The sequence below is a fragment of the Schistocerca serialis genome, chromosome 4 (assembly GCF_023864345.2).
Source record: "Schistocerca serialis cubense isolate TAMUIC-IGC-003099 chromosome 4, iqSchSeri2.2, whole genome shotgun sequence".
Classification (NCBI taxonomy): Eukaryota; Metazoa; Arthropoda; class Insecta; order Orthoptera; family Acrididae; genus Schistocerca; species Schistocerca serialis.
Window position 1 is genome coordinate 434,923,406 of NC_064641.1, and position 144,179 is coordinate 435,067,584.

The 144,179-nt window shown below is 43.2% G+C and overlaps 1 protein-coding gene across 1 annotated transcript; it reads right to left on the reverse strand.

Moving 5' to 3' along the window:
- Positions 1–34,863: 34,863 nt before the first annotated feature.
- LOC126473875 (cholinesterase-like) lies at positions 34,864–95,332 on the reverse strand. Its single transcript, XM_050101207.1, has 11 exons — positions 95,230–95,332; positions 93,450–93,584; positions 84,475–84,751; positions 61,925–62,110; positions 59,964–60,169; positions 55,798–55,939; positions 54,475–54,656; positions 49,082–49,211; positions 38,117–38,249; positions 35,383–35,568; positions 34,864–35,134 (listed from the first exon to the last, which is right to left on the reverse strand). The coding sequence occupies exons 1-10, from the start codon at positions 95,290–95,292 to the stop codon at positions 35,400–35,402; spliced, it is 1,623 nt and encodes a 540-aa protein (XP_049957164.1). The 5' UTR covers positions 95,293–95,332; the 3' UTR covers positions 34,864–35,134; positions 35,383–35,399.
- Positions 95,333–144,179: the final 48,847 nt, after the last annotated feature.

The following is a 144,179-nucleotide window of genomic DNA, read 5'->3' on the forward strand; positions in this document are numbered from 1 at the left end:
AATACTCGTATTTATGTCACTGGATATAGAATAACCTTATATTTATGGAATGAAATGTTTATAAAAAACCGCAGTGGACTTTTTGCCGAAACATCTTGAAAGTGCGCAGTAAGGCAGACAAAAGGCTAATACAGGTAAATAAATAACAATGTAAGCCAATGATGAGATTATGAATCCACGAAATGCATCACACAAGAAAATAATAGTGAATGGCACCTTGTAATTGTTCTAATTTGCATTTATACTACATTACAATTTCCACAGTTATAAATTAACAGAATTTTATCTTCGACATGATTATATTCATGAGGTTCACCTTAAGCAGATCCTCATGAACTACAAATGACAATCGTCGTTAGTAGCTACGGAACTCCAACACGAAATGATACTACTTTTCGTAATATCAATAATTTAGAAAAGTCACTACGATGACCAGCTTCAAGGAGATTCTCAAGAACGCCAGCGACACGTATTGAAGGATGGTCCATTTCCAGCAGGGGCACGTCATGTACATTGCTACTCCGCTAGTAGTTTTGCAAATTACTTCTCAATTATCTTTGGGTATCGGCTGTGACGTCTGTACAGAAACAACTGGTTTTCAGAACTGTCGTATGTGAGTCAATAAGCATTGACAGTCAGTTAGAGGATAGTGTTTGTATTCAAATTTCTCTGACGCTGAAAGGAAAGAACTGATGACGAAACTAAGTATAATATACTTTACTGCAACGTGTATATAGTTGCTGCACTTGTGTCTTCCATCGAGAAATTCTTGACATTTGTGGCATGAAAGAGCCAGAATTATATGAAGGAACGCCTGAACCCACACTGGGGACAAACTTTACGAGATATAATTGGTAATGTCTCAGAAAATGTGCATTGAGGGGTGTGTCGCTCAAATTATTGATAGAGTTCTTTTTTTGCACAGCTATAGTGTGTTGCTTTCCTCTTCTCTTACGCCTGAAACATGAAGCAGAAATGGTATTCACCTTTCCCGTGAAATTTAGTTGCCTCTAACACTAACGTAGGTATAACTAATAATGCATCACTAACTATTATACTACCTTCGTTAGCGGTTGAGCCGTTGTGCGGCTCGCGTTGATGCCATTTATAGCTTGGGATCTTGTAATACCGATAGTGGTGTTTCGTTTTCTTAGTGTGTTCACTGGCGCCACTACTTCTGCTCGCCTTGTCTGTCCGTGAATGACTGCAGCAGCGCTTATTGGTAGCGCGTACTGTGGTACCATCTTTGGAGCGGCCTCGTATTCCGGGTCGTCGTGTGTCGAGTTAGTGGAGTTGGGAGACTGAGCATCAGTGAGATCCGGACAGCCAGTACCCGCCCGAGCGCTGGTGACACACTCATGCACTGTCGGGCGGAAGGATGTGGTCGCAAGAACGCACAGCCACGTTAAGGACCGGATTCAGCCAGTTTTAATTGAATGGACCGTGATATTAGAGTAGTGCAACCTTCACCTGTGTGTGTGTGTGTGTGTGTGTGTGTGTGTGTGTGTGTGTGTATCCGCCCATCGAAGTTCCCTCGTGGCAATGTCAGTTGACGATTTATATTGGGATCTTTTCCGTGTCTGACTTAAGTGGGGACCACTGTTGGTTGGTCGTTCGGTCGGTCGGTCGGTCGGTCGTCGCAGCGGACGACGTACATTTGGTTTTCCGATCGTTTCTGGCTTCTGTATGTTTGTGCCGACTTATAATTCTTTCGTGTTGTTTCACAGTGACTGGTTTTAGTAGTGTGAGTTGTTGGTGGAATTGTTTTCCCGGATCAGTGTGTATCTTCTACTTTTGAATGAGCAGTTATTTTAATGCTGTCTGCGTACTGGATTTAGAGAGGGTTTTGCGGAAGGACATCCGTTCGGCTTCGGACAGAGCAGCGAGGAGGTCCGCAGCGCCAGGGCAGGCCAGGACCACTGGCGTCGTGCAGGCGCTGTAGGACCGAGGGGCTGTAGCCGACGACCGAACCCAGAACGTTTGAAGTTGAGTTAACCGTCTTCAGTACTGAAGCCTCCATTGTTCGAGATCTCGCTGTCAGTAATAAGAATAATACTAAATCCAAACTAACTCCACGGAGCAAATGGCCAACCTGACAGACTCCACTTGTTGCGGTTGGTCTCACCGACCCTGGGAGCAGCAAATATGTTAATATCAAATGTTCCACACATCTAATTGCAACCAGCCGTATTTTTCTGCCTTGTCCCCCAGTTACTTGCCTTAGAGGTTAGCGTACATTTCCGGCAGTGTACCTTCCTCGTCGTGTTGATGCTGTCTGACACGGCGTGTAGTTCGACAGCCTCTTGAATTCTACTGTGCATGTTTTGGGAGGTCTACCTTGGTTCTATTGTTTCCTTCGTCCTTTAGTGTATTTCTGAAAACGTGGTACTGTCCGTCTCTTCACCCTTGCCTAAGACTAGTCCATCGTTGTACCGGTGATCGGACGTTAGGCGGATTGGTTAGTCGGTATGTCGGCACTTAAGCTACCTCCAGTGTGAGTTGCCATCCTGTTAAGTGAGTAAAACTCTTGGCTGCCTGTTTCACTGCTTACACAGCTGAAGTTACCTTCCTCGTCGATCCAGGAACCACTGTCTGTGGATCACTCCGTCTTATTTGGGCAAGTTGTTATAACTGTTTAAAATTTACCCACTTGTAATTCCGGCCTTCAGCCGTTGTTTGTAACACTGCCTGTCGTCTTCAGCCGTCATTATAACACGTTACAGTTAACGTTGTTAAAAGGGTTTTTGGTATTTTTGACGTGTAATTATTCACCTTATTGGTAATTCAGGCCTTCAGCCGTTGTGTATTTTTGAAATTGCTTCTGGCCTTCAGCCGACGAATAATTTTGAACCTTCTTAATCAGGCCTTAAGCTGTTGATTGTCTGTAACATTGCTTGTGGACTTCAGCCGACAATAACTTGCAATTCTTCTAATAAGGGTTTTCAACCGCCAATGTAGTAATTTTTTTTTAAAAATGATTTTTGAGTTTTGTTTTTTAATAATAGTGTTTTCTCTGCAGCCAATGGTAACTGATTAGGCCCCGTCGACGCCTTTCCTGCTTTCCCTAAGTCCCACGTACCAACGTTGTTCTCAAAATTTTGGTGTAATTCTTCTGGAGAGGATCGTCGTTTACTTGTGTTCCATCACTGTGTCGAAGATATTCCGATACACTTATCAGGAGTTTCGCAAAAACATATTTGATTCGTGACGTGCTTCTACCTCTTCTGCTGTGTCATAAAGTGTCGGGAAACGGCAGCAGTGGCTCTTTTTCACGCCAAGAACGTCATGCGCTCGGCAAGTTTCTCGTGTGCGATCGAGAAGTCGGACTGCAGTAGCCGGTCGCTGAGGCAGCTCAGGTCGTATTGCTTCCACAGCACGGAATCCTCCCCAGGAGTTAGGCTCCTGCTGAGACGAACAGTATGTGCACGGTCCTTCATATTTTCAAAAATGTTCAAATGTGTTTGAAATCTTATGGGACTTAACTGCTAAGGTCATCAGTCCCTAACCTTACACACTACTTAATGTAAATTATACTAAGGACAAACACACACACCCATGCACGAGGGAGGACTCGAACTCATATTTTCTAGAGACATTCACAAGTAAACCTAATGAGCAAGATAAAACTTCTTATTCAATGTTGTTATGAAAAGTTATTTATTAATAAGGAATTAACGAAAGTACAACCAGAAGTACGTCACCAAGCAGTATTCAGCATTAAAAAAGCACTTCACATAAAAATTACCCTCCCTCATAAGACATCACGCTATTAGCGCATAGTACAACCGGTTGTGTTTGTGATAACCTCAAGTCGGCGGGGAGTGACCCGACAACTTTCTCCGGGTATATTTTCAGCTAAAGCCACTCATTGATGATTAGATCTCGTAGAGATTGCCACGATTCATCCAATATTCCAAATACTAGCAGAAATTCTGTAGCCGATTAAGGTCGGGTGACTTCTCTGAACGCGACAGTTTCCTGTTTCAGAACGGGTGGGTCCACAGCATACCCATTATTAAGATGTGGAAGTAAGGGTAATATTTGGTCACCGAGAATCGAATGTTTCATGTGTTCCACATCCCCTCCTAAAGCACTGGACCGATTTCAGCCAAACTTGGTGCTCATATCACATATCCAGAGTGAATCACTGTGGGGGTAAGAAAGGGGGGAGGGAGGTGAAAAAGTAGCGTAGGCCACGACGCGCTAACAAGTCACCTGCCGGCCGCGGTGGACGAGCGGTTCTAGGTGCTTCAGTCCGGAACCGTGCGATTGCTACGCTCGCGTGTTCGAATCCTGCCTCTGGCATGGATGTGTGTGATGTCCTTAGGTTAGTTAGGTTTAAGTAGTTCTAAGTTCTAGGAGACTGATGACCTCAGGTGTTAAGTCCCATAGTGCTCAGAGCCATATTTTTTTTAAATCGCCCTTGTAAACATCACTGAACGTACCAGCAAAATTATATCATTCTGTGACACATACGTCAGGAGATATGATGAGTAAACACTGAGAGATGTGGAAAAACTATCGCGTGATGCGTTCATTCATGACGTTTTCATTTATTACTTCTTTACTGCTCCCTCTATTCATAACAAATTTGGTAGACGGTGCCCAGATATACACTGCACGACACATAGTTCGGGGGATAAAAGATACAAACATTGAGATACATGAAAATGGAACTTCAACGCAAGATTCATACATGTATACACATATATATATGCGAACGGCAGTTCAGTAAAAGATTAGAGGTGTAACATGTATAACTGTCACGAGAGTTCATTACTGTTTTTTCTGTGTAGTGTTATTAGGACTACTAGAGTACTTAAGGGCCATGAACAGCGAAGCATTTCAGTGATCACTGTTAAGGGTAGGAAGTTGTTGCATACTCGTTTGAGAGAACATAATAAGCACCAGACAGAGGTTGCTATGTGCCTCAGTTTGGTTCTTCAAACGGCTGGCTTGTAGAACCTTTCAGTATACAGATCTATGTGGCATTTGGGTGTGGTCAAATGCTGGAGTGCATGGGAACGTAATAGCAAGCATTATCGTCGTCAAGGCACCGGTTAATCTTTCTGACCTGCAAGCGGACGATCTCCTTGTGTACCAAGCACATAGCAACGTTGTAAAGCGCTAGTAGTAAATTATTATGACTGGTATGAACTCGGTAATAAATATAAATTTTCTTAAATCTAAATGATTTCGGTAAAAAGGTGGTAGGGGAACGCCCCCACTCTTGGTGATACGAGCGTAGCTAGTGGTAGCTGGAGATACAGGGACTGAACACTGGGGACTGAACACTGGGGAGTGTTGACGTGATCGGACGTGTGTAACTGTGCACACGCAAAAGTGATTGTGCAACAGCGAAGAGGCGTTGCCGTTTGTGGAGTAAAACGCGACGAATGGTTATCGAGGCCGCCTCTATGCCACTGGGGCTGATTGTAAGAGTTCCTGCGCCCAGATTTTATCGCGGACGTGCAGTAGCTTATACGAGTGCTACGGCTCGTAGTTCCAGCCGCCATTAAGGGCATGAGGCGTGAAGAGCTGCGTTAGCCACATGCATCTCACCACCAGCACCGACACGTCTACCCAAGGCAAGACTGCTTGCAATTGTTAATTCGAACTTTGTAGAAATGTAAAAGGAGAATAACAGTTTTCTTTTATGCAAGTACGGAGGACAGAATATAGTAATGAGTAAAATTACGACGCATGTTGTTCATTGTAAAGTGTAGTAACCTCAAACATAGTATAGTGAAATCAGACTGAGACCACCATCGCCTCTTTCATTTACAATTCTTTATGTTGTAGAATACTTTATCGTTTAAGAATGTTGAAAAGAGCAATGGTCACACCAGAATGAGTCGCCATTTTATAGTTAACTTAAATTTTTCTGAGTAACTTTTACGTAACGTCACTTAAGTAATTCTATATCAATTGTTCAAAGAGTAATATCCAAAATCATTACGTAAAGTTGAAGGATAGAATTTTGTTAACCCAAGTTGCATAAACAGTCTTGGTAGTAATTACCAAGCCAACACACAGAAATTGAAAGAGTATTTGCTTTGTAGAATCACTTCGAATGATCAGAAATAGTAATATTCAGGATTAAGTTTAAATTCAACTCAAGCTGTTTCACTTTGAAACGAGCCAAAAATTGATTTATTCTTTTGCTCCTTCAGAGCTGGCGACCGTAGTTATAAGTATTTTCAGGAGGATTCGACGGTAAGTCTGCTGCTCTCGTCGTGCTGATAGGATTATCCACTGCTGCTAGCAGTGGTGACTGGATACATAAGCTCACTACCAAGTTAAGTGGGTCAGGTAGGCAGTGTTGCCGTGTGAACTGTAGGGCACTGTTGGCCGTGAATCGAACCCGTTCAATAATCACAGCTCTTTGGGAAATAGTCCGGTTAGGAGTGTGCTAATCATTAGGTAAATACTGGCGAGTAACGGTCAAAATGTACACGCAAGTGAATTTAATAGCTTAGCAAGATCCACGTAGCACATAGTTAATGTGGTGCAATGGCGAGGGTAGGAGTGGAGTAAAAGTGAACTGAGCTTGTGGCAGATGTGCTGTATTCAAATATTAACAACGTGAATTCACTACTACCTCTTACCATTAGAACTGAGCTACTTACTGTTAAAATACGTAGCAGTAAGCGCAAAGGCGTGACAGCTACAAGTCCGTATTGGTTTTATACATACGGAATTAGGAAGCTGGTCATTCCGTCAGTGGAGGGGGTTAAAACAACCGAGTCAGTTGAGAACATACCCCATTTACTGATGGAAAGATTCGGCGGTTCGGTCGCACACTGGTGAAAAAAACAGAAGACCAGCAGAAAAGAAATAATTCCACAAGATTAGTAACTAGGTCCTCACACATCCCATCTTCGATTGTAGTTTAGTTGCACCTCCCACGTGTTTCGAGGCACGAGCAATTTTAGTTTTGTTTGTTACTATAGTAAGAGGTTTGCTTGATAGCTGAACCTGTATGGTCATCTCCACTCAGGAGGTAGGGAAGACAAGCACGGCAAGAAGAAAGGCGACTCGTTGTATCCGTAACCTAGCTGCGTTCAGCGTTGGCGCTCTGCCCTTTTCTGTCCCTTCACAAATAGAGACTCGTTAGTTGAGAGTACGAAGGCTGTGAGGGTGGAAATTTAAAAGGACAGATACCACTTAATCTCTAGTATCTTGCTGTGAGGCGCAACGGAATCGCGTACTAACCGAAAATATGCCTTCATTTAGTGTGGTAGAAAACGTTTGTTACAAATTTGAAAACTGCATGCATGTTGCTGTTACGGTTTCCAGTCCAAAGACTGGTTTGGTGTAGCCCTCCATGCTATACTATCCTGTACAAGCTTCTTCATCTCCAAGTAACTACTGCAACCTACATCCTTCTGGAATTTACTTAGTGTATCAATCTCTTGGTCTTCCTCTACAAATTTTACCGTCCACGCTTCCCTCCAGGACTAAATTTGTGATCCGTTGATGCCTCAGAACGTATCCTACCAACCGATCCCTTCTTCTAGTCATGTTGTGACACAAATTCCTTTTCTCCCCAATTCTGTTCAGTACCTCATTATTTACGTGATTAACCCATCTAATGCTCAGCATACTTCCGTAGCACGACAGTTCAAAAGCTTCTATTATCTTCTCTTCTAGTCTAAACTGTTTATCGTTCATGTTTCACATCCATACATGGCTACACTCCACACATATACTTTCAGAAAAACTTCCTGTCACGTAAATCTATACTAGATGTTAATAAATTTCCCTTCTTCGAAACGCTTTTCTTGCCATCGCCAGTCTACATTTTATATCGTCTCTACTTCGACCATCCCTAGTTATTTTTCTGCCCAATTAGCAACACTCGACTACTACTTTGTCTCATTTCGTAATCTAATTCCCTCAGCATCGTCTGATTTAATTCGACTACATTCCATTAGCCTCGTTTTGGTTTTGTTGATGTTCATTTTATAGCCTCCTTTCAAGAAACTGTCCATTACGTTCAGCTGTTCTTCCAAGTCCTTTGCTGTCCCTGACAGACTTGCTATGTCATCAGCAAACCTCAAGGTTTTGATTTCTTCTCACTGGATTTTAATTTCTACTTCAAATTTTTCCTTGGTTTCCTTTACCACTTTTTCAATGAACAAATTGAAGAACACCAGCGATAGGTGAAAGCCCTGTCGCACTCACTTCTCAACCATTGCTTCCCTTTCGTGACCCTCGACTCTTATAACGGCCTTCTGGCTTCTGTACAAATTATAAACAGCCTTTCGGCCACTGTACTTTACCCCTGCCACCTTCAGATTTTGAAAGAGAGTATTCCAGTCAACCTTGTCAAAAGCTTTCCTTAAGTCTAGAAATTCTATAAACGTAGTTTAGCCTTTCCTTATCCTAGCTTGTAAGATAAATCGTAGGGTCAATGTTGCCTCGCGTGTTTCTACATTTCTACGGAATTCAAACTGATCTTCCCCGAGATCGGCTTCTACGAGTTTTTCCAATCATCTGTAAGGAATTCGTGTTAGTATTTTGCAACTGTGATTTACTAAACTCATTCTTTTCAGTTGGAATTATTATATTCTTCTTGAATCAGAGGGTATTTTGCCTGTCTCATACATCTTATCCACCATATGGAAGAGTTTGGTTATGGCTGGCTCTCCGAAGGCTATCAGTAGTTTTAACGGAGTGTCGTCCACTCTCTTGGCCTTGTTTCTAGTTACGTCTTTCAGTGCGCTGTTCAATTCTTTACGCAGTATCACACCCCCCATTTCATCTTCATCTACGTCCTCTTCCATTTCCATAATATTGCCCTCAAGTACATCGCCCTTGTATAGACTCTCTGTATACTCCTTCCACCTTTCGGCTTTCTCTTCTTTCCTTAAGACTGGTTTACCATCTTTGCTCTTGATATTCATACAATTGGTTCGCTTTTCTCCAAAGATCTCTTTAATTTTTCTGTAGACGGCATCTATCTTGCCCCCTATTGATATACGCTTCTGCATCCCTACGTTTGTTCCCTAGCCACTCCCACTTAGCCGTTTTGCACTTCCTTTCGATCTCATTTTTGAGACGTTTGTATTACTTTTCGCCTGCTCCATTTACTGAATTTTTATATTTTCTCCTTTCATCAGTTAAATTCAATATTTCTTGTGTTATCCAAGGATTTCTGCTGGCACTCATCTCTTTACCTACTTGATCCTATATTGCCTTCACTATTTAATCTCTCAAAGCTACCCATTCTTCTTATACTGTATTACTTTCGCCTGTTATTGATAATCGTTCCCTAATGCTCACTCTAAAACTCTACAACCTCCGGTTCTTTCAGTTTATCCAGGTCCCATCACCTTAAATTCTTACCTGTTTGCAGTTTCTCCTGTTTTAATCTACAGCTCATAACCAATAAACTGTGCCAGAGGATGAAAATACGACTTCAGTTGTAAATTTCTTTTATTACTACATCACGGGTTTCCGTCTCTTATAAGCTCCGCAGTGGACGTGCACACTGCGGCGCTCGGGGGCCACAGCACAGTTACGACACCTGAAGATGGGCTTATAAGGGCCCGAAACCGGTCGAGTAGTAATCAAAGAAACTTACAACCGAAACGGTATTTTCAACCTCTGGTATAATGCTCGGATGCGTATTTCTTCCAACAGGATTGTTTGCAATAAATTGTGGTCAGAGTTGACATCTTCCCCTGGAAATGTCTTGCATTTTAAAACCTGGTTCGTAAATCTATTTCTTATCATTATATAATCAATCTGAAACCTTCCGGTGTCGCCAGCTCTCGTCTACGTATACAGTCTTCTTCCATAATTCTGAAACTGTTACCGATGATTAAGTTATGCTCTGTGTAAAGTTCTTCCAGGCGGCTTCCTCTTTCATTCCTTACACCCAGTCCATATCCGCCTATCACTTTTCCTTCTTTTCCTTTTCTCACTATCGAATTCCAGTCCCTCTTGGCTATAAAACATTCGTTTCCCTTAACTATTTGAATAATTTCTTTCATCTAATCATACGTTTCTTCAGTCTCTTCATCAACTGCAGAGATAGTTGGCATATAAACTTGTACTACTGTGGTAGGCGTCGGCTTAGTGTCTATCTTGGCTACAATAATGCGTTCACTGTGCTGTTCGGAGTAGCTTACCCGCACTCCTACTTTTTATTCATTATTAAACCTACTCCGGCGTTACCACTATTTGATTTTGTATTTACAACCCTGTATTCACCTGACCAGAAGTCATGTTCCTCCTGCCACCGAAGTTCACTAATTCCCACTCCATCTGACTTTAATCTACACACATTTTTAAATTTTTTACCTACCTGCCCGATTAAGGGATATGACATTCCACGACCTTTAAAGAAAACACTCTCCCTCTTTCCTTGCGTTAGAACTCCCTGTTGGATATTTTCAAAATTTTCTTAAATAGGATTGTCGCTCTTCTTAGTTAACCACTAGTTACGTGCCTTGATTGACTGAGGAAGTTTAGGTGGTGTTTCCTTTGAAGAATACTCAGGAAGCAGCAGACACCTTCAGAGTGAGCCGAAATTCGTTGAGCCTTAATATCAGAAGTTAAATTTATGCTGCTGCAAGCACGAAATTTAATGTAGCAGTCATTGAACCGTGAAAACGTAAAGTTGTGATTCTTGTCCACGCTTATTAATATTTTTCTACCTCTTCCATGTCTAAATATCATGTAGATTTTTTTTTCTCTTGTGTGGCCAAGAGAAGTGTTAAGCAGGGTAGATCGGGAGTTACCTTTTATATTCCGTAGTCAGATAATCCCTGATTTCCTATCATTTAAACAGTCAATGCAAGTTCAAAACCCATGGATCATTTACAATGGCTATTCTGCGTTATTAAGTGTGTGAGTTCCATATATTCAGTATGTGAACACATGGGGTGTTCTGATTCCCGATAGTCCTGGAGGGGTTGAGGCATTAAACTGACTCTTAAGTCGAAGGCCACGTTGACGTCTTGCATGCTATGACACCCTTGCTCAGGATTCAGCTACTTGATGTCTTCTGATGTGCTGTTAGAAATTGTATGGTACTCGTATGCCGATTCAGCTACTCAAAATCTTTTTTCTGAGGACAGGTAATTTCTTGCTTTAGGACTTTCTGTATATATACCCAAGTGTGGCATTTACACACTGTCTTTTTCTTTCTTTCTTTCTTTCTTTCTTTCTTTCTTTCGTGTTTAGGAACCCTCTGTCCTTAGTCGAATCTGCTGGATTACAGCGTGTGAATTCGTGTGAGTGCGAACTGTTGATTAAGCAGAGTGCTGCGGCTACTAACTCAAGTGAGCCGTGGTACCACAGTTTTCTTTCCTCCTTTGGTACCATGAGTATCACAGCTAAAACTGAGGTAGTAATTACTGGGCCGTTGTGTAGTTGTCAAAAATATGGTCCTGGGACGTCGTTTGAGACGAATCACTGGCAGGTGGACGCTGAAGAGCTGCTGGAAATCCATAAATTCCGTTTCTGATCTAAAACACCACCAGAGAAACTTAACGAAAGGAAAAGAAGAGTTGCTTATCAAAGACAGAAGTTTCGCGAAAAGTGTAACGAGGGTACCAGGGTGGCTTTATCAGAACTGATGTTCATGTAGAAGTATAAAAGAGTACACAGGGGCAGGCAGAGAACTTTCATATCCAAACAGAGAAGTAGAGAGCTGAACAACATCAGGGAGGGAATAAGATAAGGCTTGGTAGCAGAGAAACAGTTCCAAGTAATCAGTTACAATTTGGAAATACTGGTCAAATTTGTCACACAGTACTAAAAATGCGTCGAAAGCCTGTATAGCAGAATAAGAAGAACGCAGAATAAAAGAGGCAGAGACGTACGCTGCTCTGAAAATGTTATATTCTTGAAGCATACGAACTCCACTGTTGCTCGTGGAAGTTCAGCGGAATCTATCAGGGAATCTGTAGTTACGAGTCCTGATATCAATGCTCCACTGAGCCGATCATTTTCTGCTTCAAAGACAGGATTTTGTTGTGGCCAAGAAAACTCCCACGTTGTAGCGGACCGTATAACCAAGAGAGTGCAGGAAGAACTGAAGAGAGCAGTGCTCCAAGGGATTAAGAGAGCACTTGGCGTGAGGATGAAATGTGAACCCGGCTCCACATGGGATAGTGAAAATAAACTCTCTGAGTGCATAGGGAATCAAGAAGTGCCGGGTAACCTGTCACACTAAACATACTAGCCAAAGTGGTCCTGTATCAGCGATCAGCACATTCTACACCACTATAGTGTCCATATCAGTTAACTTCGGCTGATATTCCTTTTAACTTGTTTGTCTGGGTCGTCAGTGCTTGGATGAAGTGGATATCTCGGAATTTATCTTTATGTATTTACACGTAGTGTAGCCTCGCGGTCTAGGGCGCCTTGCCACGGTCCGCGCAGCTCCCCCCGTCAAAGGTTCGAGTCCTCCCTCGGGCATGGGTGGGTGTGTTGTTCTTAGCGTAAGTTAGTTAAAGTTAGATTAAGTAGTGCATAAGGTTAAGGACCGGTGACCTCAGCAGTTTCATAAGACCTTACCACAAATTTACAATTTTTTGACCGATTACGACGGTTCTGTAGAACAGAAGTTCATTTTAGAGGGAAACACTTTTAAAAGTTGATTGTATGCTGCATCAAGTTATTTGTTCTACGACGGCGTTCAATAAAATGCAACACATTCTTTTCTCTGAAAGCAGATCGGTTGTATTCAGTATTCCAATTCACCATATTATTTCCCACTCTGTTGACTTCAAAACCCTCCAACATAATCTCCATTCAATACGACGGCCTAGGCTACCTAACTGAGAGGACCTGTATGCCCACATGGTACCACGTTACAAGTCGACGACAGAGCCAACGTCTTGTTACATCCACATATTGCTTCCCAGGGAGTGCATACTCCATTGGGCCAAACAGATGGAAGTGGGAAGGTGAGAGATCCGGGCTACAGGGTGAATGAGGAAGGTTTGGACTTGAGAGCTCCTAACGGGGGCGCAGAGTTGTGAGGCCTTGCATTATCACGGAGGAGGAGGAGGTTGTAAATATTTCACTGAAATGATTAGCTCCATACTCTAAGGTCACCTGCATAAAGGTAGCTAACTATTTTAGATATATAATCTGGACGACACAGAACAGTTGGAACTTACCCACTGTGACACTGTTTGCGACTTTGGTGCAATTAATTGATGAAACAAATATTTTGTCTGTCTCTTCTTAGGTGCTTCCACACCTCTTATACCTGTCAGTTTGCAAGCCAATCATAGTGGTGTGTGGACTTGACATGGCCACTTTGGCATCTTCTGCATTTCGTAGCAAGCCCACATATTCTTTAGGTGGGAGTTAAGGGTTTACTACAACACACACAAATCTTACTTCAGTTTACTGTAACATTTTTATATAAAATACTTAACACAGACACAGCTCATGTCCACTTGAACGATAATACGTATTTATACTGTCACAGAGTGCAAGAATAACTAGTTTATACGAGAGATATTCGGAGAGTAAGGAACGAATGGTTGCGAAATGGAAACCACAGTGAAAATCCAATGACGCTTTGTACACGTGTTGGTCATTGTCCCTAGTATGTCCGTAGGTAGCGTCATGTTGCTCGTCTCAATTCTGAGCGCACAGTGAACGCGTATATATGTCTAGAAAATAGTGTTTTCCGCTGTGTATGGGTACCTGGTAAGAGATTTCGCCTGATTTCATGCCATCCCACATAACGTAACTGGCATGCATATCCTTCTTCCTGAGAGTTCTCGGCCGTACAGTGGACAGGCAATGAGGACGCTTCTGCAGCGCTTTCGATGGGGAGTGTTTGATCACCCACCATATAGCCCCAGATTGGACGCCCTCTGACTTTCGTCTCCGCCCAAATGAACTGCTCGCTATGAAGGCAATATTTTGGCACAGACAGCGAGGTGCAGTCCAGCGTAGTAAATTGTCAGATAGCACAGCAGGCTGCTTTCTATATGAGGGTATTGGATAAGTGGTACAGTTCTACTACAGATCTCTTACTGGTAGGCGTAGCTGACCGTTGTGAATAAAACAGTTTTGATTTTTCTCTGTGGGATCCATTTAGTGACCAATCGTTCCTTACTTTCCGAATTGCACTCTTACTTCCCCATAGTACTGAAGGACACTCAAAAATAATGTACCAGTAACTTTGAGCTTTGGTACACAGTTCTGACTACTAATAATAGCGCTGCTGGATCGGAGAATTGTTGATGTTGCCCTCATCAGCCATCACAGAGTACGCCGGGTGGCACTGCACTCTCATGTAAAAAGACATCCAGCAGTGGCAGCACATGGAACCTCTTGAGGGTGTGCCTTCGTCGACGTCTCTCATTCGTGGCTGCATCTGGAGCGGTGTCTTCAGTTTGTGGTGTGGTTGTGAAGTACCTGATGCAACATAGCATCTCACTCTTCTGACGACACCACAGTGGAGGAAATTATGTGTTATCCGTGTTCTGCACAGGTCTGTGCTCCATTTCAATGCAAATTTTTGCATATTTTTTGGCACCAATAGTGAGTTAACATGGGATGTAATAACGAAGTATTGGCAATCCAAGTCGGCTCACCATTGATTCCCCAGTCCATTATGAGAGACAGGCGGAAATCAGAGCTAGGGGAAAGCAGAGGTTTTTAAGGTCTACACCATATTCAAGAGGTCTAATAAGCACAGTGTAATAAGTACGAGATGCAGAAATATGCATACACAACATGAAATATTGTACGGTGGTGCATTCTCCTGACCTTCATTTCTTACCTCACCATCGTATCCTGCATATCAAGACGTTTCATTCGAGCCCAAGTCGATAGGGTAGAGTCAGTTTTACATATTTCCATTTAATCGATATGCAAATCTAATAAATAAATTGCAAATGCGCACCAAGATTAAAAAGTCGAGGCTGGTGTACACATACATTCAAGATATGATGGCCACAGGAGTTTTTGTTCGGCAGAGGCAACCTGCCTGCCGGCCGACCGCCCAGGGACCAAAACAGTTTTTTTGCCAGAGAAAAGGGATAATGGCCTGCGTGTTCATCTCAAAAGCATAACCCACTGTATTGTTTGGGAGAGCCCCAGCATACGCATTTTTTGATGGACCTAGTGCGCAGTTTCAGAGTTCTCACAGGTAGACAGTAAACGCCTAATGCAGATGCTATATATTTCCAGACTGGTCGGCTTAAACGGAGCGCCATTCTCCCGTTTGTAAGAGTAATGCTGAGCGGAAGACTATTTCTGACGCAGTGAGACGGAGGAGTGAGGGAAAGACATTGAATGATATATCCTTTCACTTTTTGTATGGTGAGGGTCGTTCTGGTGACATTCTTGAAGCAGGAACACATAGCGGGAGCTCTTGTACGCAGAGAGCGATGAACAAAGTCTCTACTCAGTACTGCACTGAGAGATCACCTCTGTCGCTAGCGAATCGGAGTGATACTCTATACTGAGTTGGTTGCGATTAAGCATTTGTTCAGTGTTGGCCACAACACTTAATGCTCAGTGTGAACACAGACAGAGTATTAGTTAACGCCTGTGAGCAAACATTGAGTGGCATCGCGGTGGACTGGTTATGTGACTGGTGTATCACGTCAATAGACTGGGGTCAGATAGGAGTCCTTGACTTCATCAAGGCATAGAGAGAATTCGACTGGAAAAGGTCAATCCAGATATAGTTTTGTTATTTTTCAGTTATGAACGATGCAGGCAGTCGTCGTAGCTCACCATATTGTGTGCTACAGCGTAGGGGAGCCCTGTTAGAAATAACATACTTCATTCACATCACTCCAGCTTCGACCATACTTAGAAAAATTCAATCGCATAATTATTCAAGTTGAGTAGGCGCGGCTCTCAGCCATTCTGCTGAGCAAATAACATCCTTAAAGAAAAGGGATAAAAGAGCTTTCCTACACTTTGTATATAAATTTCATTAACAGGATTCCTATCCATAAGAGGTAACCTCCTATACTGAAAAGAAGCCGGAAATTTGTGTATCAGATTATAAGTAAGTTTCACTTGATTTTCTCAGATTTTCCATTGGTTTAATGCTTTTCTTACACTAACCAGCAATACTCCAGTACCAAAGTAGCTAGTTACATAAGAAAACAGAATATTTTGCTGAAAGTTTTTCAGACATTTCTTTTTGGTACGTTAGGAGCATCTGTCTGACTTTTGTAGTAGTGTATGGTGGAAATTTTTTCTTGCAGGAGCCAAAGGGTACTTGTCAGATCAATCCATTGTGCAACTAGTCAACTTAACACCAACATGCTGACAATATAGCTGATACATTTTAAAAGATTGATTGTATAACCTGAAGAGTAGGCAAGACATGTTAGGTTGGTCTGGGTACTAGCCGTTTGCAATGAGTAAGTACTTTTTTCACCAAATCCCAGACGAGCTGTGAGGTGTTCCCCCAAACTGCTGAAGCAACTACGGGCAACCTCCTTCATAGCACGCCTTCTTGTGGTTGATGTGACAGGTACTACAAACACTTTAGGGTTCAAAGCCAGTTCTTACCTGCGGGATGTTTGCCCCAAATAAGAATCTGTTCTTTCAAATCCTATAACCAGGTTCACAGGATTTAAGGCACATGAGCCATTCCTCCCCTTGGCTATGCTCCTCTTCTTTAATGTAAGAAATGTTCTTTTTGTCATCAGGGATAAGCATCAGAGACAGTTCAAATGCTTATAGGGTGAGGGGGTCTTGTTTCCATTCCCCAACAGACAGTGGACCACTAATGATTCGTGTAGACTTCAAAACCACAATTAATGTCCAGCACTAATTCTCAATCTGTCACTGATGCATATCCTACACAAAAAGTAGAACACATTATGACATGCTTTTCCATTGGCTATATCTTCACATAAACTGATCTGCATGATGCATACCTCCAACTCCCACTAGATGGGGTTGGGTTGTTTGGGGAAGAAGACTAGACAGCCGTGCCCTTTCAAACGAACCATCCCGGCATTTGCCTGTAGCGATTTAGGGAAATCATGGAAAACCTAAATCAGGATGGCCGGACGCGGGATTGAACCATCGTCCTCCCGAATGCGAGTCTAGTGTCTAACCACTGCGCCACCTCGCTCGGTCCCACTAGATGAGGTGTCATAAAACATCTTGCTCATCATCGCTCAATTTGAAATTTTCCAGTGCAATGAGATACTCATTAACATCGCAAGTGAATTCTCCATCTTTCAACTCCACATAGAGCATCTTACACGTCATGTACCAGGGCCAGCCAACTTTTGATAAATGTTCCAGGTTTAGCCACCAATCTCGACTCCTTATTGTTCTCCATAAAATCAATCTCAAGGGTAACACAGACAAATGCTGTTTTTCATACCATAAGTAGAATATTATACTGTAAAACTTCTGGGCTGCCTAGAAACTCCTGACTCACAATGACACTATATGCATGAAATAACTGATTGGGCAAGTCAACTACCGTAGAACATTCATTCCTCATGTGGCTGGCCATCGCTGAACTGCTCATCAGCTATTGCAGAAAAATTTTATGTGGGATTGAACGGCTGCATGCACAAGGATTTCTGAGATCTCAAACAAGCTCTTCTTGGCATCAGGCGCATCGGACTATGACTTTGGGTGGTCTTGCCATATTGTGTTCATCTCCAAGACACTAACTCAAGCACAATATAATTACACCCGAATAGAGGAAGAAGCCTCAGCAGTTATCTTTATCCTGATGAAGTTACACAATTACATACGTGGCAGACATTTAACTCTTTTAACGGATTATATGCCTGTTGTAACTTCCTGACAGATTAAAACTGTGTGCCCGACAGAGACCCGAACTCAGGACGTTTGCCCTTCGCGGACAAGTGCTCTACCATCTGAGTTACCGACGCACGACTTACACCAGGTCCTCACAGCTTTACTTCTGCCAGTATCTTGTCTCCTACCTTCCAAACTTTACATGCCTGTTTTGCAACTATTGAAGGCCAACTCCAACATTCCATCGTGAATGACACATCTTCTCCATCAATCAGTGTTGTCCACTTTGTGGGGTACCTACGACTTACAGTAGAAGCCCACAGTGCAACAACACTTGGGGTTAGAATCAGAAATTTGTTTCCACATGGACAACAATCTATAAGCAGTGATGGCCAGCTCTCCCTTGAATTTGGCAGTCACTGGCCACCGACATTTAGACAACCCAGTTATCCAGGATATAATTCGATTAATGGAGCACGACTGGACAGCCGACAACAAACTACTGTCCCACAGGAAAGTGTAAGCATAATGATGCCGTCGAAACGAACTATCACCTCTCAATGACGCCCTGTTGCTTCGTGGGGAACCGTCTGATTCTCCAAACCCTGAGACAACATATCCTACTGCTCCTCCACGGATGTAATCGGGAATAATCACGTATTCCTACAAGTGCAGGCCACACTTCGCCCACTCGCACCCAGTGGCAGGTGTCAGCCGCACCATTCGCCACGCAGCTAATGCGGTGCATAGACCAGAAACTACGCTACTTCCCTGAACAAAAGCTTCAGGTGGTGGCAGTACTTTGATATTGATACCTAAGAAATTCCTGTCACAACACATGCTCTCCCACTTTGTCACTCAAGTGAACCAAGATATGCAGACACACACAGACCAAGACGTCCCTGCCTCCTGACCCCTCCTCCCTTCCATCCCTCTCCCCTGCCCTCCCCCCCCCCCCCTCCCCTCCTTAGCCACTCATGCACACTTGTTTCTGGCAGTCGCTACATCCATATGTTCTAACACTTTCACTGCTATGGAAACCTGTAGCTGATGGAACAAAGCCATTCAAGAAGGAGTAGGTAGCTTCTCTCTTGTGCCGCATTAACCCCATCTTTGTTCTCAACAAAGTACGTGGAACCTCGCTTAACGAGCACCTCCCATAACGAGCAACGATGATTTGGTGTGAATGCATCACTTTTTTGCAAGTATCGGAGGAAATATTCAACAATATGATGTCCTTTCATTGTCGGCAGTGGCACATGAGCAATGTCTTTAGTACGTACTGCATCATGGGTTTAGCGCTTTTTCTGCTACCTCGTAGTGCAGCTTGTGGTCACACATTATTCTAAACTTGTGCTAACACACAATTTTTTGAGTGCAAATTTTAATAATCTTCGTGTAAATGATCCCAAAGATTAAGTCGCAAGAAAACGAGCAGGCATATGAGGAAGAAAATAAGCTTAGAAATGAAACATAAAATCATTGAAAACGCGAACGCGGTGTCAGCGTTGCTGATTTAGCACGCACATACAATCGGTATACATCACCTATTTGCACTACGCTCAAGAACAAAAACAAGATTAAGGAGACAGGCGCTTAAAAGGGAGTGGAAAGAGTACCTAAACAACGATTTCGTATTCTGTCCGATGTCAAAAGGTTGCTGTTTGCATGGATAAATGAAAAGCAATTGCAAGGTGACGCTATTAACGAGAATATCATTTGTGAGAAGGCGAGAAAAACGACTCATTAAGAAGACGCCAGGATCATCGGGGGGTGGAGAAGTGATTAAGGAAAGTCGTGGGTGGTTCGAGAAGAGAAGGGATGACAACCACGGCATTGTAAGGCACAGAAAAGCAGCCGGTTTCCACACAAAAGCAGCAGATAAATTCGTCAGCAACTTAAAGATGCTTGTCGATTCCGATGGTTCTCTGCCGCGACGGTTTTTTAATTGTGACGAGACAGATCTAGTCTGGAAAAGATGCCAAAGTATACCTTTATAACAGTAAAGGTGAGTGCATTGCCAGTCACAAACCCATGAGACTGCCTCACGCTGCTATTCTCCGGCAATACAAGCGGCGGTTTGAAATTTAAACCGTTGCCTCTTTACCATTCAGCAACTCCACGAGCCTTGAGGAAGTGTAAATTCGGGAACAGCAGGTTAAATGTGATGTGGAGGTGCTACCAAAAGACTTGGGTGACTATCTTTTTTGCGATTATGTCAAAGTGTTTGCTCCTTCGGTGAAAAAATATTTGCTTGAGATTAATCTCCCACTCCGTGTCTTGCTTGTTATGGACAACGCCCCTTCTCATTCTCCAGACCTACAAGATCACCTCTTCGACGATCCGTTTCCCGCCTTCCAACATCACTCTGTTATTCCAGGCTATGGAACAGCAGAATATTTCTAACTTTGTTCTACACAAAAATACTCTTAGGGATCTGATCTCAGTGACTGAAGCTACCAATCTCACTCTCAGAGAGATTTGGAAATATCACTTCAACGTCGTTGCCTCCATCAAGATGATCGAAAAGGCAGGAAGAGGTTACCAAGATAATTCTCATTTCTGCGTGGAAGAAGCTTTGGCCACAGTGCTGTGCTGAATGTGATCTGAGACATTTGAGTCAGTACCTGTCAAGCCTGCAGTCAATGAGAAAGTGTCTTTGCCGAAGAACATGGGAAAGTTCTTTAGGGGAGGAGGAGGAGGAGGAGAAGGCGGTAACAGCAGAGGAGCAATCTTCTGGCGCAATAAGAGAACTGCTGAAAGCATGGGAATCGGTTGCTTTGTACACTGAAAATCATCACCCCAATAAAGCAGTGCTACAGATTTATTTGACGATAATGCTATGTCGCATTTTCGCCAAGTGTTGAAGCGTCAGCAGAAACAAATAATAGATGGCTTCCAAGTAAAAAAGAATTAGATATGTATTGTACATAATACTGCAGGTATAATTTTTTTAGTAAATGGCTTGAATAAGACAAAGCTTTTAGTACTTTATCAGTATGGAACGCATTATCGTATTTTGCATTAATTTATATGTGATAAATTGTTTCACTTGACCAGTGTTGTGCACGACAAGTAAGTTTCTGGAACGAATTATGCTCGCTATTCGAGGTTCCACTGTAGTGGATACCTGGTAAAACCCCCCAGCTCTGGATGTCTCAGAAATATTCCCTCATTCTGTCACATTGATTGGCTAATTAACTAAATCAATACCCTTCCTGTGAACCCAGTTTTTCCTTACATTCTATAGGTGTATACTAGGACTAGTATATTTGGCACGATTCGATCCTGCAACTGCCTGGTTTCCAACCCCTACTAGATATTTTCCCCCTTTCCTTTTATTCGTGGATACTAGCAAAGTTAGGTCATTTTGTAGGAAGTCCATACGTTTGAGGTAGCTAAAAATTTTAGATTTCAGTTCAGTTGCATGATATGTCCTCAAACAAGTTGTGGGAGAGACTGGACAGATGCGTACTCGCAATACCACTGTCAGAAACAATAAATTAATCAATCACTTATTTTATGTTGTGATTGGTTTTGTAAAGGACTATAGAACTCCTAAATTGCTTCTATCTGCTACATTCACAACGAGGAGGCAGAGCCTGCTGTGTGATACGATGGAGATCACAACAAATACATCTGCAAGGCAGTGTCCACTGCATTGTATTGAGAAGCACTAAACATGATGAGCCATGCACAGTTCGTGTTCATGCCATTTATTGTTTGTCATCTTCTATTACTGTGCTGCCGACTCGTTTCCTTATTCCATTTACTGGCGTCACTAACTTCCTGCCTTACTTGCCCATGAGCGGCAGCAGCGTATCGATAAGTGCACTGTCGTACCATCTCTGGAGCGACCGATAGTGTTTTCCAGGTCGTCGTGTGTCTGGCAGTGGTTCAAATGGTTCAAATGGCTCTGAGCACTATGGGACTTAACATCTCAGGTCATCAGTCCCCTAGAACTTAGAACTACCTAAACCTAACTAACCTAAGGACATCACACACATCCATGCCCGAGGCAGGATTCGAACCTGCGACCGTAGCAGTCCCGCGGTTCCGGACTGCGCGCCTAGAACCACTAGACCACCGCGGCCGGCGGTCTGGCAGTCAGTTGGAGGCTGACGAGCAGTGCAGTTGGGACGCAGCAGCAGTGAAGTCGTGGACGGAGCGCCGATGAGGCGCGGACAGCCGGTGCTCGCACATGAACTGTCTGACGGAGGGAGATTGGAGCAGGCTGTCCGTTTATTGGTCGTTAGGTTGGTCGCCTCATCGGCCGACGTATATTTGGTTCTTTCACCGTTTCTGGGCCTGGGCAGTCAGTCGGTTAGCGTCGAGAAGACGGTCTGTATTAACTTCTGGCGCTACAAAGAGTTTCTCCCACCGTCCTTACGACTCGGTCCCGTTGCTCTCCCATTCGTGGAGACAACAAAATTTTTAGGTCTTATATTTGACAGGAAACTTAGCTGGTCTCCACATGTGTCATATTTGGCTGCCCGTTGTACCCGTTCTTTAAATGTCCTCCGTGTTCTCAGTGGTATGTCGTGGGGAGCGGATCGAACCGTCCTGCTTCGTCTATATCGGTCGATCGTCCGCTCCAAGCTGGATTATGGGAGCTTCGTATACTCCTCTGCACGGCCATCCATCTTACGCCGCCTCAACTCCATACAACATCGGGGTTTACGACTTGCGATCAGAGCGTTTTATACTAGTCCCGTAGAGAGTCTTCATGCTGACGCTGGCGAATTGCCACTCACCTACCGGCGCGATATACTGCTTTGTCGGTATGCCTGTCGGCTACTGTCAATGCCCGACCACCCGTCTTATCGTTCCTTTTTTGACGACTCTCTCGACCGTCAATACGGGTTGTATGTCTCTGCCCTGCTACCCCCTGGAGTTCGCTTTCGTCGCCTCCTTCAACACCTTAATTTTTCATTCCCTGCTACCTTTCGAGTGGGCGAGAGCCACACGCCACCTTGGCTCCAGGCTCAGGTCCGCGTTCACCTTGACCTCAGCTCGCTCCCAAAAGAGGTTACCCCCGGTTCGGTCTACCACTCCTGTTTTGTTGAACTTCGTTCAAAGTTCATCAATATGACCTTCATTTATACAGATGGCTCCAAGACCAATGATGGGGTCGGGTGTTCTTTTATTGTCCGGGCACAAAGTTTCAAATACTGGCTCCATGGCCATTGTTCGGTCTTCACAGCTCAGCTCTTTGCCCTCTACCAGGCTGTTCTTTACATCTGTCGCCACCGACATTCCGCTTATGTCATCTGCTCCGATTCCCTGAGCGCACTTCAGAGCCTCAGTGATCCGTATCCGGCTCACCCTTTCGTGCACCGGATCCAACGCTCTCTTCAGCAGCTGGTGACGACGTTTCTCCGGTTAGCTTTATGTGGGTTCCCGGCCATGTCGGTATCCCTGGGAACGAAGCTGCAGATGCCGCGGCCAAGGCTGCGGTCCTCCAGCCTCGGACAGCTTCTTGTTGTGTCCCTTCATCAGATTATAGCAGGGTCATTTGTCGGCGCATTTTATCGCTGTGGCATGCCGATTGGGCTGCACTTAACGGACAACAAGCTTCGGGCATGGAAACCTCTTCCCGCGGCTTGGACGTCCTCCTCACGCCCTTCTCGGCGGGAGGAGGTCGTTTTGGCCCGGTTACGAATTGGACACTGCCGGTTTGGCCATCGCCATCTGCTGACGGATGCGCCGGCGCCGTTCTGCCCATGTGGGCAATTGCTGACGGTCCGCCACATTTTAATGTCCTGTCCGGATTTTAACACACTGCGTCTTGATCTTGGCCTGCCATGTACTCTAGATGCCATTTTAGCAGATGACCCACGAGCAGCTGCTCGCGTTCTTCGTTTTATCAACTTGACAAACCTCTCTAAGGACATTTGATTATGCTGTTTTTTTAATCCTATGCCTGTCAGTCCGTCTTTTATCGTGTTTTCCCTTTTAGTTGCTGTTTCAAACTTGTGCCCCGCGGTGCATTCCTAACGTAGTCTGGGCGCTAATGACCATTGACGTTGTGTGCCCTAAAACCGCAAAAAAAAGTCGGTTGGCGTGGAGCAGCAAGGGAGTCTCCGTCGTACATACTCTGGCCGGGGCCGCTGGCTGTGTGCACGAACGGTTGGAGTCTGAGATGCTGCTTGCGATTGCTACGAAGTTCGTCGCCCACCGATCTTGGACATGAAAGTTGAGTCCTCACTTAACCTGTGGTGTCACCGCCAGACACCACACTTGCTAGGTGGTAGCTTTAAATCGGCCGCGGTCCATTAGTACATGTTGGACCCGCGTGTCGCCACTGTGTGATCGCAGACCAAGCGCCACCACAAGGCAGGTCTCGAGATACGGACTAGCACTCGCCCCAGTTGTACGGACGACGTAGCTAGCGACTACACTGACGAAGCATCGCTCATTTGCCGAGCAGATAGTTAGAATAGCCTTCAGCTAAGTCAATGGCTACGACCTAGCAAGGCGCCATTAGTAACATTGCATGTATCTATAGAGTCTCACTTGTATCGCCACAATCTCCAGATGTACCAAAAGGATGGATTAAAGTTAAGTATTCCAGAAGCTACGTACATTTCTTTATAGCATTCATTACGTATCCTGTTTCAGACCTCACGCCATCCTGCTTTAGCTTAGCGCGTGCCTTTCGGCTTCCTCTCATTGTGTCTAGGCTGTCTTGTCTAGACACAACATTTTTTGGCGACGAGTCAACGGAAAGGGTCTTGTTCTTTCTAATTGCTTACATTTACTTGTCATGGCTTCGCCAGATGTACTGTCCGAATTTTATCGCTTGCAGAATCAGCAGACGCAGGCGTTATTGGATGCCCTTGGACAGCTCGTCCAGGGTCAACGTGCACTGCAAAACGATGCGGCCGCCGCCGCTTCATCGCTACCACAGCCACAACATGCAGTTGCACCCCCATTCCGTAATTTCCAAGCAGACGTGGAAACATGGACGGAGTGGTCACGCCAGTTGGGATTTCATCTCGCCGCCTACAGAATTCAAGGTAACGAGCGGCAGCCTCATTTATTGGCGTGTGTAGGGGTGCAAACGTACCGTGTGAAATTATTTCCCCGACGCGACGTAGCAACTCTGTCCTACGAAGAAATTTTGTCGGCATTGGACGCCTATTTCAAAGAAACAGTCAATGTAGTTGCAAAAAGGTATACTTTCTTTCGTACAAAACGTACGGCCGGTCAGACTAATAGGGAGTGGGTTGCAACATTGCAAGGCCTTACTCGAGATTGTGCTTTTGAGTGTGAATGTGGACTCCCTTATTCAGATACTATGGTACGTGATGCAATAGCACAGAACGTTTCTGATGTTCACATACGGGAACAGATTTTGAAACTCGCCAATCCCTCCCTTCAACAAGTGATAGACATATTGGATAGACAAGACACACTTGACTTTGCTCAGGAATCATTTGCAACTTCGCCAGCCGTGTGTAACATTAACCGGCCCGCTGGGCGCGCTGCGCGGACCGGTAAACTGCCCTCGCACACGTCCGCGCAGCTGCCGCCACGCTCTAAACCAGGTGTGCTGCGCCAGCATACAAATGCAGTGAAATCATGCCTGCGGTGTGCTACTAGACATTCTCGTGAAAATTGCCCGTCACGCCAAGCTATATGCTTTTTCTGTAATAAGAAAGGACATGTTCAAAGTGTTTGCCAGAAAAAGCTCAGATCAGACACTCTTAATCATTCCAGGCCCTTTGCTTCGCACTGGAACTGAACCAAGGACACTCAGGCTCGTGGACCTTCATGTAGTTAATTCCACTTCGTCCAGTGCCACTGTCTCTAACAGTGACTGTGTTCGTCCCACAAATACTGTGCGTCGACGTCGCCAGACATCGTGTCAAGTCGCAAGTGCTTCTGTCCCTGTATCAGTTCAAATTGCACGAGACAGTCGCTCTTGTCGTCGGCAAGACAATAAACTTTTTGTAGATTTGGACTTTAATGGCAAGGTCATACCATTCCAGCTCGATACCGGAGCTGCAGCTTCATTGATCAATCACGACACATACAAACAGCTGGGCAAACCTCCGTTGCGTGCCGCAACTGTTAAGTTACATAGTTATTCAGGACAGCAGATCCCTGTGTTAGGACAGTGCACTCTTCTTGCAACATACAAGGGACAAACAAAACTTGTGTCATTTTACGTTCTTCGTTCTTCTACTGCAGTGAACTTGTTTGGCTTAGATTTATTTCAGTTGTTTAACATGTCTATAGTAAATCAGGTCCTACCAGTGAATCAGACTGTGCCTTCAGACAGTGTTTCTCGTCTGTGTGAAGAATTTGCAGACATTTTTGCACCGGGCTTAGGTTGCGCTCAGAACTATGAAGCACATTTGGAACTGACAGTCAACGCGCAACCGAAATTTTTCAGAGCGCGCAATGTTCCTCCCGCATTGCGTGATGAGGTCGCAAGAACATTACACGATTTAGAATCACAAGGTGTGAGTGAATGTGCGCAATGCCTCTTCCATTTCAGCTCCGCTTCATCGCTTAAGCCGTACAGGTGTTCCGCTCGTCTGGACGACGGAATGCGAACGCGCCTTTCGCCAGTTGAAATCGGCGTTGCTTTCAAATATTTGCCTTACGCCATTCGATCCCCAGAAACCCCTTTTGTTGATGGTAGATGCATCGGATTTCGGGATCGGTGCTGTGCTTGTGCACAGAGATGGATCGCATGATCGCCCTATTGCCTTTGGGTCCAAATTGCTCTCGTCTGCGCAAAGAAATTATTCACAGATAGAGAAAGAAGCTTTGGCTCTCGTGTTTGGTGTTACTAAGTTCCATGATTTCTTGTATGGTTGTCACTTTACCATCATCACAAACCACAAACCTTTGACGTCGCTTTTTCATCCGAACAAACCTGTACCTCCACGTACAGCGCAGAAATTCATTTGCTGGTCTATTTTCCTCTCGCAGTACCGCTACGATATCTTGTATCGGTCCACTGCTCAGCACGGAAACGCCGATGCGTTGTCCCGTTTGCCTGTTGCTGAGGATAGAGCATTCGATTCTTCCGAACTTGCTTGCATGTTCATTGATTCGGAAACCGATGACGTGGTCGAATCGTTTCCGATTGATTTTCGTCGTGTAGCTACAGCCACAGCTGCTGACCCTGTCCTTGCTACGGTTTTGCGTTTTGTTGCTACGCAATGGCCCTTGTCAAAGTCACGGATCGAGGATCCGTTGGTTCGGCGATTTTTTGCTCATAAGGAGAGACTTTTTGTACGACGTGGTGTTTTGTTGTTGCGTTCTGATAATGATCAGTCCAGAGTCGTGGTCCCACGTTCGTTACAGTCCTCTGTCTTACGGCTTCTTCACCAAGGACATTGGGGTATAGTGCGAAAGAAACAATTTACTAGTCAGCACTGTACTTGGTTTGGAATCGATGCTGCGATTACGAATATGTGTTCTTCTTGCATGGCGTGTGCCGAACAACAATCCACACCGCCGCGGAAAGTCTTTGCATGGCCAAAAGCCACTTCCCCTTGGCAACGCTTGCACATCGATTTTGCTGGTCCATTCTGGAATGCTCGATGGTTGGTTCTGGTAGATGCCTTCAGTACTTTTCCTTTTGTTGTCCGGATGTCTTCCACGATGTCAACTGCCACCATCCAAGCGTTGTCTGCTATCTTTTGCGTTGAAGGTCTTCCGCAGACTATTGTTTCCGACAATGGCCCACAATTCATGTCCGCAGAATTTCAGTCATTCTGCCTGGCCAATGGTATTCAACATCTGACATCCGCGCCGTTTTCGCCTCAGTCAAACGGTGCCGCTGAACGATTGGTCCGGACTTTCAAGTCACAGATGTTGAAGTTGAAAGGGTCGCATTCTCGGGAGGACGCGTTGTTGCTCTTTTTGTCATCGTATCGCTCTCAGCCCCGAGATGGTCGCTCGCCGGCTGAGTTGCTCCACGGTCGTCCTCATCGAACCTTGATGTCTTTGCTGCACCCGCTGCATCAGGTTCCTGTGCAGCGGCAGACTTCTGCTTTTGCTCAAGGCGACGTTGTATTCTATCGCAACTATTGAGGTTCACGGCGTTGGCTCGCAGGGCGCATTCTTCGCTGGCTCGGCCGCGCGATGTATTTCGTTTTGGGGGCCTCTGGTGAGGTGCGTCGGCATCTCAATCAGCTGCGCCTCTGTCGTCGCACGGGTTCTGCCGCTCCCCGTCTGCTTTCAGCGACGGTGCCGTCCGGTCAGCGCCCTGGGGACCCATCTACTGGCTCGCCTCATCCCCAGGTGTTACCGACGATGCCTTCCATTTTGCCCCATGGCGACGCGCCGCCGCCGCCGCCGCCGCCGCCGCCGCCGCCGCCTGTTCTCCCGCCGGCGCCGCCCGCAGTGGACGCTTCGCTGCAGCCGTCAAGCGCCTCCCTGGGTCACGCGCCGCCGATCGCTTCCCGTGACCAGCTGTCCTCTGCCATGGAACTCTTGCCCGCTCCGGACCACATGACGTCGTCGCGCGTCGGATACCCCGACGCAATGGAAGTCGACCCTTCGGCGCCTCTTGTCTCTTTACGGGCGCATACACCGCATGTTGACGTGCACCCTGGACTAGGTTTTCAGGCGTTTCCTAGATCCCCTCGGACCGAATGGCCGGGTGCGGGTGGTACAGCCTCGCCTGTTGTTAGACTCCCCATCTCCTCATATACGTCAACTTGGGGTCCTCCCCACGGCGGGCGGAAGCCTTATAACACGACCGTTCGCCGATTTGCGGGGGAGGAATGTGGTGTCACCGCCAGACACCACACTTGCTAGGTGGTAGCTTTAAATCGGCCGCGGTCCATTAGTACATCTCGGACCCGCGTGTCGCCACTGTGTTATCGCAGACCAAGCGCCACCACAAGGCAGGTCTCGAGATACGGACTAGCACTCGCCCCAATTGTACGGACGACGTAGCTAGCGACTACACTGACGAAGCCTCGCTCATTTGCCGAGCAGATAGAATAGCCTTCAGCTAAGTCAATGGCTACGACCTAGCAAGGCGCCATTAGTAACATTGCATGTATCTATAGAGTCTCACTTGTATCGCCACAATCTCCAGATGTACCAAAAGGATGGATTAAAGTTAAGTATTCCAAAAGCTACGTACTTTTCTTTATAGCATTCATTACGTATCCTGTGCCGGCCGAAGTGGCCGTGCGGTTAAAGGCGCTGCAGTCTGGAACCGCAAGACCGCTACGGTCGCAGGTTCGAATCCTGCCTCGGGCATGGATGTTTGTGATGTCCTTAGGTTAGTTAGGTTTAACTAGTTCTAAGTTCTAGGGGACTAATGACCGCAGCAGTTGAGTCCCATAGTGCTCAGAGCCATTTGAACCATTTGAACGTATCCTGTTTCAGACCTCACGCCATCCTGCTTTAGCTTAGCGCGTGCCTTTCGGCTACCTCTCATTGTGTCTAGGCTGTCTTGTCTAGACACAACATAACCTACTATCGAGCCTCAACTGTTTACATTTCGTCGTTTGGTTCTGGTTGTCCCTTTTGGGACATTCGCGCGAGCAACAACGTGTGTGTATTCAAATCGACTAAGATTCCAGTCGCCTTCCTGTTGTTGGAGTGTCTTCCGCCTTGTGGCCGTTGACGTTCCGGTTACCTGTCCCGGTCGTTGACGTAATTTTCGGCAGTGTATTTTCGTCGTCGTGGTTCTGAGCACTATGGGCTTAACATCTGTGGTCATCAGTCCCCTAGAACTTAGAACTACTTAAACCCAACCTAAAGACATCGCACACATCCATGCCCGAGGCAGGATTCGAACCTGCAACCGCGCGTGCCTTTCGGCGGTCACGCCGTTCCAGACTGAAGCGCCTCGAACCTCACGGCCACACCGACTGGCCCTCGTCGTGATGTTCCTGCGTTGCGTGTATTTCGACAGCTGCGGTGTTGTTGGTGCCAATATTCTGTGTGTCGTTGTATTGAAATCTTGTGGTCGCTTTGCTGGTTGCGTGGATCGCAACTGATTTCGTTGATTGGTCGGTCGGCAGTCTGTCTGTCGGTTGGGTTGCCTTCAGATTAAGAATTCGTTGGATAGGCTGCCTATCTCACCTAAATGGGCGTTAGTATTGCAATCCCAGGCCGAACCTTGGAAATTTCTGAGCGCCGTTCATTGTGTGTTACATAGTAATTTCCCTGTTTGGGTTTTAGTTATTTGGTTGATGTGTGGCCCTCAGCCGAGTGTCAATATCTCTTAAAATAATGTTCTTGTCTTGCCCTTAAGACATAAGGTTGTTATTCTTTTTTATAGGGCCTTCAGCCGAATTTTGCATGAAATGTTTTAAGGTACGGCATTCTGCCTTCTGATTGAAACTCTTCTTATTGCTTAATATGCGGCCTCCAGCCAAGTTCCATTAAAATTAAATTACTAAGACCTTCAGCCTGTTTAGATTGAAGATTCAGAAAACATTTGTGGGTAAAACCTCCAGAAGAACCTTGTATTTCAATTTCTTGCTTAGGCCTTGTGTCTTGGATTTTGAGTGTGGCCTTCAACCGATCTAAAGTTAATCAAAGGAGGTCGATTACAGATTTGAGTGTTTTGCTTCCTTGTTGTAATACTGTGTGTTGATAAATAACGTTTGTATGTTGGGTGGAACTGACAGCAACTTATTTTAGCCCCTTTCCGCAATCTAATCTGCTCTGACACACTTGAACTACAATAAAATCTGTTGCAGTATCTGTCATGGCTAGATGTCGCAGATTTATGAAACACTCACACATACCACACTCACATCCCAACACACACACACACACACACACACACACACACACACACACACACACACACACACACACACACACACACAGCACGGCAATTCACTCATACGCCACCGTGTGTGTTAATAGACCTAAAGTACGGTTGCACTAGTAATAAAAGCACCCTTTTCACTTGATTTGAAAACTGATTCCGCTACGGAAAGTTGTATTAAGCCTGTATTTGCCACTCTCTCTTGCCACTGCTAGGTATTTCCCACGCTATGAAACAGTATTTGTAGCGCTTTCTATCTCAATACCATGTAGATAGTGTAACACAGATCCTGAAAGATAGCAATGGGATTATAAGCAAGGGAGGATTATGGTTATTGAGAATGATCACATTTGGTAGACGGTGTGCTGCGTGAGAAATCACTTAAAAATGCAACACTACATTGAAGTAAGAAATGTACAAAATTCTATTACCAGTACACAGGTTTTTCAGATCTGTAGGGTCACCCTTTCTGGTAGAAATGCCATCAGCGATTTGGAATCAAGTCTCTCCATTCAACCACATGCTTACACTGGATCCCACAGAGATGTCTTTTAATGATTACTGACACTAGTGAATCATATTTGTGGCACTCTCATATCTCGAAACGACTCACCTATTTTGGACCTGTCTGCTAAGGACCCCATACGGTAGGACTCCTGGGCGTCTCTGGATCGACTAAGTGCTCCTCAGTCTCCTCCCCGCCCTCTGTCAGTCTTTTTCCATATAATAGTTCCAACTTAAGTAAAAATTGAGCGCCAGTCTGGGAGCGCTGTATCTAAGACTTTCAGCATCTTACGGAGCTGAGTTAACACAACAGGTCTGTGTTTTGACCATTCGATGGAACGTCATAGCTCCACCAACTGTGTACAATGTTTAAGGCCACCGCCTAATGAAGCTTTCTCCTACAACATGAGGTAGTAGAAAATATAGTACGAGCAGTTACGGTGGTGTTTATTATCAGGCATATTAGGAACACTCCTCGTCACACAGAAATTGCAAGAAAGGTGAGGATTTTGCGACTGCATTGTGGTGCATCTCCAAACTCCACATAGGTACTGCAGTCTGAAGATCTTCCCTCAACGTGCATTCATGTCTATCACCCAAGGATTCTCTCTATCCTTGCTATTTTGTACTATCCAACAGAGAAAAACTATGTCCTGTTATAGTTCCACTAATGTCACGAGCTGGAGATAGGATATTACCATGTCATTCTCTTCTGATATGCCAAAAAAATATACGGTCCGTGTGCTGACATCGAGCATATGTAGCAATCCGATGAAATATACAGATTTTGGTCCACTGGAGCAGGTGACCAAAGTCGCTTGCACAGCCCAGTGCAAAAATTTCACCACCTGTACTGTAGGAGGACCGTATTTCACAGACGATCCATTAAAAGAGAGCTTCCTTGTGTTGTTCTTTCATAAGCAGTTTGATACAGTGTTTTTTTTTTCTGCTGAAACACATCGAAGAGGTGTATGACTACAGCTTTGTACACCACCATACATTTTTATTTTCCACCATGACTTTGACGTCTGTGTCAGGTGCTAAACTGACATTAACACATTTTCATCCATTGGCTCTCACAGAAAGCTGGACATCGTATGGTGTGAATTGTGCTGCTCACAAACACACCACATAGTTGAAATAAGACATAGACAGTGTTTCTCACTGGCAAAAATGTGGAAAACGTCGCCACCTATGGAAACTGTAAGAGTTTGCAGCATTGTGGAGCGTTTGTAAACATTTGGCCAAAGATTATGACTTTCACATTTAAGCCCTTCATTCCTAGTGAGGGCTGGCACAAGTCTAGGTGTTCCATTTCAGAGAGGCCAAGAGCACTGACTCCTTATATTGCAACCATGCACATGGTCACTGTTTCAGTGCTAGCTATCCCTGGAAGGTGTTGCTTCCACCAAGACTCTCTAAATCTCAAACAAATAGTGTCAGTCAATCATTATGTAGTAATCAACAGTGTACCAGTGTATGGATGCGATAGAAAAGACATCTTTGATATGAAACACTGTACAGTTGATAGTGCGAACATTTTAACAATTTTACAGTGTTTTCCGTAATTTCAGCACCCTCCAATTTCACACCAGCATGTTTCCCAATTTCTGTATCATAGCTAAACCACCAATCCACTACCAAAGAGCAGACGGCGAATATAGATAGGTGACCGTCTGTATGTCCATTCATGATTAATTCTCGAACATATATACCAAAGTATACCAGACAGCAATTAGGTTATCTACTACCAAATAGCACACTGGCAATGTAGATAGATGACTGTGCAGTACGTCCATTCATGATTAATTCTCGAACGTATACACCAAAATATACGAGATAGCAATTAGGTTATCTACATATTTCTAACACTTCTATCACAGTGTGTAATTTATGAATACGATTTCCCATCTTTCCCTATGTGGATGGAAGTCACAGAGTATTCTCGCATTCTTAGGATAAAGTTGTAGACTGAAAGATCTCCCTGCACTCGCTTCGACCAACCCTCACTACAACACTGTCGCCGATATAATTTGCAACTGACCACAAGTAGGAGAGAATTCTGCCCTTATGCCTACATTTACATGCTTTTATCTGCAGACAGTCAAATTATATGTTGTGGCACAGAGTAGCACCAATTAATTGCAGCTCAAGTGTCTTGATCAGATATATCTTGCAACCTGTATAATAACTGCTGTGGCTAGATGGGTGGGGCAGCCAATAGATACTGGAATAGATGTGTGCCCTGCTCCAGCATTAGGCTAGTGCTGTATCGGAAGGCTGTTCTGCTGCTGAAAAGAAGAAAAACCTTAAGTACTTGTACACAATGAATATTGAGAAGAAATGATTGGTAATAATAATAATAATTGCATTCGAATATGACAGTATTCTTATTATTCTGCGAGTGGTGGTAGCTGATCTCTACTGATATTTGATGTTTCTTCCTCTACACCAAACAGAAAAAAGTGTCTCAGCTGGTAAGCAATTACAGCACCATGAACTATCATAGTCTGCCATCTTGTGATTCCACAGGCTAGCACAGTCTGCTATCTTGTGATGTCATAGCCAGCCACATTCTGTCACACACTGTTGTAGTCCAGCATCTAGGACCTTCTATTTTTTCCACCGCCATCTTGTGATGTCATAGTGTGTAAACTTGTTGCCAACATTCGTCTTCAGCTTTACCTTGGAGGGGGATCCTTGCAGACAATTTGTAGAAATGTCCCATTAATTAAAGTGTGCCAGAAAGATAGCCGGTCTACTCACATAAGTCAAACAGCAATGCTCTCCCTGTACTGGGGTTTTAGCACCTCAGTGAAAAGGGCATGCGTGACGTGTGTGCTACTGTTTGCTCCAGAGGCAGGTACATAGGTAATGAGTCCTGTACGTGTTGTGATATCGGTAGTGGCAGTTGTCGAAAATATTACTGTTCCCTTGACTGTGGAGATAAAACACTAGTAAAAACAGAACATCCCCACTTACCTGTGTGTTCTGAAGTGTCTCTTTAATCACTGAAACCAACAGTGTCGACATCTTTGATATCCACCTATCCATCTTTATGTGGGGAAGCATTTGCGGTTTTAAACATGTACGACCTTTCTGGCTCGTTATCTTATCAGAGATCATTTCCTGCAGTTGGTACTCATTTAGAAAACCAAACCACTATAACGATCTGCAGTGTGCCGTTCGCTGGGAAATGTCGAAACTGAATAGTGAAATAGACCAGATGCTACATAGAGGAAAAGAAATAATGATGAAAACTAATGGCGAAGGTTTAAGTCGTCCTGGAAACACGTTGCGGAAGGAAATATAAATGACCGGCGGATATGAGAGTATTAATCTGCCTTTTATGCCACAATGGATGTTTCAGAACTATAAACTAAATTTAACACACTTTTTCTTCACCATTTTTATATTTATATTCACCACATTGGATGTTCATGAGCTACAAGTGCCACTGGTAATTGACATTAGTAGCTACTGAATGCCAAGAAGAACTTACATGATTTTTGTAACACATTTTACACTATAATTTGCATTGCACACTATGGTTTTGAAAAGTGACTCTGCTGAGCAGCTTCAAGCCGCTTCTTAAGAATTCCAGTGAGGATTGCTGAGGGGTGGTCCATCGTCTGCAGGTGCAGAGACAGTGCGTGTCACTTCCAAAGTTACTACGTAGGTAGTATTTTAAATTACTTCTCAATTAACTTACGTCATCGGCTTTCACATCTGTCAAGAAATCACTGTTTCTCAGGATTTTCGTGTATGAGTAAATAATAAGTGACACAGTGAATTAGTGCATAATATTTGTATTCAAAATTCTCTGTACTGAAAGAAAGGATTACTGAAAAAAACCGTTGTACAATATACATTATTGTATTCCATGCATTATTGCAGTTTGTAATTATCCGCTGCACTTCCAATGTCCACAGAAATTTCTTGATATTTGTGTTGAATTGACGCCTGAAAGCGCATTGGCGATCTATTTTACGTGATGCATTTCACAATGGTTTAGCAGATATGCAGAAAAGGTATCTGGCTCAAATTCTTGGGTGAGTTCTTTGCTGACACTCAGTACTCAGCTGTAATCTGCTGTTTTTCGTTTCCTCCTTTGTCTGTGCATATCTGTAACAGGAAACAGAAATCGTATTTACTTACCTCTCGAAAGGTAAGTGCCTGTAGGATTAACGTAGGCATAAGTAATAACACATGGTCAATACTGTATTTCCTTCATTCTTTCGATATTTTCAAAATTTTGGTATAATTCTTCTGGAGACGGTAGTCTACCAGTGTTCCAATATTCTAGCAAGAATATTCCCACATAATTATCAGAAGTTTCACAAAAATGTATTTTGCCCATGCTGTGCTTGTACCTCTTATGGTGTATCTATCACTGTGTGTCGGGAAATGGCAGCAGTGGCACGTTCTCTCTCCAGAATCCCAGGCGCTCCCCAAGCCTGTCGTGTGCGAGTGTAAAGTTGGCCTGCATCAGCAGGTAGCTGCGGCTGCTCTGGTCGTATGGTTCCCAAATCACAGGATCAGCCTCAGGGGTTGGGTTCCTGTTGAGACACACAATACACGCATATTCCTTTATATTTTCTAGAGATATTAAGAAATAAATGTAAAGAGCAGCACTAAATTTCTTGTTTTAAGTTCTTATCAAAAGATAATTATCAATAACAAATTGAAGCAAGTGCAAGTAAAGTATCTAGTCATGCGCTTGTATTTCTCTAATATTAAGTATTACAAGAACACTGCACAAAAAACTGGTGACTAATACCGTGTATTGTGGAAAGGTCTCGTGCGGTAGCGTTCTCGCTTCCCACGCCCGGGTTCCCGGGTTCGATTCCCGGCGGGGTCAGAGATTTTCTCTGCCTCGTGATGGCTGGGTGTTGTGTGCTGTCCTTAGGTTAGTTAGGTTTAAGTAGTTCTAAGTTCTAGGGGACTTATGACCACAGCAGTTGAGTCCCATAGTGCTCAGAGCCATTTGAACCATTTTTTTTGTGGAAAGGTCTCAATTTAGTGAGGACGTGACTCCAGAAGTTTCTCCAGATATATCATAACTGGCAGGGACCGCCCACTGGTGATCATATCGATTGCTGCGTCTCACTAGATGTTCCTAATAATCTGAGACATTTTCTGTGAGGCAGGCCTCTCAACTACCACTGCGCCTCACAGGGGGAGGTCGCCAATCGGGACACGCCGGTTTCGCCCAAATAGCGTGTGTAGAAGGAGGTGGGTCTCCACATCACGTGCGTTAAATATTTCGCCTGAGTGGGCCTTAGGAAAGGAGAAAATGCTCTCGAAAGTTTTTCCGATAGCACTATTTACTTATTCAGCGCTCTGTTCGTGGTTAACGGCGTAGCGTAATGTCAAGCGTGTTGCAAACCTGTTTTTTCTCATTGTTATTTTACTTCGTTTCTTCAGATTGTTCAACTATTTACGCTAGAATTTAAATACATTCAAGCTTTCGAATCAAATATAAAACAATCATATCGTAAATGGCGTACAAAAAGGTTAGAAAATAAAATATTATTCGTATTATGTATGACACTAACAGGCGTTACCCTAACTAACCGCTAGAATCGCAACCGTAGCGTCAGCTATCAGGCAGTAATGGATTTCTCACCAGTGAGTGTCGCGACTGTATGTATTAGACTGTGATTCTATTGTCAGTTGGAACGATTCGTGGAGCTGTGAGTATTGTCGCGCCAAAATCAAACATGGCAACCCAACAAATCTTGATGCATTTTAACGTAGTGACCGACTGTAGTCGGTCTGTACCAGTGCAATGTATTATGTGGGATAAAATCGTGTAAATGTTGACTTCGTGCTGCACCAAGTTTCCTGCTCCGACTGATACCCGAGCGATGTTCTCTATTCCCAGTAACGTCTGATGCTGTTATTTAACACGGGAGTTCTCGGATACTCTAGAATCAGCTGGTTTATAATGTGACAGTTCCACTTCTAACTCAACAAAAGATTTTATTTGCTGGTGTACCTGTCTAGTTACCTTCTAAATTGATTATTTAGAGCTGGACGTCTGGTGCTTTTATTACATTGTTCCTCATCTGCGTTTATGTTACTGATCCAAACTTTAATTCAGCTCCACAAAGGCGTTTCCATTTGACTGTTCCTTACGATGATGCCACTAGATTTTTTTTTCCCAGAGCATAATTATTTAATACGTCATTTCTAATTCTTAGCAGTTTGTGTTGCTCTTAGCATTTCCTCATGTTCCGCATCTTTAGTACTGTTTAACCAGTTTTTCCCCTTTCTTCCCCGGCTTGCTACCGAGTCAAGAATGGTTAACTTATTTCAGGTATACGGATAAGAATACCGGTTCATAAGTTGTCTCCTTTGTATTCATCATGGAGGGTAAGACAAAACATGAACGAGCAGGTGTTTCTAGAGGTGATCAAATCCTTTGTGGTTCTGCATAGTAAGCTTACGAATTCGCGGGCAGTTGACGTCTATAAATTCACTCTTCCGCATTCCGTACAAAATACAGAATCTGCTATCCCTCCATGCAAGCAGCTGTCAGAATTACTGTAGATGGAAGAGAGACAACGAAACAAGTATGAAATACGAAATCCGTCACTTCAAGACAGTGCCCGGGAAATAATGTCGACAGGAGAACCAGTTTAAAAGTATTTAAAGCGTTTCTCTGTAGAACATCATATCAAGAGCCGTTTTACGTTAAGTGGCGGTATATGTCGCTTTCTCCTTCGTTTGCCACATAGTTATCTATATTGCCTAGGCTTACCCTACACATAATTCCGACTTTTCAGTCCAACTTTCTTAACATACTATTCTGTTTAATAAGTCTGTTGAGAACTGAGTGGAGCCAATATTGCAGTTCTCTCCTTGTTTTAAATACTACCATCGTTTCCAAAAGGCTAAATGCAGCACTAGGGGGCATGCTTACTGCTATGGTTTGGAGTCTTAATGGATACAGTTTGTTAATGCTCTTAGTTTCACCTGCAGCTGTCTTCTCGTACTCTGCCAGTATACAATTTCTAGTGACTTCACTGCAGTAAATGTCTACTCTCTTTCCGAAAACGAGCATTATCAGTTTTCCAAATTTAAAGTAGAAAAAACACGTACCCATATTTTGCGAAATTCGTCCAGAGACGCAACATATTTCTGCGCACTTTCTCTTCTTCTGATTCAGGATCAAAGTTATAGTCTTGATTCTTTTCATAGAAGATCATTGATAACTCTCCCCCATGTCCAACTCCTGAAATAAATAAAAATGACAAACAGAAAATATTTGGTGTTGTTCACATTCAACCCAGAATACTGCTAACGTGTCGAAAAAGTGATCAACTTTAGTCTTTTGCATAGACGACCAGTTACACACACACACACACACACACACACACACACACACACACACACACACACACACCAGGCTTTCACATCTTCATTTTTTCTACTAGTAAAAGAGTAAAAATGTGTTATCTATGTCCTGGCAGAATATGTGCTCTCTTCCCATACCATTCTGACAGATTTTCAGATCATTATCATTCGAAGTTGACTTAAACAGAGGGACACTGGTTCGAACCCTCCACCGGTGGTGCTTTGTCGGTTATGCCCATATACTACGAAACGTAAATACACTCATCACTGTAGATAGAGCTGCACCCAGAAGGACAAGGCGGATTGTGACCATTGTTGGCATGCAAGTAGATGATATCAAATTTATGATTTGATCACACTTTCAACTTGGACCAACATGATCGTAGTACATGGACATGAACATATGTGCTGATAAGGTGTTGACCTCTCTGGTTGTGAATACAAGAATCAAGACATGCAGCGTGGAGTTGTATAGATCTCGGATATAATACTGCGATACTTCGTCGCATTCTGCTTGCATCTGACGTCAGAGACCCTACAAATTGGTGAGTCGGGTAGGAGTCTGGTGATATGCTTCGTGGCATCTCACACATTCTCCATAGGGGAGAGACTGGACTTGCATACATATATACACACTTAGACAAAAGAAATTATCTGAGTGGGACGAAAATCGATGGAAGTGATGTACATGTACAGACAAATAAATGATTTCAAGGTCAGGAATATTTTGATTTATTTAAGAGAGAAAGCTTTCCAAACTGAGCATGACAGTAACGCGTTGGTCCACCTCTGGCCCTTATCGAAGCAGTTGCACGGCTGAGCATTGATTTATGGAGTTGTTGGACGCCCTCTTGAGGGATATGACGGCAAATTGTCTCCAATTTGCACGTTTGACTGTCAAAATCGTGAGCTGGTTAAAAGGCACTGCTCGTAATTCTCAAAACGCTCTCAACTGGGAAATGATTTGGCGATCTTGCTGGTCAAGGTAGGGTCTGGCAAGCACGAAGACAAGCAGCAGAAACACTCACCGTGTGCGAATGAACGTTATCTGGCTGAAATGTAAGCCTAGGATAGCTTGCCATGAGGGGCAACAAAGTGGTACGTAGAATACCCTAGACGTACTGGTATGAAGTAAATGTGCCACAGAAGACAAGCACAGAGTTCCTGCTACGAAATGAAGTACCACCGCAGACGATCAGTCTTGGTTGTCGGTATGAATGGCGGGTGATAGTAAGGTTGGTATCCGACCACTGTCCATGACGTCTAGAGAAATGTCTTCGACCTGGGGCCGCCGAAGTGGCCGTGCGGTTAAAGGCGCTGCAGTCTGGAACCGCAAGACCGCTACGGTCGCAGGTTCGAATCCTGCCTCGGGCATGGATGTTTGTGATGTCCTTAGGTTGGTTAGGTTTAACTAGTTCTAAGTTCTAGGGGACTAATGACCTCAGCAGTTGAGTCCCATAGTGCTCAGAGCCATTTGAACCATTTTTTTCTTCGGCCTGGAATCTTACTGACTGATATAATTTTTTTTTAATCTATAGTCTCGCTTTGAACTGAGTTCTGATGACCAGCGAAGGCGTGTATGCCGACGTCACACAGAAAGAGGTGGGATATCAACCTGATTATCGGCCGCCATAGCGCCCCACAATTAGGGCAGATTACCGGAGATGCCATGTTGTTTCATAGCAGGACTCATTTGGTTATCATCCACGACACACTCACAGTACAGCAATACGTCAATGATATTCTACGTTCTGTATGTTTCCTATTATGGCAACCCATCTTAGGCTTACATTTCAGCAAGATAACGCCCTCTGTAAGTCATGCACAAGTAGGCGTGATAATCGGCCACCTAGAACTGGTACAAGGTGAAGCTGTGCGGCCCCATGGCCTAGAGTGTATTATGGTCAGATGGGCAGCAGTGGCTGCTGCAGGCGAGCCAGGTGCAAGGGCGTCAGCAAAGATTCGAACGTGGATGAATCCTGGCATGGGGGATTTTGACGAAGGACAATGCTCCTAGAAATGGCGGAGTGTCAGACAAGTTGAATTATGGCTTCTTACAGCTCTTTGAGAATCAATAATAATTCACAATCAAGTATTCATACAAATCTGAATACATCTGCGATATTAGAAAAATGAGGTACATCCAATGTCACAACAATATTTTCAATATCTTTAAACTATAGAAGTTAACATTTCGCAATAAATAAATATTTTCACAATGACCCTTTGAATTAACAACGTTTAAACCTTACATGAGACGTACACATGCAACAGCTCAGATGGTAGCACTGCACTTTAGGTATCATTTCTGCAAGCTATGTATCTGTGTATCTATTTCGTTTCCTGATTTATTACTTTTTTATACCTTTTCCTTATGAAAATGTTTAGCAGAACATCATATCCTCCACAGTCCCACAGCAAATGAATACAGCATGAATACCACATATTTTGTTACACTTGTGTATTCATTTAATGAAGAGCTTATATCAGTAACTTTATATAAATATTAACTGGAGTTGATAATAAACAGTCTTGGTAACTTAACAAGTGGTCAGCCACATGTAACATTTCTTTGTTTAAATGTTGTTGTGAATATACTGCTTTAGTCCAGAAGGGTTCAAGTTGAAATTTATCATGACTTAAGAACATCTATTTTTCGTGGATAACATCTTCAGCCGATAGAAAAACAGACAGTAGGGGAAAACTATCGGAGTCAAGGGAAGCATTGGACTTTTCGAATGAAGAGCTCACGGAAGAGATACTGGACACTTTTTACAGATGTGATTGGAGGGGACAGGGTAACAACTGGTCTTCTTTCGTTTGGCGATTGATTACGACTGTGAACAGCTGCTACCATACTTTAAATTCTGAAGAGACCTATAGTTCGAGAGGTTTAAACATGCTCCTGTGTAGGACTGTAACATTTTCAATTTTTACTATGGAACTGAGACAAGTGGAGTATGAATTACTATTCTTGGTATCACGTGTTTCAGTTTGTGAAACATCATGTTGAACTCTGAACTTTTTTGTGCTAATGAATATTTCGTGTACTGCGATCATGAAATAGATCTATTTTTCATGAGGCTTTGACGAATATTTAGTTTGTGGTTTCTTCTATCATTCTAGTAACGCTCTCAATGTAATTTTAATGCATTTCCTACGGATATTTTCTATCTGTATTTTATTGAATACCATATGACTACCTCCCCTATATTTGAGATGCCCTTTCTTGAATAAACATTATTCAGCCTAATTCTCTGTCGTCTGTATCAGCTACAGATGTAAGACTAGAACACTTGTTATTAAATAATTCGTGTAACTTATTTTGTATTCCCATGTATTTTATTAACACAGCCGTGCATAGCCCAGGTACCTAAAGCACCAGTAACCACTAGTTAGAACGCAAGTGGTTCGCTGATGTTGGATGCTGTTTGGAAGAGTAACTACATAAGCAGTAACCGTGGGAGGCGGGGTTTTGTCGTCCAGCGTATCAAACTGACCCTTTTCGAATTACAACTGTAATTCCAACACATTACTATAGTCGGTCTCAGATCTACTGCATGATAGGCAGCTTTCGTGGTTGCCCCAAGCATAAGTTTTTTTGTCAGTCACGTGCTTGAGAATCAGAAACAAAAGGTAGCTGTCCGAAGTTAGGCGCAAAACTTCTAGTACGAAGAAGAAGGCTACTCAGAGGCATACTGATTTCGAGTCTGCAGCGGTCAGCTGCAGCGCAGACGGACGGCGACACCGTAATTTCGTTCGCCAGTACTGCAATGTTTGTCTAATATTTCCTGCAGAAAGTAGTCAACAGCCATATGTGTGTGATCATTTCTAACGCTGCTGTGGCATCGAGTTCCTGGAGCTTTAGTGTCCACTTTCCCTGTTGTCTTGTTGGCTTCTTCAGGCTTGTCACCCGAGGTGATAAGCCACAACAATGTATGGTCTGTGGATATAAATACACCGTTCGATAAAAAGTACCCCAGAGGTGGACCCAGGTTGGGAGTACTAAGTCACATGTAGAGAAGCTGTAAGGCGTAATGGGTTGGTAGGGAGGGCTTAGAGATTTCCGACGTGGAATATTCATTGGATGTCACTTGGGTAAAAATTCATCAGACACATTTCATCCCTTTTAAAGTTGCCCGTGTGGACTGTTGGTGGTGTGATCGTGAAATGGTTCAAATGGCTCTGAGCACTATGGGACTTAACTTCTAAGGTCATCAGTCCCCTAGAACTTAGAACTACTTAAACCTAACTAACCTAAGGACATCACACACATCCATGCCCGAGGCAGGATTCGAACCTGTGACCGTAGCGGCCGCGCGGTTCCAGACTGTAGCGCCTTTAACCGTTTGGCCACCACGGCCGGCTGTGATCGTGAAGTGCGAACGCGAAGGAAGAGCCACAGCTAAGCTAACACCAGCGGGTCGCACTCAGTGACGAACAGAAACTATCATTGAGAAGGATACTTGTGACAATTGCACGCAATCAACGGGACGAATCATTAGTAAGTTTCCAAGTTCTACCAGCAGTCCAACCAGAACATTGACTGTACCTACAGAGTTAGATAGAATGCGGTACAAAGGTTCACTAACTCCCAAAAGCCACACATTTCTTTACTCATGGCTAAGAATGCTTGAGTTGGTGTAAGAAGCGACATTGCTGGACAATGTGAGTCTCCTTTACTACAGAGTGCCATCTCATTTTTTGTACTGTGTTATCTACATTACAAAATTGTAAGAACTTTCTATTTATTTGTAATATTAATGTATCAAATGTTGTCAGCTAATGTTGAACTATTAACGCCCATCATTGTAATGCTACTGGGTAGAAGCAGAGTCTCTGCTAGAACTGTCCTGAATGTTCCTCAGACCAATCGGAAGCAATTGTGGCGTGGTGACATGGCCCATCGTCGTCTATAAAAGATCCATCGTTGTTTGGGAACGCCTCAAGTAGCCGAACATGAGTATTTTGAGACAATGGTCGGATTAGTTGGACCACAGGCCCTTCCCCAGTGAACACAGCCATACCATTAGTGAGCCAGCACCAGCAGCTTCCACAGTGCCTTGTTGACGACTTGGGTCCATGGCTTGGTGGGGTCTGCGCCACACTCTATCCCTGTCATCAGCTCTTACCAACTGAAACTGGGGCTCATCTCACCAGGCCAAGGTTTCCCAATCGTCTGGGGTCCAGCCGATATGACAAAGTGCCCAGGATAGGCGCTTAGATGATGTCGTGCTGTTAGCAAAGCCGCTCCCGTCGGTCGTCTGTTGCCTTTGCCCAATAAAGCCAGATTTCGTTGCACTATCCCAACGGATACATTGGTCTTATTTTCCACATTTATTTATGCGGTATTTTCACGTCTTACTGCTTCTCTGTTAGTACTGACATCATTACGAAAATGCCGCTGCTCTCTGTCATTAAATGACGGTTGTCGGCCACTGCGTTGTCTGTGGTGAGCGGCAATGCATGAAAGTTGGTATTCTTGGCACACTCGTGGCACTTTGGACCTCGGAAATGGAATGTCCCCTGTGTCTAGCTCCAACTACCATTCCGCGTTCAAAGTCAGTTAATTCCCGTTGTGCGGCCATAATCACGTCGAAACATTTTCACATGAATCACCCGAGCACAAATGGCAGGTCCCCCAATGCACTGCCCTTTCATATCTTGTGTATCTGATACTATCGCCATCTGCATGCGTGCTTATCGCTATTCAGTGACTTTCGTCGCCTCAGTCTATTGCACAAGGTTTGTCAGTGGACGAGTTTTTATACACACGCTGCTCTGAATATTCAATACTGGAAAATATTCGACAAGTATAGTTTTCTGGATCTTGTAGCTAAAGTTGGGATTTCTTGCGTAACTGGGCTAAAAGAAGGGATGCGCTGGGAAGACACGTTCTGAGACCTCAGAGAAACGTCAGTTGAGCGTTAAGGAAAGTGTGAGGTGTGAAAGTTGCTTGAGGAGACCAAGAAAAAAACACAGTAAGCAGGTCTATTAGAATGCGAGTAGTCGCCGTTGTTTGGAGATGAAGATGCATGCACAGGAAAGTACAGGATAGCGTGGAGAGCGATGGGGTTGTTCTTATCAGAATCGACAGCAAATCAACACCGACAACGATAGTTCAGGTATGCATACCAACTTCACAAGCTGAAGATGAAGAGATAGAGAAAGCCTATGAGGATATTAAAAGGGTAAAACATTACTTAAAGGAAGATGAAAATTTAATAGTTAAAGGGGACTGGAATGCGGTTGTACGGGAAGGAGTAGAAAAAAACGGTTACAGGAGAATATTGGATTGAGACAAGGAATGAGAGAGGAGAAGGAAAAATTTATTTGTGTGATAAATTTCAGTTAGTAATAGCGAGTTCTCTGTTCAAGAATAACAAGTGGAGGAAGTATTCTTGGAAAAGGCCGGTTGATACGGGAGGATTTCAGTTTCATTACATCATGGTCAGACCGAGATGGATGATGACGATAACGATGTTTGGTTTGTGGGGCGCTCAATGCGCGGTTATCAGCGCCCGTACAGATGCCCAGCCGGCCGCTGTTGACGAGCAGTTCTAGGCGCTTGGGTCCGGAACCGAGCGACTGTTACGGTTACAGGTTCGAATCCTGCCTCGGGCATGGATGTGTGTGATGTCCTTAGGTTATTTAGGTTTAAGTAGTTCTAAGTTCTAGGGGACTGATGACCTCAGATGATAAGTCCCATAGTGCTCAGAGCCATTTGAACCATTTTGGACAAATGCCCAACCTTTGCTCAGTCCAATCTCGTCACTTTCATGAATGATGATGAAATGATAAGGACAACACAAACATCCAGTCATCGCGACGCAGGTGAAAATCCCTGACCCCGCCGGGAATCGAACCCGGGACCCCGTGCTCGGGTTCAAATGGTTCAAATGGCTATGAGCGCTATGGGACTTAACAGCTGAGATCATCAGTCCCCTAGAACTTAGAACTACTTAAACCTAACTAACCTAAGGACACCACATACAACCATCCCCGAGGCAGGATTCGAACCTGCGACCGTAGCGGTCTCGCGATTCCAGACTGACGCGCCTAGAACCGCACGGCCACAACGGCCGGCCCGTGCTCAGGAAGCAAGAACGCGACCGTGAGAACACGAGCTGCGGACCAGACAGAGATTCCGAAATCAGATACTGGACTTTAAGACGTACCCAGGAGCTGATGTAGATACAGATCACAGTATAGTAGTGATGAAGAGCAGGCTGAAGTTTAAGACTTTAGTCAACAAGAAACAGTATGCAAAGAAGTGGGATACAAAAGTACTGAGGAATGACGACATACTCTTGAAGTTCTGTAATGCGATAGATAGAGCAGTAAGGAATAGCTTGGTAGGCAGTATAGTTGAAGAGGAAAGGACATCTGTAAAAAGGGTTATCACAGATGTTTGAAAGAAAAACGTAGGCACAAACTGCGAAGAAACCATGGGTAACAGATGAAATACTTTAGTTGATCGATGAAAGAAGGAAGTACAAAAATGTTCCGAAACACTCAGGAATAAAGAAATCCAAGTCTCCGAGGAATGAAGTAATAGGAAGTGCAAGGAAGCTAAGACTAAATGTCCGTATGAAAACTCCGAAGAAATCGAAATAGAGGGGTTGCCGTAAGATCAGACTCAGCATACGTAAGCCAGAACAACCTTCGGTCAAATTAAAAGCAAGGGTGGTAACATTAAGAGTACAATGGGAATTCCACTGTTAAATGCAGAGGAGAGAGCGTATAGGAGGAAACAATACATTGAGAACTTGTACGAAAGGGAAGATTTCTCTGATGTGATAGCGCAAGAAACAACAGTTGTTTTAGAAGAGATAGGGGATCCAGTATTAGAATCAGAATTTAAAAGATTTTTGGAGGACTTGAGAGCGAATAACACAGATGGAATAGACAACATTCCATAAGAAATTCTAAGATCATTGGGGGCAAGTGGCAACAATACGAGTGTTCACGTTGGTGTGTAGAATGTATGAGTCTGGCGACATACCATCTCACTTTCGGAAAAATATCATCCACACAATTCTGAAGACTGCGAAAGCTGATAATTGCGAGAGTTATCGCACACTCAGCTTAACAGTCCATGCATCCAAGTTGCTGACAAGTATGATATACAGAAGTATGAAAAAGAAAACGTAGGACGTGCTAGATGACGATCAGTTTGGCTTTGGAAACGGTAAAGGCACAAGAGAGGCATTACTGACGTAGCGACCGATAATGGAAGCAAGAGTAAAGAAAAGTCAAGATACGTTCATAGGATTTATCGACCTGGAAAAAGGGTTCGACAATGTAAAATGGTGCAAGATGTTCGAAATTCTGAGAAAAATAGGGGTAAGTTATAAGAAGAGACGGGTAATACGCAATATGTACAAGAGCAAAGAGGGAATAATAAGCGTGCAGGACCAAGAACGAAGCGCTCGGATTAAATAGTGGGTAAGAGAAGGATGTACTTTCGCCCCTACTGTTTAATCTTTACATTGAAGAAGCAATGATGAAAATAAAAGAAAGCTTCACGAGTGGAATTAAAATTCAAGGTGAAAGGACATCAATGACACTATTCGCTGATGACATTGCGATCCTGAGTGAAGAGTACAGGCTATGGATTGAATGTAAACAGGAAAAAATGAAAGTAATAAGAAGCATCAGAAATGGTAACAGCGAGAAACTTAACATCAGGATTGATGGTCACGAAGTAGATGAAGTAAAGGAATTCTGCTACCTAGGCAGCAAAATAACCAGAGATGGACCGAGCAAGGAGGACATAAAAAGCAGACTAGCATTGGCAAAAAGGGCATTTCTGGTCAAGAGATGACTATTAGTATCATACATAGTTGTTAATTTGAGGAGGACACCTTTGAGAATGTACGTTTGGAGTATAGCATTGTACGGTAGTGAAACATGGACTGTGGGAAAACCAGAAAAAAAGAAATTCCAATAATTTGAGATATGGTGCTACAGACGAATGTTGAAAATTATGCAGACTGATAAGGTAAGGAATAATGAGGTTCTGTGCAGCATCGGAGAGGAAAGGAATATGTATAAAACACTGAAAAGGAGAACGAACAGAATGATAGGACATCTGTAAAGACATGAAGGAATGAGTTCCATGGTACTAGAGGGAGCTGTAGAGGGCAAAAACTGTAGAGGAAAACAAAGATTGGAATATATTCAGCAACAAAATGAGGACGTAAGTTGCAAGTGCTACTCTGAGATGAATAGGTTGCCAAAGGAGAAGAAAAGAATAATTTGTGGCGAGGCGGATCAAACCAGTCAGAGACCCACGAACCCCCCCCCCCCCCCCCCCCAAAAAAAGAAAAGAAACAAAAAAAAATTCTTGGCTTGTACAGAATCACACACTGAACCGTGGGAATGAACGTTAACAGTCGTTTACAAATGAAAGTAAAAATTATGGGAATGCGTGACGTGTGTTCTCTCACACATTTCCGAACCACTGTGAAACCCAGTCACACTGTTTACTGTCTCGTCACGCTCCCCCGGCTGACACACACATTCTCACCTGGCGCCACCTATTTGCAGTTCTTGTTCATGTGCTCCATGCTCACTACTGAGAGATTTCCGCAAGAGGTCAAACGTAAATGTGCACACGCACTGCAGATTGTGGATTCATTGTCAACAGAGGATAATCAGTTATACGAACCCTTGCCGAACATGTTCGTTCGACTTCTAGTGGGAATCTAAAATTTGCGAAAGTGAAGGACACGGACACGAACTGCGGATAGGTGGCGTTAGATAGGAGTGTGGGTCAGCGGGGGAGCGTGCCGAGGTAGTCCGTGCTTTTTTGATAAACACTGTGTCGGCGTGCTGCAGTGATTAGCGTAACTGCCTAGTAAGCAGGAGATCCCAGGTTCGATTCCCACTCCGACCGACTTTTCACTAGCCGCCGCTCATTCCGCATGCAGCTGATATCGTTCTTTCTCTTTTCTTTCTCTTTTCTTTCCCTTCACTCCTCCGCCACCTACAATTTACGAGTACACAACGAGAACAAAAGTTTAACATTTAAATAGCCCACGTTGCTATACAGCTCAACAAACCGACTGCAAAGATTGTGGTAGCTTTCAGTGAGGTCCAATATTTAGATGTAAAGTTGAGAATTACTGGTATTATTTTCGTAGATGGCAGCTCTAAACAAAGGTGGTTTCAGTACTGCGGATTGTTTTCTTGTTTCTTTTGTTTTAACGCCCTGTCGACAACCAGGTCTGTTTCAGGGGTGGGGGAGACAAAAATGAGCAAGGGAATGGACTGTGCTCTTTCCACAGGAACTATTCTGGAAGCGATTTAGAGGAACTATGGGAAACCTAAATCTGGATTTGAGCTGCCCTCCTTCCAAATGCGAGTCCAGTGTTGCAAAAGAACGGTTGTGAAATGGACGATTTAGAAAGCGGCTTGTCAGCTTGTGTGATCTAATAACATAATTAATGCGGGAGGGAGATGTTTGAAATGATTCACTAAACAAGGAAACTTTATTCAGTTCGTAATGTACGCTAGTAACCATGTGGTATCAGACGAAATTTACTCGATTACTATAATCAACACATGAACAGCATCGCTAATAGTAGATTTGTGGGAGTGAAACATCAGGGGATTGGATAACATCTGTAAAACAGTAAGAGTAGCAATATTGACATTATCGACTTCACTGGCAGGTATATGTAGAATTGTGATTTTTGTACTTACCCCACTGACTTGTGTGAATATTTTCTCCTCTGTAATCGAATACAAAGGAATAAATTGGCTTGTTGGAGAGCTCGGCAGCGGTTCTAATGAAGCCATCATTAGGGTCGACCCATTTGAGGTCGTCGAAGAACTGTGAAAGTAAGAGACTCATTTATATTAACATCAAAACTGAAACGACGAATCACAAAATCTTACAAAACAATATTAAACAGATGCAACAAGCAAGGATATTGCAATGAAATATCTTTTCTAAAAATCAAATAGTGCATTTCCTTTACCTCCCGGTGTGGCCGAGCGGTTCTAGGCGCTTCAGTCTGGAACCGCGCGACCGCTACGTTCGCGGGTTTAAATCTTGCCCGGGCATGTATGTCTGTGTTGTCCTTGGGTTATTTAGGTTTAAGTAGTTTTAAGTTCTAGGGGACTGATGACCTCAGATGTTAAGTCCCATAGTGCTCACAGCCATTTGAGCCATTTTTGAACCTTTACCTCCGTATTCTTATTGTTATTTGGGCACGAAATCAGTGTAAGAAACTGAAATTTGAAGGTATGCAGTGTTTAAAGAAGTCAAAACTGAGATTCTGAGCTTGAAAGGTTATCTAACTGATTATAAGTTATTACAAATAATGAAGATACTTAATAGAAACATTTCCTGTTAGGAGTTAAATGTGTGTGAAATCTTATGGGACTTAACTGCTAACGTCATCAGTCACTCAGTTTACACACTAATTAACCTAAATCATCCTAAGGACAAACACACACACACACACACACACACACACACACACACACACAGTCCATGACTGCAGCGCCTAAGACCGCTCGGCTAACCCCCCCCCCCCCCCCCCCCCCCCCCCACCTCCCCACGCGGCTTTGCTGTTAGGAGCAAACGTTTGACTGGGTAAAGGATATTAGCGTAGAAGATGAAGGATCATTCATTAACCCCAAAAAAGCCATATAAAAACAATAATGAATGATCGAAAATTAATAGGAAACGCCATAATATTCATTACAGATACGAAACGTGTGCGTATCACTTCTTCGGTAATACTTTCTGGAATTATGTCAACAATACTGCAATTGAAAAATGTGATTGATGATTTACAATTTTTTACTACGGGGTTGTTATAACTCTACTTTTGCTACTTGAGTCAGTGTAAAGCGAAAACTATTTACCGTATGGGTACCCAACTTTATAGGAATGATGTTCAGATTGTGCGCTACACGCTTTGCGTTGTTCGTAGTGTTAGTGTCATGACTTGCCGTTAGGTGCCGGTAATGGTACGGCGCCGTACGTTGAAACATAAGCATCAGTGTACAGTACAGTTGCAGACAGTCGAAGGGGTCTGAGCAAGATGAGCAGGGCTTTACCGGTAAAGTTATTTTGTTAAAACAACGGCAATAGTGCTACTGTTCTTCGCGAGTATCAAAGCATTGAAGGAATATCGAAAGATCCTCTTCCCGCACCGCACTTGAAGAAAATGATTCTGAATTTGGAATAAAACGAGGTAATTATTTGGTGTTAAAATTAAGTTCTTTCACTGTCTACTAGACAGTGAAATATGCTCAAAGACAACATGATGTTTGGAAGGGATTCCTTTGCTGGTGTTCGCCAATTTAGCAAGTACTCTGTCAACGTAGTTAAATAAATACATTCTTAAAGTATCATATGTGACCGTGAACAATTAATATTGATCGAAAACTGTCTCACAGAAGCTACCGTGCAGAGGAAACATTGTCTGTTATACACAACTTGAAACAGGCCATGTCGATCAAATCATATGGAAGAACTGACAGCGACGTATTCGGAAGGCAGTATGATCTCTTGCCTTTTGGTTTGGCAGTACTCGACAGCCATTTCTAGGTACAACTAAATGAAGAAAGGCAGTGCGTTTTTGTTATCAAGTATCGTCTTCATCAATTACTTTAGTTTTAATGTAATCTACGAGTAATTGCTGATGTTTGATATTAACATGAAAAGGATTCCGTAGACAGGGTAAGAACCTGTTGTTGGGAAACTACTTCTATATTGACCAAAAGGCATTAAATGATCTTCAATCACGTGTGTTCCAGCAGCGGTAGGAATAAAATGATGGTAATAATGACGGTAATAATCGAATTATCCGGTAACTTCACACTTCACAGTCGATTTTCTCGAACTAAGGAATTTGCTCAATTTGTGAAAATTCAAAATGGCTTTACTTGCAGCCTATGATGCCTGAAAGAGTCTTTAGATCCTGCTGATATGAGAATAGCATAATCTCCACATCAGAAGCTTACTTCTACTTAACCATTTAATAGACTCGCATTTTTTTCTACCGTGACTAATTTTGTAAGCTAAGCACATAAACCGTTTCAGCACTCTTGAGGCTGGGAAATGTGGTCGCAATGGTCTGGTGGAACGAATTATCACAGGTGCACTGCGTGGGTTCAGGAATTTACTTTTAAGAGGCAGAAACAGATTTATTTTACCTCTGGTAACCTCAAGAGAAAGAAGTTATAATCCATAATCCGCATTAAACATCACGTTCCTTCATAACCAACTGGGCAGAGCCGGTTTACGTTGGGAAATGACATAGCGGAAGTCATAACAAACAGAAATACAGTCGCCAGTAAACTCACTTGCATTAGAAAATTTTATTTGATGAACCGATAGCCATTTAAAGTAACAGGTCTCTTAGTTTACTTGTACTTGATTGAACTAGAGACGTTGAAAAATTTGGTGCTGGACTGTGATTCGAATTCATATCTCCTCTTTCGAGGATCTGAGTCTCTCAGAACAGTACAGTTCAATCATTTCGTTCCTTTTTCCAAGGGTGCAATCTTCTTTAGGTCTCCTCCAAAGGATCCAGTACAAAAATATTCATAATTTCATTTCAAGCCCTATCAAGTGCACACCCACCTGCTAGTGAAAATTAACGTGCATTTTTAATGTCTGTTCATGTGTTGCCAACAATCGCAATAGGTGTCGTCATTTCTGGTCAAACACGCACACATCTTACTGTTGGTGAATAAGCAACTGACACTTAAGCTATATTCGTGGATGCACCGTAGGTGTGCAGTTCGATTGTCGCTTAGGCACAAACTTTGTATCCTTATTTTAGATTCAAACACCTAGCATCTCGTAAGAAACACAGATACATAACATTTGATTTTTCTTAGTTAACAATCCGATTACGCGTTGGGTTCGTATCTCCGTCACAGAACTTCACATCTTGCACTTCATCTTTAAATGCATGCTCACTTTGTTACTTCAGAATGGAGCTATATCAGACATCTTTCGTGGTTAGCTAACAGGGACGAAAGGGTTTTGATAGGGGTCCCAGTTTATTACAAAAATTGTCGTCTTTTATTTTCAAGTTTCTATTTGGTTACTGGTATTGACAAAAATTTCGGTAATTCATGACACTTCATGGCTAGTCATCAATATGATAGATTAGATAAGACTAATTCTTGCTCCATAGATCATGAATATGAGATTTTGTAATGATGTGGAACGTGTCATTTTAAATGAAAGATTTCTTTACATATCCTGATTCAATTTCTCTCTCTCTCTCTCTCTCTCTCTCTCTCTCTCTCTCTCTCTCTCTCTCTCTCTCTCACACACACACACACACACACACACACACACACACACACACACACACACACACACACACACACACACACTATCTTTTTTTATTTGTTTGTTGTGCTCGACTATCGGCGAGGCACGAAAACGCCTGTGAATGAGTTTCTTAGTTTTGAGTACACTTGCGAAAGAAATATAAAAGCAACTATGAGAGTTACTGATTTATGATGCTTAGTTTGCAGTCAATTCTGAGTAAGTTTAGTAACTACGCTCCAGTCCCTAAACCTACTTGCAAAAATGCGAATCAGTCGCATTACGTATTCCAGGCGGTAGCAGCTACGGCTTGGAGACACCAGCTATGGTCATTTCACAGCCCGCTGTAGGATCACATCAGTTCGTCTTCTTCCTGCTGGTACTGTAAGTGAGATTTGGCAACAAGGCAACGTATGTTTGGCAACTCTGTGATCGACGATTTACTTCCTTGTGTGCACGGAATTAAGCCTCAAAGTTCACTTGATTTTTACCTGCCATTTCCATTGAATAATCTCAGTTATTATCGCTTGAGGTGTAACAAAAGACTGTAAACTAAATCCGTGATGAAGCTTTTGTATCTCAAGGAAATTTCCATATTCTAACTCAGAATGTGTGCAAGAAACCAGGAGCAAACCGATGTTATGGATACTGGTCTGTAACTGCGACGGACGCCAGTCTCTACGTCCACCTTGGTGGAGTCTGTACGACAGCCAAACGACGGAATGAATGTAAAATCCTCTTCCGTGAATGATTTCTTAAACGTCAAATTTTCAACTTTCTTTTCACCAGCTTCTGTTGCCATTCCAGATTGGTCGATGAGTGACTGGACAGAAGACTTAGAACAGTTTACTGATTTTATGTATAACCAAAACTTTCTCGGATTGTAGGCAAGCTGTTTCTCTAAGTTATGATGGTGTCAGTTGTTGTATGCTTCGCGTATTGCGTTTCTTACTGACGCACGAATTTCTGCTACCTATATTGTGTTAACATTTACGAGCTCTTTTTTGAACCGAAAGTGCAACAATGTTTCCTCAGTATTTTACGGATTTCATTATTATACTACGGTGGGTCCTTTCCATCCTTAATCCACTTCTTGGCATATACGACCATTTTAAACTTTGTCCTTAACCACTCTACGTCCACCACACTGGATGTCCATTCATTGTCTGAGTGCCAGCAACTGCTTACCTGCTTTTTATAGCTTAAACACTCTCTTGGCCTTATTGACGGATTTGTAACTTTAGTAATCATCTTCGACATGATATCATGATCACTAATCTATACTGACACTGTACATCAGGTCGTTCATGCGACAACTGAATAGAGGGGCACTGTTAGGTTTTTCCGCAGTAAAATAACTTATGATGGCTGAATACATTTCGGCGTTAGTTACACAATTCATTTCGGTCCTAGTAGAATCACTCAGTGTTCTATAAAGGATTTTGATTTGTTTCCTGGCTTTACATAAGATGAAAGCGTTCTACGATTATTTACCAGGTTGTTAGTTACATTTCACATTCTAATTCGTTGGACGATTTAGTGCTGGAGTCCTTAAGCTCAATTTGATTTCGACGGGCTTTTATTTGTCTACGAAGCTTTGAATTTCTTCAAATATATGATGAAGCACTCTTTGCTTACACAGTGTTCTCATGTCATTCAGTCTGACAGAGAACAAGTGTTCATTAACGAGCTGCTTCGCAATGGCTCTCTCAGGTTGGGTGTCCGGATACTTTTATCTGCGCTGAAAAGGTTACCAAGACAACTAAGAACTAGTTTAGCAATAATCACTCACGTAAACCAGAGGGTCTGGATTGTCTGTTGAAATGGTGTCGTTGCCGAAGTAGAAGTCCCTCAATTTTTTAGCGGCCTCTGTTTGCTGTTCCACGGTAGGCAGATGTAGTAAGGGACCTATCGCAGCCACAAAGTCTTCGTTCATACTGGCGATCGCTTCCGAACCCCGAATAATTTCGTCTCCTGTGAGAAAATACAAGTAATCACTTAGAAATAAATATTGTGTACCGCAGCACAGGCTATCAGTGCACGAAACTGTTAAGACAAGAAAAGGTAAATAAATTTCAACATCCATTAAAAAATATAAAAGGTATATTATTATACACCATTGATATATTGAAAACATGTAAACAATTCAGAAAACAGCCACCAATTCATACTGCTTTTATCTGCCGTACTGTAATCAAAAAAAGATTATAAAGAACATTGCGAAGAATTAATTATTTCATCTCTCAATGAGCTGTCAGTTCTTTTTAGTACTTCGGCCACAATAGCTGTGACTAGGTCTTATATAACTTGTTGATGCCCTAAAACAGTGAGATAATATTGTATGGAATAGAGATGTTCCCTAATATAAAGGGAATGGATTTTGTCCTACCATTTGTCCAATCAAGCTGGGCAAGTGTCATATTTTACATCTGTCTAGAGAACCTTTGTGATTTATGGAGTGGAAATTTGTTATTCATTGTGTGTGTGTGTGTGTGTGTGTGTGTGTGTGTGTGTGTGTGTGTGTGTGTGTGTGTGTGTGTTGTCGTCTGGGGGAGGAGACCATACAGAGAGGTCATCGGTCTCAGCGGATTAGGGAAGGACGGGGAAGGAAGTCGGCCAGCCCTTTCAAAGGAACCATCCCGGCGTTTCACTAAGCGGCTTAGGGAAATCATGAGAGAGCCTAAATCAGGATGGCCGTCGTTCTCCCGAATGCGAGTCCAGTGTGTTAACCACTGCGCCACCTCGCTCGGTGAAGTAGATGGACTGCCTCCGATTCTTTAGAGTAACTCAACGAATGGTCATAAATGCATTGTATTTCAATCCTAATGGTTCAAATGACTCTAAGCACTATGGGACTTAACAGCTGAGGTCATCAGTCCCCTAAACTTTACTTAAACCTAACAAACCTAAGGACATCACACACATCCAGCCCGAGGCAGGATTCGAACCTGCGAACGTAGCAGCACCGCGGTTCCGGACTGAAGCGCCTTGAACCGCTCGGCCACAGCGGCCGGCATTTCAATCCTAGTTTTACTTCTAAATCTGATTATTACATATTAAAGCACAAGTATTGTCAACTTAATCAGTTCCGATAAATCAGGCCCGGAATACGTACCGGATTCATCAGAAACTGTGCCCGCCATGACAGACACGTTGTTGAAACGGCCGTCGATAAGCCTCTGAATGTAGGATTCAGAGAGGACGGCACCCTCCAAGTCTGGCTCGATGGTTGGTCCCCATAAGAGGCCTATTATTGGCTGAAATCAGAAACGCAAATTGTAGTTCACACATGTAATGTTGCAAAAGATATATATGAGGTATCAAATCTGCGCTTAGCCACAAATATTTATTTTTGTTCATAATATACCCCCTCATTTTCATCTCTAGAAAACACATCCTTAATGACTGTTTCATGGATCCAACTACACATCAGAATTTTAAGAAATCAGATGATCGATGAGCTTTCTCCTTTCCCCAAGGAATGGAAAACGAAGAAAGAAGTCTGCACGTTGGCTAACGATTAACTAAAATAGCTCATGAATCCCAGATACGTTCCACGGCTGCATAAAAACTACGCCCTGCATCTGAAAACCATGTTACAAGCAGAAACAGAACAGTCAGTCAGGCTATGACAAACGCTAAACACAAGCATGGTCTGCGTGGTCTTGGCATACGCAAAATTAAATCTGTAGCTGATTCCGTTGTTGCAGCCGATGAATTGAACCGGCGTTTCACATTACCTACCATCGCAATTAAAGCGAAAACGGAACAGAGAATGATTGATTACTTCGTTGGGGTAAACGTCTGTAGCTACGAAAAATTATATATAAATCATACTATTTGCAGTATCATCAAAAACAAAGCCATTATGCTTTTCAGATCAGCACCTAGCGGACACAGTGGCATCGCATTCCAAATTATGAGGCTTATTATTGACCCACATCTGCCCACCATAACATGTATCTTGAATACTCCTTAATCACAGATGTTCTCCATGAGGTCTGGAAAGGAGGACTAGGTAAACCACTACCATAAAAAAAGAACGTTGACACAGCACCTTCTGATTGCTGACATGTTTGCATTCTTCCTGAACTGCGCAAGGCCTGAGAATATATAGTGCACACCCGCTAACAAACTTCTCAACTACAAAATACTAACCAGACGAATGCCAATCAGGTTTCCATAAACATCACAGCACATCTGAAGCCCGCCATGGATGGACAAGAGGTGACTGCATATCTTTCTCAGATTTAGCAAAGCCTTTTCACTCTGTCGACTTCGACATTTTAGTAGCCAAGCCTAAGTTTCTCGCCAAGTGCAGTACAATGGCTTCGCTCATTCCTCTCTCTCTCTCTCTCTCTCTCTCTCTCTCTCCGTGTTCGGTGCCATAAAATCACATTGGAGACAGGCAGTATCAGAACTCCCCAAGGGGTCGCTATTGCCTCATTGATGTGTCAATGATCTGTCGTCAGTTATGTTCTACTGCAGATACCAATGTATGTTGTTGATCTCTAGTGGCATCTAAGAGCGAAACCGACAAATTTGGAGACAGCTTGCGAAAATTTCAATACTGGCCCCTATACACTACGGTATTGGACTCAAATTATGTTGTTAAAGTTTTAATCCTAAATGGGACAAATACCAATTTCTCTCACTCACCATAGAGTAAGAGTGATAACGGAAGAAAATTTAAATTGGTCTGCGCATGTAACTTCAGTGTGTAAAATGGCATCAGCATCTCTCTACGCCCTACAAAAATACAAAATACTCTTTCTTCTCGTACAGAAAAATTAACTTGTGAAAACATTTATGCTTTCATTTATTGAATACAGCGATGTTATTGTGCGACGTCTTTCTCAGGAAAGCTCACGGTACCTGGAACACGTCGTGAACGCCTATGTTCGATACATCTGTGATATGTGGCCCTCTGATCATACTTCAACATCATATGCACAGCCATCTTGGCTGCGAGCAGGAAAGCGCAGAGATTGCCGTACGCTCTGTCTCATCTAATGTCTTATCAACGTACACTGTCCCTCATGTATCTCCTCGACCTTCATGTTCTTATCTGAAAACATGGCTGGAGCACCCGTTCTCATCAGAGCAAAATCCTTTCTGCCCCACACTATCACCCAGCCACTCTGTCAGTCGTTTTCACTTGCAGGAAATGAACTCTGGAATGACCTTCTCAACGTATTAGAGAATTCAATAAAATCTCCAGTTTCAAAAGACAGTTAATGACATATCTGCTGAAACAGGAATAATGACTACCATTGTCCCTGTAGAAACCCGTTAGCCCTTTACATCCTTCTTTCCAGCCAGTTGTTCCTTATTTCCTACTACGCTTAGATGGTACAGCCTTCTTAAAACTCCATCCCCCAGAACTAGCTTACTTCGTCTATATAGAAACTCAAGTCATTTTATTAGTTTATATTAGAATTATAACTATTTTTATGTAACTATGATATGAAAAAGGTACTGTATGTGTGAAACCTTGGTCCGACGTAGGAGAGGGCCTGAAGGCCCTAATCAGAACATGTTAAATCAAAAAATAAATGAGTTCTCGCTTTGATTTTGTTTTTCTTTCTGCTGCCTGGCAACACATTCGCATCGTCGTTGTATAATAGTAGAAAAGATCAAAAGTATGCATTAGTCGACTGATCATGTTAATGTTTTCTGAAAGAGTATCGAATATTAGGTGCACTAAGTTATTGTTGTTTGATATGTCACAAAGATTTGTTACTTTTCAGGAGGAACAATGAATTACGGAGAAATCGGGAAATGTACAGTGAAAACAAAAAACAAATGTATTTCTCTTAGTATGACTTAGTTTGTATTCATTTGAAAGAAAAAGGCCACAGATTAATTTCTGACGACGTTTTAAAGCTTTTGTTCGTGGACTAAGATGCATACGTCAGATACACGTGCAGTCGAACAGTTGTCATTCCTATTCACAATTTATCTTTTTCCTAAAAACGTCTACATGTATCAAAACACAAACGCTACCAAAAAAGTATATACGCTTTCTAAAAATAGATTAGAATCGTAAACTGTACCAAATCAATAATCGGCTATGCTTCTTAGCTCGTATGACTTTATGATCTGAACAGCAAATCATAAGCTATGCACGAGGAACTAAATAATTTACATATCTCAACATCTCGTTGTGGCGCACAGCATCTACACAAGTATTCAGTATCAGTCTGTAAAGAAGTGTGTAATATATACTGACTAGCAGCAACTGAACCAAGAGTTTTTCTTTGAGTTTCAACCTTTTGACTGATTTGATGCAGCCCGCGATAAATTCGTCTGCTGCGCTAACGTCTTCATCTTAGAGTAGTGCTTATACCGTACGTCCTCAGTTATTTGTTGGATATATTCCATCCTCTGTTCCCCCACAGTTTATACCCTCTACTGCTCCCTCTAGTACCATGGACGTTATTCCCTTATGTCTTAACACATGTCCTCATTATCCCATCCCATCTTGTCGTGAGTATTTTCCGTACGTTCTTCTCTTCGTCGATACAGCTGAGACCCCCCCCCCCCCCCGCCATAGCTTATCACTCTATTTAATTCGCAACATTCCTCTGTAGCACATCTCAAACGCTTCGATTCTGGTCTGTTCCTGTTTTGGCGCTGTCCATGGTTAACTACCATAAAATGACGTTCTCATGACGTACATTTTTAGAAATTTCTTGCTCGAATTGAAGTCTATGTTTGACAGTAATAGACTTCTTCCGCCACGTATTATTTTGTTTCCAAGGAAGCAGAATTCCTTAACTTTGTCTGCGTCGTCGTCAACAGTTTTGATGATAAGTTTCTCGATATTCTCATATCTGCTACTTCTCATTACTTCTGTCTCTTTCGGATTATTCTCAATCCATATTTTCTACTCGTTAGACTGTTCATTCCACACAACAGCGCCTGTAATTCTTTTGCACTTTCACTGAGAGTAGCATTACCATCAGTAAATCTTATCTTTTACCCTGAATTTTAATCCTACTCTTGATCCTTTCTTTTGTTTCCGTCACGTCTTCTTCGATGCAGAGTTTGAACCGTTGGGGCGAAAGACTGCACCCTGTCTTACACCCTTTCTAATTCCAAACCCAAAGCTGTTTCTAGTGAAATCTCAAACCATATACACTGCACCCCCCTCCCTCCCCCCACTACTAACACTCCTACCTACCGTAACTAAGATCGTGGGACCACGGGCGTGCTCTTGAATAGGGAGCCATGCAGTGAAGCCGCAGTACAGAACAAGGAGGCTGCGCTCCTACGTACCTTCTGTGGCATGATGAGTGAGTCGTCTACCAGCACGAGGTCTTCAGCGCTCACAGACTGTAGGAAGTCGATCAGCTGCTGCGAATCGTCCGTTTCGTAGCCGAGGGCGGCACCCAGTCCGAAGGAATGGTTCCGGGCTTCTGCGATTGTCAGAGGATGTTCCGTTATAACGGTCCCACTCTCAAGGATGGCTTGTGAGAACAGACCTGCAAAATGAAGTATTGCGTAGTTTAATTTAGTGCTGGAGCGGAGAAAGGCATGATAGGTATTGTACTCTGGCGTGACATATTCACCTCGCTTCTGTATTATTCATCTAAACACCTAGCGGCACTGTCTGTAGGACATTATTAAATAACTAGAAAGCAGTTCTGGGTACATTAGGCAGACAAGGAAGAAATGTAGAAATCTCCCTTTTCACTGAAGAATGGGATACAACCCCGTCGGTTTTGACCGATGTCGTCAGAAGTTACCAGAGATAAAGTATTGCACAGATTTAACAGCGAAGACGAATGTTAAGAAACAAAGGAATGCAGGACAGAGAAAACGGATGGTAGACATACAGCACGCACATACATATTTCGAACAAAATGTTAAGTCTGTCGCTTCTTTGGGTCCTAGTATTCAATTCTTTGGTTGAGCTATATAGGTCAACTGAAGTAAAGTATACAAATCTTCCGTATGCCGATATTTTCGCCTTGGACAGTACAAGTATGGATTGAGAAACATCGTAGTAATACTGCTAAAGAATGCGAATAAAAGCGACAGCAATAAAATTTGAATTTCGTACTGCAATTGACGAATTCTGCATCATACTTACAAACGAAAATCAGAAACTAAAAATTGTCCAGAATGAAAAACCATTCTTCCAAACTACACACATAGAACTTAACAATTCATTCACAGTTTACAATAAAAATACAAAGTATCTGATCGGCTGCCTGTGTTTACATAATATGCCTTTATCAGCTCGTAACCCTTAAAAACCGGCGAATTAAGACGAAAAATAGTTCGCCGGCCGCGGTGGTCTAGCGGTTCTAGGCGCGCAGTCCGGCACCGCGTGACTGCTACGGTCGCAGGTTCGAATCCTGCCTCGGGCATGGATGTGTGTGATGTCCTTAGGTTAGTTAGGTTTAAGTAGTTCTAAGTTCTAGGGGACTGATTACCACAGATGTTAAGTCCCATAGTGCTCAGAGCCATTTGAACCATTTTTTTTAACGAAAAATAGTTCCTCAACCTCAGTATTCACCCTTTAGCAGTGCCTATTCGTAACATGCGTAGTTTGATACAATTACAATCAACAGGACAATACCAGTAATTTTTTGTAGTAGTTCAACACTTACCACTCCTCGAGAGAAGCAACGAACCCTGGGTAGATTTCTTTGCTTTTATCTCTATATTACATTTAATATTTGGATTATCTGTATTTCGAAACGAAGGAAGTCATAGTGTTTGTCTTTGTTCGAATTCTACGTTTACTACAAAAAAGTAATAGGAAAAAAAACTGAAAATCGGTTATTTCAGAAACCGGCTATTTTCGCGGTTTCAGAGGTCAGGATAAACTGGCATTGAAAAAACGATAACGGTCATCCCCAATTTAGATTTCTTCCTCTGGGAGTACCGTAAGTGTTCTAAAATCGAAATGCAAGCCTCCAGGTACCAGAGACCAACACCCGTAAAGAAGTCGTCGGTATCCCTGTTGCTGCACTGGAGAACACGTTTCGTAGCAGCTTCATGGCTCATCTACATGAGTGCTCCGATAACGGCGGTGCTCATCTGAGTGATGCGATCTTTACGACGTAAGACATACCGAATCAAACTCCTAAGTCTGACTAACACGTCTGCATTTGTAAATCATGACGACCTGTGTGAATAAAGTTTTTGTGAACTGCTGAAAACGGTGCGTTCTCTCTGGGTCACCGTGTAAAGTAAAGTTGGAGATAAACACTGCCACAAGTTCTCACCTGACGAGAGGGGTGAGACGAAATGCACTGAGGTACACATGGAACCGGCGCTTTGTCCGAAAATCGTGACTCGCTGCGGGTCGCCGCCAAAGCTGGCGATGTTGTTCTGCACCCAGGTCATCGCCAGCTGCTGGTCCTTGAGTCCCGCGTTGCCAGGTGCGACGGCGTCTCCCGTTCCCAGAAAACCTATAATTGAACACGACATCCATGACATAAGAAAGCAACTCAGAGAAGAACCAAGCGACCATTGTAAGTAGACACCAAATGTTACAGTGAAATGTACAGATCGCAGTTGTTTATTGACAATTTTTCATGATTCATTTGGAAAATATCTTTAATTTGAGGTTCAAAAGTATCTGAATTAATCGTGCACGGCATACAAAACAAAGCGAGAAATGTCTACATATACATATAGATGGGTAATGAGGAGAAACTTAATAGAATTGGCAAGACTAGAAATTTATGGCACAACGTGACAAAAAGAGAGAATGGGTTGATTGGACACATTGTGAGACATCAGTGGATGATCAGATTAGTACTGGAGGGAAGTGTGGGAGGTAAAAGTCATAGAGGGAGACCAAGAGATGAATATAGTATGCAGATTCAGGATAGAGGTTACAGCAGTTATTAAGAGATGAAAAGGCATCAAACTAGTCTTCGGACTAAAAACCCAACAAGAACAACATAGTACAACATTTCCTAATGTAAAAGTCGTGAAAGGGTCCTAGCTCTTGTAAAATGATAAGATACTCAAGAACTTTAAAAAGTATCAAAGGCTAACTGACCAGCAGCACCGTGCGGCTTCTATGGAAAACTAACCATCCTCTTGATGTAGGGAGAGTTATAGCGAAACATTTTTAACATACAGCTTGTAGATACAGTTGGCGTCTACATATAATGTAACGTAGTACATGTAAAATTCACATACTTTGACACCGCGGATCCAAGTTTCCGGAAAGCATTATCGATGTGAATATAAAAAAAGTTGCTAGCAATATATTCCTATGCAACACTTAGTACTAAACAATGGTAGTTGCTTGTAATTTTAATATTACTTCTCTCTCGTAACATTAGTATAAGAGTAATTTCGGAATGTCACTTTACCACAACTGTCACAGTGCAGGCTCTTGGTTCGCCGCTTACTTTACAAACAGAAAGCAGAAGGTAATTCTCCGCAATATTGAGAGTGGTAGTGATGTTCAGTCCCAATGGGGCACTGTTAAGTGGGGCATTCCCCAAGGGTCGGTGCTGGGGCCACTGCTGTTTCTTATTTATATAAATGATATGCCTTCTAGTATTGCAGGTGATTCAAAAATATTTCTGTTTGCTGATGACACCAGCTTGGTAGTGAAGAATCTTGTGTGTAATATTGAAACAGTGTCAAATAATGTGCTTAATGAAAAAAGTTCGTGGCTTGTGGAAAATAATTAGATGCTAAATCACAGTAAGACTCAGTTTTTACGGTTTCTAACTCACAATTCAACAAGAACCGATATTTTGATCAGACAGAATGGGCATATTATAAGCGAGACGGAACAGTTCAAGTTCCTAGGCGTTCGGATAGATAGTAAGCTGTTGTGGAAAGCCCATGTTAAGGATCTTGCTCGAAACTAAATGCTACTTTATTTACCATTAGGACAGTATCTGAAGTAAGTGACAGTTCAAAAGTAATCTACTTCGCTTACTTTCATACGCTTATGTCATATGGTATTATTTTTTGGGGTAATTCTTCTGATTCAAAAAGGGTATTTTTGGCTCAAAAACGGGCTGTTCGAGCTATGTGTGGTGTATGTTAGAGAACCTCTTGTCGACCCCTATTCAATAGTCTGGGAATTCTGACATTAGTCCGGAACCGCGGGACTGCTACGGTCGCAGGTTCGAATCCTGTCTCGGGCATGGATGTGTGTGATGTCTTTAGGTTAGTTAGGTTTAAGTAGTTTTAAGTTCTAGGGGACTTATGACCACAGAAGTTAAGTCCCATAGTGCTCAGAGCCATTTGAACCAATTCTGACATTGCCCTCACAATATATATTTTCTTTAATGCCGTTTGTTGTTAGCAGTATTAGCTTATTCCCAAGAGTTAGCAGTTTTCATTCAGTTAATACTACGCAGAAATCAAATCTGCATGTGGAATGCACTTCCTTGACTCTTGTGCAGAAAGGAGTGCAGAATTCTGCTGCATCCATTTTCAATAAGCTACCACAAGAACTCAAAAATCTTAGCAGTACCCCAAACACTTTTAAGAGTAAACTGAAGAATTTCCTCGTGGCTCACTCCATCTATTCTGTCGAGGAGCTCCTGGAAGAGCTGAAAAATTAAGCAAATTCCAGTGTTACATTGTTGATTTTCTTTATTTAAACTTACGAATTGTCGCCTGAATATGTCACTTATATTTCATTTTATCTGTTTCTACTGTCATGTTGTAATTTCATGTATTGACTCGTTCCATGACCATGGAGACTTCTCCTTAATTTGGTCCCACGGAACAATAAATAAATAAATAAAAAACTGAAGAGTGTCTGCTCAGACCTTATACTGTCTCAAGGGTAATCTGATCTTCCACCTATCTTGTCACTTCCCCCTATGTACATCGTTACTATTTTACTTTGCCACGCTCCAAACTGCTTTCAAAAAGAAAAAAATATAACCACACAATAATCATGTAGTGCTTTTGGGCCACACACAAATATAAAATTTTCATAACTATAATAAATTTTCAGCCAGATTATCATAAACAGTGTCTTTTTCATCGATTGACAGCATTTATCAGATACTCAAGATGAACCAACCATTTACACTTTGTCAAACCATGAGCTGTTTACGAAGAAGTCTAGTCGTGTCATAATCCGGCAGCGAGACTACTTAAACCATACGATCTGTATAAGATCTTTAAAGGACATGTACCAGTTTGCCGAATCATTTTTGTGTCCTACCTACCGCTAGGCAAAATACCTTGCCATGCTACTAGTACCAAATGTCAATCTCTACAACCATAATATTCGTAAATCTAAGTATTTAGTTGAGGTAATCCAGATAAAGTACCTCGCCTCAAATCACATTAAGACAAGACTAGACGCGGTGACTTCACTTATAAGCGGACACGACTGATCTTTCAGCAAGTCAGTCTGTACACAGCATCGTCAAAATATTCCAACATATTTTGTTGTAGTCGTTGGTCTGAAGATAAATGTGACACCATTCTCCATACAATTTTTCCCATACAAGTCTCCCCATCACCTCATAACTACTACAGATTTTGGAGATGTAAACGTGATCACCGTATTCAGTTCTTGATCACCCACACAGATTTTTAACCTCGGAACAAACTTCCCTCCCTTAGCAAATTTACTGTTCCTTGATGAATCTGTGTGTGTTGTATCACATTTAGCTCAAGTTGTTTCATAATGCTCTTTTCTTCCGAGCTCGATTCAGTATCTCTTTATTAGTTATTCGATCTACCTCTCAAATCTTCAGTATTCTTCTATAACACCACATTTCAAAACCTGCTATTGAGTTCTTGTATGACAATATAACCACCCACGTTTGACTTCCACACAACTAACGCTCCATACACATACAGAAAACACATTTCCTGATAAAAAAGTGAAGCAGCCAGAAAGGAGGGCAAAAAGAAATGAAATATCACAGGTTGAAGGGGTATATGACATTATTTTGTTGATTCTAAAACCTAATGAAATTTCTGAAGGTCTTGGGCAGTGTGAGCACACAAATCAGTATGACGATGCACTCTCACTTATCTGCATTGACACACTGATTCAGTTGGCATGGGCATCATACAGCCGTTGTATAGTCATCTGAAGTAAGAAACTTCCTGGCAGATTAAAACTGTGTACCGGACCGAGACTCGAACTCGGGACATTTGCCTTTCGCGGGCAAGTGCTCTACCAACTGAGCTACCCAAGCTCTTGCCCGCGAAAGGCAAAGGTCCTGAGTTCGAGTCTCGGTCCGGCACACAGTTTTAATCTGCCAGGAAGTTTCATATCAGCGCACACTCCCCTGTAGAGTGAAAATCTCATTCTGGAAACATCTCAGGTAAGCTGGCCCAAAACTATTGTAATTGGAAGCTGATATCCTGGCACTGGGACAGAGTTGACGTCCAAACTGTTCCCAGGTGTGTTCTATTGGGGACAAATCAGTGGATCTTGCCGGCCACAGATGTACCTCGGCATCACGAAGACCGTTCATAGAGACATGTTCCTATGGACGAGTGTTTTTCATTGAAAGATGGCATCGCGTTAGTGACATACGAAAGGTAAAACAAGATGATGCAAAGTGTCCATGGTGTACAGCTATGCTGTCAGAGTTCCCTCAGTCAGTACCAGGACGCTGATGAACGCGCAGTTGAGTGCCCCACAAACCAAACGTAATCAGCCAGTACCAACTATGGCCCAAAGTCATACTCGATAGTTCCCCACACTACAATACCAGGAGTAACAGTAGTGTCACTCTGGAAGAATGGGACCTCTCCCCAGGGTCTCGCTATACTAGCAGATGATAGTCATTCTAGGTAGTGCAGAACTTCAAATGACCGTTGAACACAATGTTATAGCAGTCATCAGTAGTCCATGCTCCCCCTTCATAACACCACTCCAGTCGCAGCCATTTGTGTTGTTGAGCTAATGACATGCTATGCATGGTATGGTAATTCCCTAATCCGGCGGCCAGTCAGTGGTGTGGGAAGACACAGAATGTTTCAGGGTGTCCATTACTTGTTCTTGGATGTCACACACAAATGTGAAGGAGTTACCCCGACTGTATTCTGTTAGAAACGTGCAAAGTACGCAGTAGATGACAGCTGAGCCAGCCACTGGTGAGCGTAGATGTTACGCCTTACAAAATACAACACAGCCACAGCGTGTTGCGAGGCGAGCCATCCAGGCGACGTACGGAAATAGTTGGGCAGCAACGCCTAAACACAAGAAGGCGGAAGCAAACGCAGAAGTGTTTAGTATACATGCTGCAAGGCACAGCAAAGCCAAAGCAAGTGAGGCCCGTGAGTTATAAATACCTAGTCGTTTTTATACTGAAATATTCTTGCGTGGAATTGCAGCACTACTACCAAATATCTGTAATACTGAGGTGCCGTCTGGAATGCTGTATGGAATTCGCAAATGGATCTCTTATCAGAGCAACCTGTCCTGAGACATAAGCTACAGAGCCGTCTCCGCGTCTTGCCTAGTCCTGGGACACAGCGCATTGGCCACAGTGCTTCTATAGTGGGTCACGGCCGCCACGGCGCCACTCCTCAACCACCCACCACTGCTTAGCCGCCGAGCTGGAGATCGTCGCTGACGGAAGCAGTGGCTTTGAGCCACAGATCGGCCATACCGCCTGTCAGCATTGTGGGACGCCACGCATACACATGAGGAAGGCAATTGAATGCCCCAGCTACACTGCCTCTGTTCGGATTGTACCATGGTGGAAAGCCGCAATAAAGAAATCGCAAACCAAAAACAAATCTACTGACTCCTATTTCAGTGTGCTAGGTGCACTATGCAGCGATCCTTCCCCCCACTCCCCCACCCCTCCAACACTCGTGTGGTGGTCACATGTGGTGGAATGAAATTTTGATGATGAGTCAATCCGACCTCACGTTCTGATACAGTCCTACGTCAGCACACGGTTACATCCAAATGTTCCCCAAACCTGGATACTGTACGGTTCGGCAGGCCAACTAAATGGAGCCCTGCAATGACACACCTTTTTCAAACTCTGTTGTGTGTTGACAACACTGTCTTGCATCTACAGGGTGTTACAAAAAGGTACGACCAAACTTTCAGGAAACATTCGTCACACACAAAAAAGAAAATGTTATGTGGACATGTGTCCGGAAACGCTTACTTTACATGTTAGAGCTCATTTTATTACTTCTCTTCAAATCACATTAATCATGGCATGGAAACACACAACAGAACGTACCAGCGTGACTTCAAAAACTTTGTTACAGGAAATGTTCAAAATGTCCTCCGTTAGCGAGGATGCATGCATCCACCCTCCGTCGCATGGAATCCCTGATTCGCTGATGCAGCCCTGGAGAACGGCGTCCACAATACGAGCACGAAGAGTCTCTACATTTGGTACTGGGGTTGCGTAGACAAGAGCTTTCAAATGCCCCCATGAATGAAAGTCAAGAGGGTTGAGGTCAGGAGAGCGTGAAGGCCATGGAATTGGTCCGTCTCTACCAATCCATCGGTCACCGAATCTGTTGTTGAGCAGCGTACGAACACTTCAACTGAAATGTGCAGGAGCTCCATCGTGCATGAACCACATGTTGTGTTGTACTTGTAAGGGCACATGTTCTAGCAGCACAGGTAGAGTATCCCGTATGAAATCATGATAACGTGCTCCATTGAGCGTAGGTGGAAGAACATGGGGCCCAATCAAGACATCACTAACATTGCCTGCCCAAACGTTCACAGAAAATTTGTGTTGATGACGTCATTGCACAATTGCGTGCGGATTCTCGTCAGCCCACACATATTGATTTTGAAAATTTACAATTTGATCACGTTGGAATGAAGCCTCATCTGTAAAGAGAATATTTGCACTGAAATGAAGATTGACACATTGCTGGATGAACCATTCGCAGAAGTGTACCCGTGGAGGCCAATCAGCTGCTGATGGTGCCTGCATACGCTGTACATTGTACGGAAACAACTGGTTCTCCCGTAGCACTCTCCATACAGTGACGTCGTCAACGTTACCTTGTACAGCAGCAACTTCTCTGACGCTGACATTAGGGTTATCGTCAACTGCACGAAGAATTGCCTCGTCCATTGCAGGTGTCCTCGTCGTTCTAGGTCTTCCCCAATCGCGTGTCATAGGCTGGAATGTTCCGTGCTCCCTAAGACGCCGATCATTTGCTTCGAACGTCTTCCTGTCGGGACACCTTCGTTCTGGAAATCTGTCTCGATACAAACGTACCGCGCCACGGCTATTGCCCCGTGCTAATCCATACATCAAATGGGCATCTGCCAACTCCGCATTTGTAAACATTGCACTGACTGCAAAACCACGTTCGTGATGCTACGTACTGATGTGCTTGATGCTAGTACTGTAGAGCAATGAGTCGCATGTCAACACAAGCACCGAAGTCAACATTACCTTCCTTCAATTGGGCCAACTGCCGGTGAATCGAGGAAGTGCAGTACATACTGACGAAACTAAAATGAGCTCTAACATGGAAATTAAGCGTTTCCGGACACATGTCGACATAACATTTTTTCTTTATTTGTGTGTGAGGAATGTTTCCTGAAAGTTTGGCCGTACCTTTTTGTAACACCCTGTATATGCATCCTATCCGTGTCTTTGACAGTAATGACCCAACATGTTGCGCTGTTCACGCTTATTTGTCCACGAGAGCTGGAAACAATAATAAACACTACCAACCCAACACACTTAGTGGCTGTTCAACTTGTTACACCGAATTGCAAACTCTTATCATTTACCTTCTCGCCGATGTGTGCACTTGTATGAAGTTAGTCTGTCATCTTACCATGCTTCCTGGTCGCTTCAACTTTTTTTTTTTTCAGATAGTGAACATTCTAACAGGGAAATTTGTATGCGGTTGTACAATGTTTTCTTTTAAGGATAAGCTCCCTCATACTGTTGCTAGTCTATAATTTATATCCTGCTTGCTTTCCTTTCGTTGGCTAGTTTTGTGTCCCGAGTGTACTCATCTACTATTGTTAGTAATCCCTCCAAGCATCGCCAGATTTGTGTTTCCTATATTACGTTTATCATTCATTCGTTTTTGTTATATACACTCCTGGAAATGGAAAAAAGAACACATTGACACCGGTGTGTCAGACCCACCATACTTGCTCCGGACACTGCGAGAGGGCTGTACAAGCAATGATCACACGCACGGCACAGCGGACACACCAGGAACCGCGGTGTTGGCCGTCGAATGGCGCTAGCTGCGCAGCATTTGTGCACCGCCACCGTCAGTGTCAGCCAGTTTGCCGTGGCATACGGAGCTCCATCGCAGTCTTTAACACTGGTAGCATGCCGCGACAGCGTGGACGTGAACCGTATGTGCAGTTAACGGACTTTGAGCGAGGGCGTATAGTGGGCATGCGGGAGGCCGGGTGGACGTACCGCCGAATTGCTCAACACGTGGGGCGTGAGGTCTCCACAGTACATCGATGTTGTCGCCAGTGGTCGGCGGAAGGTGCACGTGCCCGTCGACCTGGGACCGGACCGCAGCGACGCACGGATGCACGCCAAGACCGTAGGATCCTACGCAGTGCCGTAGGGGACCGCACCGCCACTTCCCAGCAAATTAGGGACACTGTTGCTCCTGGGGTATCGGCGAGGACCATTCGCAACCGTCTCCATGAAGCTGGGCTACGGTCCCGCACACCGTTAGGCCGTCTTCCGCTCACGCCCCAACATCGTGCAGCCCGCCTCCAGTGGTGTCGCGACAGGCGTGAATGGAGGGACGAATGGAGACGTGTCGTCTTCAGCGATGAGAGTCGCTTCTGCCTTGGTGCCAATGATGGTCGTATGCGTGTTTGGCGCCGTGCAGGTGAGCGCCACAATCAGGACTGCATACGACCGAGGCACACAGGGCCAACACCCAGCATCATGGTGTGGGGAGCGATCTCCTACACTGGCCGTACACCACTGGTGATCGTCGAGGGGACACTGAATAGTGCACGGTACATCCAAACCGTCATCGAACCGATCGTTCTACCATTCCTAGACCGGCAAGGGAACTTGCTATTCCAACAGGACAATGCACGTCCGCATGTATCCCGTGCCACCCAACGTGCTCTAGAAGGTGTAAGTCAACTACCCTGGCCAGCAAGATCTCCGGATCTGTCCCCCCATTGAGCATGTTTGGGACTGGATGAAGCGTCGTCTCACGCGGTCTGCACGTCCAGCACGAACGCTGGTCCAACTGAGGCGCCAGGTGGAAATGGCATGGCAAGCCGTTCCACAGGACTACATCCAGCATCTCTACGATCGTCTCCATGGGAGAATAGCAGCCTGCATTGCTGCGAAAGGTGGATATACACTGTACTAGTGCCGACATTGTGCATGCTCTGTTGCCTGTGTCTATGTGCCTGTGGTTCTGTCAGTGTGATCATGTGATGTATCTGACCCCAGGAATCTGTCAATAAAGTTTCCCCTTCCTGAGACAATGAATTCACGGTGTTCTTATTTCAATTTCCAGGAGTGTACATCTTGTAACATCTTTTCGGTAAACTATTAATTCCATCCAATGATCTTCTAAGTCATTTACCATGTATGAAAGCACTGTAATACTATGGAAAAACTTAAAAATTATCTCTCCGTCCCTAAACTTTAATTCTTCTTTCCAGATTACTCTATAATTTATCTCACTGCTTGTTGGATGCTTTTTTTCAAAGTCATCAGTATTTTGACTACCTTGATTCGGTCTGCCGTGATGCCTCTCTGATGCCAAACTCTGCATCTCACAGTAGCATCTTCATTTTTCATTCTCAATAATTTGCCTGATATTTCCCAATCGCTGCCTTTACCTGGAGTTCTTTATCCTCTACCACTCCCTCTAGTACGATGAAAGTTTTTCCTTAGTGTACTGACACATGTTCGGTCATCAGGTCCCTTCCTCCAGTGTTTTCCATGAGTTCTTTTCTTCGCCAATTATTTGGATAATCTGCTGTTTCCTTATCTGATTATCTAATTTTTTAAATTCTTCTGTAGCACCACGTTTGAAAAACTTAAATTCTCTTATGTTTTGGTTTTCCCACAGTTCATGTTTCACTTTCATACAATGCTGCGCTCGAGAAGTATATTCTAAAAAATTTCTTCCTCAAATTGAGGCCTATGTAGACTAGTGGACTTCCCTTGACCAGGAATTCCCTATGCTAAGCTGTCGTCCTTGCTTCGCGATTCACTTGTTATTTTGCATCCAAAATGCAAAAAGTCCTTCACGTAGTCTACTTCGTTGTCACCATTTTTGATGTTGAGTTTGTCGCTAATCTCCTTTCTGGTACTCCTCGTTTTACTTTTGTCTTCATTGATTTACCCTCAATCTATAGTGTACGCTCATGATACTGTTCATTTCATTCTAGACATCCTGTTAATCTTCCTCTCTTTCGCCGAGGACCGCGTTGCCATCAGTGAATATTACCATTGATACCCCTTCGCCTCGTATTCTAAGTCGACAAATTCTACGACTGTATCCTGAGTTCAGAATTGTCGCTCTGCTAGCTTTATCTTTCATAATGTCAAACTGTCGTACTTTTCATTCTAGTTTGTTTTATTCTTGTAAGTAATGTGATGCGTGATCTTTTAAGCTGCTTATGTAACAGTTTTCAAGTGTATCTGCCCTTGTTATCTTCGGCATTGCGTGAAGAAGATTTTCCTGAAAGTCAGATGATATGTCTCTTGTGTCATAGAATCTACAAATAATTGGATGGTCTTTTAATTGCCACTTCCTTCTATGATTTTAGAAATTACGAAGTAACGATATTTATCCATTTTACTTTATTTGATTCCATGTCATCCTAATTTCTGTTAAACCGGACTCTAATATTGAATTCCCTGTGCGTTCCATCTTGACTCCCATTTCCTTTTCTATCACGTCGTCAGACAAATCAGTGCCCTTCAAGAGATCTTCACTGTACTCTTTCCACTATCTGCTCTCTCTTTTGCGTTAAAAATGGAATTCCCATTGCAATCTTCATGTTGACGCACTTGTTTTTAATTTCACAGACGACTGTTTCCTCATTTTCTATATTTCGAATGAGTTATTCCAACGACCATTTCTTTTTCGGGTTCTTCACGTTTTTCCTGTAATAATATTACCATGCGTTTCCTGCACTTACTATTTGTTGTATTGTTAACTGAGCTATAATGTCCTTACTATATTTCAGTACTTCCTACTTCCGTCGATGAGCTGGAGTATTTCTTCTGGTATCCAAGCTTTCTTCATAGTTCTCCTTTCTCTAAAGGCATCCATTTGTCCTCTCTCCATTCCCGCTTAACCATTTTGCATTTCCTCTTAATCTTAGCTTGCCAGCATTCCTACTTTATTATTAGATATTAAAGCTACACCCGCATTTCCCCTATTTGATTTTGTATTGACGACACTGTATTCACCTGATCGGAATTGTTGTTCTTCTGCCACTGAACTACACTAATTCCCACTATATGTGACTTCAACCTATCCATTTCCTTTTCTAAATTTTCTAATCTACTTGCCCGACGAAGTGATCTAATAACATTCCACCCTCCGATCTGTACAACGCCAGTTTCGTTCCCCCCCCCCCCCCCCCTGATTACTACATTCTCCTAACCAATCCCCGCCCTGAGATCCGACAGGGACACTATTTCACCTACTGAATATTTTACTCAAGAGCTTACAATCGTCGTTTAACCACACAGCACGGCTGCAGTTTCCTGTTGCTTTCAGCCATTCGCAGAACCAACACAGCAAGTCCGTTTCAGTTGATGTTATAATGCCAGACCAGTGAATCACTCAGACTGTTGATCCTGCAACTACTAAAAAAGCTGCTGCCCCTCTTCAAGATCCACATGTTTGACATCTTAAGATACTCCTACGTAGTAGTTGCTCCTACGGGACGGCTTTCTGTATCACTGAAGCATTATTCAAGCCACGCCGCCAACTGCAAGGTCCATACGAGGAAGGAATCATTGAAAGGTCCGTTATTGCACATATGATATTCGTTTATCTGCAAACGTCTACAGTCGTCCATTACAGGCTACTGAGTATGCCACGTCGAATTCGACATTTTCCTGCCGCTATGCCAGTGGAGATCAGTAGAGACAGTGCTATATGTACGTGGAGTTGCATTTTGTGATGTTATTTGTGTAGTGAAGCGTCAGGCGGGTCGGTGATTGGGAATCAACCCTGATAACGTTTTGCGATTGGTTGAGATGAAATTACGACGAAATCTTCTTCGTGAAGATGGTATTGTTGGAAAGTATGAATCATTCACACGTTTTCTGGTATCTATTATAGTGCAAAAATATTATCACCGATTAGAAACGGTTACTACTGTAACGCTAACACATACTTATGATGCTAGTGATGATAATGACGAATACCTCACGGCAAGAGGTAATGATACGGCTAGTTCCAGAACAGGCGATGGTTTCAGCAAGTAGACAACATATACAATGATTATGACGGCAGAGGTTTCAATATATGTGACACATTCCTGAAAAGATACCATAAAATGAAGACTGAAAGCAATATTAATAGCGTATTGGATTATGTGACAGGGAAAGACATAAGTTTTCATGGGAAATCGTAGGCTGTATTCAATGCCGTCAAGCAGTGTGTAAGGCGAAGTAACACGAAATGCGAGAATGCTTTTCTTTAGTTCATTACCGGCATTTCAGCACTGGGCATTGGATGTAGCCAGAGATCCCGAGTGAACGAGCTTTATAGCGTCACTGGGACAAAGTCGAAGATGATGTCTGGGATAACATCACGCCGTGTAACAATGCTCCATGCACGAAAAGTTAAAGACGATGAGGAAGAGATCATTCAAGGTGCTCAAACATTTTGTTCCGAAAGAACGCTATACGTTAAACGAGAGAGAAAAAGAGTCTCGACGTTCCAATCAATTAATAGTCCAACATACACTTACACGATCGACGTTGCTATATCAGTGAACGTACGATTGGCAGAAAAATTCCATGTATGATTCCAAGAACCCAATGGGAAGTTTGTACCTCGCTTGTGAAGGGAAACAGTAAAACGATGTTCTCCTAATGTCTTCACAGATGCAAGTGCGATCTGAAAGATGACGAAGAAAAATCTGAGGAGGGTTTTTCCTGTAAATTTTCTCTCAGAATCAATAGTACTTTGACACTCTTTGTCTAGACATAAGGATGAACAAGTACTATTGAAACCTCTGGAGAAGAAGATGTAGTTGTAAAAATCATTCAACCAAAACTACAATATATACACAGCCTCTGGACTTGTATTTTTTTAGGCATTATAAAATATATGCCAAGAGAACGACAGAAATTCTTCAACTCCGCTCCAGGAGCATGCAGCCCAAATTTCTTGACACTTTCTTTATCATGAAAATGCATTCGGTCGTTTACAATCAATGATCTGCAGAAATATAGACACCAACACCTCGTTACTCTTAGCAGAACGCTGCCTAAGATGTTGACGACACTGTGCGTGCTGTAGTAATTCTTATTCCTCTGAGCGTTTTACTGATAGTCCTCACTTATAGTTTACGATATCTGCAATGCGTATGAATTTTACAGTATAGAGTACGTTTGCAGAGTTTTGAAAACATCGGCAGTCACCAGGACATTGAGAGGTACGTAAAGTTCTGCAACAAAAATTTCATACATAAATGTTTGCTCGAACACGACGACTTTTTTTGTCAGTGAAAAATTAGGCGAAAGGCTAGGTACTAGTAAAATAACACTGGGTTTGGAATTTTCAGAAGGAATAAATGGAAGAACCAGAAAACTGGCTGAGGGAATGGAGGCGAGTGCAAGGTAGCATCAAGCTAAGGTTATCACTTTATAGGGAAAGATATAAAATTTGGAGCAGAAATTATAATCCACTGGAAAATATATTTCAGGGACAGTTGATGTGGTAATCACTCATTTAATGAAAGAGATGCATCCTGATTTTGATGACAGGATTTAAAGTGTAAAAACCGAAGCTGTTTCGTTACAGAAAGGTCAAGTTAAATTGCAAGGGTCTGGCCGACATCTGTTTGGTGATTTTTCTGGCGTTTTACAATCACGAGTGGCTGCCACTGTCAAAGATTCATCATCCATTGCTGATGGGGGACTGGAGTCGAGCTCGTGGCCGCAGATTATGTGCACCCTTGCGGCAACGTCCAGGGGCTTTTGCTGTGGTCATTTCCGATACGGTTCTCCCCTCGCTGCAGCACTGGAGTCTAAGATGCGTTCGCGTTGAGGTTTCCTTCTTTCTCGTTTAAGCTATTGTCACGTTTGTGTATTTCTACAGCTTCACTGTGCAAGCGGGTGTGATAGCTCTTCTCTACAGCAATAACTTCCGTGTCGGCGAATTTTACTGTGTGGTCGCTCCGCACAGCGCGTGCCTTACCACGACCAATTTCTCCACCTACCCCAACCTGCAATGTCGCGTATGTTCTGTGATGCTGATTGATCTTCCAGTCACTCCAACATAAACTTTTCCGCATCTATGTAGCATGCGATATATTTCCGACATTGCAAGTCACTGATCTGAGACACACTTTTATCTTCTTTGTTGGTTTATAAATATTTACGCCTCGTATGCGGAATATACAGCCGATTCTGTCCACTACTCTGGACTGTATGCCCAATGTTTCTGTTTCCGAAGTCTCACTTCGCCTTGTGTTTGACTCTGTGACATTTCTTATGCAACTGGGGGAGTACCCACTGGTCCTCAGAACGCTTTCTAGGTGTTGCATTTCGCGACTGAGGTGCTGCGGCTTACATATTCGTCTTTCTTTCGTTATGAGCGTATTAATCATGCCACATTTCTGGCTCGGGTGGTGATTTGACAGTTTGCGAAGGTATCGGTCCGTGTGTGTCAATTTTCGATACACTCTGTGTCCCAGTTTTGAACCATCCCTTGTGACCAGCACATATAGAAAGGACGGCTGCTTGTCCTTTTCTGAGTCCATGGTAAAATTTACGTTGGCATGGAGGCTGTTCAAGTGTCTTGGTAAGTCACCGAACTGTTCCTCACCATTGTTCCACGCAACTAATGTATCATCAACGTATCTGAATCTCACCTTAGGTTTACAAGGTGCCAAGACCAGTGTATGAGCTTCCAAATGTTGCATGAAGGAGTTGACCACCACTGGACTTAGAGAACTACCCATGGCGACCCCTTGGAGCTGTTCGTAGAAGATACCATTGTAAGCGAAACAACTCGTAGTGAGACATGCATAATAGAGCTTGGTGATGTCTTGCTGGAAGATTGAACCTATGTGCTCCAGAGAGTGTCTGAGTGGCACTTTGTTAAACAAAGAAGCAACATCAAAGTGTATGGCCTTTCTGCCATATATGCCTAGAGTGACGGACAGCATCGACGTGTATTGCGCAAACACGGAGTAAAGGCTGTTTATAAACCGACAAAGAAGATACAAGAGTGGCTCAGATCGCAAAGGAAAAGTAGTACCCATTTGCAGTGTCGGGAATATATTGTATACCATGTACATGCGGAAAAGTTTATGTTGATGTGACTGAAACAATAAAAACTTTTCCGCATGTACATGGTACACTATATACTGACTGAACGATCGGTCAACACCAGGATCACAGATCATAACCGACACTGCAGTCTGGGACAGGTGGAACAATCGGCTGTGACGAAGCACATGCTGTATGAGACCGACCACACAGTAAAATTCGCCAACACAGAAGTTATTGCTGTAGATAAAAGCAATCACACACGCTTGTTCGGTGAAGCTATAGAAATATGCAAACATGTCAATAGCTTCAACGAGAAGAAAACCTCAAGGTGAACGGATCTAGCATTCTCGTGCTGCAGTGAACGACCTTTTCAGGCGGCAAGAGGAGAACCGTACCGGAAATTACCACGGAAAAACACTTGGACGTTGGCGCGTCAGGTACACATAATCTGCGGCCTCCAGCTCGGCTCCAGTCAACCACCAGCGATGGAAGGTGAAGCTTTGACAATGCCAGCAACTCCCCCCAGGGGGTCCACAACTCTTTTGTGGACACGTGCGTAGCGAGCACGGGACCCCGAGCTAATGTGGCCCTCCTTCCTTTCCGGGCTGCATACCTTCCCTTTCCTTTCCGCATCCCTCCCCGTCCCCCATCTTCGCCCCCCCCCCCTCACCTCTGGCTCTTTCCTTCCCTTTCTCCCCCTCTGGGAGTATGGTTTGTGCCTACGTCCGGAGACGGACGCTCGAAACTGTTCCAAATTCCTTGATTTTACACTTGCAAGTCCTCGTCCTTCCTCTGTCCTTCTCTTTTCCTTCCCTCTTCTCCTTGCCCTTTTCTCCGCTGCGGCGTTTGAGACCCCCTTTTCTTTCCTTTCCCTTTCTCTTTTTTCCTCCCTGTGCGTGTCTGAAGGCCGACCCACGCACTTCCGTGCGTAGCCGGTGACGGGGTAACGCGTAATTCCCCACCCCGGGTAGACAGGTAGGACACGTACGTACCCCCTGGTAACGGCCAGGCCCAGGGAGGGGTGATTACCCGAGCTGATACCTTCCGAAAGTGCCGATTGGTCCCTCCGTCCGTTTGTCGGGAGGTGTGACCTGAGGTGTGAACAATCACCTAAGGCGGGTGTGCCCTCGGTGAGGGCCCCCACAAGGGAGGAGCGCGCCATCGGAGACGCCGGTAATCATGGGGGATTCTTCCGCAATGGTTTCCTCACCTTCCACTATGTCTGCTCACAAACGTAAGTTCACTGACTCTCAGCCACAGACGGTTCTTCCATCGTTGCCACAGTTCCTTGTTGTTTCTCGGTCTGACGAAGGTCACGACTTTTCCACGGTCAACCCTTTCATTATTCAGAAAGGTGTCGACGCAATTGCGGGTCCTGTAAAGTCTTGTTCCAGATTACGGAATGGCACCCTGTTGTTAGAAACACACAGTGCCCTCCAGGCTCAAAAATTGCTGCGTACTTCTCTGCTCCACACCTTCCCTGTCCGGGTGGAACCGCACCATACCTTAAATTCCTCGGGTGGAGTCGTTTATACACGCTCCCTCGATGGATTGTCTGACGAAGAAATTCAGCACTATCTGTCTGACCAGGGCGTCACGGCTGTTCATCGGGTTATGAAAAGGGTTGACTCGAACATCATTCCAACCCGCACTGTCTTCTTGACGTTTGACAAAGTTCAACTCCCATCAAAAATCAAAGCAGGCTATGAGATAATTTCCGTTCGCCCTTATGTCCCAAACCCTACGCATTGCTATCGATGTCAGCGGTTCAATCACACCAGCCAGTCCTGTTCCAATCCGGCCAAATGTGTTACGTGTGGCAAGGATGCCCATGAAGGTGCTTGTCCACCTCCATCCCCTCGCTGCATCAACTGTATTGGTGACCACGCTGCTTCCTCTCGAGATTGCCCCGTTTTTAAGGACGAAAAGCTGATCCAGGAAATAAGAGTGAAGGAAAAGGTGTCGACCTTTGCTGCTCGAAAGTTACTCGCCAGTCGACAGCCCACCGTGCCTCAGAAAGGAAAATACAGCACTGTCCTTGCTTCTCCTCGGCCAACAAAGGAGGCGGCCACGCAGACTCGCGACCTCACATTTAGTACCACAGTCGTCAGATCGGCCAGCGCAAAGATCGCCCGTTCAACCTCACCTCTTTCGCCTGCCCACTCTATGGCTCATACTTCGTCGGGTTCTGCTAAATCTCGAGCCCAAAAGTCAGACGCCAAGTCTTCGAAAAAAGAGCATTCTCGTGAAGAGTTTTTACGTACTGCAACTTCACAACCATCGGTTCCTCCTTCATCTAAACATACCTCCAAGAAGGCTACGAAGAAACACAGTTCCTCTCCTTCTCCGCCAAGGCGTGTCCCATCTACAGCACCACCTGGCGGAAATCGCCCTCGGCCATCTTCTGTGTCGCCGAGGCGCACTGCTGGTGGCCGGTCAACTGGCCGATCATTGGTGGCAGGAGCTGCTCCTGACCAACCTATGGATCAGGATCTTCTGCCTTCGACTGAATGCCATTCCATGCTGTCGGTCGCAAGCTCTGAGCAGTCTTTGAGTTGACAGCACCCTTGGTCACGTTCCTCCATTTTCTGTTCACCCTATGTCCATTATCCACTGGAATATCCGCGGCATTCGCGCCAATCGGGAGGAATTGTCGATCCTCTTACGATCCTACTCGCCGGTCATCTTCTGTCTTCAGGAAACAAAGCTGCGTCCCCATGACCGCTTTGTTCTCCCTCATTTTCAGTCCGTCCGATATGACCTCCCCTCTGTTGAAGGCACTCCAGCCCATGGAGGACTCATGATTCTGCTCCATGATACTCTCCGTTATCACCCAATCCCCTTAAACACTTCCTTCCAAGCTGTCGCCGTCCGTCTTTCCCTTTCTGGATACACGTTCTCTCTTTGTACGGTATACATTCCATCGTCTACACCAATGGCACGAGCTGATCTCCTTTATCTTCTTGATCAGCTTCCACCCCCCTATTTGCTGGTTGGGGACTTCAATGCCCACCACCCGCTTTGGGGATCTCCACATCCTTGTCCACGTGGCTCACTATTGCTAGACGTCTTCCACCAAGCGGATCTAGTCTGCCTCAACACTGGGGTCCCCACATTTTTGTCTGCCTCCACGGCAAATTTATCCCATTTGGACCTTGCGGTCGGTACTGTTCCGCTAGCTCGGCGCTTCGAATGGTTCGCCCTTGATGATACACACTCGAGCGACCACTTTCCATGTGTTCTTCGACTGCAGCCTCAACTGCCATATATGCGCTCGCGACGCTGGAAGTTTGCCCAAGCCGATTGGACACTTTTTTCGTCTCTGGCGACATTCGATGACCGTCGCTTTCCCAGCGTCGACGATGAGGTCACACATTTTACCGACGTTATTCTCACAGCTGCGGAACGTTCAATACCACGCACCTCCGAATTGCCCCGGCGCCCTCCAGTTCCTTGGTGGAACGAGGCATGCCGTGACGCAATACGTGAGCGGCGACGTGCTCTTCGCATTTTCCGTCACCATCCAACTTTGGCCAACTGTATCCGATATAAGCAGCTCCGTGCGCGATGCCGTCGCGTCATCCGCGATAGCAAGAAGGCAAGCTGGAAATTCTTTATTAGCTCATTTAACACCTTCACTCCCTCCTCGGAAGTTTGGAGTCGGCTTCGACGGTTCTCAGGCGCGCCTAGTTTCTCCCCGGTCTCTGGGCTCACTGTCGCGCATGATACCTTAGTGGACCCCGTCGCAATTTCTAACTCATTGGGTCAGCACTTTGCTGAGATTTCGAGCTCTTCAAATTACCCGCCAGCGTTTCTCCCGAAGAAACGTGCAGCGGAAGTGCGACATCTTGCTTTCTCCTCTCAAAATCGCGAAAGCGACAATACTGTTTTCTCCATGCGCGAACTCCAACATGCACTCTCTTCTTCTCGCTCCTCCGCCCCAGGACCGGATGGTATCCATGTCCAAATGTTGCTGCATTTATCAACCCATAGCCTGCGTTACCTCCTTCGCCTTTATAATCGAATTTGGACCGACAGTACCTTTCCCAGGCGATGGCGGGAAGCTATTGTCGTTCCCGTTCCGAAACCTGGAAAGGACAAACATCTCCCCTCTAGCTATCGCCCCATTTCTCTCACGAGTAGTGTCTGTAAGGTTTTGGAGCGTATGGTGAATTACCGTTTAGCTTGGTGGCTGGAGTCCCACAGTCCTTTAACACCAGCCCAATGCGGATTCCGAAAGCATCGTTCTGCCGTTGACCATCTTGTTGCTCTCTCCACTTATATCATGAACAATTTTCTCCGGAAACGCCAAACGGTAGCAATATTTTTTGATCTGGAGAGAGCATACGATACCTGTTGGAGGACAGGCATCCTCCGCACACTGTTCTCTTGGGGCTTTCGAGGCCGGCTGCCCCTTTTTCTTCGCGAATTTATGGCAGAGCGCACATTTAGGGTGCGGGTGAACACTACTCTCTCCCGTACTTTCTCCCAAGAAAACGGGGCACCCCAGGGCTCCGTGCTGAGTGTTGTACTGTTTGCCATCGCCATTAATCCAATTATGGATTGTCTCCTTCCTGATGTCTCGGGCTCCCTCTTTGTGGACGATTTTGCGATCTACTACAGCTCTCAACGGACCAGCCTTCTTGAAAGACGTCTTCAAGGCTGTCTCGATCGCCTCCACTCGTGGAGCATCGAAACCGGCTTCCGTTTCTCACCCAGTAAGACCGTTTGTGTTAATTTTTGGCGACGTAAGGAGTTTCTTCCGCCCTCCTTACATCTAGGTCCTGTCAACCTTCCGTTTTCCGACGTCGCTAAATTCTTGGGTCTTATGTTTGACAGAAAACTGTGCTGGTCCTCCCACGTTTCCTATCTTTCGGCTCGCTGTCTGCGTTCCCTTAACACCCTCCGTGTCCTGAATGGTACCTCTTGGGGATCGGACCGAGTGGTCCTTCTCCGCCTCTATCGCGCCTTAGTGCGCTCGAAATTGGATTATGGAAGCATAGTCTACTCCTCTGCTCGGCCGTCTATTCTTCGGCGTCTCGACTCTATCCACCACCGTGGATTACGTTTAGTGTCTGGAGCTTTTTACACCAGTCCTGTGGAAAGCCTTTATGCTGAGACTGCTGAACCTCCGCTGTCCAATCGGCGGGCAGTCCTTCTGAGTCGTTATGCTAGCCATCTGTCTTCCATGCCTGCTAATCCAGCCCATAACCTTTTTTTCGACGCCTCCTTTGATGTCGGGTATGCAGGCCGCTCTTCCTCCCTACTACCCCCGGGAGTCCGCTTCTGTCAACTGCTCCATTCTCTTTCCTTCCGCTTTCCTAAAACCTTCTTGACAACTTGGGGTACAGCACCGCCTTGGCTCCGCCCCCGGATCGACTTCCTCAGAGACCTATGTCAATTTCCCAAGGATGATACCCCTACACTTGTTTACCGTCGGGCATTTGCTGCTCTCTGTGCACAAATGACGGAAGCCACATTTATTTACACCGATGGCTCGAAAACATCATTAGGTGTAGGGAGTGCCTATATTGTTGGCGACACCCCAAATCACTTTCGGCTTCCCGACCAGTGTTCGGTTTATACTGCGGAGCTTTACGCTGTTCTCCAGGCTGTCCACTACATCCGCCGCCATCAGCGGATACAGTACGTAATCTGCTCAGATTCTCTAAGCTCTCTCCTAAGTCTCCAAGCTCTTTACCCTGTGCACCCTCTGGTCCACCGGATTCAGGACTGTCTGCGCTTGCTCCACCTGGGGGGCGTCTCAGTGGCGTTCCTCTGGCTCCCGGGACACGCTGGTATCTGTGGAAATGAGGCGGCCGATATAGCGGCCAAGGCTGCAGTCTCTCTTCCTCGGCCAGCTATTCAGTCTCTTCCGTTTACCGATCTACGGAGCGGTTTATGTCGCCAAGTTGCTCATTTCTGGCATGCGCATTGGTCAACACTTCCCCACAATAAATTGCGGGAAGTGAAAGCCCTTCCTTGCGCTTGGACCTCTTCCTCCCGAACGCGTCGTCGGGAGGAGGTAATTTTAGCTCGACTCCGGATAGGGCACTGTATTTTTAGTCATCGACATCTTTTAAGCGGTGATCCTCCCCCACTCTGTCTCCACTGCTCTCAGCTGTGGACGGTCAGACACCTTTTAATTGAATGCCCCTATTTTAATCCGTTACGCTCCCGTCTACAGCTATCGCCTGATCTATCGTCGATTTTAGCAGATGACACGCGCTCAGCTGACCGCGTTCTACAGTTTATTAGTGACAGTGAAATGACGTCAGTCATTTGAAGCTTTTTTTGGGGGACAACCAACCCCTTTCTATAGTGGTTTTTTAAGCATTCCTTCTGCCTTTCGTTTCTCAAATTTTATGACTTTGTTCCCATTGCTGCTGATTTTAAATTTCGTTTTTTTCCTGTTTTCTACGTCACGGGCTGGGCGCTAATGACCATAGAAGTTTTGCGCCCTAAAACCACAAACAAAAAAAAAAAAAAAAAAATGCCAGCAACTCATGCTGACGAAAGTCACAAAAATCATCATACAAACGTCGGCCGAAGAACCTGAAACAGAAGCCAAGAGGCAGTTTGTCAGCAAGTGTTCACGGAGGCCTAAGCAATTTTGAGCTGCAGTACTACTAGGATCCTGTTCAGCATTAAAAGCTAATAACCCAGAATCCTTGTTAAGTGCCTTCCGAAGCTCTTCCTTATTTTATGACAGCTCCCTCTCTGATCTTGCCCTACCTTCCTATTTCTACTGCTGTTGATATTACCATATATTCGTGTCACTGGAAACCCTTACCTTCTTAGCATCTCATTTCAGAGGTTCCCATTGCAACTAGTGTGAATTTTTTCATTTCCCTTTTCAGATTTTCGAAGTTTTACCTTCGAGGTTCAGACTTCTAACAGTCCACGCTCCGTATCGTGAGGTGTACACGTTTGATGGTCTTTTAATCTTGTTTCCATGGTTACCTCCCCCTTTGATAGTGCCATTCAGATATCCAAATGGTGATTTAATTCGAAATATTTTGTCAAAGGCGACATGGTCATGACTTTTTTCAATTATAGGGCACAGTCCTTGTGGATGCTTATTTTCTGATTTATTATAATTATTTCCATTAACTTCCTAATGTCATTGCTAACTGCCAACTCTGCATCTCTTAGGGCAGTTTCCCACTATAGGGGCAAGAGACCTGACACTTTATCCGCTTCTACGCCCTCCTTGAACAGACCGTTGACAGAATGACGGTAACTACTTAGTCTTTGATGGGTATTGCTGATACACTTTATTCAAAATTTAACCGGTTCCTTAGATCTAACACAAGATTCAGGACCGTTTGACCGGTAATCAAATACACTACCCTCAGATCGGATTCTCTCAAAGCAATACTTACCAAGCGGTCCCAGGCGGTAGTTAAAAGCGACGAATATAACGCCGTAGGAGACGAGAAATTCTGGGCTGGACATTTTTCCAGAGCCACTGCCGACTCTGTACCCTCCTCCGTATATCCAGAACATGACGGGCAGTTGGGCGCCCTCCTCCGGCACACCCGGCACGTACACGTTCAGGTAGAGGCAGTCCTCGGAGCCGCTGCCGCTTTCCTGGACACAGTCACTGCCGTACTCGGTGGCGTTGAGTATTCCTTCCCAGTTTGCTGCCGGTTGCGGAGCCTGTAATGAATTTGTCTAGTAATTTCAAATTCGATAAAGCGAAATACCCTCAAACTCCTAGAATAATGTAATAATTCCAATTACAAATAAAGCAGTTGCTGACAGTTACGAAAGTTCTCAAACTATCAGTTTAATAAGTTATGGTTGCAAAATACTAACATGGATTCCATAAAAAAATGGAAAAACTGGTAGAAGCCAACCTCGGGGAAGATTAGTTTGGATTCTGGAGAAATGTAGCAACATGTCATGCTGTACTGACCGTACGACTTATCTTGGAAGATAGGTTAAGATAAGGCAAACCAACGTACATAAGATTTGCAGACCGTTGATAATGCTGACTGCAATACTCTTTTTGAAATTCTGAAGATGGTAACATACAGGGGGCGAAGGGCTATTTACAAGTTGTACAGAAACCAGATAGCAGTTGCAAGAGTAGAGGAGCATGAAAGGGAAGTAGTGGTTGAGAAAAGAGTGAGGCAGGTTAGTTGCCTATCCCTGTTGGTATAGGCAAGCCGTAAAAGAAGTTAAAGAAAAATTTGGAGTAGGCATTAAAGTTCATGGAGAAGAAATAAAAACTATTAGACTTGCCGATGACTTTGTAATTCTGTCAGAGACAGCAAAAGACTGGAAGAGCGATTGAAAGGAATGGACAGTGCCTTTAAAGGGATGTGTAAGACGAACTGCAACAAAAGTAAAAGAATAATAGTGGAATATGGTCGAATTAAGTCACGTGATGCTGAGGGAATGAGATTGGCAAACGAGACACTTAAAGTAGTAGATAGGTTTTGCTATTTTGGCAACAAAATAACTGATGGCCCAAATGGAGGGATAAAAACCAAACAAATTATAACAATAACGGCTATAATAATAACCTCTCTCTCTCTCTCTCTCTCTCTCTCTCTCTCTCTCTCTCTCTCTCTCTCTCACACACACTCACACACTCACACACACACACACACACACACACACACACACACACACACACACACACACACACACACACACACACTCACTCTCACTCTTTCACCCTGGAACAGGCTAATTTCTTCTCAAAGTAGCGTTTTGTTATCGTATAAAAAGTATCAAGCACGTACAATAGGAAATGTCAGTTGGCTAAACCCTACGTGTTTTGAATTTATATTGAGCAGATTAACTGAATTTTAGTTGATTTTGGCTCCACAATCAGTTAAGCAAGACTAGATTATGTGAAAAACATGAAAACGCATAGTGTGATACGCTAACAAGGGAACCTCCCCATCGCACCCCCCTCAGATTTAGTCATAAGTTGGCACAGTGGATGGGCCTTGAAAAACTGAACACAGATCAATCGAGAAAACAGGAAGAAGTTATGTGGAACTATGAAAAAATAAGCAAAATATACAAAATGAGTAGTCCATGTTCATGATAGGGAACATCAAGGACAGTGTTAGCGAAGGAGCGCCGTGGTCACGTGGTTAGCGTGAGCAGCTGCAGAACGAGAGGTTCTTGGTTCAAGTCTTCCCTCGAATGAAAAGTTTAATTCTTCATTTTCAGTTTATGTGACAATTTATGTTTTTATCACTTTTTGGGAGTGATTATCACATCCACAAGAAAACCTAAATCGGGCAACGTAGAAGAATCTTTTTACCCATTCGCCAAGTGCACAAGTTAGGTGGGACGACAACATATTCCTGTCATGTGACGCACATGCCGTCACCAGTGTCGTATAGAACATATCAGACGTGCTTTCCTGTGGAGGAATCGGTTGACATATGAACTTGCAATCAAAAGTTTTCGATTCCCATTGGAGAGGCACGTCCTTTCGTCTACTAATCGCACGGTTTTGCGGTGCGGTCGCAAAACACAGACACTAAACTTACTACAGTGAACAGAGACGTCAATGAACGAACGGACAGATCACAACTTTGCGAAAATAAATAAAGTAAAATTTTCACTCGAGGGAAGATTTGAACCAAGCACCTCTCGTTCCGCAGCTGCTCACGCTAACCACGGGACCACGGCGCTCCTAACTTCCCATTATCCTTGATGTTGCCTGTCCTGCACATGGACTTCAGTTTATATACTTTGCTTGTTTTTTCGTAGTTCCACACGACTTCTTCCTGTTTTCTCGATTGATCTGTGTTCAGTTTTTCAAGACCTATCCTCTGTGCCAACTTATAACTAAATCTGAAGGGGGTGCGATGGGGAGGTTCCCTTGTAAGTACCATTATATGTGGGGAAAATACGTACTGAGATTAGTGATACTAAGTAAACGTGGAATGAAAAATACAGCACATTAGAGTAATCATACTCTTTGTGCCGCTTTTGTTCTTCTGCTTACATATAAACTCAAACAGATGTAATGTACACGGAGATTTACATTCCTGGGATATTTTGTATTGTTGTTGTTACTGTAAAAATGTAACTTATGTTCGGTGAAAATATCTGATTGACTTAAACACCCAGAGAAAATAACAAGATATCACTCGTGTGTCACTGCTTGTACTGAAAGATTACCGCCTGGTTCCTCAACTAAGAGATAGTGTTTGCTCATCGATAGGCGTGCTCTTGTCTTACTGCTCATTGTATAGCATAGTTTAGAACTGGCTTCAAAATTCAGTGAATAACCTCGAGAATCTATTTGGGTACGGTCAATGTAATACCTTCTCTAAACTGTTATAGAGATTAGTTAGAAATGCAACGGGTAAAGTTAGTGACGTTTTACCATGGCACAATACTTAAAGTACAGGAGATTGTAACACTTTGTAATTGCCGTAGATTGCTTTCTTACAGGATTCCTATTTTGATTACCTAATGAGGATAACACTTTCATTATCAATGACTAGAGGAGTGATTATTCGATTAAATTATTTCCATTGGACTTAGATTAGCCTGCCGGAGTAGCCGAGCGGTTCTAGTTTCTATAGGCTGGAAACGCGCGACCGCTACGGTCGCAAGTTCGAATCCTGCCTCGGGCATGGATGTGTGTGATATCCTTAGGTTAGTTAGATTTAAGTAGTTCTAAGATCTAGGGGATTGATGGCCACAGAAGTCCCATAGTGCTCAGAGCCATTTGAACCATTTTTGAACTTAGATTAGGGGGGAGTAGCAATGAATAGGTCTACCTTTACTGAAATTCACGTTTGTTTTATCTTAAAGTAAAAGAACAATAAAGTGACACTTTGCCTCATTATTCAAGCTCACAGAATGTGGTAATGCCTTCAACGACTTTTAAGTTTGGTATCTGTAGAATACAGCTATAGTCGCACGTGATTTGATGGGAGAGGGGTGAGATACTGATATCGCACTCATCAACACAACAAGCACGCCACGTCACATCCACGCTCATGCTAGTTCGATACAGGGCGTGTACCAAAAACTACGTAATGTAAAGAGCAACGTCAACAGTGCTACGACCTTCACTCGGCTATATGTGACCATTAAACACATGCTCTCTAACTCTGGCTGGTCATAACCTGATAAGAATCGTTGGATGCGGATACGGGGGGGGGGGGGGGGGGGGGGCGGCGGGACGTAGTCAGCAGCCCCCTCTCTCAGCCATTGTCAGTTTTCGTAAGCGGAACCGCTACTTCTGAAATAAATACCTCCTCAATTGGTCTCACAGCGCTCGTCAGACCTAGCGGTGATCTATCCAAGTGCTAGTCAATCCCATCAAGGCTTAACTTCGGTGATACGACGGGAGCTGGTGATACCATTGAGGCAAGTCCGTTAGAATTGGAACAACATATCACTGGTTCAATTTCTTTCGTATAATCCGCATAATATTCTTTCAGTCAGTTTAACAACAACATAAAAATGCACGGTGAAATCTATCCACGTGGCCCCAAACCTGATACTGACAAGGAGAGGTCTGAACGTCAAATAATAATAATAATAATAATAATAATAAAACAAAATAAAAAGTGAGACGAGATACTGGCAGAAGTAGGGCTGTGAGGACCGGGCGTGAGTCGTGCTTCGATATCTCAGATGGTAGAACACTTGCCCGCGAAAGGCAAAGGTCCCGAGTTCGAGTCTCGGTCGGGCACACAGTTTTAATCTGCCAGGAAGTTTCAAAAAAAATCCGTACTTAAACTTGGACATAAGTTGAGTTTAGAGTGGATACGAGAGGATTAATAATGGTTGCGTTGTCAACATTAAATATACGGTGGACGCTAAACGTGAGAACGCTTGGTCAAGCTGACTTACAACGAAATCACTTCAAATTGATCAAACGCCCTGCACGAAACGTGTCATCGACAGTAAATACCACTCAAATAAGTTCGGACGAAACATAAAATTATTAAATTGGATCTCTAGGAGTGCCTTGATCTGGCACAATAATAAATAACATGTAGACACAGGCGGATACTGAGCACAAAGGAAACACTCAAATTACAGTAAAATTTCCCCACAAAATTGGTGTCGGTGCATCAATATTTCACTTCGTGTAATTCAAGTAGATCGTGCAATTAAAAGTGCACCGGCCAAGTCCCCTCCTTTTACCATCTAATCCACCAAAATGATGACAATTAAAACATTATTTAAAGTTTTTCTGACTGAAGTGACTCTGAAGGTAACAGTATTAGCTTTGTGCACGACTAAACGGTTCATTCTGATACCTTCTTTTTACTATAATATGAGGAGCCGCATACAGCTACGTCCGCACAGTTTGCTAGCCAGCCCAAGTTTGCCCTAAAGGGCGGAACTAGAAGGCAACGAGTCTCTCTTCGAATTCAGTGAGGGGAGGGAGGTATTATTTCTCCTCGGCAGTGAGCAATATGACACCCTCTTCTCTGCTAAATTTGTTTATCTTTGGTGCTAGCGTCCCTTTTGCTCACAGGGTAAAGTTGGTACAGACTCTACTAGGCCGCTAGTATCACTCGTCAGACCTGACATCAGGATGGAAATGGAGGGAAGAAAAAATTAGTGTTAGAGATAAATAAAATTATTTTTCAGCCACCAGGCGTAGTACGTCAATGAAAAGGAGAATGGTTATTAATATCCCTTTTAACGATAGCAAACTATCATTTAATGAAAGTAACAAATGGAGGCAAACGACAGTGACAATTCAGTAAGAGCGGACATTTAAAGTTAAGTGAAACATATTCATGTCACTGTTTTAACCACACTTCAAAGTGACACATATTCATGATACTAATTTTTAACATAGTCACCAAGTTCCTCTAAACCCTCTCGAAACATTCTGCTTATCGTCAAGTTCCTGGACTATCCGCCATCCGAGGACTGCCGCGTGAATATCCTCATCGTTCGGAAATCTCTTTCTTTTTCGGTTGCTGAAAATCAGATCCTCGATTGCCTGAACGCAGTCGTCTGTGGCCTGTGTCCATAGCCTCCCTCCCCGATCAGTGTCCCAACTTCTTTGCGAGCTTGGTCAAGTTCTGGCAACATTTCTGAATCTGGTTGAAATTTAGACGTTTTGCACACGAGAATCGTACTGGCCCACTTATTTCAACTTTGTAGTACATTTATAGTCGCCGCGACACGGAACTCGCACACCGTGACGCACGCGTCTGCTGGAAACCCAGTGGCTGGTACGCAGGTCTGAAAATGCACCACTCTTGTTGCTCAGTGACATTAGCTGGGGACGACATCGTAACTTCTTTTCTGGGGTCCCTGTGTGCCTTTTATAGTTCCACTTCCCTAACACATTTCGTTAACGCCGTTATGACGCTTTGTTGTTATTGTTGTCTTCAGGTCAAAGACTGGTTTGTTACAACTGTCCATCCTACTCTATCGTGTGCAAGCCTCTTCATGTCTTAACACTTCCAGGCAATATTAAATAGGTGATCCCTTAATGTCTCAGAATGTATCATATCAATCGATCCCTTGTTTTAGTAAAGTTATACCATAAATTTCTTGTCTCTCCAATTCCGTTCAGTCCCTCCATATTAGTTACGTGATATACCCATATAATTCTCAGCATTCCTCTGCAGCATCACATTTCAAAAACTTCTATTCTTTTCTTGTTTAACTGTTTGTGTCCATGTTCTTCTTCCATACATGGCTATACTCGAGACAAATACCTTCAGAAAAGACTTCTTAGCACTTGAGTCTATACTCCATGTTAAGAAATTTCTTCAGAAACGCTTCTCTTACGATTGCAAGTCTTTATATTTCCTCTGTTTGGGCCATCATCAGTTATTTTGTTGCCCAAATAGCAAAATCGATCTTCTACTTCTAGTGTGACAGCTAGCTTGCCTTGGAAAAGTGACTAGCCGGAATCTGTTACCACCCATACAGTAAGAGACGGCGAAATGGTAGCCAATGAGGACGACACGATGCGTCTATGAACCATGTGGGTGGCGCATCAAATCCGAAACATGTCGCAAGAGTGATGCAGCAAGTGAAGGCGACGTTTCCAGCCGTCAGGTCATACAATGAGTTGACTATTCCGGAGTGAAATATAAATTAAGCAGAAGCTACAAAGAAACAGAGCTCCTTATATGCACGACATGTCCAGCTCTCAACTGTAGCTCGCACTTAACGACGACAGACTTCACAACGGACTCGGTTTATCTAAGAGATGAGCTTTGGTTGGATTTTTCTATTACTCCGGATACTTTGCTTTTAAACTAGTACCTCAGAGTGTTGTTTTTTTGGTGTTGAACAAAATATTGTGTTGTTCCTTGACTTTAGCAAGTGGCTCGATACAATTCTGTACCGCCACCTAATGAGTAAACTTAGTGTCTGGATGGTAAGACCAACTGTGTGACAGGACTGAAGAGTTCCTAGCAAGAAGAACACAGCACATCATTCTCAACTGGGAGAAGTCTTCAGAAGTTAAAGTACAATAGCTTTGGGCGTATGCTCAAGGGAGTGTTGTAGGACCATTACATTTGACAGTCAGTATAAAAACTTAATGAATAACATCAGAAATTCCTTGAGACTTTTAGAAGGTAATGCTGTTGTATACAGAGGAGACGCACTGCCAGTGGATTGTGGCAAAATACAAAAAGACCTTCGGAGAATTAACGCCAAGTGCATGCAGAGGCAATTGAACCACAGCATAATCAAATGTAACGTACCGTGTATACATAGACATAAATAGCCGTTATTGTTTGGACAGCAGATTGCAGAAAAATTGCAGGAAGCAGTTACTTCCATAAAACATGCAGGACTATGCATACGAAACGATTTGAAGCGAAATGACCACATTAAATTCACGATGGGTAAGTCACATGCCAAACTGAGATTCATTGGAAGAATCCTGAGGAGACAAAAGAGGTGTCGCTCACCAACCATTGACCAATATTTGAATACTAATTGTCAGTTCGGAATCCATACCAGATGGGATTGATAGAGGAAATAATAAGATTCAAAGAAGAGTAGCACGTTTCGTTATCGGTTGATTTAGCATGCACGAAATTGTCACGGAGGTGCGCATCAAGCTCTAGTGTCAGGTACTGCTGGATAGCCAGTCTGCATCATACTAGTAGGGGACATGAAGACAGAACAACGCCAATTTTAATTTGTTAAAGATGACCGACCCTCCATCAAGCCCTCTCCCCTGCCCCCTGGTGTAGATGTGGCAACGTTGCACTGAAGACATGATGGGTTCCCCTCTCCATTCCTCCACCCTCCCATCAAGTGAATTAATATTGATAAAACATTACCTACAATATTAAATTCTTCACAAATTTGGGAAATATTACTGACCTGCAAAATCTAAGACCCATTTTTAATCAGTACAACAATTCCTTTAACAAGAGATACTTTGCACGTCATTTCACTCATTCTAAAGTTTTTAAGCATTATATTTATTTTAATTTACTAAGACGTTAGAAGATTCATGGAGAGAATGACTGGCTCAGATATTTTTGCTGCATACTTTTTATACATTCTAACTAATTTTACGTTCAATCTCTTTCATGTTCAAAGTATCATGAATTAAATTAGTGCTTTCTTCTTGACAGCTAACTTCTTCTATGAGTACATATTGATACTTGTTTTGTGACCTCACAATCCTTAATCTGATGGATAGAGGCATGTGTATACATAGGTTTTTAAGGGAAACTACATCCAATTCTGAACTGATGCTGAGATTTCCAAAACTTAGTTTTTTGAGCAGGCCTGCCGAAATTAAGTTGGTAACAAGGAAAAAAATGGCTGATGACCGTTATTGTGAATTGGGAACTCAAGAAATTGTATTTGCTAATAAATTACGTACTTTGAATCAATGTTTTGACGTATTATTTGTTAGATGGAACACAGCACCTTTAGCGTAAGTAAACTCTCACAGCAATTTCCTAGATTGGCTGCAGTCAGTTTAATTAATTAATGTTATCGATGAAATCCATGATATGGATTTGTGACGTAATTTATTTGGGTTCAGAATTTAGTTGTTTATAGGCCCTGCACACAGCCTATATCAGTTTCATGCCCCACAACGAGTGAAAAATGCTGAGTAGCATAATCACATTTCGTGTGGAAGTTAGTTGTATTATCGTAAACTGGCACGTCACATTCGTCAGTTTCAAAGACTTTCTATGTTCCAACATAATTATTTTTCAGAAACCACGTCTCCAGGTTTCATTTTCAAAAATTTGCTACATTTTGACTATGTTTCGATACGTTTTCGTTTTGCAGCCTTTTAACAGTTCTCGTTCCACTGGAACAAATGTAGCTTAGAGACTGTCTGCTGCGAGACACTTCGTCACAAATGTACAGATGTACTCTCCATCAGGTGAACACTTACCTGGAACCGGAGTTTCCCTAATGGCGGCGTAGCATACGGGATGCCCACAAAGGACGTGTAAGACACGTTGTACACGCTCGTGGCTGTGGTCCCCCTTAGCACACCTTGCTTGACAGTCACCAGCACATCCTCTCCCTATAACAAAAAGAATCAAGCAAGATGAATGTTTAACGCCCCGTCGATAATGACGCCATTGGACACGGAGCGCAAGGTCGGATTAGGAAGGATCTGGAAGGAAATCGTCCGTGGTTGTTGAAAGGAAGCATCTCAGGATTTGCCTTCAGCGATTTAAGGACACGGAAAATGGGCGCGGAGGCGCGAATATGAACTGTCGTGCTCCCGAATTAGAGTCCGGTCTTCCAACCGCTGCGCTACCTCGCTCCGCGCCTAGAAAAGAGGGGAAGTTCAGCAGCAACCATGTGTAAAATGTTAGTAGATGATAAATGCCTTCTCTATATCAATTGACCGGACAAAACTCTGCATCACCAAAAGAATTTGACAAAATAAATACATAAATAATTAAAATTCAGCATTTTCCCCGCGTCCTTAAGACGGATTGTTTCCGCAGTTAAAGTTCACATTCCGAAGTTAGTGTAGTGTCATAATCGTTTCATCGGCTTACGGTAATACGGACAGTAAAACTAGAAAAATAACCTTCAATCCAGCGAAGACGCTGCAGCATTTCATGCTTGCCGCGGGCCAGGGTAGTGCTGCCACTGCTGGAGTACTGGATGTTCTCAGAGTTCTACTGTTCCCGTTACTGCACATCGATGAAACGAATATCACACTAGACTAATCTGAGACAGCTATATCGAATGGACACGTAAAATTACACTTAAAAAATCATTTTGTTTGTAATGGAAAACAGACTGAAGCTTTTCGACGATACTGGGTGTCGCGTAAAAGACGTGACGACCGGCATTTGTTTGGGCTGAGTCCAACTATAAGATGCAAAACCTAAATTTCAAGTATCTACTGAAATACCAGAGAGAATGCGCCTGACGACCCTCAGGGGAGAGTCCCTGTACATATACTGGTGGTTCTTGCCGCATGCCGCATCTCAGCCTCCATGATAACCTACATTGTGTGTCTTCAATGGTCCAGTTTCTGTCGGCCACGCTCCTTTCTATCCCATGAATCTATTAATTTCAAAGGAGCTATTCTGCCCAGTCATGGAGTGACTGTAAGTTATATATTCCCAGTTTATGCCATGTCCGAAAAATGTCTCGGCAACGGAAGATGTAAATAGCGAATGGTTACAATCTTAACATACTATTGACATTCACGTCATTACAAACAGGTCAGTGTAGAACCTGAAGAAAGTTTCTGAGGTCAAAATAGTGTAGGCATGTATGGCCAGGTCTCAGCGTCCATCGGGTAGAATTAACGATACCTGAAACAGGACTTCGTACAGCGTGACGCATAACGCGCAGAAACTGCTTAAAGCTAGTATGACGATTAACAAGTCACGAAATTGTCGAAATATAGTGAATTTTTCTCAAAACTGTTGGTGTACACGTTCTTTGCATAATGAAACTAATTTCCAGTATCCTTCTTGCGTGGAAAGTCTAAAACAGTACGGAAAGGTGCTTTAGAAAAGCAACGAAATATTCTGTACGGATATACGCATTTCCCCTGTAACAGAAATCTACTCCTGGTGACGTACGAGTAAATATTTTGCACTTAAATATCTTGTGAGTCCATGTAATACGAATACACTCTTCTGATCACTTTGTAAACTGACAAGTGTTTCTGCTGAAACAACGTGTACGATATTCACCTTTGCTAAAGATGCAATGGTGAGGAGCGTTAACCATAGACAAGATGGAAGTCTCAACTCCATGTCTGCTGGTGCTTCCAACGGATCGTGGCGTCAATGGGCGATCAGTGAAGCTGACTGCGAAGCGGAAGCTCTTATATGGAGGCCAGCTGGTAGCGGGTATACCCTGATTAGATAACGTGCTGGCGTCTGTTACTCAACTGATAAGAGAGGCACTGTTGAACAGAGGAAGGACAGTTCGAGTAGAAAAACATAGGAGTTTAAAAAACAATTTGTTTCTTGTTAGAACTCTAAATACAAACACTATATAGACTCGCATCTTGACGATTAAGAATTCTCAGACTTAACTGCTTTCTCGGTTCACAATTTGGTTACACTGGCTTAGGAAATGTTCACCGAAGGAATCTGGAATTAGTTTGTTTCCTATTTCGCTTTAATAGTTGTTCTGTAACATAGTTTAAGTCATGAAGTGTTCTTTTCATTTTTTTGGGTGGGGTCATGGCATTGACATTAATCATCTTGCAGAGTGTCAGAAACGTTAGCTAATTCCTTCAGCGAAGTCATTGTCGACAAGAGGATTTATTCAGTCTGACCAGTTGAGCGAAATATTAAAAATATAGTATTTTAAAAATAAGCCAAGGGCCTTGCCGTAGTGGTAACACCGGTTCCCATCAGATCACCGAAGTTAAGCTCTGTCGGGCTGGGATGGGTGGCCATCCGGTTTGTTGTTGGCAAGCGGGGTGCACTCAGCCCTTCTAAGACAAAACTGAGGAGCTACTTGATTGAGAAGTAGTGGCTCCAGTCTCGTAAACTGACATACGGCCTGGAGAGCGGTGTGCTGGTCACATGTTCCTCCATATCCGCATCCAGTGACGCCTGTGGGCCGAGGATGACTGCTGCGGAGATGTGTAAGCGCGAAAAGAGGTGCAACTGTGGACCGACACAAGAACGCATCTATCCTTGGCGATTATTCCAGGCTTTTGGCACGCGGTCACATTAATGTGACTGGGCAGTGTATTATGTAGAGAACTGAGGCTGCTCGGTGCTCTAACCACACTCTCTAAACGTCGTGGTTTGAAATGAAAGAGGAACTGCAATTTGTGTCCAGGAAAAGGTCTGACGATGGACTGTGCTCTACACATATCGATGAGCAAAAAAAACAAGCGATTGTGTAGATCGTGAGAGCAGTGGTACCCTTCAGTCCTACAAAAGTTTCTTGTACAGTTCTCACCATAGATGACTGTACATCGTCCAGGGCTGCATGGCATGTGGCTGTATAACGTTTTGATTTAGCGGTTGCTGATCTGATTTTCCTCAACACATTGGTTTCTTGAACCATTACAGTCGTGATATTTGAGCTACGCCGCAAAACAATGTGAGCTAACAGATTGCAGTCATTGTGTCGGCGTGGAAGACTAATATGACTATCTCTTTAGAATCAAGTTGACACTAAATTCGATTGGAAGCTCTACACAGTGCAACCCACCGCACCAGAGACGATGTTTACACGTCTACTGCGTTATTAGAGGATATATTTCTCTAGCTACAGGAAGTTGGGAAAACAGCTTGCATGCTGCCAGACTAGCTGACTGCAGAATGGGTCGAACCGTAGACACAGAAAGGTCCACAGCCCATGAAGCAATATAGAGAACATATGTAAGCTAAGGCTGTATGGACAATACGTCAGCCATTCCGAAACATGGTATAATAAACTTCCGCTGTTACGTACAAACTTCGTTTATTTACGAAATCCATAGACATACAGTTCAGGCACTATGCCCTTGCGAGCTGAAATATTACCAAAATCTTTCCTGGGATTAGATTATTCTGCCTCGTTCACACAAAATCACATTCACAAATCATTGTCTTTGGAATGCTCTTTTCTGAGGTTTACACTGTGGTTTCGGCTGACGTATAAAGAATCCCCATCAATTCCTGTGGATGTGGCGTCTCTCTGGACCATCAACCCCTCATCCCTAACTTAAACCGTGCAAGTTCTAAGTTGACTGTATCTTCAAAAATCTTCGATGTTACGTCACATTTTTATTAATTGAAACATCATTAGAACTTTTCTATAGGCAAATCAGTATCTTAACTCACTCTGCGCTCAGCCCCAAATTTATGCAGGAGCTTGATAATAAGCGAGCACCAGAAATAAAAGGAAACTCTTTGAAAGAATACTGTATTCATCGGCAAATTACTTGAGGCTATGCGATGTAATTTGTGAGAAGCCAGGCGGGCGACACAGCGACGAAAATTGAGGGAGCGGGCCACCAAGTAGTGTTAGAGCACGTAACAGCAAATGTGCGTAACGGCGTCGGACGTCCAGGGTGATGGGCGGAGGAGCGAAGAACGTAAGTGGTGTGGGAGTGCCTCGGAAATATTTGAGAAAAATACACCGAAAGAAGAAAAAAGTCATAAAACCAAGGAGTTACGCGACATAAGCTTAGGTTGGTAGGCGTGTTTCTACATTTGAAAAGTTATGTTTGTTCAAATTGACCCCAGTCATATAAGAGTGGCGCTAGTAGCACACACTATAATGGTAGCGAGTTTTAGTTTCATTTGAGAGTGCACGTCGTGATTTGATGTTAGTGAATAATGCTTTTAAGGTGACAAAGTCGCCATTATCAACACCTCACTGACTTCGAACGAGAAGCTGGATATTCTGCCTGTGACACTGCAGAAAGACTTGGCGGAATGCAGCCACCGCGCATAATCACTGGCAGTGGTGGTCCTTGGAATGTACTGTCTCTAGAAGAACAGTCTCCGGACAGCCACGTGGCACTACAGAGACGACGACAAAAAAAAAAAAAAAAAAAAAAAAATGGTGCTCGGAATATGGCTCTGCTGGATCGTACTGCACCTGCTTCAGCAATTTGGGCAGCGTTTGGCACCACAGTCACACAACGAGCTGTTACAAATCGGTTACTTCAAGGCCAGCTCCGAGCCAAACGCTCTCTAGCGTGCATTTCACTATCCCCAAACTAACACCATTTGCGACTTCGGTGGCGTGAAGCGAGAGTTCATTGGGGGCAGAGTGGAGATCTGTTGTGTTTTCTGATGAAGCTGGTCCCACCCCGTTACCAGTGGTACCCGTGTGTTGGTTAGAAGGGGGCAAATTGAGGCCCTGCAACCAATCCGTCTGTGTGCTAGACATGCTATACCTACAGCTCGAGTTATGGTCTGGGTGCGACTTCGTATGACGGTCGGAGCACACTCATAGTTATCCCATTTGTGCGTCAATCTGGTGATTCGATCTGTTGTGCTGCCATTCATGAACAACATTCCACTGTGTGTTTTCCACCAGGTTAACTGTCGCCCACTTACCGCTATTGTAACCCAAGGTGCTCAACAGAGTGTCGACATGTTGCCTTGATCTTGGTTCAAATGGATCTGAGCACTTTGGGACTTAACTTCTGTGGCCATCAGTCCCCTAGAACTTAGAACTACTTAAACCTAACTAACTTAAGGACGCCACACACATCCATTCCCGAGTCAGGATTCGAACCTGCGACCGTAGTGGTCGCGCGATTCCAGACTGAAGCGCCTAGAACCGCTCGGCCACCTCGGCCGGCTGCCTTGATCTACTCGATCATCAAATCTGTCTCCGCTCGACCATATATGGGACATCATTGGTCAACAACTCCAGTGTCATCAACGAACAGTATTAACCATTCTTGTATTGAGCGACCAAGTCCAACAGGCATGGAACTCAATCCCACAAACTGACATCCTGCACTTGTACAACACAATGCATGCACGTTTGCATGCCTGCAGTCAACATTCTGGTGGTTAAACGGATTATTAATGTACCAGCATTTCGTATTTGCAACCGCTTCTCATGCGTTTGCGTTATCCCGTTATCTTGCAACGTTAAAGGCTTAAATATGTTACCTAGACAAATGTATTCCCTAAATTTCATTACTCTAAATTAATTATCGTTTGGTGTTGCGATCTTTTCTTCTGTCAGTGTATATGAGACAGAACACTGCGGGCAGAAGACCTACATTACTATATAATAGCAACATTATCGAACAAGTTTTATTTCAGTGAAGTGTTCAGCTCAGTGAAATAAGTTGGTACCATCACTTGTAAGTGTGTATAATGACAGTTGGTGCCATAAAAGTAACTGGTAACAGTAAGTTTTAATTCAAAAGGGATTTCGTTATTTCACGTAGACCTAATCATCTCCCTAAGAATGAAGACCAAGATAAGATCTATGCTCTGAACTGGGGGTCACTGTTACCTTGAAGATAACACAGAAAAGATTATACGATTGAGCAACATAAACCTTCCCCAAAGTAGAAGGTACATCGGAACATGGTATCAAGATAAGGACTCGGGATTTCCTTTGATGACGATTAAACTTTGCATGTTGCGGATTCTCACTAATATTTTACAGCAGTCAGATATCATCAGATGAACAGATTAAGAAGCTATTGCGATAATGTACACTTAGAAACTAACAATTGAAAGATGACAACCAGAAAACCCAAGGGGAGACACGTTATCCTTAGCCTCCAACGTCAGTATTGTGACAGATAAAAACACTATACGCAACTTTCACCAAAAGATTACATTATGAAGTTAATATATGACCATTATTTGAGCCTGTAGAATTTACCATAAACGTTAGAACATAGGAACGTCAAAGCTTGCTGGATGTAATTGCGTAGGCGCTGTAACTCGACGAGTGAAAGGGATCATCTAGAAGACAACACAGCGTCCAATAAAAACCATTGGAGGCGAAACCTTCCTCACTCTGCGAAGTAAAGTAAGAAATGTTTCAGTGCGCAGTTGACAGCGGAGAGCAACTTTGTTGAGTGAGTTTGGAACATATATGCATTGTGATGTACCTAAACTATAGCAAAACTTTGAAATTATCGTTTTCACAAACGTCAGCATAGTACTGTTTCCCAACAGTAGGGCCATGCCTCTAGATCACATACGTAATTTAGTTAGCAGTCACATTTTGCTATTATATTACTTTACAGTAGAAATGGATAGCCTGGACACTTTGTTTTCGACTGCGCGTAATGTACGTTACTTGGAGGTGGACTCGCTAATCCATCTCCTTTCTGCAGTGATAGTCCGTTTGCTGGAAACTTCCTGTGGCCCAATCAAGTTTGTCGTTCCAATCTCCCATGGAATCGCAGACAGCGAAACGGTAAGAAATGTCGTTTTTCGTTTCGTAGGAGACACACGTTGAAACACGTTAAAATACCTACAGTGAGCCGCGCGGAAAGACCGCGCGTTCTAAGGGCGCCGTGTCACGGACTGCGCTGCCCCTCAGTCCGCAGTTTCTAGTCTCCCTTGGGCTTGGGTGTGTGTGTTGTTCTTAGTATAAGTTAGTTAAAGCAGTATGTAAGTCTAGGGACCGATGACCTCAGCAGTTCGGTCCCTTAGGAATTCACACACATTTGAACTTATAGTGATTCAGTTTAATTTATTTAAATTTTTGACGCTGATTGGAATAGGGGCGGCCGCAATCAACAATTCTGACTAATTATTCCTGGTCAATGCGTTCTTTGGATTAAACATGGAAAAAAGCTAACAGCGAAAGTCCTAACCTCCAGTATAATATAATACGAGAGCCGGACACAATCAAGATGCATTTGGTACCATTTTCTCTTAAATAAAACTCCACACCCATAAAGCTTATGTTTATAACTGCTCTCTTCGTTAGATTTGGTAATTCTAACACTTAGGAGCTTGAAATGAGGGAGGTCAGTGACAGTACGTATCACCGCAATGTCTCGACGTAATCCAAGTCTAGGCTTGTTACGCTGCATACACGAGTAAGATTTAGAGTGATATGGAGAAAGAAATCAGAAAAATACTAGTTTGAGTTGGAGCCCAGATCCACCACACAGTTTTAATTTGTCAGAAAGTTTCGCTTCAGATATATTCATTGCAAGGAAGGAGTGAGACAAAGTTACTGTTAATTCCCATACACATTTTAGTCCATTCATGGATGAGCTTCTCAGAAAGTGAAGGAAAACAACTGGTTTTCATTGTAAATATTAGTACAGTATTTTACAAGTTGCCCGAAAATATCGGTTTTTCACAGTTTTGTAGTGGTAATGGCTAAAACAAAATAGAAGTAACAACTTTTCAGACTAAAGATTCTAAATGTTCCAAACTAGCATTCCAAGAACGTATCCTCGATCGAATATCTGTTTCAGTCACTGCATGTTGTGTGTCAAAAGAAATACAGCAATCATAACAGCGATTAGCTACTTCAAGAAGGTGTATGAAGCTATATAAACGTTTCTGAAGAAGAAATAGCATATAAATTCAGTTTCTGCGGAGGAAACTGGAATACACTGAGTGAGTCATGCCTACATAGTCAAACTGATACAGAAGAAGACGATTCTAACGCTAATATCTCCACATTTGGAAAAAACGGCAGTAAATGAATATCTCAGAAAGAACGAAACTATGAGATTACGTCTCCCTACAGCATTTCAATAAGTACCATGTAACCTCCTTCAGGCAACGAAATGAAGCCTGATGGTAAGCTAATCCCTTAATCAGAGTTTACCTAACAGTTTACCCATGGGATGTATGATACACGATCCTTTGTAACCGATAGTTTATCACGAACATCAGCGGAAGGATGCACATCTCTTTCAAACCCTTGTGCAAATTAAGTGAAATCAATAGCCGTCGAGTCTGCAAATTAAAATATTTAGTTAAAGTTTGTTTGGAATAACGATATAAAGACCAAGACAGACGAAGAATCTAGGGCTTGTCGATCTTAAAAAAGCGTTCGACAACGTAAAATGGTGTAAGAAGTTCGAAATCCTGATAATAAAAACGGTAAGCTGCAGTGAAAGACGGGTGATATACAATATCTATAAGAAGCAAAAGGGAACAATAAGATTGGAAGACCGAGAACCACACGCACGGATTAAAAATAGAGTAAGACACGGATGCAGTCTTCCGCCCCTACTCTTCAATCTCTATGCCGAAGAGATGATGTCGGAAATAAAAGAAAGTTTCAACAGTGGAATTAAGATTCTCTGGGAAAGGAGATCAGTGTTTCGATTCGTTGACGGCATTGTTGTCCTCAGTGAAAGTGAGGAAGAATTAGCCGGCCATAGTGGCCGAGCGGTTCTAGGCGCCTCAGTCTGGAACCGCGCGACCGCTTCGGTCGAAGGTTCGAATCCTGCCTTGGGCATGGAAGTTTGTGATGTCCTTAGGTTAGTTAGGTTTTAGTAGTTCTAAGTTCTAGGGGACTGATGACCTCAGATGCTAAGTCACATAGCGCTCAGAGCCATTTGATTTTGAGGAAGAATTACCAGATCTGTTGAAAGGAACGAACAGTCTAATGAGTACAGAGAATGGATTGAGAGTAAATCGAAGAAAGACGAAAGTAATGACAAGTAGTTGAAGTGAGAAATATGAGGAAGTTAACATCAGGATTGCCGATAACGAAGTAGATGAATTTATGGAAGTCTGCTACCTAGATGGCAAAATAACCCATGATGGAGGACGCAAGGAAGACATAAAGAGCAGACTAACACTGGAAAAAAGGGCTTTCCTGGCCAAGAGGAGTCGTATAAACGTATGTCTTAACTTCGCTTTCTTCGCATTTTTCTTGCAGTCACTTCAACTTAGCTTGCTTGCATTTCCTATTTATTTCATTACTCAGCGTCTTGTATTTCTGTATTCTTGAATTTCCATGACCATTTTTGTACATCCTTCTTTCATCTATCAGCTGAAGTATTTCTTCTGTTACCCATTTTCTTACACATAGTGTAAGTCCATTTGTGCTTAAACAAGTGCTGAGATGGGGTAGGAAGAAAAGTGTCGTTACTTAGACAACCACCACATCAGTGTGTCATTTGCAGTCTGCACGTTCTGCCACTGCCCCCACCCTGCCACTGCCACTATCCTCGTCCATGAGTTTCAGTGATTGTAGAGCATGAATTGCTGCAAATTCTGCACACGCCACTGTCGGAGACCTGGGGATGCCACCTCACCCCCCCCCCCCCCCCCATGCCATGGGCGCCAGATAAAGACCATAGCCACATGCCATGCCGAGCCTCAGCTACCACACAAAGGACCACTGTTCATCAGCTAGCCAACTCCCATGTGCCACACTGTGACTCCCTTCACAGAGCTAATGCTAAGTCCATTCGTCTGTCTGACATTAATTCCGTCCATGCAATCTGAGTTGACACTCTGTGATGAGGCTTGTAGCAGTGACTGTAAATGGTTCCTGTCATCAACCGCCACATTGAATGTCAACTTAGCTTATATGCATTCAATGCAGATGTAACTGTAAAACCTAACACTTAAATTTTATGAATGCAACCAATCTTAAAAATGAAATGTTTGCAATGCGTAAGTAAATGCACATTATAAACATATACAGGGTGGTCAGAAACTGTCTGAAAAGATAATATGGGTGTTATAGAGTGGGTTGTACTGAGTAATAATTGTTAAGAAAAAGTGTGATACTTAGCACTGCTTCCAAGTTCATTAGAATTGAAATTGGCCAATCACACCACTGTGCACACAGATTCAAGAGGTATGCTAGGATCAGTTAGTGCCAGCTGTCCTCACAGCGTAGGTGATAGTGCACAAGACTGCTCAGCTGTTGGCTTGGCTTTGATCCTTACTGTAGTCCCATGTCCAATTTTTGTATAAATCTCTTGTACAGTTGTAGGAAACCAGACGGAGAGCATGGTTGGTGATACTGCCTCTGGCTTGCCCTTGAGTTTGTGTGCACAACAGCCTGACTAGGTAAGTGCAACTTGGGCGCAGTGCATCTAACATTTTTTGTTAACATATATGTCTCAGCACAATATACACTGCAACATCCTTAGAAGCGTTTCAACTGTTTCTAACCACCATGTATATGTGTATGAGAGACGAGAATGAAAAAAAATACAGTTTAACAAACTTGGTTCCTTGTTCTATCTTTTTTCTTCAAAATGAATTTAATATTTTATTAATATGATTTTATAAAACATGTATATTTTACATTTAGGGCTAGCCTGTTGACTTTAAATATGTCATAATATTTGTTTCAATGAATGTTGGACTAGTTCTTACACAGAAAAAAAAAACAAGATAAAAATTTCTGCATGTAAAATATTCAGAACAAATAATTTAATAATGTTCATAAAGAAAGGAATATATACTTTACATGCCTCACAGGCTTTTCTCTTTTCTTTTCTTTTCTTTACATTTTATGTAATTATACGTTTTCCTTCCAGTAGTTTAGAATGATCATAACACAATTTATAATGTTGTAACACAGTTGATGGATTTTTACTTTTGTTTCCAGTTGATGCACTTTGACAAATTTGACATAGAATATTAACAGTTTGTGACACATAATGTTAAAACTAAATAAGCTCCTTTTTTGGTATGGCCAGCAGTAGTGAAAACGTAATGCTCAGACAATATATACAGTACATAGATGGTGTGTAAAACGTGTAAAACAATGTAACTGGCACACATGATGAGTAAAAGCAAACTAAGTCATGTATGCAGTATACTCTTAAACACATAATGTGCAAAACAATTTAACACACGCACAGTCACAAATTAGCTCATGTACACAGGATGAAATAATGTGTACATGCACTTACAGATACAGACATTTAAACACCTACATACACACTATCATAAACAGGTATTAACATTCCACATACATACAGCCATTTTCACCATATATACAACACACATGCACAGACTGTATCACTCAAATGAACAGTGCGCATGTGGTAGGTCTCATGTCCCATCAGTGCAAATGACTTCTTTGTTGTCATGTTATGACAGATTGATTTTCAGCTGTGATACAGTGTGCACCTCATATCTTCATGATTGGATAATGACTTGTTGCACCATATGCTGCAAGGGACATGAAACACCATCGACACCACTGAGCCATGGTAAAAATTGATGTTTTGAAGAGTGCGCCGCAGCGTTTAGTGTGAAGCAGTCGCCCTCCATTTCTGGCGGTGGCGCCGCTGTCGCAATCGCAGCTTTGGTGTCTCCCTCTTGTGGGAAAGGGGAAAGGTTGCCTGTTCACGTGCATTTAAGGGGCGCTATGAGCTCGCCAGAGAGTCAGACTGGCGTCAGTCTCTAGTCCCCAGCTTGCTAGTCTGTTTCTCGTCCGCATTTGTTAGGCAGTTAGTGTCTGTCTGTCGTTCAGAGTGCTAGTATGTCTGTCGTTCGGATCAACCTTTAAAGCCGGCAAAATGAAAGTCTTTCCACTCCGCCAGTAAGAGAACTCAGCCAGTGGTCGCCCGGTCGGGGCTTAGTTCCTGCATGAGTCTGCACGTTAGGCCGCCAGTCTTCCCGAGTTTGCTCAGGCAGTGGTCATTGGCTGTTGGATCGATCGGTTGGTCGGTCGCGCACTGGGACACATGGTGACTTGTCCGTCTTGAGCGTCGGCGCATGCGAGGTCGCCACTTGAGTCCAGTGGGCCGCGGTGTATAGGGAGGGGTAGTGACTTGGCGGTCGACACTAGAGTAACAGGAGTCAACCCACGACATCAGTCTGGCCGGTGCGAGCTGCGACGCCGTGAGACGGGAGATCGGCGCGCCTTCCTGCGTCCGTTGAAGCGGCTGGCAGCGGACGGTTCGGGAGAGAGATTTGGGGGTGCTGTACCAGGTCTTCTTGAGAAATCGCAGTTTATTAGAAGTTAAGTGATTAGTGATATTTTGTTTGATTTACTCTTGTTAAATTCTACTTGTTTTCTTGATGAGGTGACGAGCTGTTTTCTTTGGGGTCGTCCCACCATTCTTCTCCGTTTGTCCACCCCCGGGAAGGTGGTTGTTTATAAATTTGGCGTTCCGTTTTTCCTCTTGTGGAGTAAGGTTGGGATGGAGCAACCTTCGGTTCGGGTTGTTCGGTAATCTCCCTATCAATCTACCGTACGTTTGTAGCTGCCGCTGTCATGTTTGTCGGATTTTATGTGTTAACGAATTTATTGTTTGGAGTGTAACGGCGTAACACCTGAAATATGTTTTGATCTTGCCTATCATCTTGACAGGCGGTAACTGTGTACTGTAGAGCATCTTAACCTTTTTGGCCAACCTTGTAGAATTTTATATAAGATTGCATTTCATGGGCTTCTATTTAAATGATCATTTTAGTATATAAAGTTGTCACCCTTTCACCGTAAGTTCAAGTTAAAATCAAGTTGTACCGTCGGTGGCAAAGTTAATATTTTAATTATTAATGTTTTGTACCATTTCCATCCCTCTTACGGAGTTGCATAGTTTGTGTGTTTGTGTAAATTGTTAAAACTTTTTTAGTTTAAAGTAATCTGGTGTGTTGCATTTTTCACCAGTGTAGTCTTTCAGAGACTGTTGTGAGCGGTCGTAACTACGGCCATGTCAAAAGGGAGCGGCAAGGCTCTCTGACCGAAAACTTATATAGTCAAAACTTATTTAATTCTGCCTCTGAATAAATTGTAACTTGACACTTAGAAGGTGCTTTCTGATTATAATTTTAAATTTTTTTCATTTAAAAATGCTTTTAGGCACTATTAAAGTGAATAAAATTTCCATTTGTTAAAAGGAGTTTGGTTATGATTTCAGGATTTACTCCCTGGCAACTACTTCCATGCTCACATAGTGTGATTAAATGTGTTAATGTTCTTGATGAATCGCTAGTAAACAAAATAAGTTCTTAAGAATATTCTTTGAAAATAAATCACGGTTCAACCACTATTCAGGAACTTCAAATGTCTTCAACCATAAGAGACACTGAGGCTGCATGATGCAGTCCCTTACCCCATCTCTGGTGGCATCTGTGTCTGTACTGTATATATTTTTCAGCGAACTCCTTCAAATTGCACAACCGACGATCCTTTCCCCTCATCTTTCAATAAACGTATAACCTTATTTTAAGCTGGCTTTATGCAGTAAGGATTCTCAGATGCCTATACAGATGTGTTAACTGCATCAGGGTGGCACCTTATTACTTCATTTGCTTTGCAAACCTTCAGGCGCAAGGTGAAGCCACAAATATTTATGAGACGTAACTTTCAAAATGTGAAACGAGTTTTTGCAAACTTATAATGAAACTGGTACATGTGGAGTTTAGATAGATATGACATACACATACCCCATTAAACAGTTTTTGTGAACTCCATCAAATGTTCAGCCTTCTCCACAGCCATGAAATATTATTTGATGACTGTGGCCCATTTAAAATTAACCTTGCTAAACAACGTGCAGTACCATAATACCCCTCCAAATGAGTAACTAAGTGAATTTTATTATGTTCTCTAACATCTTCCATATACTTGGAGAAAATTGCAGTATTTATAAGTTTGTAGAAGTCTTTCTCAGACCTACATATCACGATGGCCCTCTTTTTAGTACGCCAATCAATTTATTCCTGCTACCTGGGACACTTCATGAAGGAAAAAGCGCAGATGACTCTGTCCTCTTTCAACCCCATACTGAGGCACTGCTGGAGATTACGACAGTGTCGTATACGCCTTGTTGCTACTTCCAGCCCTGTCAGCAGTTTGGGGTGGGATCCATTCCACAGAACTCGACGAAACTGCAATTTCTGTGATGTTCAGAAGTAAGATGCAGCGTTCCTTTGGACAGGCATGCAACTAAAATGTCTCATAGGTAGAGGAATATAGCTAACGGATGTACGAGTGCAGATTGACGACATATTGAAGTTTGTCCCTGGCCGTGAGGCGTTCTCAGATAGCCTAATGGTAAGGCAACCGCTCGTGATAAGCGGGAATTCAGGGTTCGAATCCTGGTCCCACACAAATTTTCATTTCCGTCATTCCATTACGCAGCTGATGGGTGTCCATATTCGTAACTGCGAACATATTTTAGGTACATCATGTACTTCAGATAGTGGCCTGCAGAGGCTGATGTCCCCCGCTGTCCAGTGAGGACTGCACCTGCCAGCATCTAGTGACCACCGACCAAGCCATGATAGAAGCGTCGCTACACGAATCTTTCGCCACACGAATCTTCCGCGACACAGCAGAACTGCCGACGAGGCGCACTCGTTTCTCCTGACTTGGTCCGCTCTCTGCAGACCCTACGGAGCTGCCAGCACCTAGGGAAGACAGTCCGGTACTTCTGATTAATAAATGTTTTGTTGTGAATAATGTTTTTCTTTACGGGTTAAAGTGCAAATAGATCCTTCTCGCTGTTCGATTCAATCCTAACAACTGTAGTAAGATTCTGGGTCAGGATTCCTTCATCATTCACAAGGGAATATGAATGACTCTCAGAAGCTTCAGCTTTAACTGACAATTATTTTCACTCAAAGCGCAACCAGTGATACAGAACAGAATACAATATTCTATACAAGGAACACATGGCATATTGGGTCACCTAAAGGGAAAGTATTGATCAACAAGTAATTCTATATGCATTTGAAAATACTAGAAACATTTAGCTAAACGAGAGTTTGATGAATTCAAAAAACCTACTATTCAGATGTAGCAGAGAAAACCCGATTGTGCCTCAGAAATAACCCCTTCACTAAACAACGAATGTTACAGGTGAACATAATCGAACGCAATTAATGATGGGAAAATTCTTCAAACAGCATTACTCCAAACTGTGCGATTCCAGCCGGAATCTAACAGTACATTTATAACTTGGTGCATGAGAATGTCCATCAGAAGGCAACTCGAAAGCAAGTTCATATGTTACTCGCCCGTAGGAGAGCTGCAGCCGATGATCATACAGCAACTCCAACATGGAGCAACAATAGTAGACCCCACCAGACTATGTGATTCAAACGGGCAGTCACCCACTCACTTGCTTCTGGCTACCGCTTCAAATCGCCAAAGTATACCACTTCAGAAATGGTTACTCCACTGCTGAAAGACTACGATACCTTCAGCAATCGATCACTTGATACAAACATCTTTGCAGCGAGCTTGAGAACCAGAATATTCGAAAGAAAGAATAGTTTTGAAAGGTGCTATCATGACGAGCGACTTTCAAAGTGAAGGCATGAAGCCAGTTGATTAGTTACTTTTAGTTTAGGATAGGAAAATACATAATTATAATAGCAATTCAGTCCAGAAGTATTTTTAGCAAACTAAATAATGTTTTAAACATGAAGATTCCGATTTTTCTGAAACGGGTAGCTTGGTATCAGCATCTCCTGCGGATTCTGACATGAATAGGCCGACATTGGACTTCTGATGCGAAAACGATTAAAAATCTAAGAATTAGTAAGTGATTAATAGAGAGATGTGTACTGGAGTTTAGTAACACAGTTAGGAAAACAAACAAGTGTATCAAGAAATAAATGGAGCAGAAGCAATTATGACCGTAAGGAAAACTGAATGGAGGTAGATGGGTCTTGTTACTAGATGAATGGCTGGTGGACAAACCAAGTGAGATCTTTGCTATATTGTGGTAGATAATAGTGGAGCCGGAGGGAACGACCCAAGCGAAGATGGGAGGACAAGATGTCCATGTAACAGCTACATGGATGCTCACAGCTGATCTCATACTACCAGCTGGAGGAGGTTTCCTTCCACCAGCGGATGTCGAACTAGCTTACCACCCTGTTATGGCACTCCTGGTGAATACACGTTCAGGTACAGGCAGTCTTCGGAGCTGCTGCCGACCTGTTCTGCACAGTCCCTGCAGTACTGGGTGGCGTTCCGCACTCCCTCTCAACCTGCTGCTGACTGTGGGCTTTCAGACAATAATCACAACTGGCAAAAGAAATCTTACAGCGATAAACGACTGTACTATGAAACTTTTTGAAGCTGCAGTGACCATCTTTCAATAGACATAAACGGGAAGAAAATTGCACATTTCCTGGAAATACCCCAGGTGGTAATCATTTCTTCAGCTTATGTATTGCTTTGTTTTGAAGTAAAATCATTATTTGCAAATGCTCCTACAAAAAAAAATGGACCTAGATGAAGAGATAGCATCACTAGACATTTCTCGTGAAAATTTGTCTTCAAACTAAACAGTTCAGTCACATTAATGTGACCACCACCTATGTTCGATGTCAATGTGCAATAACCACTGATTGACGGCAGGTGCCAGCACTAGCGGTGGATGGTACATTAAATTTGTCGGGGGGCGCGGAAAACAGTGCAGGCGTTGTCGTAATGCGGAAACAAAGTAATTTATCTGAAGTCCAAAGCGGCATGATCGTTGGTTTTCGAGTCAGGGTGGAAGCATTTTCGAAACGGTTAAGTCTATAAACTATTTACGAGCTGCCATGGTTAAAATATACCATGCACGGCAAAATGGCACTATCCATTCAAAACCGGAGCCGAGCCAACGGTGGTGCACCACAGGCCATAGACAACGGGGGTGAACGAAGGCGGTGGAAATGCATATGGGCGAACAGGCGAGCAACTGTTGCGCAATTGACGGCCGAGGTGAACCAAGGCGCTACCAACATTATCTCCTTAACGACCGTTGAGTGCGTGTCGCTGAGTATGGTGCTATGCAGCAGGCTCCTGGTTCATGCATCCTTGCTGCCTGCTGTTCATCGGCGACGAAGGTTTTTGCATGCCATTACATCAACTGGCCGTCCACTGAGTGGCGACAGTTGGACTTTTCAGATGAATCGCGTTTTATACACCATCAAACAGACGGCCGGTGGCGTGTACGGCAAAAATGGCTGAAAGCAAACACCCTAAAACAATTGTCGGTAAGGGCAGGCCGGAGAAGGGAGCGATATGGTCTGGGGAACGTTTCCGTGGCATGACCTGGGTGAACTAGCCATTCTGAACATTATAGTGGGTGAACACTATCCTTGGTGACCGTGCCTACCTCTGCATGAGGTTTCTTTTCCCTCGTCATCTGCCAGCAGAACACTGCAACGTGTCATACAACTCGTAGTGTACGTGTGTGGTTCGCTAAGCACCAGGGTGAGCCTACCGTACCCCCACCTGGTCACTAAACTCCCTGGATTGAAGCACAATCGAGAGTGTGTGAGTACATCAATGAGGCGGTTCACGCCGTAGGTCCTCAAGCGAGAAATCTAGTGGTCACGTTAATGTGACCAGACAATGTATTTGGGATTGCGAAGGAAATATCAGAAGCAGGCAGACGGAATGCCTATTGTTTCTCCTCTTGTTACTTTTGGTTGCCGATATATTCATGGATGCTTTCGGAAAAATGGCTCTCGTAGGTGCAGCTATCAAACAGAAACAATGATTCCTTTACGTGGCTGATACTTCGGTCAATTGTGCACACGGAAATGACTTTATATAGATATCTTAATATAATCCAACCTTAAGTAAATTTCGCAGTGGAAGGGTACAAGCATATTGCCTTTCCGTGACGTACTACCACACGTAGAATTTGATTTATTCGTTTACTTGCTTCGGAGACCTACCAATGCAGTACCCACTGTTAAACACAGTATATAATGTTTACAAAAAGTAACATTCAGAAACCTCATGGACCAGATTTGCACATCAGGAGGCAATTGACCAAAACTGAGCCACTCCTAGGGCACTATCGTTTGAAGTACAACGTCCCGCTTGTTACAAGTAAGTGGGCAAAAGGGACACTGGCACAGGTGATCCACGATTTGCACTTCTTCACACTGACACTAGCTGTTCTCCTATGCGGAATCCCATAGTTTAAGGGCGAATTCGCCCAACCGATACCAGTTCTGAAACGGTTAACGGACTTCGAAACATTCCAATCCTCGTTATAGCTCTCTGGAAGATATTCCAGCGTTTGTATTCAGTTTTGTTGTACGGATTTCCATTGAAAAAGTGTTGCCTATCTGAAGAAACTTTCAAGGATTTCTCTGTTCGTATGATACTTTTTCTTGATTTTAGCTCAGGCTGGTGTAGATCATGGCCGGGCAACGAGGGAGATTCAACTTTGACAGCCTTCAATCGATCATGATCGGCGGAAACTTCTTGACAAACATTTGGAGGTGCGAAATCACAAGGCATTAAGGGTAGGTTTTAAGGACCCTGCAATCAGCCTGCAAGTTTCGTTCAGGTGCGTAGCTGATTGTTCCCTATTCCACTTGCAAATAGAGTGATGGCAAAACGATTGAACGATTGTCTATATGCCTCCGTGCGAGCCCTACTTACTCTTCACTTACCTACGTGCTCCTTAGGCGGGAAGTACGTTGGCGGTCGTAGAATAGCTTCAAATGCCGGTTCTCTAAATTTTATTAGTAGTGTTCCGCCAAAAAAAAGCCCCCTTCCCTCCTAGGATTCCCATTTGAATTCGCGAAGCATCTTTGCAATACTTGTGTGTTGTTCGAACTAACCGGTAGAAAATCTAGCAGCCTGCCTACTAATTGCTTCTATGCTTCCTTTACTCCGACCTGGTGCAGATCCCAAACACTAGAGCAATACCCAATAATGGGTCCTACTACGCCACATATACGATCTTCTTTACGGAAGATCCACATTTTACTGCACTTTTTAGTCAACGCCTCGCCTTCCGCTTTGCAACGTTCCGCCCAGGTATTTAACTGACGTAACTCTGTCAAGCAGCACACTGCTAATGCTGTATTCGAATGTTACGGATATGTATTCCCTCTCCGTCTACATTATCTTACATTTTTCTATATTTAGAGCTAGCCGCCATTCATCACCTTAACTACAAATTTTGTCTGTTTCATCTCCTATCCTACTAGAATCACTCAACAACGACATCTTTCCGTACACCGCATCATCATTACCCAATAGCAGCAGATTGCCGCTAGCCCTGTCTGCAAGGTCATTTATGCATACAGAAAATAGTAGCGGCACTATCACACTTCCCTGAGGCACTTCTGACGATATCCTTGTCTCTTATGAACACTTGCCGTCGAGGACAACGTACTTTGCGGTAATTTAGGGATATGATATCTGGCTGTTGCCCTTCATCCATAGTTCGCAAGATATCATGTAAGAAAAGAGCAAACTGAATTTTGCACGAGCACTGCTTTCTAAAAGAAGCTTCTCCGTATCAAGGAAATTTAAAATATTAGAACTGAGAATATGCTCGAGAACTCTGCAGCGAACCAATGTTAAGAACAATACAAGAGTCACCTTCTTACATACAAGAGTCACCTGCCGCTTTTTACAGTCGCTTGGGACTATGCGGTGGGCGAGAGATCCGCGATAAATCCAGGCAAAGTAAGGGACCAGTATCGCAAAATACTCTGTGTAAAACAAAATTGGGATTCCATCTATACCTGGCTATTTATTTGTTTTCTACTCTTTCTACGTTTAATGCCTGTGATTATTAATCAAGACATGCTTGCTCCCTGGTTCGAAACAGGCCACTGCTTAAATTTGCATTAATAACGTTGGCGGCCGAAGGCTTCCGGCATAAGAAGTCACCCGCATCCTGCCAACGTCATGGTCAAAGAGGGCGGAGGAATAGACAAAGCTTGCCCAGGGGGTGGGAAACGGTCCCTCAAGCTGGAAGAATCAGCAGTGATCAACGGCATGAGGAAACCTCTGCAGTAAAGAAATGTAACGTGTATCCGCAGGCCTGTAATTGAAAAAGTGTCATGATGATCTCTCCATTGTCAAAAGTTTCCAGAATAGCCCCCCAGTAGGATCTCCGCGAGCAGACTCCCAAGTGGGAAGTGACCACGAGAAAAAGACTAAATAATAATGTTCTACGGGTCGGGGCGTGGAATGTCAGAAGCTTGAACACAGTAGGGAAACAAGAAAATCTGAAAAGGGAAATGCAAAGGCTCAATCTAGACACTATAGTGGTCAGCGAAGTGAAGTGAAAAGAATACAAGGATTTCTGGTCAGGCGAATATCGGGTAATATCAACAGCAGCAGAAAATGGTATAACGGAAGTAGCATTCGTTATGTGTAGGAACGTAGAGAAAAGAGTGTCTTAATGTGAACAGTTCAGTGACAGGGTTCTTCTTATCAGAATCGACAGCAAACCAACATCGACAAAGATAGTTCAGCTATACATGCCGACGTCGCAAGCTGAAGATGGAGAGATAGAGAAAGTATGTGAGGACAATGAAAGGGCGATACAGTACGTAAATGGAGATGAAAATCTAATAGTCATGAGGGATTGACTTACAGTTCTAGGGGAAGGAACAGAAGAAAAGGTTACAGGGGAATACTGGCTTGGGACAAGGAATGAGAGAGGAGGAAGACTAATTGAGTTCCGTAATAAATTTCGCAAATAACAGCGAATATTCTGTTCAAGAATCATAAGATCAGGAGGTGTTCTTGGAAAAGGCCGGGTGATACGGGAAGATTTCAGACACATTACACCATGGTCAGATAGAGAATCCGAAATCAGGTACAGGGTCATAAGACCGTATCGTATGCAGGACTAAGTTCAGTCAGTGTTACTCTTGTGATGTGTCTCTTTTCAAAACTTTGTACAGTATGTCGAGTTAGGCGGAAGATGTGTGCAACAGCGATCTTGCCTGATCTGAAGCCTGTTGTGGGATGAGCTGTATTTAGCTCAACACCCTGAATGAGGCGGCTGAGTGGCGTTCTTTGGAATATCTTGTGTGACTGGCACAGCAGAGAGATCGGTATTTAGTTCCTGGGGTCCTTACTGTGTTTTCCTGATGCAAAGTGTACAGGAAATCTATAAATAGCGAAAAACTCCTTCATGCTGAATCTCGCAAGAATATACATTAATAGTGAAGGTAATTTAGAACAAGACTTACGTCATCTATGAACACAACTTTAATTGAATGGCTGTGATGAAACATCAATAGACGGAGCTATGAAGTGTAGAATACTGTCAGATCAGAATGTTGAAGAGAATTGAGCATCACGACAGTTGGTTGTTCAGCCACAGCTGGAGCATGACTGATCGTATCTGAAAGATCCCCCGGCGTAAAGGTCGAGGTGGGAGGTGTCTTTCATGCAGCTAGAAGCCAAAAAATATTTTACGATCAGAGAACGACCAATTAGAACAGCTACAGTTTGAAATTGTACACGAAATTAGCTGCGCATGTGACAAAATATTACATAGGAGAGAAACGTCGCGCAGTTAAAGAACGTGTAAAAAAGCGTGAAAGACTTGTACGGCTCAAGTAACACAGCTAGTCAGGCGAAACTGAACACAAGGAAATGTTTGGTCGAGATACAGACTTGTTAATGTTCGCGATGTAGCAGCAACACAGTTTCAACGGAAACGAAAATTCGGGGAACCAGCTGATACTGGTAAACAGACGAAGTGTTATGAGGACGCTCTACGACAACGTGCAAGTTGTGTAATGTTTAATTACGCATTTACTCTGTTGTAGAAACCTGGGAAAATTTAGTTGGCATTAAGGCAGAGCAGGGTGAAGCAGTATAAAGCGACGACCTGCGTTGAAGTCCTCTGGTCTTATGTGCCCGGTGGGTCTCCAGCGGCTGGTTGGATGCCACCGAAATTTGTAAATAGCTGCTTTAAGTCGCTGGCTAGCAAGGAAGGACAGTTTTTCGTCTCATATTCCAGAACAAACTCTTAAAACTGCACACAGTGTAATCGTACACCCTTCGAAGCAGAGCGTGCATCAACATAGGAATTTCCCCGCAAAAAATAGTCCTAAAACATGTATGTATGGCAAAGCGAATTTTACATTCTCTGCTAATCTTGAGTGTCTACCGCAGTACTTTTGCATTGCTTCATTTACTCAGTGCTAAACTATTTTCTGATTCCTTGTCTAGACATATGCAAGTTTCCGGCAGGGATATGCCCGTCAAATTTCTCTTCCTGTGAATTATTTGCTGAATTTAACTGATGGTAGGTTAGTAGTTAGCATATCTTGCCTGTTCTAACTGCTCTGATTATCTTCTTAAGAAAGGGTGGTGCCGGTATCTAGCTAGTATCGACCGTGTGTTTATCAAAGGGCGATACCCGCCTAGTTGATTATTATACAGTTATATAGCGTTGGAAGTTTTGATCGTCAGATTGTTTTACGATAAAAAGAGTAAGACCTCTTAACCGAGTGTACTCTCGCTTATTTGTGTTCTTTAACTGTTCCGATAAATGTCGTAAGAGGGGGCCGTGCCTGGCCTCAGTATTTGCAATGTTTTGAATGGCGACGCCATTAATTGTCTGTCGGCTGCTCCCTGCGGTTTCTACGTGCCTTCAGTCAGTGATTAAGTGTAGATCTTATCCATCTCTTGTGTAACTCGTGCAATTCGGCTGTACAAATAATTTCTTACAGAAGGGCCAATGGCCAAGGTATCAGTTAGTCAATCAGTGGAGTAATTCAAAATTTAATATTATTATGACAAAAGGGCGTCGCCCCCTGATTAAATGTTTATCTATCGACGTCTTGTGTCTCTCTTACGTATTTTAACTGTAAAAATGATTTTCTTAAGAAGGGGTAGTGCCTGTGGTCTAAGCAAACTTTGAATTTCGGACCACAGTGGCTCCGTGGAGTAATTCACCGTTAAATAATATTTGATTAAGGGTTAGGACTAAGCCAGGTTGTTGAAATGCAAATCCGACTTTCTCTGGTGCATCTATTGCATATTTGACTGTTCAAAGTATTTTCTTAAGAACGAGGGGGGCCTGATGTCTAAGTCAAGATTAAAATTGGAATTATCACGTCGCCTAAGGCAAACGTCCACAGAATAAATTATTTAAGATTTAATAATATTTGCTAAAGGGGCTAAGGCCCGCTATGTATATCTCTTAGTAAAATTGTACGCGTTTGTAGCAAAGTGTTCCTGTGCAAAGGGAAAGTCTGTGAAGTAAATATTATATCAGTGTGAAACTGTCATATCAGCGCACACTCCCCTGCAGAGTGAATATCTCAATCTAGAAACATCCCCCAGGCTGTCTCCGCAATATCCTTTCTTCCAGGAGTGCTAGTTCTGCAAGTTTCGCAGGAGGGCTTCCGTGAAGTTTGGAAGGTAGGACACGAGGTACTGGCAGAATTGAAGCTGTGAGAACGGGTCTTCAGTCGTTCTTTGGTAGCTCAGATGGTAGAGCACTTGCCCACGAAAGACAAAGGTCGCGAGTTCGAGTGTCGGCCCAGAACACAGTTTTAATTTGCCAGGAAGTTTCATAACAGCGCACACTCCGCTGCAGAGTGAAAACTTCATTCCATTATATCAGGGTGCTCAGTGGCTATCCAGTCAAGAAGACTCGCGTTCAAGTCTGATCTGACACGAAGGTTGCGTCCACCTCACTATCTATGTCCTGGACGACTCACCGCCGTACTCCAGAATACGTATCCGTTGTGTTACCACTGCATGGCCCCGTTCTCTACTGAAAGGAGGGCAGCTCTATATTCATATTTCTAATATAAAGTACGGTTATACTGTATTACGTTGTATTTGAGAGAATCTAGTATAAAGTACGGTTATAAAAGTACGGTTACACTGTATTACGCTGTATTTGAGAAAATAAGTACTCTCTGAGTTCAGTATTGTCGTTTGCGTGAATTGTATCTGGCATCACTAACTTATTAGTGATTTAACACTCAACCTGTAGGTAGGAAGTTCGAATCCAGGTAGTGAAAGAAAGTTTTGCTACTAGTATGTGACGGCCTGGAAGTGAGGTGAAGTGGCGATGTACAATGTAAGCTGTATAGATCACTGCTTTCGCGTCAATTTCATACGAGCATATGACACAGTTGAGGGTGATCCATTTCTCGGATGTGGGCGTTAAGCACAGCAGGCATGGTGGTGATTTCCTAACAGACTTCGCATCAAACCCAGTTCTTAGTCATGACACTTACATATTCACTCATAAAACAGTACAAGTCTTAAATAATAAAATATGGCCAGTTGGTTTTTTTTGGTGATCATTCCAAGACGTCTTATTGTGCAGATCACGTTACTCTTTCAGAAAACTCAAATTTAACGGAATTGAAGGCTTTGTGCCCAGCTTGTTTGAATCATTCTAAACAATCAGAATGAAAAAGCTTGTGCAGAATAATCCGAGCAATGTAGAAAGGGTAGAAAGTTTAAGTAACATGAGATAAATCGAAAAGACGTTCCCCAGGGTTCAGTTTTGAGTCCACTCCTGTATCTCAAATATATGAATGACCTGCTAATTAATGTTGAACAAACAGAATTTGTCCTTTTTCCAGATTATACTAGTTTTAATAGGTTCCATTAGAGGGCAAGTAACAGAATAAAAGGTAAATTATATTTTCCAAAGAATTATAAAGTGGTTTTAAGAAAACACTCTCCATAAATTTTGAAAAGAAAAAGCACATTGCATACAGACCCGTACAACGATTAGTCATACCAACAACAGATCTACCATACGAAAAGTAGTCTATAAGTGGAGTAGAATGCTTTAAGTTTGTGAGTGTACCTATTAATGAAAACGAACTGTAGGGAGCATATTGCTGAGATTTTCAGACAATTACGTCCAATTACTTTCGCTCTCCATACAGTTGCTAATCTTGGAAAAAAACGAATCAGCCTCCTGATTTACTTTGCATATTTCACTCAGTAATTTCCCATTTCATCATTTTCTGGATTTTCACTCATGGACATCATGTAGGTAACTTTTCAAGGAGCTACGAATTTCAGCTACTCTGTCACAGTATACATATTTTTAATCCATCACATTTGGAGAAGAGCAGTGACGTAGAGACCTAAAACATTGGAGGGACCGACATTACCCGCTATTAACGCTGTCAGTGGCTCAGAAGGGAGTTCAGTACGCTACAACAAAAATCTTTGATCATTTGCTCCGAAACATAAAATGTCCGGCAGGTAGCAAAGCAAGCGTTTAACATTACTTAAAATCATTTCCTCTGGACAACTCTTTCTTTTCCATTGATGAATTTCTACTTGAAAACTGGTAGTAAATGAAAGCCGTGTTTTTAAGTGTATTTGCATGAGTGGTACTACAATAAGGATACGTTCATCAGTGTTAACACTGATCCTTTATACATATCCCGTAATATGACTCGTTACACGTCATTTCGATAAAACCATCTTTCAAATGATTTAACTAAAATGATGTAACTAACTAACAACAGGGACATAAAAGCACACCGTAAACACATTCATCACGCTTATTTAAACATTTTAAATAATTCACACTTACATGCACACAACGCAGACCCAATCACCGAAATACATTGTGACCCAGAAATGAGGAAAATGAGTCAGGACTGGATTAGAATAAACAGATACGTAAATTATGTGAAATTACTCTCATAAATTGGTCAGAATCAGGCATTTGGATCAGTACTGTAAGTAACTTATTTTATTAAGACAGTCTGTGAAAAGATGAAATCTACTTTTGGAATAGTAATATTAAAAAAGGGGCCCATGGTGCGTACGTGGTTTATTACCAAGATGAATCAAGATTTATTTTCGTTATGGAATTTGGTACTGTAGTAGTTTCCCGCTATGCACTGCGGACAAGAGTGACATTTCAGCCTCGGCTGGCGTGCGTGCATTTGCAAGGGCGCACAGGGGTTTCTAACTCGTTTGGAAAGTGTTGCCCCGCTTAAAGTCTGGCTGACGGCAAGCTGATAAGTCACAGACGCCTTCAGACATTTGGACACACAGTTGTTTTGAAGTGTCTGCTCACTCTCGAAGAGCTGCCCTGTGTAAAGTTTGACGGACACCAAGAGAGATACCGATAAGCCACGGGCACCTTCCGACGCCTTCACGAAGGGCAGGCTTTCCCATACCAAACGATTAATTTATCTGTTGAGTGGGTGCACTCTCGACAACTCAAGAACGCAGCCGAACACTCGAAACAAAATGCTGGGAAGATTGCAGCGAGTGCTGATAACTCGGCGGCATAGAACTTGCGAGAAAAAGTAGGAATTCCGGAGCCTCATACGAGCTACCACAAAATCTGAAATTATCCACCTGCACGATGTCAGGGTCACGAAACGTTCGTCAGCCATTGGATGGAACTGCAATTTCTGATCGATGATCACAATGCCGATACGACGGAAAATTCGGATCGTCTGTGAGTTATGTGAGCAGCTATTTGAGATACAAAGAGAGATGCAGTCGGTCGGACAGCAAAAGAGTAGGGGGACCTTGAGGCAGCTGTAAAGCTCGGATATGTTTTTTTTTCAGTTTGTTTTTGAATAATTTTTGCGGCTATCGGTCGATTAGACTCGAGTATGGCAGCTTTACGAAGAGAACATGGTCCTTGCAAAATCAGCCTGACCATGTGCATAGTGCGAATATGTGTCTCTGACACGTTTCAAATATTATTCAATTAAAGAATGGAAAATCTCAAGCAACAACAGTACAACAAGAATTACTTTCATTGTCCCTCTGGCACGTTAACAAATGGTTCAAATGGCTCTGAGCACTATGGGACTTAACTTCTGAGGTCATCAGTCCGCTAGAACTTAGAACTACTTAAACCTAACTAACCTAAGGACATCACACACACCCATGCCCGAGGCAGGATTCGAACCTGCGACCGTAGCGGTCGCGCGGTTCCAGACTGTAGCGCCTAGAACCGGTCGGCCACTCCGGCCGGCGGCACGTTAACACTTTTCCCTTACAATGCCTAAGCTCATCCTGTGCAGTGTTAATAGTATTGCTTGTTTCACATTCACACCGTAGGTACTTGACGTTTCCACAATAAGTAAACAGCCAAACACTAACCACGCAAGTATTTTCAGCAACATTTTACTGTTATTATGCTCCTCCATGAAAGTTACTGATTCACAAACAAGACATTGTTTCAGTCACAAATCTGATAACTAATCCCAAGCGCCTTTCGGCGAAATAGTTTGAGCTTCTGGTCGAGAACGAAGTATATAAACTGAGCCTGGAAGAGGAGTTTTTGATTGTGGGAGTATTTTAGAAGTTAGTGCGTGTTGAATGGACTGTAGACACTCGATGAATTAGTTCAAGACCAATGTATGATCTTCTGTACAATGAATATTTGCTCAAAAGATGCACTGTTGTGAATATTCAAAATGATAAAGACAGCTTTAATGCGTGCATTACCGAGCGAGGTGGCGCAGTGGTTAGACACTGGACTCGCATTCGGGAGGACGACGGTTCAAACCCGCGTCCGGCCATCCTGATTTAGGTTTTCCATGATTTCCCTAAATCGCTCTAGGCAAATGCCGGGATGGTTCCTTTGAAAGGGCAAGGCTGATTTCCTTCCCCGTGCTTCCCTCATCCGATGAGACCGATGACCTCGATGTCTGGTCTTCTTCCCCAAGAACCCAACCCCCAATGCGTGCATTTTGAAACTGAATGCGAAACAACTTCACTGCGGGGAAAACCTGTTGAAATAGCAGCATATACAGCTGCAGTTATAGTCGACAAAGGCTGATCGTGTATTCTGAAGACCGTGAACGTACGAGTATTTGGAATTGTCACAGGGACGAAAAGGGAAATCTCGCGGCGTTATCTGGTACGAAACGCGTAGCCGTCCCAAGGCGAGGGATGTCTTAGTTTATTAAACGAGCCCGGACAAAATATACAGCACCAAATTCAGAACCAGAGCTTGTCTGAGGAAGAGGAAGGATACTTCTATAGTCATGGAATTGCAGTAAGTTTTAAAACATTTCTTTCTTACTATAAATATGAAACATGTTTTTCACAAACAAAGATTTTTCAGCGCGACAAGCGCTAAAAAGCCTCGAAAGATTAACCAATTCATCTGGTTTTCTTTAAATAAAAAATAATTAAATTTAGGAGGCGTTAGTGAAAGCAATTCTTGTATACTTTCTTTAGTCGAACTTAGAAAATCACCCCAAGAAATTGACAAGTTTTTCCAACTGCAGCCATTTCTTGCTATTTATTTTTCAAAACCTCATCGCCGTGGCCCACCAAGTTCGTTCTAATTTAAGAATTTTCTACTCAAGGGTTTGAAAAAAGGCTTTTGTCCGAAGACCACCGTGCGTCTAGAGAAAATGATTCGGAAATTCGAAAAGATAGGTTCTTTTGGTGTCCAACCTGCTAGAGGGAGGAAACTAATTGATTCGACGTCAGTGGAAGCAGTGGCCGCAGCAATGCAGGAGGAGACGAGTGGTGGTGTGCAAACGTGTAGTGCACGGAGAATTGCCCGAACATTGGACATACCCGTGAACACGGTGCGTAAAATCGTACATAACACCCTTCTTTGCTACCCACTCAAAATTACCCATATGCACGAGTAGCTTCCTGTCGACTTGCCAGCAAGAGAGACCTTTGCTTTAGAATTTCTTGCTCGCTTGGAAGTGGAAAATGATTGGCAATGGAAGATTTTGCGAGCAGACGAAGCCCACCTCAGTCTGACTGGATATGTCAGTTGTCGAATATGGGCAACGGAAAACCCACACGCAAATCAACCAGCACAACTTCATCCTGAAAAGGCCAGTGTGTGGTGCTCGTTTACGGGAACATTTATCATAGGGCCATATTTTTTCGAAGAGACAGGTGCTCTTGGTCCTGTTACCTGGACCGTCACTGGTAAGCACTATGAGTGTCTTTTGCGCAACCACGTCATTCCAGCTCTCCAACAGCGTTGATGTGTGGATGGGATCATTTTTGTGCAAGGTGGCGCACCTCCGCACGTAGCAAATCCCGTTAAGCAGGTGCTGAAGCGCCATTTCGTAAATGCTAGAATTATCAGTGGCCATGTCTCTACAGCCTGGCCGTCCGCGTAACTGCTGGCTGTTGTGCTATCTAAAAGATGTTGTGTTCAGTGTTCCGCTTGCAAACTTAGCTGCACTGAAGGCACGCATTGTGCAACACATTCTGAACGTGACCCTGGAAACACTTCTATCATTTGGGAAACATGCTGTTTCTCGAATTCAGCTTGTTGCAAAAAACGGTGGACAGTATATGGAACATGTTTTGCGCCACTCACACGGAAATTAATAATTGTATTTTTATTGGTGCTTTTGATGCGGTTTTTGGCTTGAGGACAATTAAAAACCGATGTGATTGATGCTTTTTGTGCGGTTTTTGACCACACGACAATAAAAAACCGATTTTTCCCATCCGATGTGATATGACCTTGCCGTGGTGGATGGGCTTACGTAACTAACAGTCTCACACCTGTACACCCATGCACACTGAGTCGTACAGCTTTTTTAACATCAAACGTACACCTTAGGCATCGTCGTATGATTGATTCGTCATTTATAGTCGACCACTATTATATTATGATGCTTACAGCGTCATCTATTACTACATTTTGTAACTACTTATTTTTCTTGTACCAAATGTTTCCCCCTTCTCCGATAATATTCTTTTGCAATTTTGACGTCTTCTGGCCAGTGGTGTTACTTCTACAACGAGTTGAAAATTTGACTTTAATTATAATCACCCTGTACTTCGACGAGGGCAGCAGCCTCCATTTCTAAGTTGTTGAGAGATAAAAGTTTTTGGTATGCGTATTTACGTGTAACAAAGAGAAATCCCCATTGTAAAAGAAACAGTCTTAACTTCATCCATTATTCATGGCTCCAGACCAAACCCCCCACCCTCCCTTAATCAAACACTTTTCTCCTACGACCCGACGTAACACTATTAACTGTTAATTACACTTTATACCAATACACCCATACCGTTCATCCATGGCGCAGCTGTGCGCAACCGTTCCGTATGGAAGCCCACAAGCGACCCGTCTTACACACACGAAGACAGAGCGTGGGTACTGTTCCCAAACAACAGCAAGACAAAGCTTCCTCAGAGAATATGCGTGCTCATTTTCGAAAGTTTCACAAGCCAGCGGTAAGAAAGTAGTGTAATATCGATACGAGACAACATCAAAGATAGCAGTACGCCTGACACAGTCGGGGAGAGACTTAGAGATAGTGATGAGGTAGTGAGTTCGCCTTCTGGGGGTATGCTGATCTACTGCTTACTAAGTCTCCGAACTTTGAGTCGTTTTCATCCCTTGTTTATCGTCAGTTTGTGACTTATTCCTTTCTCCCTTCATGTCAAACGGGATAACCTTTGCAGTCGAGTACAAAGGTCTTAAGCTTTGGCTGCACACTGCATTTTCCTTGTCTCACATCCGCCTTCAAACATCGCGATAACATCGTTTCTGCAACACAATTACCGCGAAAAACAGCCTCTCGCATCACAGACACAGGGACGGAGAATCGGTCGACAACCATGTATGTGAAAGGGAGTAAGGACGCTAAACACGGAATATGAAAGGTACCGGTCATCGACTTGTCGCGACACAACGAGATGTTCGTTGCGACGCGCCGACCTCGCATTCGCCACTGATTCCTTCATGCAAGAACTGACTCCGCCAGGTGGTGAGACGGTCCATTGGCCCCTCCCACTTTCGAAATACTGAGTTGTGTCAATCTTCAGCCAAATCGACTTTGAAACTTATATTTCTATAAATTATACGCCATTAAACGTACCTGTTTCCATGGTTCAAATGACTCTGAGCACTATAGGACTTAACTTCTAAGGTCATCAGTCCCCTAGAACTTAGAACTACTTAAACCTAACTAACCTAAGGACATCACACACATCCACGCCCGAGGCAGGATTCGAACCTGCGACCGTAGCGGTCGCGCAGTTCCAGACTGTAGCGCCTAGAACCGCTCGGCCACTTCGGCCGGCGTGTTTCCATGTTTTAAGCGTCTAATTAATTTGCCTGACTTGCTTTTCAGCATATCGAAATGACTACACCACCTAGCTGGAAGTTCGCATATGTTGCCTACCTTCGTGCTTCCATGAGTTTCCAAACCTGTCTTTTCCAAGATCCACCTGTTTGTGTTTCTAACATACTTCCCGGAAGTATATCTGCACTGCCTGCTGTGCACCTCTCAGTTTGTGAATGGTTTCGCAGTAAAAGTATTCATACTGACGATGACTCTACATCACGTGACACGTGTGCTTATGACAGTTTGATCATGTTTTTGTACCTTAAGAGGCTACAAGTTTTATTTGTTTTGTTTACTACTTTGAGGACACGGATAATTATGATGGGACGGTCAGGGTGGCCGAGCGGTTCTAGGCGCTACAGTCTGGAACCACGCGACCGCTACGGTCGCAGGTTCGAAGCCTACCTCGTGCATGGATGTGTCATGTCCTTAGGTTAGTTAGGTTTAAGTAGTTCTAAGTTCTAGGGGACTGATGACCTCAGAAGTTAAGTCCCATAGTGCTCAAAGCCATTTGAAACATTTGAACCAATTATGAAGATAATATAAATCAGCGAAACAGTTCATTACACGAAGAAAACATTTATTATCTAAGACCATCATAGATTTCACAAATTCTTAATCACTGGTTCTATAACTTCCTTAATGTGATCATGTGACGCTTAATAAAAATTCAATATTTCATTCCATAGGTATAATCTGTTAATACACACGTCAACTCTTATACTCAGCCACATCTAAACACCGGTTCGAATACTCCACCTAGATGAACAAAAGAAGTCGAAGCTAGTTTCGGTCTTTCCTGTCAATCCAGTAGTTGTCTTCAGAAACAAAATGTTCCTTAGGTGAATCTACTACGTCGTTGTTACCGTTTACTGTTTTTTTTCGGATGTGTTCATTGTATTAGACATGTTGCTGTTGGTTTCCAGTCTATTTTCGAACTTAAACTACGCTGACAATGTCTGTGGTATGTGTTGACTGAAATTTGTTTCTTATGAGACCTTGTTTTTAGTATTTTCAATAGTACATTGAGTATTTATTTATTCCAATGAAAGTCATTTTCCTTATAGCTCTGTTTTTTATTTAATTTTGATGTCTATCTCACGTTCGTATAATCGATTTCGCGACAATATTGTCTCGTCTTTAGGTACTTGTTAGGCGTACAACATTAACTGAGTACCTTAAGTGTCGTAACTTCATTACATCAGTTGTCGCTCCTACAATGCTGAGGAAAAACATTGTGGTTTCATGATGACTATTGGGTGTTTCTAAATTTGCTGGAAATTTTCAAGTTGAGATCTCAACAAATGTCCAGAGTATGTCCACGTGATGCTTACCGGACTTTCAGAAAGGTCTTATCACTGTAATGGAAAGGTCATACTAAAAGATCCTTAACCAGTTTAACAAAGCCGGTCTAGATATCTTGATATGTCAATATTTCCATTGCGATTCTAGTGAGTAGCACTTTGCAATGTGTTATGTAATGCAGGTTACCGTTGCCCGTACTGGAATGAAAAAGAGGTGACGACATGAACGACACCTTGCACAAGGACTACGACGTTAGATGACGAATAGATTGACAACGCCTGAGATAAGGGGGATGTTACAATCAGACGCTCACGAAGTACCCTCGAGAACGATTTTCTGGAAGCTGAATTGAGATCTCGAGTCGCCAGTTACCATGCTTAGTTTACCGCTGACACCATACCACAGACAATGGACACTCGAAGAACGTCATGACTCACCACCAAGAGGTGCTGATATCATTTCCTTATTAAACAACCATTTTCCGTCCATAGGGCATCATCAGGACCGAGCACATGGAATGTATAAAAAAAACTGGGCAAGTGCGAGTACGACTTGCACACTGCGTGTTCCGTAGAAACTTAATTACGTATGTATATACGTAATTCTGGAACCCAAAATCTCGACGATTTTTGCCTGTTTTAGATATCGGTAATGGCAAGATATTGATCCCGGGAAGTCCAAGATCGTATGAAAATCTCTACGGTAGTTCCTGAGATGAGCCCCTACATACAGAAAGAAGCGAGCAGGGGACTTCATTTTATACATGTAGATATACAAATGATTTATTTCAATATTTTTATTTACTTACTAAACCATGACTACGACTTGCATTTTATATTTGCAGCCTGTAATATTTTTCTACCATGCATACGACAGATGCTGAATGTAATGTAAGTTATAATGACAAATTTAAGTTCAAATGGCAGATGTAAGTTTTAATGGTAAAAAGATATTTTTATATGAAGTAAACGAAATTTAACAATTTTCTCCTTTACTTGTACGTAATACCTTGCTTCTTGACACATTTCGTGATTCTAGGTCAAAGGGACGTACCAAATAAGTTTTATGAGTGAGTTTGACGGTCTCAGAACGTTTGACATACACTACTGGCCATTAAAATTGCTACACCAAGAAGACGAAATGCAGGTGATAAACGGGTATTCAATGTACAAATATATTATACTAGAACTGACATGTGATTACATTTTCACGCAATTTGGGTGCATAGATCTTGAGAAATCAGTACCCTGAACAACCACTCCTGGCCGTAATAACGGCCGTGATACGCCTGGGCATTGAGTCAAACAGAGCTTGGATGGCATGCACAGGTACAGCTACCCATGCAGCTTCAACACGATACCAATGTTTATCAGGAGCAGTGCCTGGCGTATTGTGACGAGCCAGTTGCTCGGCCACTATTGACAAGACGTTTTCAGTTGGTGAGAGATCTGGAGAATGTGCTGTACAGGGCAGAGTCGAACATTTTCTGTGTCCAGAAAGGCCCGTACAGGTCCTGCAACATGCAGTCGTGCATTATCCTGCTGAAATGTAGGGTTTCACAGGGATCGAATGAAGGGTAGAGCCACGGGTCGTATCACATCTGAAATGTAACGTCCACCGTTCAAAGTGCCGTCAATGCGAACAAGAGGTGACCGAGACGCGTAACCAATGGCACCCAATACCATCACACCGGGTGATACGCCAGTATGGCGATGACGAATACACACTTCCAGTGTGAGTTCACCGCGATGTCGCGAAACACGGATGCTACCATCATGATGCTGCAAACAGAACCTGGATTCATCCGAAAAAAATGACGTTTGGTCATTCGTGCACCCAGGTTCGTCGTTGAGTACACCATCGCAGGCGCTCCTGTCTGTGATGCAGCGTCAAGGGTAATCGCAGCCATGGTCTCCGAGCTGATAGTCCATGCTGGTGCAAACGTAGTCGAGCTGTTCGTGCTGATGGTTGTTGTTTTGCGAACGTCCCCATCTGTTGACTCAGGGATCGAGACGTGGCTGCACGATCCATTACAGCCATGCGGATAAGATGCCTGTCATCTCGGCTGCTAGTGATACGAGGCCGTTGGGATTCAGCATGGCGTTCCGTATTACCCTCCTGAAACCACCGATTCCATATTCTGCTAACAATCATTGGATCTCGACCAATGCGAGCAGCAACGTCGCGATACGATAAACCGCAATCGCGATAGGCTACAGTCCGACATTTATCAAAGTCGGAAACGTGATGGTACGCATTTCTCCTCGCTACACGAGGCAGGACAATAACGTTTCACCAGGCAACGCCGGTCAACTGCTGTTTGTGTATGCGAAATCGGTTGGAAACTTTCTTCATGTAAGCACGTTGTAGGTGTCGCCACCGGTGCCAACATTGTGTGAATGCTCTGAAAAGCTAATCATTTGCATATCACAGCATCTTCTTCTTGTCGGTTAATTTCGCGTCTGTAGCACGTCATCTTCATGGTGTAGCAATTTTAATGGCCAGTAGTGTATATGGAAGTATCTTTTAATTGCATTGCCTTATAACCTTAAACTTTTTTCATCGTCAAGGGACCACAGACCATAGTCCTTCTGACATAAATTTGAACTTGATACACCTGCCCGTTCCTGGGGAAATGGGTCTTAACAGACATACAGGCAGATGGATAAAAATGACAAAAAGAAATATTTTTAACGTGACACATAATTACAAATTAACAATGCTTGTATTTTATCCTTTATTTGTACTGTGAAACCTTGATTCTCGCGTAATTTAGTGACTGCATCCGAAAGGTTTTGATGAGCGATTTGGTGAGTGTCAAAATAAGTCACATAAATGGCCGCATCTTTTGATTGCATTGACCTACAAACTGAAATGTTTTACACCGCCAAGGGACCTTAGAATACTAGTGTGCGACATAAATTTCGGCTCGATACGTGTAACCGTTCCTAAGAAGAGGAGGTCTTAACAGACGGACAGACAGAGGAACAACAAATGGTTCCTATAACGGTTCCGCTTTTACCGACTGGGGTATGGAACCACAAATGATTACAAAATAAAATGTCACACACGCAAGAAAATGTCACACATTCACATAAAAGCATTTGCAACATCATGAAATAAAAGTGCGACACGCACAATAATGTAATCAACTACGAACAACAGAAATACATCGCATTTACACAGGGTTACCTGTCATAAAATGTATCAGACAGTGTACTGCTTCATGCTATATCAACAGTCAGCTCTAACATTACGAACGTAAGCATTTTATGTACTGTCTGCTGCACAGTTGATCACTCTTCACCAGCTGAACAAAGGTGGTCTAGGAGTCTGCGTACATCGATAGTCAGTATGATTCACGTGACTATTATCTTACATTTATAAAAGGTGTAACTAAATTCCCTTCACAGTCTTTAAAGACAGGTTCCATACATTAGACAGGAGAAAACATTCTAGTAAACTTGGACCCTATGCTGGGCACTGCACTGTTCCAGCCTCTACAGTATGTGACTCATTCGTATTAGCCGCATTTGGCTCCATAACTGCCATATTAGCGTTAGCGATTTCCATAGAGGAATTTAAAAATTTTCAAAAATTAAATAACCACTGTCTCACTTTAAAAACGTAATTCTAGTTATATTTAACTTAAAGACTAACGTCCAGTAATACGAATTATGCCAGAAATCATGGTTTAACGAGAAACAATCTGGCAGCACCTATTCTGCTTGTTGGAATTATTCATCAAATGACCTCCCGAAAAAAAATTATAGAAGAAAAGTATAATTTAACTTGGATGTGTGACTGCTCTGCTGATGAAGTTCTCTTTGATTAAGCATGATACAACTCAAGCCTCACTTATATTGGTACATGGAACAAAATGTTACACAAATGTCCAAGCAAGTTATCCATCGTAATTATTACCACTTAAACTACCTGGTGGTATAAATGTTGTTTTATGCTCATACAGCTAATAAACTACATCTTTTCAAAATGAGACTTCCTCTTGTAGTGCATTTTCAACATTACAACAGAGACTAATAATATAATTGCAAAGCTTTCAGAAAATTAATCCCACCAGATAACAGGAATTCACGTCTAAAAAATCTGTCATTGAAACTTTTACGCACACGTAAATGAATATGACATTAAACGTGATTTATCTTGAAATAAAGTATCAGGATTTCGTGTAATTAGATAGTCATACATGATGAATTACGTTTGCCCTGCATTTAATTCAGGTATTGTCAATGGTTATGCCGTAATGGACACACCGATTCCCCTCAGTTCACTGAACTCATGCACCATCAGGTCTGGCCCGTAATGTGGTCTTCGAGCTCGGCGCGATTTTGTTGTTGTTGGAGAGTAGGCCATGTGCCTACACTAGGGTTTCACCTTCCAACTTCTCTCATCTTCATCCGACACATAAATGACACCGACCCATTGCAGTCACCAACTATAATTAGCAAGACCTATACAACATAAAACGCTCACAGTTCAGGAAGGAAAGATGACTACCTGTGCAAAGATAAAACACTTCAACAATTCAGGCGGCTGAACTTTGCTTTCGGTGTCTACCTATTTTCTATAGAATTACAGTTCCACATAATTTTGGTGCAGTCGGGTCCACTAGTAAAAGTTGTTCCTTTTGAATTTTAGTAAGGAACATCTCCAATTTACTAAAATATATTTTTAAGTTTGTTACATATTTTGCAGTTAAATCATATCTTATTTTAATTATATTCCTCAGCTCAAAAAAAAAATTGAAATTTAATTCTGTAATCCGCCTCTAAGATTACTGTCGCTGACTTACTATTGTTAGCCTGTATTACAAGCACCTGATGTTCTGATACCTGTCATTCTCTGCTTTTGGTTTTCCCTTCTTTTCTTGGGTAGATATAAACTGATTAATTTTGACCACAGCTTCATTACGCTCTGCAGTAGATAGCTGAACTCCATCCAAAGCGCCCACCGTTTGCTCCCGAGAGCATGCTGTTTGTAAATTGTACGATAAACCTTTTTGTAAGAACTTCTCCTCTTTTTCATCGAATATAATGCTCGCTAGGTTACGAAATCTAGGTGCAAAATTAAAATGAGTTTTTGGGGGTTTCAGCTTCCTAACCAGCCCGCATTTTCGGCATAGCCCTTCCAGTTTCCTTTGATCTATGGATGATAACTTCAGCTTCAGCTGAAATGTATGATAAAGCCACATGCTCGCAGGCCATGTCAAACTGAACACCAGTAACGTGCTTGGCCAAAGCCAGATGGGCCAAATGTAGTTTCCTATTAATGAAATCTTTCTTAATATAGAAGGCCCTGACCTCATTCAGTAATACAAAAGCGCATAATCCGCTTGAGGCTACTACCAGTGATTCTACAGGGTGATTTTTTTCCACCGTGTATTTTCCAGGACTGATCAATGAGAGGACACGTAACAAAAAAGTTCTAATGAAATTATGTCCAGAAATCATGGTTTCCATGTTAGGTACCATTTATTCAATCATACTTTGTTACAGAGACTGCGGTCTAGAAGGCGCTTTACATGCAGCCGTAGTTACAGTGTGCATAGTTTCGTCCTAGATGGTGGTATGGCGGCAGCGAATCAGCAGCATCGGTGCAGCCGGAGTGTGTGGGCCGGGATAACTAGAGACCGTATTTTGGGACCAGTCTTCCATCTCGCCTAACATGCCGGAACTATCGATGTTTCTTGTGGATGGCTTTGCCTCCCCTGCTGGAAGTTGTACATGGTGGAAAAAAACCGTATATTTACGGCTCAGCATATCGTTAACATAGTTTGGGATCCAACGTCATTTAAGTCGTTCCTTGTTAAATTTTATATTAGCTTTTAGAATCACTATTGTCTTGCTTAAATTTAAAAACTTATAATAATCTCTCTTACCGCGCACGGCATTTTATCACAGGCTATTTCATATTCAGGGCATCCGTGCTCTTGAAAGGCATGATGTTAGGAAGAATTACTCTAAAAGCTAATAAATTTGTTGTTTATTGAAAACACAGCCGGTTCGCGGCGTAAAGCCGCATCATCAGGTGCAACCTACGTGGTAAAAAGTAAAGTACAGTGGAACGACATTTTGTGGATATTAAAATTAATAAACAAATGTCTAAAATATAACCACAACGTTGAAAGATCATATCCATGTCCATCGCTCCTAGTCACAATTTACTATTCAGCGAGTACGCTGAGGTGACGGAAGTCACGGGATACCCCCTAGTGTCATGCCGCACATCCTTTTCCCCGACGTAATGCAGCAACTCGACCTGATAGGGGCTCACCAAGTCGTTGGAAGTCTACTGCAGAAATATAGAGTCACCTCTCGATTACGTCCCATAAATGTTCGATGGAATTCATATCTGGCGATCTGTGTGGCCAAATGATTGGCTCGAATTCTCCACAATGCTCTTAATACCAACTGCGAACACTACCATCCCGGTGACATGGCGCATTGTCATCCATAACGATTCCATCGATGTTTAACATGTTATCCACGAATCGCTGCAAAAGATTTCGAATTAGCTGAATATCCAGAAAACCCAGTCCGTCCCACGTAAACAAAGCCATCACTACTGTAGAGCCACCACCACCTTCAAGAGTGCCTTATTGACAACTTAGGTCCATGGCTTTGTGGGCTCTGCACCACACTAGAATCGTATTATCACGTCTTACCAACTGAAATCGGGGCTCATCTAACTAGGAGAAGGTTTTCCAGTCGTCTAGGCTCCAATCGATATGGTCACGAGCCCAGGAGAGGCATCGCAGGCGATGTTGTGCTGTTAGCAAAGGCACTTGTCTGGGCCTTGTGCTACCAAGCCCATTAACGACAAATTTTGCAGCGCTGTCCTAACGGATACGTTCGTTGTATGTCGCACTTTGATTTCTGTGGTTATTTCATGCAGTGTAGGTTGTCTAGTTACCACTGACAACTCTACGTAAATGGTGCTGCTCTCGGTCGTTAAATGAAGGCCGTCTGCCACTGCAATATCTGTGGTGAGAGATAACGCCTGAAATATGAAATTCGATATTCCACTATCCACAGTGTCAATAATGTGTCGAGAATGTCCTATGTATCTAGCTCTATCAGAATATGGCTTTCTTAAATTTTCTGTAGGCATTGTGATGCGGTATCCCTCTTTGTGTGAGAGAGCTGTTAATGCAGATTGGGGATTATTTACGTTAAGGTGTTCCTGAACTCTTACTCAAAATAATCTACCTGTTTGCGTGATATATTACATACAGCAGTCACTGCAGGTAATGCACCATACACCTGCAGCAGTAGGGTAGTGAGGGCATGAGCCCATTTTTGATATCAAATTGATACCACATTGATATGCAAATTAATTAAATTGATCAATTAATCCCCTCCCCAGACCACGCCCACCCCCATCCCCGCATGATGTGTTTTTGTCAGCCTGTACGTTGGTCCCAGTCTCTCCCCGTCACCCCCACCACTCCCCTACCCCATCTGCCCTATTGGCGGAATTTCGAATTTTGGCGGGAATTTCTTTGTCGTAGATCTGTGCTGACGTCCCATTCCACCTCCTACCCGGGATTTGGTGGGAAATTATGAATGACAGTGCCCTTTCTGGGACTCTCAACTCCGTCCTCCTGAAAGAAAAGCCTGAGAGTAACCCCCCCCCCACTGGAGGCGCTTGAAATTGGCAGTATCCAATAGTAGGCAGCATCGAAACGCATCAGGGCTAAAGGCGGGCTCAGCAGCACTGCAGCCTCTGTTACAGTCAGCCAGTCAGCCAGTCAGCCAGCCAGTCAGTCAGTCAGTCAGCATGAAGCGCCAGCCGTAATCGTCCAGCAACACCCAGCTGCAGCAGCAGAAGGATAGGAAGAAGCCGTGGAAGAGTGAGTACCCCTTGCTTAACGTCTGTGTTTACTGTTGTGTGAGGAATATGAAGTCTTCGTGCTTCTATTATCGCTTGTAATGTCCTCCAGCCTGTCTGGGTCTGCAACAGTGATGTGTCCCACCCCGTCAGGGCCCACAGTAGTGGCTGCCCCCTAGGACATTGTTGCATATCTGGACAGCTCAATGGGGCTGGACAATAAACTGTTTCTGTCGGTTGAAGTCGCCTTGCCAGCCCCTGACTCACTAAAGTGCACTGGGAGTCCTAATCAGCATCATGCAGGTAGTTACTGGACCCCATCATATGCACCATCGCAGAATATTCCGGTGATACTGCATGGACAAAGTGAGGATGTAGTGGATGAGAAGATACCAACTAAGACCTGTGCACCAGTACTGTTCACTTCAGTGTATAATTTAACCTCTATTGGTTGACAGCGTTTATATATTTGTTTTTCTTATTATTATTAAAAATGAAATTCCTTCAGCCGTACTTAAGATTTTATATTTACTTTTAAGTACAGCTAGAGGAGATTCATTTTTAATAAAAAAAATTATACCAGCTGTGTCCCACCTTTATCCAATTTAAATATGGATGTGCGAAGCAACTGCAGACAGAGACTGGCGTGTTGAGCTAGAGATCGATAATGCAGCAAAAAGTGTTAAAGTGCGGTTTATGGAGGTAGTCGAAAAGAAAATAGGCGACTTAAGGGAAAATAACTGTTACCGAGAAGGGGCAGCAGCATAAGAAGAAGAAGAACGGATATATAAAACCTCACGCTGCACAGAAGTTCGATTAGTATACACCGAGATGTCGACTAAGCATAAAGTCATGAAGGCCGAGAAGATTGTTCACGAGAAGTTACGGTTACTGAGGTTAGGGCATCTGAAGCGAGAGCAGACACTGCGAGAAACTTATAAACCAGTAGCTGAATCTCTCGATAAACTCTCAGCGAAATTCCGCAACGACGACGATGACGCTATTGCCGATTTCAGTAACCGTAACAGTGAGGTTAGGATAGACAAAACATTCGGTGTCAGTGGTGAAAAACGATATATGTTGAGCACACAGGCTATAACTTGAAACGAAATAACTATACAGATCGGTGATAAACAGTTTCAGAGAACACCCTGTCTACTGAACCTGATTTTTCTAAGACCCAAAAATTGAAAATTATTCGCCTAAAGGTCTGCAAATGCATCATGAAAACCGAAGTAATGTGAAATAGAAATCCATTATAAAACATATATTGGATGGTAAAAAAAAGCAGTGGTGATGGTAATCACATCCAGCATAAAATAATGAGCAATCGACTCCCACAGTACGTATATAACGACGACCCCACTGAGCCAATACACCGGCTACGACCGCTCATGGCATCAGCTGCCGCTGGTAATACAGCTCATTCCAGTGAAGTTGTTTCAGTAATTTTTGAGCTTAGAGAGAAAGGTATCATCGAATAAGTATGGAGACAGTAGCTTGAGAATTGCACAAACCAGCACGTAACATATGTTCGAAGATATGTTATGATTAAAGGTTTGGACGACCTGTGGCAGGCGGATCTTGTCGACATGAGGGAATATTCACGTATGAATAATGGATTCAAATATATTTTAACGGTCATTGATATGTATTCTAAATAAGCCTGGGCATTACCCATGAAAGTGACAACTGGGAAGGATGTGACGCATATGTCTGAAGGATTGCTCCGGACGGGGACGAACCGAAGCCCAGACAACCTTCAAACAAATCGAGGTAGATATTTCAAGATTGTGATGGAGTTGTATGGAATACAACACTACTTCACGTTCACCCACCTGAAGGCGAGTATCGTGAAGAGTCTGAACAGAACAGTAAAAACCCAAATGTGGATGCAATTCAATCTTCGTGGCTTAACAAATGGACCAATATCCTCCAGCAAATAATTGTACAATATAATCTACACAAACATTGGATAATAAAAATGAGACCAATCGATGTTCATGATAGTGACCTTTAGATACGGTATACAATCATATTATAATGCTAGATCCGCGCAAACAGCTATTTAATGTAGGTGATTTAGTACGTATTTCAAACCAAAAAACAGCATTTGAGAAGTCATACGTGCCAAACAGGCCAACCCAGGTATTCAGTTTCCAAATTGCAGAGAACGATTCATAGGACCTACATCTTAAAGCACAGTAGTGGCACTGAAACTGCGGGATGCTTTTACACGGAAGAGATAGAGAAGAGCTCGGAACCAGATGTGTATCTCGTAGAGAATGTGATACGGCATCGAGGGAATAGAGCATTAGTTAAATGGCTTGGCTTTCCGCATCACAAAACAGCTGGATCGACGCTGACTATTTGGTACGTAACAGGGTACGCAGACCACAGCCACCTCAGTAGCATTACATGCGTGAGGAGGAGACACATTAGAGGAGAAGGCGGTGTTCTTGACAAACTATCAATCGAATCACACATTCCTGGACATAACTACAATGGACCTTGATCAGTACTTCAAAGAGGTCGACAGGCAGTGATAAGGGGATAAATCTGCTCTTCGAAGCGTGTGTGGAACCCGACATTGCATACGCAGTAAATAAAGATCGTCCGTCACATCGCCGATCGAATTTTATCTAATAAAGTTAAGACAATACGTGCGAGAAGGCATAGGGGAATAGGTCAAAGCATTGCAGCATTTGCAGTTGAAAAAAACTATGCGTCGTTAAGTTGGGCTTGTGTGTGAAAAAGGTTAGCCAAGTAATGAGCGCTGCATGTAGGACGAAGATGACAAGTAAAGGGTGTATGAAAAACTGTACTCTGACAGCTTTGTATGCAGCTAAAAGCTTCCTGAAGCAGAAAGGAGTGGGGAAAAAAGAGATGCTATACTTGGGAAAAAAAACTAGCAGTCCTGCTAGACAGTGCGCTTACAAATACAGATCTGCTTAAGTTTGCTGAGAAGAAATTCAACATTCCGAGATGTATTTATGGGAACACATTACCGAAGGCTATGTGGAAATCGGGAGAATGCGAAATTGTGAATCTGGATGTAGCAGGAGAACCTGGAACTCACTGGGGAGCATATGTTAAACAAAGAAATACAAATAACGTGTACTATTTCGACTCTTTCGGCGACTTTCAACCCCCAGAAGAATTACGACACTTCACAGGCAGAAGACAGGTGTGCTACAATTTTCAACGCTACCAAACCTTTAATACATACATGTGTGGTCGTCTATGCATCTAGTTCCTCCTCACTGGTATAAAGCATCCATTCACCAGCTGATCTTTAGATGCAATGTCGTACACTCTTATTTTAAAAGAGCGATCATCCGTACTACGTGCGAATTACTTCCCACCAATTGATTAAAGCATTGGACACCGGAGTATCGCGCTGACTGGACTGGAGACGTACAACACCATCCCAAATATCAAAGAGACTAACAATAAACTGCACCTGGAAACTAATGGTAAAAACGAAATTGTGGAAACTGAACCTGGTGCATACAATATTGACTATTTAAGTTTTAAAACAGTCTGGAAAAGGGATTGAGCTCCGGACAGACGTGACCTTAAATCTGAAAATGACGGTGACTGCATCGATTGACTTTAAGCAGAAAGGTTCAATCGGCCCACTAATGGGTTTCACAAATGGAGGGTTCTGAAGATGGATCCCAGCAAATTTTACAAATCTGATCAGACAGTAGATAATCTCCCTGTCAGTACAATCCCTGTTGCAACGAACTCATATCTCAACGACTGATCGGTTCAATCAACTTATAGATTCTTCCCATCAATTGAAACAGGGTATAAGATTGTTGAGACTCATACCGACTCTATATACCTTCCAGTGGCAATTCATACAATGGACTAACTGGAGCTGTTTATTGTGGATCAGAATAACCAACTTGTTGACTTTCACGGTGAGCAAATCATTATACGACTACATCCAAGCAAGATGGGCGTAAGGTATTAAAACCAGCGCACACAGCGCACAGCACAGCACTCCGCAGCACAGCTGCAAGGTGATAGATAACAGGTGCGAACAACGAGTTTCTTAAATCAAATAAAACTTCGCAATGACGTTGTCGCTCAATACATCTCATCCAGTGGAATATGATGAGCGAACCATATGCCAGCAACACTTCTCGCATAAACCTTATGCTTCAACGACACTTAACAAGAATGCTGAAATTAAGATTGTCATCCAGCACCAAGACGCTTTAACTTCTCCTTTCAAGAGTTTCGTATAGTTGGATGGATCATTTAAGAAGGAGGATGGCAGTCATACAGTGGGATCAAAGCTTACACGTAATGCTCTGGCATTCTTGTTCAAGGAAATATGTTATGCACTTAATGGAGAGTAGATTGATCGTACATGTAATGTCAGCATAGCATCAACCCTTAAAAATGTGTCTCATCATCACCCTTGGATTTGAATGGTTTAAAAAATGTAGAATTGTTCATAGACGAGCCTGTGGGCAGAACAGGAAAAGCGTACCGCCGATTTACTGCATGCATGCTTTTAAAAATACTTATGGGGTGAGAAAATGCAGCGAAGTATTATAAATGCTAAACAGGGCCTTATTCTGGTATAGAGTGTAACAGATAGCAACTAATACATTCAACGATCTCAAAAGGAGAATCAGATCATCATCAATAAAATTATATGGAAAATGCCACAGATCTCTGAGCAGACAAGGGGCGTTTGAAGCTTTTAATGGTTCTGAATACCAGTACATGTCTGCCGTTAACTTTCCGCGCATTGGTGGTTTTTGAGTACCTGGTACTACTGACTGTTGGCAGACAAACATGGGCTATTAAAACCTCTATGCAGCTTGAAACACCTAAATTCATCATACTTGCATTTCAGACCAACGGAAGGGAGAATTTAGCAAATGATTCCACGGTATTTGACAACTGTAATTTAACTAATGCCAGAAACTACCTGAATTCAGAATTCTATCCATGTGACAAGTTACTGCTGCAGTGGGATCAGAATGTATACAGTCTACCATTTGACATGTATGCAAGGTTCTGTGCTTCTCGCTATGAAGGTGTTGACAAGAAAGGATGCCCACCCAGTCCACTGAATTTCAAGGAGCTGGCACCAATCATCGTAATAGACTGTTCTAAGCAGAATAAGATAGTTAAAAACGGGCAAATAGATGTACGAATCGAATTGTAATCCTCGTCAAATTTCCCAGAACACACTGGTTTCTATGCTCTGGTACTGCATGACCGTGTGATTAACTATTGCCCACTTAGGGACAGGGTCCAGAGAGTACGTGGCCATGCATACACTCCAGAACTTTTCAAAAACATCCGCAAGCAAGCGCACGTCGGTGTCCATGTACACTCCTCCGTATTCACACAAATTTGGAGTGTGGAATCAACGCCAGACATTCACGGCCTGATCATAATTTGCCCTAGTTATGGCATCACTTGTGAGAGTATTGGTAACTGCCAATATGTCAGGTAGCCTGATTTCGTCGAGTTTCGTCTTACTGTCCAGATACTCATCAGGGAAATTCCTTTCCTACTCACAAGCTGAAACTTTTCCTCGTCATGGTACGCAGATCAGGTGATATGTATGTCCTCCAGAGGTAGGGTTTCAATGAGTTTCTAGAGTGGCGCCTGCATAAAACGTAGTGTGTCAAGGGAGCGGAGCGACATTTTTTGTATCCTTTGTCTGGAGAATGAAGTATACTTCTCAACACTCTCAGGCGAGACACTAATCTGATTTTCCTCCGAGCCGAAATTAACCAGTTGCTCAATAATGGAAGAAAACGGGTATGTGTCGTGGTAACTGATAATTCAAATTGCATACATTGTGAGCTGCATTGCGGAGCTTCCCTGTAAGGTGACAGTGGTCCCCATGGGGAGATTCAGCTTTTCTGTCTAACGGCAGCCTACAAATATGACAGTTAATGGAATCATTGTATAATTTTTTATCTTCTTCCGATTTGGTCATGGGGATGCTGGTGCTGTAAAGCCTGTTAATAACCCACGACACTTTTTCAAGCTCAGTGAGCAGCCAAACTGCAGGATTATCCCCCAACATAAGATTCATAGCAGTTAAGACTTGAATCATATGGACTTGCAAGTTGTTACATCGCCACATACAGTACGTGTTTTTGTGTGAAGGTGGTATGTGAGCCTGTGGGGTTTCCTTCACAGTGGGTGACAGAGGTAAGGAGACATTCGACGTCTGCATATACAACAAAATGACACTGTTCTTGGTGGTGAGCATTCTTGAATTTAATGAACTTATTGTCTTCTGTAATCCTACTACCTTGCCGCAGTAGCGACACCGGTTCACTTCAGATCACCGAAGTTGAGCACTGTCATGCTGCGATAGCACTTGGATGGATGACCATGCGGTCTGCCAAGCGCTGTTGGGAAGCAGGGTTCACTCAAACCTTATGAGGCAAACTGAGGAGCTACTTGATTGAGAATTACCGGCTCTGGTCTCGTAAACTGACAGCCAGCGTGGTGCAGGTGTTTGAGGAAAACATCGCATCTGTTGGCCAGAAAAAAAATTCTCAAACATCCGTTGTTTGCTGGCAAGTGGCTGGAAAATTGGAGGCAGCTGCTAGCTTTACAAACACACTCTTTCTTCATTCTGCCGCAAACAGATAGCTTGATATTTCTGACATCAGCTGCATCCATCGAAATGTTATTGTTATTCAGAGTATAGCTGTGGGGTGAGGGTACTAACGTCGCCTTCTTTTTCTTCTTCAAGCAGGCTTGGTACAGGTGGTTGCTGTGGGAGACAAAATATTCTGTGAAACAGATAAAAGTCCCTTCTGAGAACATCCTTTGTTTCCCAGCAAGTGGATGGAAAATTGGACACATCTGCTATCTTTAGAAAAACACCCTGCATTCATTCTGAGACAGATTGATTATCTGGCACATCCTGTAACAGCTGCATTCCTCGAAATATATGTTGCTGGTTTTGTTAGGACATAGCTTTGGGGGAAGCAAACCTTCGAAAAAACTTATTATTCGTGTTAGATGCCCAACAAAGAGCGCCTTGAGAGCAGTACTGTACATTACAATCATATGCCGATTTTCAACTGTTGGCTGCAGCCCCCCTTGCGGCGTGTAAGTCGAGGGCCAGGGGACTGTTAGGGAGGCAGAGAAGTGGTTATCAGTAGACCGTCAGACACCTATGCAAGTGGCACATGTGTAGCGGTTATGTCATTTAAGGCAACCTGAGAGTTAGCACACATGGCTTGGCGCCTTTCATGTCAAAACTCTCGCAGTAGGCCAGGAGGCTGGGGAAGGCAGGTCCTGCAGTATCCCTTGAAGTGGCTGTCATGAACGTGGCCCAGCTGGGGAGGGATCGAGCCGCCATAGTGTTGATTTGAATCCTGATTCTTCTGCCAAGTTTGAATATATTACATACGCATTGTTTACACCAATGTCAAGAAGATCACAGAAAATTCTCAGGTAATACTTAATCAGTGCCTTCCTGTCGATCTCATGTCACTTTCTTTTGGTCCATAAGGTCCACCCTTCCCATCCACTTGTTGTACTTTCTTATCATAAGAGGACACTGAATATTGATCTTTTCAAAAGAATCAGACTGGCGCCTCTTCACTGTCGAAATTAATCAGTAGAAATACTGACTTGTTATCCATCAATTTGAGGATTGTCAGACCATTGCTACTGAGACTGTATGAATCACCTCTTTTCATTTTCTTGTCTGGAAGGAATGTCTTTGGGATGTTTTTACGATTGATGCGCACTGTTCCATATGATCTGATATTTTGTAAACCAAGGTAATACTGCAAAGCTGAAGAGTTAAAAAAGTTATCTATGTAAATTTCACATCCCAGTCCGGATAGTGCAGAACTACTGACTCACCAAGCCCTACTTCAGGACCCGAGATTTTTTTTTTTTTTTTTTTTTTTGCCAGTGTATAAATCACACTCAAATAGGAAGCCAGTTTCTGAATCACAACTGCACCAAATTTTGAAACCCCATTTGACTGGCTTATTTTTGGGATACTGTCGCATAATATTATGTCCTTTGAATCTGATCATATGTTCATCGACAGATTGAGCCCTAGTTGCACTAAGAGATTCCTGGAAGGTTTTGTTCAAATGGGTAATTACAGGTCTCACTTTATATGTGCGGTCTTCCTTTATTGACTCATCTGCATTGTTGGAAAAATGTAAGTACTTTCGAATCTCTTCAAACCGATGTAGTGGCCTAATCAGAGCTATATAAGGAACACCTAAATCGGGTTCAGTTGGCCAGTAGCTTCTAAATGTAGGCAAAATATGGTACCCCATTACCAGGTTCATACCAAGAAATGCCTTGATTTCATCTTGATTTGTGCTGAATGCGTTGCCTGATTGATCTCCACACCGAATGCTTTCAGGAATTAATACATCATGCACCAAATCTTTTAGGCCAATAGTGGAAGACAAAATTTCAAATAGCTGTGGCATTTCACGATTTTCACTGACACTAAACAAATGCACGTTCCCAAATTCATGATTCGTGTTATCACTGAACTGTCTTGGTTGGTAAGTTCTGAACCATTTAAATTCTGGTAAATCTGGAGGGGAACCGGGTACCTCAGCATTTGGTTCTGATATTTCGTCTGTATGCCTTCTTTTGCTAGATGGGCTACGTATTTCTTTTTCAGGGTCTTCTATAATAACATGTTCTTTCATCTTCCATATCTCCTTCAAGGAAAATTTTATCTTCTTCATCCAGGAACAGATTATCTTCGTCATCACTACTGCAAGCCTCCAAAATCTGCATAACACTTTCATCAGTGATGAAAAATTCTCTTTTTCTGGAGCACATGACCTAAAAGCAAATTTGAAATTATACCAGTACAAATTTTTCCGCTTTTTTAATAAAATGAAAGATAATATATTTTCAACCGAATTTTAAATACCATTCTGCTCGTTTTTTTACGTAATGCTAACGATTTTATGACATTCAAAAAAAAGTACACAAATTACCATTGTGGTACATTGGGACAACTGTGTCCCAAAGAATGAAAATAAATATTTCCACTGATGAAATACAGTTATTTTCTAAATGAATGGTCTAAAGTAAAAGAGAAACTTACTTGAATATACTTTCAAGCTTTGACAGTAAAGCAGAGAACACAATACGCACACAATAAGTGATTAAATTTGTGTGTCTGCTCGAAGTGAGAACCACCAACAATAACCGACGACTAATTGTAGTTATAGTAATTGTTGCCACCAAAGATGTACGATATTAAAGAAAACAAATATCTCTGGAGCATCTGCAGCACATCAACTGTGATTACAGTCCAATTAGTAAGTTGATTTATATGTGGGACAAATGTGTCCCATGTACGTGAAAGGGTTAATAATCGAAAATTCATTTGTTTTATTACTTGAGTAAATGAATGAGTAAGTGTTGCATGTATGTGACGTGTGACTCTTTGTAGTTGTAAGTAACTGAATGTATAAGAGAATGGGACTGTGCATCCGTATCGTGTATATGAGTACGATTCATGTAGTAACACCCATGTACAATCCCTTTACCGCCACAGTTAACCATTGTCTCAATCAACAGAGAAGAAATAATATCAGCCAAAGAAGAACTGCTACAAGGACTTTCCAGAAAGCGCCAACGTCATTTAGTGTGCATACAGGAAACGCACAGCACCTGCGAAATACATAGACCGATGATAAATGGAGTGCGCCTTGCCATCTATAGACCACATGATAAAAATGGAAGCACTATATTCGTTCGTACAGACGTCCAAATTCTATTCACAGCCTTCCGAGCGGAAAATTACGTCGAAATCCTTACTATAGAAACAGCTGATTGCACCATTTCGTCTCTCTACAAAGTCACTGTTAATAAACCAACAAATTACCAAAAATACACTGCAGATTGTGACAGGCAATTTAAACAGCCAAAGTATCTTTTAATGCTATTATAATGAAGATACAAATGGGGAGGCAGTACTAGAGTGGGCAGAAATGAATCACCTTACCCTAATCCATAATGCAAAACTACCTGCATCATTCAACAGCAGCAGGTGGAGGCAGGGTAAAGTCCCGACCTCATATTCACCACCAACAGCGTTAGCCAACGGTGCATAAGTCTGTCTGTTCTCCAATACCAAATTCACAGCATAGACCAAAAACCTGCCAATATACGCTGTTGTTATACCTGAAACAATCCCGTTTCGGAGGAGGTTTAACTTTAGAAAGGCTGACTGATCAACATTTGCAGATTTACTGGACGTCAAAGTCACTTGTATGGAAACAACAGCACGACACCTTCTCCACGGCCGTGACTGCCGAACA

What these genes read in the sequence shown, in the direction of transcription:
- LOC126473875 (XM_050101207.1), bottom strand. Translation starts at nt 95,292, where the DNA reads ATGGAGTTGAGACTTCCATCTTGTCTATGGTTAACGCTCCTCACCATT. An exon ending in CGTCTCACCCCTCTCGTCAG is followed by an intron (nt 60,170 to 61,924) that starts GTGAGAACTTGT and finishes TTCATTTTGCAG; the next exon opens with GTCTGTTCTCACAAGCCATC. An exon ending in CACTCATCATGCCACAGAAG is followed by an intron (nt 55,940 to 59,963) that starts GTACGTAGGAGC and finishes TTCTGATTTCAG; the next exon opens with CCAATAATAGGCCTCTTATG.